The sequence below is a fragment of the Triticum aestivum genome, chromosome 6B, assembly GCF_018294505.1.
Source record: "Triticum aestivum cultivar Chinese Spring chromosome 6B, IWGSC CS RefSeq v2.1, whole genome shotgun sequence".
Classification (NCBI taxonomy): domain Eukaryota; kingdom Viridiplantae; phylum Streptophyta; class Magnoliopsida; order Poales; family Poaceae; genus Triticum; species Triticum aestivum.
Window position 1 is genome coordinate 93,480,244 of NC_057810.1, and position 144,179 is coordinate 93,624,422.

The 144,179-nt window shown below is 46.3% G+C and overlaps 1 protein-coding gene, 3 long non-coding RNA genes and 1 pseudogene across 11 annotated transcripts; all 5 read right to left on the reverse strand.

Moving 5' to 3' along the window:
- The window catches only part of LOC123138897 (DNA (cytosine-5)-methyltransferase DRM2-like), a 9,388-nt pseudogene extending 8,143 nt beyond the window's left edge, over positions 1-1,245 (reverse strand).
- A 59,590-nt stretch (positions 1,246-60,835) lies between these two features.
- On the reverse strand, positions 60,836-73,708 carry LOC123133624 (uncharacterized). Its single transcript, XR_006465322.1, has 2 exons — positions 73,678-73,708; positions 60,836-60,956 (listed from the first exon to the last, which is right to left on the reverse strand). It is a non-coding gene; the product is annotated as an uncharacterized lncRNA (long non-coding RNA).
- A 755-nt stretch (positions 73,709-74,463) lies between these two features.
- Positions 74,464-77,204, reverse strand: LOC123135970 (uncharacterized). Of its 6 annotated transcripts, none has more exons than XR_006466410.1 (4): positions 76,932-77,204; positions 76,476-76,627; positions 76,241-76,347; positions 74,464-76,117 (listed from the first exon to the last, which is right to left on the reverse strand). It is a non-coding gene; the product is annotated as an uncharacterized lncRNA (long non-coding RNA). The 6 variants fall into 6 exon arrangements; XR_006466408.1 differs by having other exon boundaries at positions 74,464-74,846; positions 75,002-76,347; XR_006466412.1 differs by lacking the exon at positions 76,476-76,627 and having other exon boundaries at positions 76,986-77,204.
- Positions 77,205-78,255: 1,051 nt separating this feature from the next.
- On the reverse strand, positions 78,256-83,456 carry LOC123133625 (uncharacterized). The gene is made up of 5 exons (XR_006465323.1): positions 80,462-83,456; positions 80,296-80,368; positions 80,136-80,197; positions 79,758-80,041; positions 78,256-78,875 (listed from the first exon to the last, which is right to left on the reverse strand). It is a non-coding gene; the product is annotated as an uncharacterized lncRNA (long non-coding RNA).
- A 9,723-nt stretch (positions 83,457-93,179) lies between these two features.
- On the reverse strand, positions 93,180-100,868 carry LOC123135972 (disease resistance protein RGA2). Of its 3 annotated transcripts, none has more exons than XM_044555244.1 (3): positions 100,690-100,868; positions 93,621-96,990; positions 93,180-93,495 (listed from the first exon to the last, which is right to left on the reverse strand). In XM_044555244.1, exon 2 carries the CDS (start codon positions 96,956-96,958, stop codon positions 93,650-93,652), a length of 3,309 nt encoding a protein of 1,102 aa, XP_044411179.1. In that variant the 5' UTR covers positions 96,959-96,990; positions 100,690-100,868; the 3' UTR covers positions 93,180-93,495; positions 93,621-93,649. The 3 variants fall into 3 exon arrangements, with proteins under 3 accessions (XP_044411179.1, XP_044411178.1, XP_044411181.1); XM_044555243.1 differs by lacking the exon at positions 100,690-100,868 and adding an exon at positions 97,409-97,884; XM_044555246.1 differs by lacking the exon at positions 100,690-100,868 and adding an exon at positions 97,344-97,884.
- Positions 100,869-144,179: the final 43,311 nt, after the last annotated feature.

Here is a 144,179-nt window from a genome sequence, read left to right on the forward strand (position 1 = left end):
TTTGAGAGGTGATAAACAAATTTCTTCGCCGGAGTTGGGACGACCGCCGGCCGCCGCACATATCTCTTTTGGTCAGTTCAACTTTTCGGTGATTGTGGATCCGGAGCTGAATATCCGGCTGGGGGATTTTGTTTGTTCTGGAAAGGATAGTTCGCAAGTCTTGCCTTCTTTCAAGGGATCTCGTTTCAAGGAATCCTATTGGAACTCCATTTCAGATGATAAGCTATATCATATTATGGATGGCTGGCAAGCGGGTTACTCTGATATTGATGCATCCTTGATGGTCCATATAAAAGATGTGCCAACTCAGGAGTATATTGATTCTCGTTTGCTGAAATGCTTAAGCTGCTCTCGTCATGGACATCTTGCATCATATTGCACAGGTACTTTTTGCCAATGTTGTATCCGTGTCATCGATCAATGTTTATGCCCTGAATATCAGTTTGATCGAATAGATACATGCATGTTGGGCCGTAAGCTACGTACCTTCCTAGTGTGTAATCGTAACGATCATTTTGGACCTAGTTGTCCTGGGCTTAAGAGGTGCCAATACTGTAGCTTATTGGGTCATACTATCTGCCGGGGGGGTTGGATTGGGCCAACTTATTGTTGGCGGCCCAAAAGCTTCAAACCGCCCATGCCTAGTTTCGAGGAACGGAAAGATATCAGCTGCACAGGTTGGCGGGATATACACGGTAAAAATCAGGGTCAGTTATGGAAAGTGAAACAGAAAATCCCGTGTACTAGTGACGTGGCCACCTCTCATTGCCTGTCGATGCGACTCCCTCCCCCGCAGCTGTCAACTCCACCGCTCCGGGGGGCCAATCAGATGTAGTCTTCCCAATTTCATCCACCTCCCCTCCCTCCTCTGCCTCGTCTTCCCCTGTTCCAAGCCTGGAGCCCTCGAAAAACCCTAGTGGTGTCGCCATGGCAAACTTTCTGGTCAGGCCTTTCGCCTTCACCCCCGTCGAAGCACACATTGAGCGCGAGCCTGATCATCGTCTGCAACGGAGCACTACGGTTGTGGATGAGCCGCCGCTGAACCACGACAGTTACGCTTTGATTGAGATCACCCCTCCTGTCCCCGATCATCAGAAGAGTTACTGGTTGGAGGAAGTTTGTCGGATCATTAGGGAGGATCTGGAGTATCAGATTGAGGACGAGTTTGTTTATCCGATTGCTATTGGCTGTGTGGATTTTCTTGATGCTCAGAGTAGGGATGGCGCCATTAGGGAAGGTCCGCATGCTTTAACTGAGGATTCCTACTTCACTTTAATCCCCCATGATGAAGGGATTAACATGAGAATGCCTTCTTTTCAATATGAAGTTTGGATCTTGATGCTTGCTTTTCCTATGGATTACTTGACTGAACATTATGTTCATAAGGCGGTTTCTCACTTTGGTAAGCTTCTAGCTTGGCCTAGACCGAACGAGAAAAAAGCTCGAGCCCTTGTTAAGTGTCACATCAAAGATATCGCGGAAGTTCCTCATAGCCTGATGGTCACCAAAGTTGGAGTGCTGCCGGGACTGGGCCGTTCCTGGTCTGTCCTAGTTTATGTGCTAAATGGCAGAGACATTGTACCTGGGTTGCAGGGGACTGAAGATACTCAACCTCTTCTGAATGCGCCACCGCATACGTACACTCTGCCATACTATACGATCATGCAGCAAGCTAGGATCGATGAGATGGAGGCGCAGCAAGCAGCTAATGAGGCAGCTTGGAATGGCAATGAGCAAGCCCAGGACCAGGTGCAAGCCAATGGTTGGAGCTCTTGGGCAGTGGCACCACCTCCGTACATAGGTTTCAGTTTCAGAACTTACTTTGAATATGATGGACCATCTCTGATGGATGGAGTGCCACAAGAGCACAACCTGGTGGACAACCTGTCTGATGTTTGGACTGAATTTTCTTATGTGGAGAAGTTGGCTGACAGTTTTATCAATGGGATTCCTTCTGCGGCGCACGCCTTTTTCGGAGCTGGAGGTTCTGAAGTTGCTATGTTCTTTGCCACTGACAGTGCTCTGCTTTCGTGGATGGGTGGTATGCTCAAGAGGATCTATACCCGCACTATTTTACCAGTTGAAACTCCCAGCACAACATGTTTTCCACTCAATCCATTTGCTGTTATTAAATTTTAACTTGATAGCATGTGCTTGGCTCTGCTTGCCTGTGTGAGACCTGAATCTGATGTTTTTGGTTGCATATTCAGTTCAGCATTTAGTGTGGGGTTGGTGTTTGTTGTGTCTGCCTCATTGGATGATTCCAAATTGGAGTTGCCAGCTTTTGACGTGCCACTGTCTGACGAACCACTGAGTCTGGAGGTGCCTGCCTGTGTGGATAATTTTGCTAGCCCGATCGGGCGCATGATGCTCAAGGATCCAGCTCATGTGGACACTGTTCTTCTTCGTCGTAGTGCATGCTCAAACAAGTATGACGGATTCAGGGTGCCTCCGCTTACTGACAAGCGATCTACAATGTCTAAGGTCAGGCCTAGGAAAGATCCCTCTCTTCTTGGCCTCTCCAATGGTGGCACCTCTAGCTCTAGGAGGCATGACAAGGTATCTGATACTATCCCACCTCCTACTTCTATCCATGTTATTCAGTCCATTGGGACTAATATGTGTGGTGTTCATCCAAGCCAGCTAAGCGCAAGGAAGCTGCTTGCTATCAAGGTGGGCACAGGAATGACGTCAGTGACCTCGATGCAGCGTAAAGCATGGAAGGTTCTCTGCTGGAATGTTCGAGGGATCAACTCGGACAAGAAGCAATTGGCACTGCGTAATGCTATTACTACTAGTGGTTGTTCAGTTATCTGCTTGCAAGAAACTAAGCGTGCTAACTTTGATCCTGCTTTTGTTAAACTATTCTGCCCCAAAAAATTTGATAAGTTTGAGTTTGTGCCCTCCCAAGGGGCCTCTGGTGGTTTAATTGTGTTATGGGCCAGCTCTGTTTTCTCTGGCAGTGTGTTTTCTCTGAATCTTTTGCTTTGGGCGTTTAGTTCACTTCAATGCATACAACAAGCTCCTGGAAACTAGTTAATGTTTATGGGCCATGCACTGGGTCAGGTAGATCTGCTTTCACATCATGGTTGTTTGATCTGGATATACCCGATGATGAGGATTGGCTAATCTATGGAGATTTCAATTACATTAGAGCTCCGGATAATCGCAACAAGCCGGGGGGGATGTTAATGACATGCTTACTTTTAATGATTTCATTCACTCTCAAAAACTTGTAGAGCTACTGATTAAGGGTAGACAATACACATGGAGCAACATGCAGATTGATCCTTTGCTCGAACAAATCGATTGGTTCTTCACCTCGTCCAACTGGACTTCAAATTATCCTAACACCACAGTGGGTCCTCTACCCAAGCCAGTGTCTGGTCATATCCTTGTATGATTTCGATTGAAACATCGGTCCCTAAGAGTAAGGTGTTTAGGTTTGAAAACTTCAGGATATCCCACCTAGGTTTCTTTGATCTGGTGCAGTCCACCTGGGGGAAGCGCGACTATGCTCCAAACTTGGCTCAACTTTTGTGCAAAAAACTTAAGAACTTAAGATATGCTCTTAAATGATGGAGTAAGCAGATCTCTCGTTTGAACCTGTGCATTGATAATTCCAACTGGGCCCTTCTGGAACTTGACAATATCGAAGACAAAAGATCTCTCACTATACCAGAAGCTAACTTCAAGGTGATCCTCAAAAACCACCTCGTTACCCTCCTTGGCTATAAGCGAGAATATTGGAGAAAGAGGTACACGATACGCTGGTTTACTTGTGGAGGTGATAACACCAAAAAAATCACTCTGGTGCGTCTGAGAGATATCGTAAAAATTCCATAGCTTCGCTTAAGCTTCAGGATGGCACAGTAGTTTCTGACCATATGGGTAAAGCAAAGGAATTATTTGATTGTTACAGGGAGAGATTGGGCAAGAAAGGAGAATACGAAATGAAGTTTGATCTGTCTAGAATCATTAAAAAGGTGGAGGGTCTTGAGGAGCTAACCACACCTTTCACGCATGATGAGATTGACAGTGTCGTTCGTGAAATGCCGTCAGACAGAGCTCCTGGCCCCGATGGTTTTAATGGATGCTTTCTGAAATCGTGCTGGCACATTATCAAAGATGATTTATATAGGTTGTGCAATGATTTCTATAAGGGTGTCACTGATCTTTAGAGTCTAAACTCGGCTTTTATAACTGTCATTCCTAAAACCCAGTCACCGGAGACTGCTAATGACTTCAGGCCCATCATGTTACTTAATTGTTGTCTGAAACTCATTACTAAGTTGCTGGCTAACCGTTTGCAGAAACTTATACTCAAGATCATTCATAGGAATCGGTATGGTTTTTTGAAAGGGAGATCGGTCCAGGACTGCTTGGCCTAGGCGTTCGAATACATTCACCAATGCCAAGCTTCGGGGAGAGCATGTTGTATTCTGAAACTGGACTTTGCGAAAGCTTTTGATACTATCCAGCATTAACCGATGATTGAGATAATGAAGCATATGGGATTCAATGAGAAGTGGTTGGGGTGGATCAAATGTATCTTTGCCTCTGGAAGCTCTTCGGTACTGCTCAATGGAACCCCTGGGAAACAATTTGACTGCCTTTGTGGGGTGCGGCAGGGAGACCCGTTGTCCCCGTTGATCTTTGTGCTAGCAGTGGACCTGTTACAGTCTGCGATCAATGATACCAGTCGGTCTGGTTTGCTGCAGTTACCCTTGCCCACTTCTGACAGTAACTATCATGTAATTCAGTATGCCGACAACACAATCGTTGTGTTCCCTGCTTGTATCTCGCAAGCGCAAGTGTTGAAATCTATACTGGTTGACTACGCCAAGTCGGTGGGACTAAAGATCAACTTTCACAAGTCGACCTTGGTTCCCATCAATTCTGATCCGGTGCTGGCAGGGGAAATTGCAGCCATTTTTGGCTGCTCTATTGGTTGCATGCCCTTTACTTACTTGGGCTTGCAAATGGGCACCACATGCCCAAGCGTGACAGACTTGATGCCACTGGTCACGTCAGTTCAGAGGAGGGTGCCTGCTGCAGCTTCTCTTCTGGATTATGCCTCCAAGCTAACATTGCTCAATTCTGTGGTCACCTCTTTGGCTATCTACGCCATGTGCTCCATCAAAATAAACCCAAAGATAATTGAGCACCTTGATAAGCTGCGCAGGTCATGTCTTTGGGTGAGGAAATCTGACGATGGGTTTAGAGGCACCTCGCTGGCAGCTTGGGATATGGTATGCAAGCCCAAAAGCAAGGGAGGGCTGGGGGTCATTGATCTCAAAACACAAAACCAGGGGTTGTTGTTGAAACAGCTTCACAAGTTTTATAACAGATATGATATTCCCTGGGTAAATTTGGTTTGGGATTCATACTATGTGGGAAAAATACCTCATGCTTCTAACCCATGTGGATCCTTCTGGTGGAAAGATCTCATGCAACTTTCCAATATATATAGAGGGATCACCAAATCGGAAGTTTCGACTGGGGATATGGTCCTATTTTGGAAAGATAATTGGAATACTCAGATTTTTCAAGACAAATACCCGAGAGCATTATCATTTGCTAAGGAGCCAGACATGTCAGTGAGGAAACTTCTGTCCTCTGAGAGATTGGGAGAGGTGTTCCACCTACCTCTATCCCTAGAGGCAAGGACTGAGGTTGCTGGATTGCAGTCAGATACCTTGGAGACCACACTGTCGGATGAGAAGGACGTCTGGTCTTGTGTTTGGGGAGGTGATGAATTTCGATCCTCAAAATACTATGCACACTACTTTAGCCAGATACATGTTGATGAGATTTTTGGTTGGATCTGGAAAACAAAATGTACAATGCAATGGAAGGTGTTCTTGTGGCTGCTATTGGCTGACAGGTTGAACACTAGAAATATGCTCCGGAGGAGGCATTTCAGAGTTCAAAATGATGACTATACCTGCCTACTCTGTCACCATCCGCCTGAGGAAGATGGTGTTCATCTCTTCTTCACCTGCCCTTTCAGTCAGAGATGTTGGAATGCTCTGGGAATACAGTGGTCAAATGGCACATACTGGATCAGAATGTTGCATGAGGGCAAGGACAGATGGGCTAGACCGATGTTTTTGGAGGTTTTTGCAGTTGCTGCTTGGGGGTCTGGAAGGAGAGGAATGATAAACATTTCAGAGGGATCCAACCTTCTTTTGATTCCTGGAGGAACAGATTTAAACAAGAGTTTGCCATGCTAGTTCATCGATCAAAGCAGGAGCAGGGGCCCTACATTCAATAGTTAACTTGCTTTGATTTAGCCCTATCTTTGTTTTGGCTACTTTTCTTAACCCCCCCATGTAATTTGTATAGTGCTGGACACTCTACCCCCCCCCCCCTAACTTTTCTTATTTATTATAAAAGGCAGTGAGAGAATCTCACTGTCATCAGTTCTCAAAAAACATGAACAACATGTGTGAAACAAGAGACCATGTGAAAGTCATCCGCGAAATTAGCAGAGCCTCGTTCAACACTTATATAGGGACCAGAATGCATCCAATAAAATCGATAAAACATTCGGTGCATATTAGACAGAATGGACCGTTAAGAAGAAAGAAAAGCTAGATGAGAGATCTCTACAAACAAATAAGGTGTTTATCTTGGTGTGACATCTCTGCTACAATTGTCTGTCATTTGGACAGACAAAATGCAGACAAGTTGAGGTAAACTGCTGACCCCATGCTGTGAGGAACAAACTGAGGAGCCAATAACCGGCCAATGCAGCAGCATCAAGCCCGATGACTGCCAAGTGCCAAGTTCTACTACTGCCTATAACAGTAACACATCGAGGAAGGGGGGAAGAAAACCCCCAAAAAACACAGCCATATGCAGAACCAAATCACGCACGCACGGAGAGATCTACATCTGACAGCAACAATAACAACAACAACAACAAACACGAGAGATTTTCCCCCTGCATCGGGACAAATGGTCTCTAGGATTGAGCGGCGGGAAAAAAGGGAACCTTTCACGAATTTTCGTACGGACGCCGCACAGAGGAATCACTGAAGATTCTGCGGCATACAATCCCTGCTCCGTCATGAGGCCCCCCCTCTGTCTCTAGGAACACTTTAACCGTCCATGATTTCACCGAAGTTGAAATCGAAAAGAAGGGGAGGAAAGGAGAGATATCCCACCGCCATTGTTGGTGCCAGAAGTAGAGGCCCCCTCCGTCTATCTCCCCACCGCAGGAAAGAGGAAGAGGGGGCAGCTTGAGGAGTAGTGGGGGCAGAGGCGGCGGCCAAGGAGGAGCAGATCGCGACGGCGGCGGCGGCGGCGGGCTCGTCCGGCCCTCGCTGGCCCGGACGAGGAGGAGGAGCGGAAGAGCAGACGCGGCTGCGGCGTGTATGCGAGCGCATGGTTTTTTAAAAGAAAAGGGGCACACGTGGGTGGGAATGTGTCTCCGATGTGCGGGCCCTGGTGGGTTGCTTACTCCAATTCTATGGGATGTGCGGTCGCACACAAAACTGACCACATAGTTTCATGCACAACGCACATCCCAATAATGATGGAGAGAAGTAGAGGTGTGAATGGGAGATGGTGTGTGTGAATATATTAATGGTGATAATAACGTTGCCAGGTTACGGTTGGTGCAAAGGTTGACCATAGTTGCTAAGCATCGAGCTTAAATAATGGTCTGTGTTGTGACTTTTTGGGGCATATTAATGCGATTGTGTAAAAAAATTATTTGATAAGCATTTATTGGCCTACCAAATAAGAAACATAATTTTATATGGTAAGTTAGGAAGAAATGGGTCAGGTTAGGCGGTTTTTGAAGAAAAAATTATTGCATCTGCCTATGATTGGACAACTGACTCTTGACGAAGGACGTGTTCCGATCAATGCGTAATTTGGATACATCATCCACTCTAAGTCATTACAAACACATCTTAACTGATGTGTTGCAGAGCACAAATTAAGATCACAATGATCATGATCACAAACATATGGTTGTAAGAATCAAGTCCTCATACACATGTGTGTGTTTTATTATAAGTGATTGCACAAAAGTTTGGTAGAAACCCTTGTCACAAGTGCACATCATCTAGCGAGTCTGATAATTTAGGGTCACATCTTGGGGGAAGAGGATGGGAACCTTTGTGGTATCCGTTATAGGATCACCAAAGGACTCATCAGGAGAATGATGACCCCAGAGAGCAACGGCGGTGGCACCATGATCCGGATCCAAAACCACTCGTCGGTGTGAAGAACCAATACTTGGGCATCATCGATGGTGGTGAGCAGAGACGGGGAGGAGCGGATCGGTGATGAATGGAGAGACACGATGTGAGTTGTGGTGTGTATGGCGCGAGAGTGGTGCCAGGCGAACGGACGGGCAGCCGTCTTCAATGTGGTGCATCGCCTGGAGTCGGGTTCTCGGCCATCGTTTGAGCATTCGTCCCCGGCATGAGTCACTTCCGCTCTGGAGCAGTTTGACATGTCTGAGTGTGCGGCAACTATTTCGCGCAGAGAGGGTTTCTACACCAAGATGTTTTTGGGTGAGAGCGAGGTGCCAGTACACACGCGGTGCCGGACAGGGTCATCGATCGCGTTCATCGAACAACCATTGCCGCGTGCCACTGGTGAAGGAAATATGCCCTAGAGGCAATAATAAAGTTATTATTTATTTCCTTATTTCACGATAAATGTTTATTATTCATGCTAGAATTGTATTAACCGGAAACATAATACATGTGTGAATACATAGACAAACATAGTGTCACTAGTATGCCTCTACTTGACTAGCTCGTTGAATCAAAGATGGTTAAGTTTCCTAGCCATAGACATGAGTTGTCATTTGATTAACAGGATCACATCATTAGAGAATGATGTGATTGACTTGACCCATTCCGTTAGCTTAGCACTTGATCGTTTAGTATGTTGCTATTGCTTTCTTCATGACTTATACATGTTCCTATGACTATGAGATTATGCAACTCCCGTTTACCGGAGGAACACTTTATGTGCTACCAAACGTCACAACATAACTGGTTGATTATAAAGGTGCTCTATAGGTGTCTCCGAAGGTACTTGTTGAGTTGGCGTATTTTGAGATTAGGATTTGTCACTCTAATTATCGGAGAGGTATCTCTGGGCCCTCTCGGTAATGCATATCACTATAAGCCTTGCAAGCAATGTGACTAATCAGTTAGTTGCAGGATGATGCAATACATAACAAGTAAAGAGACTTGCCAGTAACGAGATTGAACTAGGTATTGAGATACCGACGATCGAATCTCGGGCAAATAACATACCGATGACAAAGGGAACAACGTATGTTGTTATGCGGTTTGACCGATAAAGATCTTCGTAGAATATGTGGGAGCCAATATGAGCATCCAGATTCCGCTATTGGTTATTGACCGGATACGTGTCTCGGTCATGTCTACATAGTTCTCGAACCCGTAGGGTCCGCACGCTTAACATTCTGTGACGATTTATATTATGATTTATGTGTTTTGATGTACCGAAGGTAGTTCGGAGTCCCGGATGAGATCGGGGACATGACGAGGAGTCTCGAAATGGTCGAGACGTAAAGATCGATATATTGGACGACTATATTCGGACATCAGAAAGGTTCCGAGTGATTCGGGTATTTTTCGGAGTACCGGAGAGTTACGGGAATTCGCCGGGGAGTATATGGGCCTTATTGGGCTTTAGGGGAAAGAGAGAGGGGAGCCTGCGCCCCCCCCCCCAGGCCTTGTCCGAATTGAACTAGGGGGAGGGGCTGCACCCCCTCCTTCCTTCTCTTCTCTTTTCCCTTTCCTTGACTCCTACTCTTACTACTTGGAAGAGGGGAATCCTACTCCCAGTGGGAGTAGGACTCCTCCAGGGCGCGCCATAGTAGGGTCGGCCCTCCCCCCTCCTCCACTCCTTTATATATGGGGGTAGGGGGGCACCTCTAGACACACAAGTTGATCATTGATCTCTTAGACGTGTGCGGTGCCCCCCTTCACCATATTCCACCTCGGTAATATTGTAGCGGTGCTTAGGTGAAGCCATGTGTCGGTAGCATCATCAACACCGTCATCACGCCGTCGTGCTGACGGAACTGTCCCGTAAAGCTCTGCTGGATCGGAGTTCGTGGGACGTGACTACATCAACCACGTTGTCCTAACGCTTCCACTTTCGGTCTACGAGGGTATGTGGACAACACTCTCCTCCGTCGTTGCTATGCATCACCATGATCTTGCGTGTGCGTAGGAAATTTTTTGAAATTACTACGTTCCCCAACAGTGGCATCCGAGCCAGGTTTATGCGTAGATGTTATATGCACGAGTAGAACACAAGTGAGTTGTGGGCGATACAAGTCATACTGCTTACCAACATGTCATACTTTGGTTCATTGGTATTGTTGGATGAAGCGGCCCGGACCGACATTACGTGTACGCTTACGTGAGACTGGTTCTACCGACGTGCTTTGCACATAGGTGGCTGGCGGGTGTCAGTTTCTCCAACTTTAGTTGAACCGACTGTGGCTACGTCCGGTCCTTGTTTAAGGTTAAAACAGCACTAACTTGACGACATATCGTTGTGGTTTTGATGCGTAGGTAAGAACAGTTCTTGCTCAGCCCGTAGCAGGCACGTAAAACTTGCAACAACAAAGTAGAGGACGTCTAACTTGTTTTTGCAGGGCATGTTGTGATGTGATATGGTCAGGACGTGATGAGATATAAGTTGTTGTATGAGATGATCATGTTTTGTTGAAGTTATCGGCAACTGGCAGAAGCCTTATGGTTGTCTCTTTATTGCATAAGATGCAAGCACCAAATAATTGCTTTACTTTATCGCTATGCGATAGCAATAGTTGCAAGAGCAATAGTTGGCGAGACGACCATCTGACGACACATTGATATAGATCAAGATGATGGAGATCATGGTGTCATGCCGGTGACGATGGAGATCATGACGATGCTTTGGAGATGGAGATCAAAGGCACAAGATGATGATGGCCATATCATGTCACATATTTTGATTGCATGTGATGTTTATCTTTTATACATCTTATTTTGCTTAGTTCGGCGGTAGCTTTATAAGATGATCTCTCACTAAATTTCAAGGTATAAGTGTTCTCCTGAGTATGCACCATTGCGAAAGTTCTTCGTGCCGAGACACCACGTGATGATCGGGTGTGATAAGCTCTACGTTCAAATACAACGGGTGTAAGACAGTTTTACACACACAGAATACTCAGGTTAAACTTGACGAGCCTAGCATATGCAGATATGGCCTCGGAACACTGAGACCGAAAGGTCGAGCGTGAATCATATAGTAGATATGATCAACATAGTGATGTTCACCATTGAAAACTACTCCATCTCACGTGATGATCAAACATGGTTTAGTTGATTTGGATCACGTGATCACTTAGATGATTAGATGGATGTTTATCTAAGTGGGAGTTCTTAAGTAATATGATTAATTGAACTTTAATTTATCATGAACTTAGTCATGATAGTACTTTGCATATAATGTTGTAGATCAATAGCTCGCGTTGTTGCTTCCCTATGTTTTATATGTGTTCCTAGAGAAAACTAAGTTGAAAGATGATAATAGCAATAATGCGGACTGGGTCCGTGATCTGAGGTTTATCCTCATTGCTGCACAGAAGAATTATGTCCTTGATGCACCGCTAGGTGACAGACCTATTGCAAGAGCAGATGCAGACATTATGAACGTTTGGCTAGCTCAATATGATGACTACTTGATAGTTTAGTGCACCATTCTTAACGGCTTAGAATCGGGACTTCAAAGACGTTTTGAACGTCATGGACCATATGAGATGTTCTAGGAATTGAAGTTAATATTTAAAGCAAATACCCGAGTTGAGATATGTGAAGTCTCCAACAAGTTCTATAGCTAAAAGATGGAGGAGAATTGCTCAACTAGTGAGCATGTGCTCAAATTGTCTGGGTACTTCAATCACTTGAATCAAGTGGGAGTTAATCTTCCAGATAAGATAGCGATTGACAGAGTTGTCTAGTCACCATCATCAAGTTACTGGAACTTCGTGATGAACTATAGTATGCAAGCGATGACGAAACGTTTCCCAAGTTTTTCATGATGATGAAATCGATGAAGGTAGAAATCAAGAAAGAGCATCAAGTGTTGATGATTAACAAGACCACTAGTTTCAAGAAAAGGGCAAAGGGATAGAAAGGGAACTTCAAGTGGAATGGCAAGAAAGTTGTCACTCTCGTGAAGAAGCCCAAAGCTGGACCAAAGCCTGAAACTGAGTGCTTATACTGCAAAGGAAATGGTCACTCGAAGTAGAAATGCCCTGAATATTTGGTGGATAAGAAGGATGGCAAAGTGAACAAGGGTATATTTGATATACAGGTTACTGATGTGTACCTTACTATTGTTTATAGTAGCCCCTGGGTATTTGATACTTGTTCGGTTGCTAAATATTAGTAACTCGAAACAGGAGTTACAGAATAAACAAAGACTAGTTGAGGGTGAAGTGACGATGTCTGTTGGAAGTGGTTCCAAGATTGATATGATCATCATCGCACACTCCCTATACTTTCGGGATTAGTGTTAGACCTAAATAAATGTTATTTGGTGTTTGCATTGAGCATGAATATGATTTGATCATGTTTATTGCAATACGGTTATTCATTTAAAGTCAGAGAATAATTGTTGTTCTGTTTATATGAATAAAACCTTTGATGGTCATACACCCAATGAAAATAGTTTGTTGGATCTCGATCGTAGTGATACACATATTCATAATATTGATGCCAAAAGATGCAAAGTTGATAATGACAGTGCAAATTATTTGTGGCACTGCCATTTGGGTCATATCGGTGTAAAGCGCATGAAGAAACTCCATAAAGATGGACTTTTGGAATCACTTGGTTATGAATCATTTGATGCTTGCAAACTGTGCCTTTTGGGCAAGATGACTAAAACTCCGTTCTCCAGAACAATGGAACGAGCTACTGACTTGATGGAAATAATACATACCGATGTATGCGGTCCAATGAGTGTTGATGCTCGTGGCGAGTATCGTTATTTTCTGACCTTCACAGATGATTTGAGCAGATATGAGTATATCTACTTAATGAAGCACAAGTTTGAAACATTTGAAAAGTTCAAAGAATTTCAGAGTGAAGTGCAGAATCATCGCAACAAGAAAATAAAGTTTCTATGATCTGATCGTGGAGGAGAATATTTGAGTTACGAGTTTGGCCTTCATTTTAAAACAATGTGGAATAGTTTCACAGCTCACGCCACATGAAACACCACAGCGTAGTGGTGTGTCCGAACATCGTAACCACACTTTATTGAATATGGTGCGATCTATGATGTATCTTACCGATTTATCACTATCATTTTGGGGTTGTGCATTAGAGACAGCTGCGTTCACTTTAAATAGGGCACCATCAAAATCCGTTGAGATGACGCCTTATGAACTGTGGTTTGGCAAGAAACCAAAGTTGTCGTTTCTTAAAGTTTGGGGTTGTGATGCTTATGTGAAAAAATTTCAACCTGATAAGCTCGAACCCAAATCGGAGAAGTGTGTCTTCATAGAATACCCAAAGGAAACTATTGGGTACACCTTCTATCACAGATTCTAAGGCAAGCTATTCGTTGCTAAGATGGATCCTTTCTAGAGAAGGATTTTCTCTCGAAAGAAGTGAGTGGGAGGAAAGTAGAGCTTGATAAGGTAATTGTACCTTCTCCCGAATTGGAAAGTAGTTTATCAAAGAAATCAGTTCTAGTCATTCCTACACCAATTAGTGAGGAAGCTAATGATGATGATCATGAAACTTCAGATCAAGTTACTACCGAATCTCGTAGGTCAACCAGAGTATGGTCCGCACCAGAGTGGTACGGTAATCCTGTTCTGGAGGTCATATTACTTGACCATGATGAACCTACAAACTATGAGGAAGCAATGATGAGCCCAGATTCCGCGAAATGGCTTGAGGCCATGAAATCTGAGATGGGATCCATGTATGAGAACAAAGTGTGGACTTTGGTTGACTTTCCCGATGATTGGCAAGCCATCGAGAATAAATGGATCTTCAAGTAGAAGACTGACGCTGATGGTAATGTTACTATCTACAAAGCTCGACTTGTCGCAAAAAGTTTTTCGACAAGTTCAAGATGTTGAATACGATGAGATTTTCTCACTCGTACCGATGCTTGAGTCTATCTGAATCATGTTAGCAATTGCCACATTTTATGAAATCTGGCAAATGGATGTCAAAACTGCATTCCTTAATGGATTTATTAAAGAAGGGTTGTATTTGATGTAACCAGAAGGTTTTGTCAATCCTAAAGGTGCTAACAAAATGTACAAGCTCCAGTGATCCATCTATGGACTGGTGCAAGCATCTCGGAGTTGGAATATACACTTTGATGAGTTGATCAAAGCATATAATTTTATACAGACTTGCGGTGAAGCCTGTCTTTGCAGGAAAGTGAGTGGGAGCACTACAGTCTTTCTGATAAGTATATGTGAATGACATATTGTTGATCAGAAATAATGTAGAATTTTCTGGAAAGCATAAAGGAGTGTTTGAAAGGAGTTCTTCAAAAGAAAGACCGCAGTAAAGCTACTTACATATTGAGCATCAAGATCTATTGAGATAGATCAAGACGCTTGATAAGATTTTCAATGAGTACATACCTTGACAAGATTTTGACGTAGTTCAAAATGGAATAGTCAAAGAGAGAGTTCTTGCCTGTGTTGCAAAGGTGCGAAATTGAGTAAGACTCAAATCCCGACCATGACAGAAAATAGAAAGAGAATGAAATTCATTCCCTATGCCTCAGTCATAAGTTCTATAAAGTATGCTATGATGTGTATCGGATGATGAAGTCATGTACCTAGGGTAGGGTCATGAACCTGTCCAAGGTACCCTCCCCAAGGACATCTTTTAGAAGAAGTCGTCTTCCAGTCGACCAAGAGGAACTCCACTCGACGGACTAGAAGACACTCGACGAACCTGAGGACACTCGACCATGAAGACTCACTCGACCACCAGGAGTTCAAGATCTACTCTGTATCCAAACGGTCTGTAATTAAGTAGTCTTAATGGTCATGATGACACTTTATGTAAGGCGTTACCAGTAACGCCGGACCTTAATGTACTTTAACCCTCCGCTACGTGGGCTGGCTGGGGTCTTGGCATCCTCTATATAAGCCACCCCCCTCCACTGGTAGAAGGGTTCGCACCCCTGTAACTCTCACACACATAATCCAGTCGACCGCCTCCGAGCTCCGAGACGTAGGGTTGTTACTTCCTCCGAGAAGGGCCTGAACTCGTAAAACACTTGTGTGCACAACTGCTCCATAGCTAGGATCTTGCCTCTCCATACCTACCCCCCATTCTACTGTCAGACTTAGAACCACGACAGTTGGTGCCCACCATGGGACCGGTGTCTTAGCGACTTGTTGGAGAAGTTGCAATTTTTTCAATTCCCATCATCATGGTTTCAGGTGGAATTTTGGTTGAGGGCCGCGAGATCCGTCTCGGCCCGCTCACATTCGTCGCCGACGACTCTGCCTGGCTGCAGGAGGCTCCGCTCGACGTGGATGCACTCCCAGTCCGCAGAGCTACGCAGTTTCGAGCATGTGTCCGCGGCGTCCTTCTGCGGCAACCGTCGACTCAGTATCGACGGCGGAGGCGATCCGTCACACGACCATGAGGAGTACCGCCCCGAGCCCCTCGACTCACAGCAGAGGGAAGAGCTTCGCCGCCGGAACATGGATGCGCTTCATACTTCGATCGTTGGAGAAACCCCTGAGGCTCGCACCTTAGAGGACGCGCGCTTGGCCAACCTGGCTAAGCGCACTCGACTGGAGAACCTTCAGCGGGCACTCGACGAGCGCGTGCGGCAACGGATTCCAGACTCCAGTCGATGCCAACTCTTTAAACCTCCGACTCAGGTATACCGCACTCCGATCCAGAATTTGGCAGCTGCAACACGTATAGCAGAGTCGATTCAGCCTTCCCAGTCAGAGGCTGGCAGAGGCTTGATGCAGATCAAGGATTTGCTCCGGGCAGCAGGAGATCAGAATTCAGTTGTGTCGCAGTCGCGGAACAGGATTCATAGCAGGTCCGTGGCGGCGAATACTGTCCAGTCGGCTCATAGCCCCAGATTGCCCCCGAGGCATGAAGGGCATGGCGACCGACACGATCAGTACAGGAACTATGAGCAGTATGATCACCGAGTCGGTCGCAACGATCGACGTCGAGTGCCCACTCCTCCCCCGAGGGGTGGATCATATATGCCTCGACAGCAGGATGACAGACGCCAGCACAGTGGCGGGCGAAGAATTCCAGTCGACCCCAGGGAACCAGGCTTTGATGCGAGATCCATCATCTTTCAAGGTCTGGTTGACCGGAACAGAGCCCACAGAGAGGGTAATGACAGAGATGTACCCATCAGCAGCGGAGTGCATGTCTCCGGACCAGAGTGTTTCAGCAGAGCCATCAGGGCCGCGGTGATTCCTCCCAACTTCAGGTTGGTGACTGGAGTCAGCAAGTTCAACGGTGAGTCTAAGCCCGATACTTGGCTTGAGGACTACCGAGTGGCTATTCAGATCGACGATGGAAATGACGAGGTGGCCATGAAGCATCTGCCTCTCATGTTGGAAGGGTCAACCAGAGCATGGTTGAATCAGTTGACACCCAGCAACATCTACACATGGGAGGACCTCTCCTGAGTGTTTGTCAGGACGTTCGAAGGAACGTGCAAGCAACTGGCGGGACTGACAGAGCTGCAGTCTTGCGTACATAAGTCGAATGAGACTCTGAGGGATTACATCCAGAGATGGATCACGCTGCATCACACAGTAGAGAATGTATCGGATCACCTGGCAGTTTGCGCCTTCAAGGAGGGCGTAAAATATAGAGAGCTAAGCCTGAAATTCGGTCGAATCGGAGACATGTCTCTGAATCGAATGATGGAAATATCCACCAAATATGCCAATGGTGAGGAAGAGGATCGGCTTCAGAGTGGCAAACACAAGTCAGTCGCCCAGGACACCGGAGGCGGAAATTCCAGTCGGAAGCAAAAGCATAAAGCCGAGCCAGCCGCTCCTGGAGAAGCCTTGGCCCTGAATCAAGGAAAGTTCAAAGGGAAACCCAAGGGGCCCTGGAACCCCGAGAAAGTAAAAGATAAAGAAGGAAATGACGTGTTGGATTTACCATGTCACATCCACACCAAGAAAGACGAAGAGGGTAATTTCATTTACCCGAAGCATACCACTGGACAGTGTCGACTCCTGATACAGCAGTTCCAAGGGAAGTAGCCCAAGGACAAAGAAAAAGAGTCGGACAAGGTTGAGGACAAGGAGGATAGTGATGAGGAATATCCGCAGGTCAATTCCACCTTGATGATTTTTGTCGATGTTGAGAGCAAAAACCGACTGAAAGTTATAAACCGAGAGGTGAATATGGTTGCTCCGTCAACACCCAATTACCTGAAGTGGTCTCAGACTGCCATTACATTCGACCAATCTGACCACCCCACGCACATAGCCACCCCTGGGAGGCAAGCGCTGGTGGTCGACCCCGTCGTTGAAGGCACTCGACTGACCAAAGTGTTGATGGATGGCGGCATCAGTTTGAATATACTGTATGTTGAGACACTGAAAGGGATGGGCATTTCGATGTCCAGACTGAGCACAAGCAACATGAGTTTTTATGGAGTCATCCCTGGCAAGAAGGCCACATCACTCGGCCAGATTGCTCTTGATGTAGTTTTTGGTGATTCAAAGAATTTCCGCAAAGAGAAGCTGACATTTGAGGTTGTGGATTTCCAGAGTGCCTATCATGCAATTTTGGGCAGGCTAGCTTATGCACATTTTATGGCCCGACCATGTTACGTGTACCTCAAACTAAAGATGCCTGGCCCTAAAGGCGTGATCACTGTCACTGGTAACCGCAAGAAGGCAGAAGAGTGCTTCCAGAAAGGCTCAAAGATCACCGATGCTCAGATGGTGGCAGAAGAGTGGCAGGAACACCAAAGGAATGCAGACCCGAGTGATTTGTTGCGAGCCAAAAAGCCTGCTACGGAATCAGCGTTTCAGTCGTCCGATGAGACAAAACCCGTTCACATCCACCCGACCGACCCTAACACCGCTCCGACTCATATCTCCACAACACTCGACCCCAAATAGGAAGAAGCGCTCATCCAGTTCCTCCGTGAGAAATGGGACATCTTTGCATGGAAACCTTCTCACATGTCAGGTGTACCCAGGGGACTGGCTGAGCATCGTCTACGAGTCGATTCAAAGGCAAAACCTGTGAAGGAACATCTACGACGGTCCGCCGTCCAGAAAAGGAAGGCCATTGGCGAGGAAGTGGCTCGGCTCCTAGCAGCAGAGTTTATCCGAGAGATTTACCACTCCGAGTGGCTCGCCAATGTCGTCATGGTCCCCAAAAAGGACAATTCGCTTCGCATGTGCATCGATTTTAAGCATATCAATCGGGCCTGCCCGAAAGATCATTTTCCTCTTCCCCGCATCGACCAAATAGTCGACTCGACTGCGGGATGTGAGCGACTGTCTTTCTTGGACACTTATTCCGGGTACCATCATATCCGTCTGTTTGGGCCCGATGAGATCAAAACGGCTTTCATCACCCCATTCGGGTGCTTCTGTTATGTCACCATGCCATTCGGCCTCAAGAATGCCGGAGCCACATTCATGAGGATGATTCAGAAGTGTTTGCTCACTCAAATCAGTCGGAATGTGGAAGCGTACATGGATGACATTATGGTCAAGTCACGGAAAAGTTCCGACTTGCTGACTGACCTTGCTGAAACATTTGCCAACCTCAGGAGGTACGATATCAAGCTTAACCCATCCAAGTGTACATTCGGAGTTCCTGGTGGAAAATTACTCGGTTTCCTCGTTCCCGAATGAGGAATCGACGCAAACCTAGAGAAAGTAGGCACAATACTCCGAATGAAACAACCTGTGCATGTGCACGATGTTCAGAAGCTTACTGGTTGCTTGGCCGCTTTAAGTCGATTCATCTCTCGTCTCGGTGAGAAGGCATTGCCTCTTTACCGACTGATGAAGAAGTCAGACAAGTACAAGTGGACTCCTGAAGCTGACACAGCGTTTGCAGAGTTAAAAACCCTGCTTTCCACCCAGCCGGTGCTTGCTGCTCCAATCAGCAAAGAGCCTTTGCTGCTTTACATTGCAGCCACAGGACAAGTCGTCAGTACTGTACTTACGGTCGAGCGGGAAGAAGAAGGGAAAGCCTTCAAAGTTCAGCGCCCAGTATATTACATTTCCGAAGTCCTGACCCCATCCAAGCAACGATACCCTCATTATCAGAAGCTTGTATATGGGATTTATATGCCCACGAAGAAAGTTGCTCACTACTTCTCTGACCATATCAACACAGTCGTCACCAACGCCCCCTTATCAGAGATTCTGCACAACAGAGACGCAACCGGTCGAGTGGCAAAATGGGCGATTGAACTTCTTCCCCTAGATATAAGATTTGAGGCAAAGAAAGATATCAAGTCCCAAGCAATAGCAGATTTCCTCGCCGAGTGGACTGAACAGCAGTTACCGACCCAAGTTCACTCGGAGCACTGGACTATGTTCTTCGATGGCTCCAAAATGCTGAATGGTTCCGGTGCCGGAGTGGTCTTGGTTCCCCCCCGAGGAGATAAGCTCAGATATGTACTCCAGATTCACTTTGATTCCTCCAACAATGAAGCAGAATACGAAGCACTCTTGTACGGGTTGCGTATGGCCATTTCACTCGGCGTCCGTCGCCTCATGGTCTACGGCGACTCGGACTTAGTGGTCAACCAAGTGATGAAGGAGTGGGACGTCAGAAGCCCAGCCATGACTGGTTACTGCAATGCAGTCAGAAAGCTGGAGAAGAAATTTGAGGGATTAGAGCTCCATCACGTTCCCCGACTGAAAAATCAAGCAGCCGATGACTTGGCGAAGATAGGTTCAAAGAGAGAAGCCATTCCGAGTGGCGTGTTTTTGGAGCATGTTCACACGCCGTCGGTTCAAGAAGATCCTTTCACTGAGGAAGCCCCGCAGCCAAAAAGCGCCACAGATCCGACTGAAGTCGAGGTCCCAGCTGTGGTCGACTTAATCATGGAAGTTCTGGTCATCACTCCCGACTGGACAGTGCCCTATATCGCCTATATTCTGAGGAAAGAGCTCCCCGAGAATGAAGAAGAGGCTCGAGAGATCGTCCGCCGATCCAAAGCCTTCACCGTCATGAGGGGACAGTTGTACAGAGAAAGTGCGACTGGAGTCAGCCAGAAATGCATAACACCGGAAGAAGGTCGAATGATTCTCAACGACATCCACTCGGGGACCTGTGGCCATCATGCGTCCTCTCGGACCATCGTGGCTAAAGCATACCGAGCGGGTTTTTACTGGCCCAGAGCAAATGAGATGGCGAAAGAGATAGTCGACAAGTGTGAAGGATGTCAATTCTTCTCCAATATGTCGCACAAACCCGCCTCAGCTTTGAAGACAATTCCACTCGTCTGGCCTTTCGCTGTATGGGGGTTGGATATGGTTGGACCACTGAGAACAGGCAGAAACGGCTACACCCATGTATTGGTAGCAGTCGACAAGTTCACCAAGTGGATTGAGGCTAAACCCATCAAGAATCTGGATGCCGGCACCGCCGTCAGCTTCATCAGGGAGTTGGTATTCAGATATGGAGTTCCACACAACATCATAGACAATGGGTCAAACTTCGACTCCGAAGAATTCAGAGCCTTCTGCACATCTTAGGGTACACGAGTCGACTATGCTTCAGTCGCTCACCCCAGTCGAATGGACAAGCAGAACGAGCAAATGGCTTAATTCTCAAAGGGTTGAAACCCCGACTGATGCGCGACCTCAAGCACGCAGCTGGTGCATGGGTCGACGAACTTCCGTCGGTGCTTTGGGGATTAAGGACCACGCCAAACCGGTCGACTGGGAGGACTCCGTTCTTCTTGGTCTACGAAGCTGAAGCAGTCTTGCCGAGTGACCTGCTTCACAACGCACCCCGAGTCGAACTCTACACCGAAGCTGAAGCAGAGCAAGCCCGACAGGACGCGGTCGACCTTCTAGAAGAAGAAAGAGAGATGGCCTTGATCCGATCGACCATTTACCAGCAGGACTTGCATCGCTTCCATGCCAGAAATGTGAAGAGTCGAGCTTTCCAGGAGGGAGATTTAGTTCTCCGAGTGGATCAGCAGAAACCACACAAGCTTGCTCCTACTTGGGAAGGTCCCTTCATCGTCACCAAGGTTCTCCATAATGGGGCATACCGCCTTTACAATGTCGAGCACCAGATTGACGAGCCTCGAGCATGGAACGCGGACCTGCTCCGCCCTTTTTATACTTAAGTTTTTCACTCGGATGAGTTGTAATAAAAGTACTCCTGTAGTGTATTCATCAAAGACAAGAGTTTCATAATTTTCTCAGTAATTGTTATTGCTTTTGTTCTCATAAATCTGTCCCCCGATGGGTGGCTTAGCTGCGAACCCGTTTTCCCTAAGCTTGTAAAAAAATCCTACCGAGTGGTAAGCCAGCCTTCCACTCGGAGGCTTAGCTGCGAATCCGTTTCGCCTGAGTTAAACAAAATCCTACCGAGTGGTGAGCCAGCCTTCCACTCGGAGGCTTAGCTGCAGTGCAAGTACTTGCCTAAGTAAACAAAATCCTACCGAGTGGTAAGCCAGCCTTCCACTCAGAGGCTTAGCTGCAGTCCAAGTACTCGCCTAAGTAAACTAAATCCTACCGAGTGGTAAGCCAGCCTTCCACTCGGGGGCTTAGCTGCAGCCTAGTGCTCGCCTAAGTTTCTAAAATCCTACTGAGCGGAGAGCAAACCTCCCACTCGGAGGCTTAGCTGCAGCCCAGTGCTCGCCTAAGTTTCTAAAAAACCTACCGGGTGGAGAGCAAACCTCCCACTCGGGGGCTTAGCTGCAGCCCAGTGCTCGCCTAAGTTTCTAAAAAACCTACCAAGTGGAGAGCAAACCTCCCACTCGGGGGCTTAGCTGCAGCCCAGTGCTCGCCTAAGTTTCTAAAAACCTACCAAGTGGAGAGCAAACCTCCCACTCAGGGGCTTAGCTGCAACCCAGTGCTCGCCTAAGTTTCTAAAAAACCTACCGAGTGGAGAGCAAACCTCTCACTCGGGGGCTTAGCTGCAGCCCAGTGCTCGCCTAAGTTTCTAAAATCCTACTGAGTGGAGAGCAAACCTCCCACTCGGAGGCTTAGCTGCAGCCCAGTGCTCGCCTAAGTTTCTAAAAAACCTACCGGGTGCAGAGCAAACCTCCCACTCGGGGGCTTAGCTGCAGCCCAGTGCTCGCCTAAGTTTCTAAAAAACCTACCGAGTGGAGAGCAAACCTCCCACTCGGGGGCTTAGCTGCAGCCCAGTGCTCGCCTAAGTTTCTAAAAAACCTACCGAGTGGAGAGCAAACCTCCCACTCGGGGGCTTAGCTGTAGCCCAGTGTTCACCTAAGTTTCTAAAAAACCTATCGAGTGGAGAGCAAACCTCTCACTCGGGGGCTTAGCTGCAGCCCAGTGCTCGCCTAAGTTTCTAAAATCCTACTGAGCGGAGAGCAAACCTCCCACTCAGAGGCTTAGCTGCAGCCCAGTGCTCGCCTAAGTTTCTAAAAAACCTACCGGGTGGAGAGCAAACCTCCCACTCGGGGGCTTAGCTGCAGCCCAGTGCTCGCCTAAGTTTCTAAAAAACCTACCGAGTGGAGAGCAAACCTCCCACTCGGGGGCTTAGCTGCAGCCCAGTGCTCGCCTAAGTTTCTAAAAACCTACCAAGTGGAGAGCAAACCTCCCACTCGGGGGCTTACCTGCAACCCAGTGCTCGCCTAAGTTTCTAAAAAGCCTACAGTGGAGAGCAAACCTCTCACTCGGGGGCTTAGCTGCAGCCCAGTGCTCGCCTAAGTTTCTAAAATCCTACTGAGCGGAGAGCAAACCTCCCACTCGGAGGCTTAGCTGCAGCCCAGTGCTCGCCTAAGTTTCTAAAAAACCTACTGGGTGGAGAGCAAACCTCCCACTCGGGGGCTTAGCTGCAGCCCAGTGCTCGCCTAAGTTTCTAAAAAACCTACCGAGTGGAGAGCAAACCTCCCACTCGGGGGCTTAGCTGCAGCCCAGTGCTCGCCTAAGTTTCTAAAAAACCTACCGAGTGGAGAGCAAACCTCCCACTCGGGGGCTTAGCTGTAGCCCAGTGTTCGCCTAAGTTTCTAAAATCCTTTCGAGTGGACAACAAGTTTCTCACTCGGAGGCTTGGATGCAGCCCATCACTCGCCCAACCATGATGAGCACAAGTCGACTACAATTTGTGCTTCACTCCTACCTGCAAAAGAGCATTACAGATACTAGTATATATTCCAACCCAAAGAAGATGGTTGTCCGAAAGAAGCAAACGTATTTCGACAGCAAATCAAGTTCGGATAACGTCCTACGGACCCAGAAGTGCTCATGCATCAAGCCTGTTAAAGTTTGTCAGTTACAAAAATCACTCGGCATTCCGAGGCAAATTCAAATCATCGAGCATAGAAGTTTTTTACCCCTCCTGCGGTGGGATGGAAGGCGCAACAAACTCGTCCAGGTCGATCCCATCTGCGATCCGAGTGGCAGCCGCGATGAAGGTCTCCATGAAAGAATGGAAGTCATGCTTCCTAGTGTTGTCCACCTTGAGAGACACCAGCTTGTCTTCTCTCGCTTCCTTGCAGTGGACGCGGACCAAGGACAGAGCGATGTCAGCACCGCACCTGGCAGAAGACTTCTTCCATTCTTGCACTCGACTTGGAACTTCGTTCAGTCGAGTCATCAGCGACTCAAGGTCGTTCTAAAGCGTTTCTTCTGGCCAGAGCGATGTGTCGATGCGCGACGTTGTGACCTTCAGTCTTGCAAGGAAATCGACCACTGCAGCAACGCGAGACTCGAGGCGGAGCACGTTCATAGCAGTTTCATCCTTCACCGGAGAATTGATGGGATCCAAGCCAGTCTCCACTCGACTAGTCTCCTCTTCAAAGTTTTGGTAGAATTCTGCGGACACGATTCAAGGATAAGCTAATGCCCTTACAGCAAGTCAGTAATTACCAATCGGAGATAAGGGTTACCTTCAAGCATGAGGAATAGCTTCTTGGGAGTCCTCCCAGATAAACCTCCAAGTCATTCTTCTTTCCTGCCAGTTCGCCGGCTTTGTCGCTCAGGACCATATTGGCATCCTTCAGTCGAGTGACTTCTTGGTTGGCCACGTCGAGAGCAGCTTTCAGATTAGTGTTTTCCTCTTCAAGTTTGTTGACAGAAGCCAACTTCTCTTCTGCAAGTTTTGTCTTGTCCGAAGCCACTTTCTGTGCCTCGGCGAGGTCAAGGTCCTTCTTCTTCAGAGCATCCCTCAGTTTTTCTGCAAAAATCACAATAAGATCAGACTCGGGGACAGGCAAGAAGCAAGGACAGTCGTCAAGATTCTCACCAAACATACCTTTTTCCTCCTCCTTCGACTTCGTAAAGTTCTCTTGGACAAGCTTCTGGTCAAGTTCAAGCTGGATATGCTTGTTCTCCAATTCAGTATAACGAGAAACAAGGTCACAAGATTTCTGCGAAAGTTCAGTTGACAGACATCAACGACAGATCACTTCCGAGTGACTAAAAGAAAAATCGTAGTATTTCTAAGACTACAGCTGAATCTAAACATTCAACTGTAGTCTCGGGGACTACACCCAGTGGGTGCACTCAGCATGCCCCCACTAGTTCTATCAGCTAGACTCAGAGCCGATCAGTCGACCGGAAGCAGTTAACTGTCAGCAGTAAAAAAACAAATTCAGACCATAGCCGACTGCCAGCAATCGACCACAGTCTCGGGGACTACACCTAGTGGGTGCACTCAGCGTGCCCCCACCAGTTTTATTGTTCCATTCGACCAAGCTCGAGTGAAACAAGTAAAGTGAGAAATCTCAAGACACAAAGACTATAGTCGACTGCCAGCAGTCCACCATAGAATTGACACACCCAGTGGGTGCATGACAAACATCAAGATTTCCAGTCGATGTTTAACTAACCTGGACATTACTCTGGAGAGCTGAACTCGCGTCATAAGCTGCTTGGCTGGCGGTTCGGATCGCCTTCACCTACTCCATCATAATCCCGACCTGGCGTATGGCTTCCTTGGCAGCGCTTGCTTGGTCCTCCGGGACGTGGTAGGTGGAGAAGAGAGAAGGCGGGTCAGCACTCGACGACGAAGGGTGGGCAACCGTCAACGGCTCCGCAAAGGACACGATAGCCCGAGCAGCGTTGCTCCCCTCTGGAATCAGTGGTCCAGGTGCTGACACAACCTGAGCAGCCTTGCCAACAGTCGCCTTCCTGCTCCTCCTCTGCCTCAGTGGCGCTTCATCATCATCATCAAGAAGATTGATGACAACGCTAGGTAGAGCTGCGGAAAAAGTTCAAAGTCAAAAATAAAGATTCAATTGACCAAAAGCAAAACCGTGCAGATCATGCTAGGATGAGAAGTAGCAGCATCTTCCATTTCTTGATCCTCATGCCTGGCTGAAGTCTCAGAAGTAGCAGCACTGCGATTCCAAATATCAGTCGGTCAGCGATTGAGTCGACCAAGAATGAAAAACATGAGTTATGTCGTTACCCAGAAACAGTCGGAATCTCCATCCTCATCTTCGGTAGGGACTTCACCGGTTTTGTCGGGGCCGCTCGGGGTTGCTTCGACGCCTTTTCAGTCGGCGCCGGTGAAGTTGTCCGAGGGCGTTTCGTCGACTGCCCAGCAGGGACGACTCCCTTACCGCATTCGGCTGCAGGGTCGTGGGCGAGCTTGGACCTCCTTTCGGAATGAGGAGGCACAACTTCCTCCTCCTCTTCCTCCTCCTCTTCCTCCTCATCGGAGCCTGCATCTTCATCACCCTCATCGGCATCAGACTCCCACTCCTCTTGACTTTCGCCTCCACTTCCTTCCTCCTCTTCGGCCTGTGCTTGCGCCCCGTTGGGCATCGAGTACAACTCGGTGGTTTCCTGAAAGACAACAAGCAAGAAAAAAAGTCAATCGACTGGTCCGCGATGAAACAGAACGGACGGAACGAGAATACAATCGCAGAAAAGTGATCATACCTTGTCTGCCTCATAAGATTGGTCGAGTGGCGGGATCCTCCTGGTTCCACGAGGGTTGTCCTTGTTCCCTGTGATGGAAGTCATCCACCTCTCCAGTGTGGCATCATCGACCTCTTCGGGGTGGACCCGAGTGGTGTCTTCAGTACTAGAATACAACCACATCGGGTGGCCCCGGTACTGGAGTGGTTGGATGCGCCGCCGAAGGAAAACGTCCAGAAGGTCCATGCCAGTCACACCGTCACGAATCAACTGGACTACTCGCTGCATCAACATTTTAACCTGAGCCTTCTCCTCCGGAACTACTTTCAGAGAGGATGGCTTGTTCACTCGACTCATAGAGAAGGGAGGGAGCCCAGTCGACTGCCCTGGCGTCGGCTGGTCTTGGCAGTAGAACCAGGTCGACTGCCACCCTCTGACTGACTCGGGAAGGGTCATCGCTGGGAAAGCGCTCTTACTCCTCATCTGGACCCCAAGACCCCCACACATCTGGATTACCTGAGTTCTCTCGTCATTGGGGCTGGCCTTTTTCATCGTCTGAGAACGACAAGTGAATATGTGTTTGAAGAGGCCCCAGTGCAGCCGATAGCCCAAGAAGTTTTCACACAAAGATACGAAAGTGGCGAGGTAGGCAATGGAATTGGGGGTAAAGTGGTGAAGCTGAGCCCCAAAGAAATTCAAAAACCCTCAAAAGAAAAGATGCGGTGGCAGAGAGAACCCTCGATCTACATGAGTCACCAAGAGGACACACTCACCCTCCTGAGGCTGTGGCTGCCACTCCATCCCCGGGAGCCTCACCGCCCCGTGCGCAATCAGGCCTTCGTTGGCCAGGTCGTCGAGATCCTTTTGGGTGATGGTCGAGCGGATCCAATCACCATGGATCCAACCTTGCGGCAAACGGGACCGCGACGAGGATCCCCCTCGACTGGTCGCTCTCCCCTTCGCCTTCGCCGTCGCCGTCGCCTTCTTCGCCCGCTCCAAAGCCGTCGTCTTCTCTTTCACCATTGTCGCCGACGAGGCTGGAACGGAGCAGCGGCGTTGGGCAGTTGGTGGGCGCAGCGGATGAATCTGGAGGCGAGGAAGGAGAAAATGAGGAGGCATTGTTCAAAAAACCTCCGCCAGTTTCCATATATGGAGTCACTTCCGAGTGGCCGACAGGTAGGCCCCGGTGATCCTGTCAAATCCCGAAACAATCGTGCGGGCGATACGTGGCGAAAAAGGCGGCACGGGAATCAAGGCGTCCCTGCCTTATCCCATCCAAGTACCGCGGTTTTCTCCGCTTCGCGCGCTTCCCAAAATTTCGGATCCCACTAAATCCGCTAACCACAGGGCAACTTGTCAGATGGAAGATCTCCTGTGATCCGTCGCTCAGAAATCTCCAAGTTCATAAAGTTCACTCGACAAATATAAAGAATGGATCAAGGCGACTGAACAAAAGTTGACACCCTCACTTGAAAGTCATTGATCCAGAGCAAAACACCTTTATAGCACCAGAATGCAGGTCGGAAAGATTGCCAACTCCCTCCTCACTCAAACCTCGATCCATTCGGGTGCTACTGATGAAGTCATGTACCTAGGGTAGGGTCATGAACCTGTCCAAGGTACCCTCCCCAAGGACATCTTTTAGAAGAAGTTGTCTTCCAGTCGACCAAGAGGAACTCCACTCGACGGACTAGAAGACACTCGACGAACCTGAAGACACTCGACCATGAAGAATCACTCGACCACCAGGAGTTCAAGATCTACTATGTATCCAAATGGTCTGTAATTAAGTAGTCTTAATGATCATGATGACACTTTATGTAAGGTGTTACCAGTAATGCCAGACCTTAATGTACTTTAACCCTCCGCTACGTGGGCTGGCTGGGGTCTTGGCGTCCTCTATATAAGCCACCCCCCTCCACTGGTAGAAGGGTTCGCACCCCTGTAACTCTCACACACATAATCCAGTTGACCGCCTCCGGGCTCTGAGACGTAGGGTTGTTACTTCCTCCGAGAAGGGCCTGAACTCGTAAAACACTTGTGTGCACAACTGCTCCATAGCTAGGATCTTGCCTCTCCATACCTACCCCCCATTCTACTGTCAGACTTAGAACCACGACACCGGACCTATTGTATACCTTGCTCTGAGTTTGGCAAGGGAGTACAATTTTGATCTAGGAGTAGATCACTGGACAGCGGTCAAGAATATCCTTAGTGAGGACTAAGGAGATGTTTCTCGATTATGGAGGTGATAAAAGAGTTCATCATAAAGAGTTACATCAATGCAAGCTTTTACACTAATTTTGATGCCTCTAAGTCTCAATCTGGATACATATTGAAAGTGGGAGCAATTAGCTAGAGTAGCTCCATGCAGAGCATTGTAGACATAGAATATTTGCAAAATACATACGACTCTGAATGTGACAGGCCCGTTGACTAAACTTCTCTCACGAGCAAAACATGATCATACCTTAGTACTCTTTGGGTGTTAATCACATAGTGATAAGAACTAGATTACTGACTCTAGTAAACCCTTTGGGTGTTGATCACATGACGATGTGAACTATGGGCATTAATCACATACAGATGTGAATATTGGTGTTAAATCACATGGCGATGTGAACTAGATTATTGACTCTAGTGCAAGTGGGAGACTGAAGGAAATATGCCCTAGAGGCAATAATAAAGTTATTATTTATTTCCTTATTTAATGATAAATGTTTATTATTCATGCTAGAATTGTATTAATCGGAAACATAATACATGTGTGAATACATAGACAAACATAGTGTCACTAGTATGCATCTACTTGACTAGCTCGTTGAATCAAAGATGGTTAAGTTTCCTAGCCATAGACATGAGTTGTCATTTAATTAACGGGATCACATCATTAGAGAATGATGTGATTGACTTGACCCATTCTGTTAGCTTAGCACTTGATCGTTTAGTATGTTGCTATTGCTTTCTTGATGACTTATACATGTTCCTATGACTATGAGATTATGCAACTCCCATTTACCGGAGGAACACTTTGTGTGCTACCAAACGTCACAACGTAACTGGGTGATTATAAAGGTGCTCTACAAGTGTCTCCGAAGGTACTTGTTGAGTTGGCGTATTTCGAGATTAGGATTTGTCACTCTGATTGTCGGAGAGGTATCTCTGGGCCCTCTCGGTAATGCACACCACTATAAGCCTTGCAAGCAATGTGACTAATGAGTTAGTTGCGGGATGATGCATTACATAACGAGTAAAGAGACTTGTCGGTAAAGAGATTGAACTAGGTATTGAGATACCGACGATCGAATCTCGGGCAAGTAACATACCGATGACAAAGGGAACAACGTATGTTGTTATGAGGTTTGACCGATAAAGATCTTTGTAGAATATGTGGGAGCCAATATGAGCATCCAGGTTCCACTATTGGTTATTGACCGGAGATGTGTCTCGGTCATGTCTACTTAGTTCTCGAACTTGTAGGGTCCGCACGCTTAATGTTCGGTGATGATTTATATTATGAGTTATGTGTTCTGATGTACAGAAGGTAGTTCGGAGTCCCGGATGAGATCGGGGACATGACGAGCAGTCTCGAAATGGTCTATACATAAAGATCGATATATTGGACGACTATATTCGGACAGCAGAAAGGTTCTGAGTGATTCGGGTATTTTTCGGAGTACCGGAGAGTTACGGGAATTCGCCGGGGAGTATATGGGCCTTATTGGGCTTTAGGGAAAAGAGAGAGGGGAGGCTGCCCCCCCCCCCCAAGGCCTAGTTAGAATTGGACTAGGGGGAGGGGCTGCGCCCCCTCCTTCCTTCTCTTCTCTTTTCCCTTTCCTTGACTCCTACTCTTACTACTTGGAAGGGGGGAATCCTACTGCCGGTAGGAGTAGGACTCCTCCAGAATGCGCCATAGGAGGGACGGCTCTCCCCCCCCCCTCCTCCACTCCTTTATATACGGGGGCAGGGGGCACCTCTAGACACACAACTTGATCATTGATCTCTTAGCCATGTGTGGTGCCCCCCTCCTCCATATTCCATCTCGGTAATATCGTAGCGGTGCTTAGGTGAAGTCCTGCGTCGGTAGCATCATCAACATTGTCATCACGCCGTCATGCTGATGGAACCCTCCCGTAAAGCTCTGCTGGATCGGAGTTCATGGGACATCATCGAGCTGAACGTGCGTTGAACTAGGAGGTGACGTACATTCGGTACTTGATCGGTCGGATCGTGAAGACGTACGACTACATCAACCGCGTTGTGCTAACGCTTCCGCTTTCAGTATACGAGGGTACGTGGACAACACTCTCCTCTCTCGTTGCTATGCATCACCATGATCTTGCGTGTGCGTAGGAATTTTTTTGAAATTACTACGTTCCCGAACAACTGACCCCCAGAGCTCGTCATTGTTGTGTTGTGTGGATCATCGTAGTGGAGGGAGGCATGTAAGAGCATCTCCAGCCGTTGGCCCCCCAGGAGGCATAAAAATCACCGCCTGGGGGCGAGCCGTCGGCAAAATCGGCTCTAGGGCGGTTGGGCACCCAGTCGTCGCCCCCAGGCGCCGATTTCGGCCCATTATTCGGCCCACTTTCGTCGCAAAATGGCCCAATATTGGCGCGAATCGGCCCATATTCGGCGTGTTTCGGCGTGAATTCTCCATAAATATTTTTTTGCCTCCATAGTTCATCACGGAAAATCAATAGAAATCAAATAGTTCAACAACAAATTGTTAAATACAAATTATATAGTTCAACAAATAAAAACTCATATATCATCACACGTCGTTCCAGGCGTCGCCCTTGAGCCTCCATAGGTGCTCCACCAGATCGTGTTGCAGTTGTTGATGCAACTGTGGGTCTCGGATCTCCTGATGCATATTGAGGTAGGCAGTCCAGGTTGCCGGCAGCTGGTGATCAACTTGGGCAAGAGGACCCTGCATGTAATATGGTTCTGTGTCAAACACTGGCTCTTCCTGCTCGCTCTCAATAATCATGTTGTGCAAGATGACACAGCAAGTCATGATCTCCCAATTTGATCTTTCGACCAGGTCTGAGCAGGGTACCAGACAACAGCAAATCGAGATTGGAGCACACCAAATGCCCGCTCGACATCCTTCCTGCAAGCCTCTCGAACCTTCGCAAAGAAGGCGTTCTTGCCTCCCTGCACAGGGTTTGAGATAGTTTCACAAATGTCGACCATCTCGGATAGATGCTATCAGCTAAGTAGTACTCCTTGTTGTAGTGCCGCCCATTGACCTCGAAGTTCACCGGAGGAGAATGACCTTCAACAAGCTTGGCAAAGACAGGGGAGCACTACAGGACGTTGATGTTATTGTGAGTTCCTGGCATCCCAAAGAAAGAGTGCCAAATCCAAAGGTCATGTGTGGCCACTGCCTCAAGTACCACAATGCAACCGCCTTCGGCGCCTTTCTACATCCCCTGCCAAGAAAATGGATAGTTCTTCCATTTTCAATGCATGCAGTCGATGCTTCCAAGCATCCCAGAAAATCCTCTTGCTGCATTATGTGTTAGGATTCGAGCAGTGTCTTCCGCATTGGGTGTTCACAAGTATTGCGGTCCAAACACTGTCACCATTGCCCTGTAGAACCTGTACAAACACTCAAATGATGGTGGACTCGACCATGCGCCCATAGTGAATCACCGGGAGCTCCGTATGCAAGCATCCTCATAGATGTCGTGCACTTCTGGATTGAGGTGAATCCAAGTGTGCTGGTGCAATCCTTCTTGCACTTGAAGTAGTTGTCGAACTCCCGAATGGAATTCACAATCCTGAGGAAAAGCTTTCGGCTCATCTGATAACGGCGCCGAATTGTTTTCTTGCAATGGAGCGTCGGCGAAGTAGTCGGAGTAGAGCATGCAGTAGCCTTCCAGACGATGCCGGTTCTTTGCTTTCACCCGTCCCGGCGCCGAGCCACCTCACCGCGGCTTTTCATTGCTCGCGAGCAGGCCGGTGAGAGCGGCAAGCACCATGAGATGCTCCTGCTCATGGACGTCGGCTTCGGCTTCCTCCTCCAGCAACGCTGCGAGCGCCTCCTCGTCGTCCAAGTCCATCACCTGGGCCGGGCAAATAAATCACCAAACACCTTGCGGGCGAGGTGGGCGCACACCCTCCGGTGTACAACCCCTACGCGGCTGGAACGCCGAAAAAATCGACCGGACGGCGGTGGAGAGGCTCCCTCGGCGAAACATCTTCTCTTTTCCGGCGGGGAATGGCCTGTCTAGCTATGGTGGGTAGTGGACGGCGCTGGGATCCGCATGGTGGCGGCCGAGCGCGGGGGGGTCGGAGGCGAATCTGGACGGTCGACTTGACTTTTCGCCCGGCAGTGTGGCCCCAGGTGCGCTTTTCCCTTACGCCGGAGTCATCGAGCGCCCCCCAGTGTGCCGGGTTCGGCTTGCGATCGCCAGCGGAATTTGGCGTCTTAAGGGCACAACTGGGGCGTTTATTCGATGCCGGCGCGGAAAAATCGTCTGAAGAGGGCTTGTTGAGGGCGCGGCTGGAGATGCTCTAAGGACGACGGTGCCGCATGCTACGAGCCGGCGCGGGGTGATCCGCATGCATGCATGTGACGACGACGGTGTATCCTTCCTTCTCTTTTTCTGCGGGCCAAGGTATCTATCTGACTGTGGGCCTCACTTGCCAGTGAGACCGACACCGGACACGAGAACCAGCCGTGCCTGCACTGCACTGCACACAGGGAATCCGATCCGTGCATGCTATCGCTGCATGCCGTTCCTCACAAGTCACAGGCTCATATCATACAGTGAGTCTGCTGCTTTGCCAATTGCCATGAAGCGTACGTGTAATCTCTTGTCGTTTCACAACATTCGTTCAGTTTTCTCAACAAGAAGGAAAGAACATTTATTTAGTGTTATGGTGAGTTGAAGCTTCCGTGTGTCGTATTCAAACACAACATTTTGTGGCAAATAAGTATTTCAGAATGGGTATAGACGGGTTCAGGGGAGTAGTGATTTCACTCGCAGTCACAGAGATTTGAATTTCAGATTGGTGGAGAGCGCATCAAAGTCAAAGTCTGCCCACAAAATTACCATTAGTTGTAACCGCAAACGCATTAACTTGCATACTTTTTTTCGATTTTAGTTGTCTGGAAAAAATTGTGTTAGTTGATTCCGTTGTGGCCACCTTCCTCTTTCACGCTCTGTCAACCCCTCTTTTGGCCCAGGTTGACACTCGTGTCAGGCATTGTTCTAGTACCTCCTCCTCCCCCGCCCTTCTCTCTCTCTCTCTCTCTCTCTCTCTCTCTCTCTCTCTCTCTCTCTCTCTCTCTCTCTCTCTCTCTCTCTCTCTCTCTCTCTCTCTCTCTCTTTGGCGATCATCCAGCATCCGCACCATCAAACTCTCAAACCCACATCCTCCCACGACGTCGCGGCCTTGAGTTTGTTCCTAGCTTGGGCGACCCGACACCATGACCATCTCTGCCTGGTGCGTTGTGCATTTGCAAAATCGACTACCGTTGTTCCATTTTCAGGAAAATAATGTTCATTCAAAGACCAGATGTGTTCCAAATGCAATGAAATGAGAAGCTTTTGCCGTTTCATCAATAAAAAAACTTTTTTAAAGACGTCGGGAAAAAATCAAACCAAGCTCAAAGCCTGCATGTTTTGGGCTTGGCCGATCATGGGCCGTGCACCCGTGCATGGTTGGAAGGCCGCGCCGACAATTCAAATTCCGAGGGAGAGATAAAAGCATGGATGAAAATGTGGAAGATTGACGTTCCACCAAAAATGATTTTTCAATGGAACCTAGCCCAACAATCATTGCCAACTTCAGACGTGCTCAAACATTGGAAGATGGTTGTACAACCAGAGTGTGGATTATGCAGCACTCAAGATTCCTGGCGACATTCTTTGATGGAGTTCAACATGGCACGTTGCGTTTGGGCATTAGAGGAGGATGATATGGTGTAAGTTATGATGCAGAGTAGAGAACCAGATGCAAAGTTCTTCATTCTCTCACCGATGGAGGCGTTACCGCATGAGGATTTCATCAAGATACTTGTCACACAAGGGCGATTTGGCATGCTCACAGAAAGGCCCTTTAGGGTCGCATGTTGTGCTCTCGGTCGTTCGATCACGATCGCGTGGCCGAAAACCGCTCCTCATTTGGACTCTCCTAACTCCCTCTACCTATAAAACTAGCCCCTCCCCCGAAATTCGCGGATGAAAATTCCCCCGAAACCCTAGATTTCTCCCTCTCCGCCGCCAGACGCGTCTAGCCGCAGCCTGACACGTCCGCCCTCGCCCCCGCAGCCAGTCAGACCCCGCCTCGTGGCATCTCCGCCGCCAACCGCCGCCGCGGCCCGGCGAGCCCGGATCGAGCCCGCCCGGCCCGTCCGCCGCCGCGCGCCTCCGGTGCAGAGGGCCCGCGCGCCCGCGCCGCCGCCCGATCCCGCCGCCGCCGCGCCGGACCGCCCGCGTCCTTGCCGGCCGGCCACCGCAGACCTCGCCGCCGGCCTCAGCCTCGCCGTCGTGCCCTTCCTCCCGCGCATCGCCCCGGTTCTCCACCAGCCCGTGCTCCTCCGCCGCCCTGTGCCTCGCCCCGCCGGCGAGCTCCCTGCCGGAGCCACCGCGCGCCTCGCCGCCGCGCCCTCCGCCGGCTCCTGCGCCTCCCCGCGCGCCTCCCGTGCCCGCCGCCGGCCGGATCCGGCCGGATCCGGTCCGGGAGCACCTCCTCGCGTCGTCCTCGACCTCGCCGGAGACCTCCTCGGCCACAACTCCGGCGATCCGCCTCCTGCCTCAAATTCCGTGCCACATGAGGTTGACTTTCCCCTCCCCGAGATTTCACTAAGTCCCAGATTTTGCACATTATCATGTCATGTTCGTCATGCTGTATCTCTGCATCCATAGCTCCGTTTCGTGCGTGTAATATGTCAAATTGTTCGTCTCGACGAGTACATCATTTCATTCCATTGCATCATATTCATTTGAGGTCATCTTGATGCCTGAATCATCGTTGTAACAGTGCTTCATGATGTTTTCTGCTGTCTGTTAACAGAACGAGCTCATTTGTCATTTTTGCCATGATTGATGTGTGCATCCTATGAGGTTGATGTCTACATGTGTTTTGATTTATGCTATGTCTTCTTTACAGATGTGCTTACCCTGTATTTTTGTGATCAATGTGGTGACTAGCACAAGCATGCAAACTAGGCATCGTGATGTTGCTGATTTTAGTCATTGTTCTGCTGTTATTTTGATGCCATGTAAACATGATGTTACAGAGAGATCCATGCATATTTAGAGATACTTCAGTAATGGTGTTTTGAATATATGGTTATTTTCTATGCATTCATGCCCTTGGTTGCAATTATGGAGTAGTCTAGCATGTCATTTTATTGCTCTACTTTTGCTTCAAAATGTTTCCTAGCAGATTGTTTACTTGTTATTCAATTTAGCCTAGGATGCTATAGTTGATCCTTGCATGCTATGGACTTGTTCTTGCCTTGGTTGGTTACACAAACATGTCTTCTTGCTGATGCTATGCTTATCTTGTCATGCAATGACTTGTGGTGAGTGAATCGAGCTTGTTAAGTAGGGTACATGATGTTGCTGTTTTGATAGGCTGAATCTGTTATTTCTTGATGCTATATAAACATGCTTCTACAAATCATTTTATGCATAATCTGTAGATGTGCTCTAAATATGTTTTGATATACATGTCATCCTCTAATCATACATGCCCCTGGTTGCATTTATAGCTTGCTGTAGATTGTTCATATTTTGCTCCAAAGTTGCTTCATAATGTTGCTGTCAGCCTGTTTACATTAAGTTCAGTTGTTTCCATGATTGTTGCTAGTGTTCCATGCACACTATGACCTTGCTTTTGCCATTCTTAGCTTCACGAACATGCCTTCTTACTGTTGGGTGCCTTTCCATGCCATTTATTGCTCTGTAGTGAGTTGCACAAGCTTATTTATATGCCTTCATAATTCTGTTTCTGCCATGTTTGAATCTGTAATATAACTTGCCATGTTTACATGGGTGCCATCATATTTTCTGATCATTTTTGGCTTATGGTCAGTAAGGGACTTTTGATCTATGCTTTGAGTAGAATCATGCCATGTCTTGTTTTGCTATGATGAGTTCCTGTAACATGTTGTTTGATAGCTCTAAACATTGCATCGTGATGTTATTTTCTGCAAAGTCTGAAATTGTTACAACTTGCAATCTTACCATGTGTGTTTGAGTATGTTCTAGTGATTTATGGAGATAGCTCAGTGTTCATGTTTTGTAATGCTTTATCTATACATCATGTCCATACCTTTTGTTATCATGTTGATGTCCTGTAGCATGTTGTTTTGGTGCCTGCAATATGCCTAGTTGCTGTTTTGGACAGCTTGTCCTTTAAACTTGTATAGTGAGTGTGTGTTGAACCGTTGCTCCGTTTTGAGTGTGCTCTATATGAAACTTGCTTGATTTTGCATGTAGCTTCATATTATCATGTTGCATCCTTGTTTCGAGGTGTTTGCTTGATGTTTGGGTGCATTTTGCATCAATGCCATGTTTAACTTGTTTTGCTCATATCTTCTAGGCCGTAGCTCCGAACTAAATGAACTTTATATGTAACTTGACTAGAATCTCGTGTAGATCATCCTTGTGCATCTTAACTTGCTTTTTAACAACTTGAACATAAGGTTTATTCAGATCTGGACCAATTTCGAATATGCATATGAGGACTTACCGGAATTGTTATATGTTGTTCCCGACCTCATTTTAACTTGCCTTGATGTGTTGCTCTTGTTTGCATCATCCCTTGCCATGAGTAGCTTCATGTAGCCGTGTCATGCATCATGCTTGTTGTGCATCATGATTTGTTCATGTGTGGTGTGTTTACCTTGTTGTGTGCTTCTTTTCGATAGTTCCTGTTTCGATCGTGAGGATTCGTTCGTCTACGCTTGGTTCGGCTTCATCCGTTCGTCTTCTTCATGGACTCGTTCTTCTTTCTTGCGGGATTTCAGGAAAGATGACCGCTACCCTGGATCTGACTACTATCATTGCTATGCTAGTTGCTTCGTTCTATCGCTATGCTACGTTACCTATCTTTTGCTCATTAAGCCATCCCAAATTGCCATGAACCTCTAACATTTGACACCCTTCCTATGCAAACCGTTGTTTGGCTATGTTACCGCTTTTGCTCAGCCCCTCTTATAGCGTTGCTAGTTGCAGGTGAAGTTGAAGATTTCTCCATGGTGGACAGGATTTTGGTTGGGATATCACAATATCTCTTATATTATTAATGCATCTATATACTTGGTAAAGGGTGGAAGACTTGGCCTTTTGCCTGGTGTTTTGTTCCACTCTTGCCGCCCTAGTTTCCGTCGTACCGGTGTTATGTTTCCGGATTTTGCGTTCCTTACGCGGTCGGGTGATTTATGGGACCCCCTTGACAGTTCGCTTTGAATAAAACTCCTCCAGCAAGGCCCAACCTTGGTTTTACCATTTGCCTCATCTTGCCCTTTTTTCCCTTGAGAGTCGCGCTCTCGAGGGTCATCTTTATTTTATCCCCCCCCCCCGGGCCAGTGCTCGTCGTGAGTGTTAGTCCAACCTGTCAACTGCCGGTGGCCACCAGGGGCAACTCTGGGCTTGCCTACCGGAAGTTTGGACAATCCGGTGTGCCCTGAGAACGAGATATGTGCAGCCCCTATCAGGATTTGTCGGCACATCCGGGCGGCTTTGCTGGTCTTGTTTTACCATTGTCGAAATGTCTTGTAAACTGGGATTTCGAGTCTGATCGGGTCTTCTTGGGAGAAGGTCTATTCCTTCGTTGATCGCGAGAGCTTGTCATGGGCTAAGTTGGGACACCCCTGCAGGGTATAATCTTTCGAAAGCCGTGCCTGCGGTTATAGGCAGATGGAAATTTGTTAATGTCCGGTTGTAGATAACTTGACACCAGATCCGAATTAAAACGCATCAACCGCGTGTGTAGCCGTGATGGTCTCTTTTCGGCGGAGTCCGGGAAGTGAGCACGGTTTCTGGGTTATGTTTGACGTAAGTAGGAGTTCAGGATCACTTCTTGATCATTGCTAGCTTCACGACCGTTCCATTTGCTCTCTTCTCGCTCTTACTTGCGTATGTTAGCCACCATATATGCTTACTCGCTGCTGCAGTCTCACCACTTTACCCCTTCCTTTCCCTTTAAGCTTTGCTAGTCTTGATACCCATGGTAATGGGATTGCTGAGTCCTCGTGGCTCATAGATTACTACAACAACAGTTGCAGGTACAGGTTGTGCGATGATCATGACGCGAGAGCGATGCTTGCTTGCGTTGAGTTCTTCTTCTGCTTCTTCTTCGATTAGGGGATAGGTTCCAGTTCGGCAGCCTGGGCTAGCAGGGTGGATGTCGTTTGAGTTTCAATTTGTGTTCCATCCGTAGTCGGATGATGCTCTAATGTATTGTGATGTTGTATCCGTGTGGCATTGTATGCCTCTTGTATGTATCCCCATATATTATGTAATGTTGATGTAATGATATCCACCTTGCAAAAGTGTTTCGATATGCGGGTCTATCCTTGGTGGGACCTTCGAGTTCCTTTTGGATAGGGTCGCATATTGGGCGTGACAAGTTGGTATAAGAGCTATCTTAGAGAGCTTTGGATATGCAAACCGATGATACGACATGCGGCTGCTCACACACCCCCGAGACAAAATTGATCTGCCGGTCGAAGGAGTAGCAAAAATTCAAGGTTTTTTTTGAGAAGGATCAAAATTCAAGTGGACGGTGTCGTATCTGGTGACAGAAAGCTCAGACAGATTTTTTTTTTTTGAGGATCTAAAGCCCAGACAGATACGTGAGTGGGCTCGTTTGATGGGTTCAAAGCAGGGCATGTTTCTATTACATGGGCTTTAGCCCGTTCCCGCGCTTACCACAGAACCGACCCACGAAGAACCCCCAATCGTTGCTAAAAAACGAAGAACCCCCAATCCTGCGAAAACTCGGGCGATGGCCACTGAAATGCTGGCGGCGGAGCCGCCGCCGGTGAAACGGCCGTCGATCCTCGCCTCCTCCTCCACCACCACCGTCTCCTCCCTCGGCAAAGACGACCTTCTCGAGATCTTCCTCCACCTCCGCGACCTCCCGTCCCTCGTTGGCGCCGCGCTCACCTGCCGCTCCTGCCTTCGCGTCGCCCGCTCCTCCCCGTCCTTCCGCCGTCTCTCCACCCGGCGCCACTCCTCGGGCTGTTTCTCGACCCGGACGGCACCGGGATGCCGACGTTCATCCCCGCGTGCCGCTCCAACCCCGCCGTCGCCGCCGCCATCTGTCGCGGCGACTTCTTCCTTACCCCCCCCTCCCGCACAAGGACGGCTCTTCCCCGGGGTGGCAGGTCGCCGACTGCCGCGAAGGGCGCGTCCTCCTCTGGAGCCTGCTCGACTGGATGCAGGTTGCCGTCCTGAACCCTCTGACCTCCGCCGTGGACTTCCTCCCGATGCCGCTTGACGACATGTTTGCGGGGAGCGGTGACGAGTACAGCTTCCTCGGTTTCCACCTGCTGTGCTCAGGGGAGAACCCCTCCTCCTCCTCCTTCGGTGTCGTCTGTGATGTACACTGAACCTCGATGGCGAGATCCGATCTGTTGTTGCGGCCCGACCTTTCACGACACACCACCACCAGCAGCAGTAACCTCTCGCCCGCGCACGCGATGTACACGAAATAGAGGGTTTGAACCTTGCGGCTCAGCACGAGAAAACCAATCTTGCTGACGGTACTCATGCGTAAAACAATTTCCTCACAGAGAAATCGCAACACAGAGGTTTTCTATAGCTTCCTTCAAAACTTAGGGATTTTTAGACAGCTTCCCCCAAAACTCGATATGGATATTACCCTAAAAACACATCATGTTTATTATCAAAATATAACCTCCCTTTTACAAAAGACTTGATTGACTTTATATAATAGTCACACGTCCTAACTAGTTTGGAAAGCAAGCACATGGTACGTAATTAAAAAGAAGATAACACCTAGGACTTAGCTAAACCGACTTGATCTAGTATTTAGGAAAACAAAAACAACTAGTAGTATTTTCTTTTGTGCACGCATAGCTGGCTTCAGTTTTGGTGCTGGTGGACCCCATCCAATTTCCTTCAAGCATAGTAGACTCCAAATATCCCACGCCCTTGTACTTGCATGATATTCCTTGCGTGGCCTTAATAAAAATAGAAACTTAAACTGCACCTTCTGCTCTTTAAACCAAAACAGACTCCGCATATCAAGTTGCCTCTGGTAATAAACAGTCGTGGCAAGGAAATGCAGAAGACCAGCCTCCTTGACGCCTCCTCCTAAACATGGTTTACCATAAGGATTAAAATATCCTTTTGTTTAGTTTCCTGTTGATGCATGCACGTCCAAACCAGAAGAAGCTAATATCTCAAACTGAACATGTCTCTCTTCTTTGCCTATGCACATCATGTGCAACACATCAGCATGCATGCACTTAGTATTTTCTAGTGGCTTCTCATCATTGTAACTTAGCTGCTCCGACGTATATACAATGTATTTTTGCACATCATTGGCTTTAGGCGAAACAACAATGGACTCGGCATTTAAATTATAGCCGGTCGTATCAGTCTGCGTCTGCGGCGATGTGTCCAGGGTTCGTGCCGCTGCCTTCTCGTCGGAGGCCTGAGAATGGGTCGTCCACCCATGGGTCGACATCAGTGCAGACAGGAGGCTAAGGTTCGGGAGTGGCATGCTGGTGGGTTGTTCCGTTTACTGGCCTTACAACTGGCTAGTAAAGGCATGTACAATGGTTGATAAGATAGTCTTATCTTAAGTCTTGCATCTGATTTAGAAATGACAAAAAAAATTGTCTACAATGGGTCATCTCTTAGCCTTATCTTCAATAACTAGCAATTCCTAAAAATGTGGTGAGACATATTGTGCTAAAAGATCACCTCTTGTCTTCTCTTAAATAAGAGAAAACAAGCATTTTTTTATGAGTTCTCTCTCCTCCACCTCATCATCAATCCTACGTGGCACTCCTAAGATAGCACCATTGTACATGCCCTAAGCAACAACGCCGGCCAAGGCGAAGGATTCGTGGTTAAGCTCGACACGGTGACCATGGATTTCTCCTTTGTGGATCTACCTTTGAAGGTGCAGGGGTACAATTTCAAGATTGGGGACACCGAGGACGGCGAGCTTTGCCTTGTGTATGCGCTGGACTCTCTCTTCCATGTTTGGGTCCGTCGAGCGGGCGACAACGAGAGATGGGTGCCGCACAAGACACTCTCTCCGGTTGAAGATATTGGTTGGATTACTGAGACATGGCGGGGCATGTATACCAGCCTGCAAGTTTTGGAGGTCAGGGCAGGGCGTGTGTACATGGCCACAAAATACGGTTTCCCCCGTGACCGATCCTGCAGCTGGTTCTTCTCCATTTCCCACGAGGCTCGTGACTCATAATTACTAGCAGCTACTACCTCTGTCCAGGTTTATTAGGCCCTCTTCATATTTTAGATGAAATTCAGAAGAGGTTTCCAGTGATATAATCTTGATGACATATAGTAATATTTTATTAGTTACATCCACGATCAAACATTAGCTCAAAACAAGGAGCATAATAAAACCGGACAGAGGGAGTATTAGTCTGCTAATAGCAGCGACTAATTTGATGGTCACCGTTCTAGTACTAGGCGTGCATATGGTTGTGTACTACGGGGCTGTTTGGTTACCACCCTGAACTCAATTGCCTGGCCGGAGCCCTTGCCTGTAGCATGCCTGAGATCTGTTTGGTTGGTGCGCTGAGAAAGTAGCCTCAAGATTCTTGCGTGTGCAAAGTTGCCTGACTCAGGTCTACGAAATTGGACGCTGAGCATGGCTGCGTCTCCTCTCTCGTTGCTGCTTGGTACCATACTAGTATAAAATACTTCCTCTGTTCCAAAATAAAATAAGTGTCTTAATTTTGTACTAGCTTTAGTACAAATTTATATTAAGTTGAAGACACTTGTACAAAGTTAACATTTACTAGTAGAACGCCCGTGCGTTGCCACGGGCGCTTCAATTTTTCCTTTTCAATTGCACATATATGAATACAATGCACATCTCTGTGTCTACCACCCTCCATCTCTCTCTCTCCCATTCTCTCTCCTACCTTCTCTGAGTCTCACCCTGTCTCTCTTTTCTCTCACAAACTAAACCCTTTCCCTCGACTCAAAACTTAATTTTTGGCTCCACTCAATTTTGCTCAGTGTTAACGTTCGGCAGCTACAGTAAACATCCTAGAAGGTTAAACATTAAATTGAAATTTTAACCTTTATACAGGCTAAGATAACTTTTAGAACTTCTGGATCACACGAATTAATGATTATAATCTGTACAACAAACAAAAATGACTTGACATTGTAAACTTTTTAATCCATGGCTAGACTTACATGAGCGCCATGCACTAGCAGAAAAGAGGGCTTTGGTCCATCCCGGGTTAGCCCATTAATCCCGGTTCAGTCTAGAACCGGGACTAATGGAGGCATTAGTCCCGGTTCGTACGCTCAGGGGCCACGTGGGCCATTTGTCCCGGTTCGTCTGGACCTTTTAGTCCCGGTTGGTGCCACGAACCGGGACTAAAGGGTGCGATGCCCAACCCTTTAGTCCCGGTTCGTGCCACCAACCGGTACTAATGGGGTTTGAGGCATTAGTACCGGTTCATGGCAAGAACCGGTACTAATGGTCCCATTTTCAAACTCTATCCCCCAGGATCGCCTTTTCAGTTTTAAAAAAAATAAAAGAAAATGATGAAAATGTCAAAAAAATAAAAGAAAATAAGTTTCCATGTGATATGTGGTCTAGTTGTTGGGAAAATTTGCAAATATGAATTTCGACTTTATTTGCAAAATCTCTCAAGAATTTGTAAAAATGGGCATAACTTTTGCATACTAACTCAGATGAAAAAGTTTTTTATATAAAAAATCATCTACTCAAAAAGTAACATCCAAATTTAACTGGGGGAACCCCGTTAAACATTTTCAAAATCCTCAAAAACCTAACAGGAAAAAAGTTACGGGCCTTTTTAGATCTAGAGTGGAAAAAATCGAAAAAAATTCAAACTGTGGTCAAACAATGGTCAAACTAATTATTCTACAATATTAGTGTTACTAAATAATTATTTCAGTTATTTTGAATTTTGGTCAAATCTGGTCAAACTGTGGTGAAACAATGGTCAAACTGTGGTCACAATGGTCAAACTAATTATTCAAGAAATATTAGTATTACTAAATAATTATTATTTTTTAAAACAATAGTTTCAAACTCAAACAGTGAAATGTGTCACTTCATGCTCAAGCAAAATTCCTGAAGGTTAATAGGATTGACATCTTACTATTGTCAGGAAAACAACAAGTGCAAACTTGGAGACGAGGGAGAATAGAACCCGGAAGTTAAGCGTGCTCAGGCTGGGGGAGTGGGAGGATGGGTGACCATTTGGGAAGTTAGATGATTTGGAATGATGAGGGGTGATTAGAGATTAGAGGATAAATTGAGCAGTGATGAGGGGTGGTGATTAGAGATTAGAGGTTAAAATAATTTAGAAATTGGAAAATCAAAAAATCAAAAAAATCGAAAAAAAATAAAAAAAATCATAAAATTTCCTTTAGTTCCGGTTGGTGTTACCAACCGGGACTAAAGGTGGAGCTCCACGTGGCCACGGCGTTTAGTCCCGGTTCGTTTAAGAACCGGGACTAAAGGGGAGAGGCATTAGTAATGACCCTTTAGTCCCCGTTCAAAAACCGAGACTAAAGGGCCTTACCAACCGGGACAAAAGCCCCTTTATCTACTAGTGATGGCGTTAGTTCTGATACTCATTCTTGCCTATATTATACTTTTGTTATTTCTAGAGAAGATATCCGCAACTAATAAGTAAAGATTTTAAGAAAAATTATCAAAATCACCGCATCATGGAAATGACATACACAGATGGACCGTGGGAAAAATAGTACTAAAAGACATGTACGCAAGAATTTCTTAGAGGTTGATCATTGCATCGTGACAAGAGCTAACCTTACCTAGACCGGCAAGATTCAAAGCAACAAGCCATAGATATTTGGTTCATGCCAGACACTTCCCATGTTGGTGCCGCCACCTAGCGTCCAAGCTTGCTTTCTTCACCTTTACTTTGTTCATGCCACCCCTCATCCGGCCATCCGGCCACTTCTCTGTTTCCTGTCAAGCAACCATGGACGGTGTGTTGAAAAGACATCATAGAACATGTAAGCATCGCATCACTGGCATAGACCCTACAATTCAAGAGTCCAAAAATAAAATAGATGTTGTAAGACTACTTTCAAGATAAAAACTCTTAAATTCATCATAAAAAGGATTGATTGACTGGTTTTAATACTGCATGTGCAACCATGTGTGCATATGCTTAAAGCACATGAGAGAAAATATCTCTTTGGACAAAAAACTTATATAGAACATTCCATGGTAGATGCCTGATAAAAAGGAACAAACAAATCAATGAACTCCGATCTGATGAGAAGAAATAAACAAAAAACCATTTCTAAAATGTAAAAGAAACTAACACTCTCGGTAAAAGAAACTAAAAGTTGCTGACAAGCATTACATGTATATAGAACAAAGATTTATTCATTCTAAATTTTACATAAATTTGGCTCTTGTAGGAGGATGCTTTTTAGAACTTATTACTGGCCAACTAAATAACAATGCATTAAATAGCACACCGCATATATCCGGATAGATAAATACACATGTGTTGGCGCGAAATAACAAAAAAATAGCTTAGCAATTTTGCACTGATCAAACAAATTTGGCATAATTCGAATATGTGTTGAATATGATGTCATGCATATTTTAATATTTAACATTTTGATGCTAAGACAAACAAATCTTTCATTTCTTATACACTATCTGATTACAGATAACAACTACTCCTCTGCAAAGATGGAATGTGAAAAATAATGTGTGCCCTCTAACATGTAAGAAATAGCGACACTAAAATCACAATTTGAAGTTGCAAAGACACTTCAGAACAATGACTTGCGTGAAAACCACACACACACATTTACTCTTGACGATCAGGATATGGTAGCACATATCTTTCTCGTCTCCATACACTTCAGAAACTCTGGTCTCGAGGAAAAGTAATTATGCCAATAGCATTCTATGTTTTTTGTACAAATTAGGCAATGGACATAAAGTGAATTTCCACCAAAGAAGGGAAGCACAATGCAATTAATGCCAATAATAAGCAATATATGCTCCCTCTACAACTTAGACAGACTGGAACATATTTTCTACCAAAGACGGGAGGCCTAATCTCATACTCACTATGCAACGCTAAAGGTCATTAGTGTTCACCACAAGAGTTAATAACATTCCATCATGCTAAAGATCATTTAGTTTATAACTGGCAACAGCGATGACAACACCAGTAGCCTTCCCTGTGAACGCCTCAAAGACGTAACATTTTGTGAAGTGACTCAAGTATCTCGTTAATCAGGCAAACAACAATATTCCTTGCAAGAATTAAATATCAAGTTGCAAAATTTGTATTACCACGTTTGAATACTCAAGGCATATTATGTTACTGACATGGCTAGATAATTACCTAGTTTTCTCAACCTTAGCACAAAAATCAATGTAAGTTGTTTTTGAAACAATATGTACTAAATCATTAAACCAAGAATATATATTTCATTTTGCAAAAAAATAGATTTCAACTACATTTATCAATAAGTGACCCATGGCTTAACCAAGCTTTGTGGAAGTGTTGGAACCTGCATCGCAAACATGTGCAAGGCAACAAAATAGAACAGATGCAAAGGTGCAGCGACGATAACTATCAGGCATCAAGTTCATGTCTTGCCCCGTGTTCGGCCAAAGTCAATGCATTCCTAAGATTTTTCAGCCAACTTGCATATGACGCCTTATAATTTTCTAGTCTATATCCCATATATAATCAACTTTACTCTATCTCATATGTACCTTCTAACATGTAAGAAATTGTATAGAAAATCACAACCTGAATAAGGAAGTCATCCGGTACCAATAAATTGATAGAAACATGTGCATTTTAGTATTTTTAATTTCAAGAAAAGTTATCTAAAAATAATGTACATCTCATGTATAGCAGGCACTACTTCACTGCAAGTCTGCAATATGCTAGAAATACACATACTGCGCAATTGGTATTCAATATGAAGAAAACAGGAAATCTTAAAATTGCTTTGTACACATACTGATTATGATCAACATCAGCTATATAGCTCATTGTAGAATGCAGTCTTGTTAAATTTGGAAGTAAGTCATGTGTTTGCATTTAAGAGCATAATCTTAAGGGCTTGAATTAAAAAAATGGGGGGCAAAGACAGATTAATTGCCTCTGATCCATAACATATACATAGCAGCTGCCAGCCAACTCTTGTTGATCCTATCTAATACATGGACCTATTCGGCATTGAATAAGCCTACTGAATTAGCCGACCTCTCAAGACAAGCTGGCATTACAAGCATGGTCACACTGTAATAGTAAAACCACCTTAAAGCATTTCAGCAAAAGATGCAATGGTTTCAGAATAAACTGTGTTTGGCCTAAAATGGGAGCACCTCTAGTCCTCTAGGCCAAGATTGTGTAACACAATCTTGTACCACTAAAATGCAGAACATGAAAATAGCTACAAACTAAACTTGAGCATGCTGCACTTACCAAAAGCTAGTTGTCCACAGAGTCAAAATTGAATGGATGAAGCCTTATCATCGGGGTTGGGGAGTCGCCTTATCATCACGATGGGGGGATCGCCGCACAAGCAGCAAGCACGACCCCCATGCCACAGCCTCGACGATCATGGTTGGTGATGCAGCGGTCGCGACCAGCGCCACAAGCCCACAACTGACTATTGGCATGGCTCTCTTTCTCTTGCAGTGGGAGCAGTTTCTCGTGCTCCCCGTCACCTCTCCCAGCTTCATATGCCTCCTCCTCTTCCGCTGATATATTATATTGTATGTCACTGTTTTATATTTCTGAAAAAAACTGGAATTGAACTTTAGTTTTCGCTTCCCAATTGCATAAGTAAATGTACTGGCAAAACCAACAGAATAATAAGGGAGTAAACCATTTGTAGAATAAACTCCATATTTAACAATATGGGAGATAGCCTTCATGTATGCATGTCATTATTCTCTTGCTCGTCTAAATGGTGAGAGAAGCGCCAAATATGATGTCTAGGAAATGCGAGCTAGCTACAGGATACAAAATCCAAAATCAAAACAAATCTACTACACAAGTACTCCCTCCGTAAACTAATATAATAGCGTTTAGAATACTAAAATAGTAATCTAAATGCTCTTATATTAGTTTACAGAGGGAGTATCTATCAGCTGATTATGTTGAACTTGGAAGTCAAAGATGCAATGCAAAAGTGACAAGAAGCTATTCAGATTGTATTAAAGAGGCATTGCATTTCAAAAAAGGTTCCTAGTAATCAAAACCAAGATAGAAAGGGAAAACTCATTTGTAGAATCGTGCTGACCAAGTGCAAGTGCAGTCCAAAATGGAATATACAGGTGACAACAATCAATCTTAAATAGCGGTGTAAATCTAAAATCAAGCAAAGAATTGTAATGTCTCAACTGGTCTGTTGTCCCAATCATTAGATGCAATCTAACCTTTATTTTCATTAGGTTTGCTTTGCTCATATGTCCCCCTTCGCTCATTGAGATGCCAACCATTGTGATTTTGGGTACAAGAGGGTTTTCTTGCAAATCATTGTTCATGATTGAATCAAATCTGTGTATCGAACCAAGAGGACTAAAACATAGGTGGATAAACACTCCAAATAAATCCTAACCAAACAATAGCAAGATACATTATGATTATAAAACAATTTTTTCTCTAAAAAAATTAACCATGTTTGGTCCAGTATCAAGTAGAACGCCCGTGCGTTGCCACGGACCAACAAATGGTTTATCACGAGCCCCTCAACTTCAGCTCTTTGATCATTGTGTTACTTCACAATGTTGTCACCCCACTCTAAATTTGTTTGGTGTTCCCTTCAATTCTATAAAATTGTTGAGTCCCATCACCCGTAACAATTGGATCAACAAGTTGCTTGTTGGCTTCAGCTCCACTCATATGAACCCTCCTACGCCACGATTAAAATCACCCATACAAAGGAAAATAGCTAGAGTCGTACGTATCATATGCCCATAATGATTAAGTTGTAGCACTTGTGTGGTTGAATTAGCTATTATAAAAATAATCTGTCTCCACTTTTGTCCACTACAAATCGCATGGAACAAGTTATTCTCACACTAATTGATGACTCAACCTATATGTATTCAGTTATGCAAATGATTGCATGCATCGTCGTCCCTCTAGATGGCTAGAGTGTAACATGTTGGGGAACGTTGCAGAAAACAAAAATTTTCCTACGGTTTCACCAAGATCAATCTATGAGTTCATCTAGCAACGAGAGAGAGGAGTGCATCTACATACCCTTGTAGATCGAGCGGAAGCGTTCAAGAGAACAGGGTTGAGGGAGTCGTACTCGTCGTGATCCAAATCACCGGAGATCCTAGCGCTGAACTGACGGCACCTTCGCGTTTAACACACGTACGGTCAGCGTGACGTCTCCTCCTTCTTGATCCAGCAAGGGGGAAGGAGAGGTTGATGAAGATCCAGCAGCACGATGGCGTGGTGGTGGATGCAGCAGGGATCCCGGCAGGGCTTCGCCAAGCGTCTGCGGGAGGGAGAGGTGTAGCAAGGGGGAAGGGAGGCGCCAAGTGCAAGGGGTGCGGCTGCCCTCCTTCCCCCCCTCTTTATATAGGGACCCTTGGGGGGGCGCCGGCCCTAGGAGATTGAATCTCCAAGGGGGCGGCGGCCAAGGGGGTGCCTTGCCCCCCAAGGCAAGTGGAGGCGCCCCCTCCCCTAGGGTTCCCAACCCTAGGCGTAGGGGGGCCAAGGGGGGGCGCACCAGCCCACCAGGGGCTGGTTCCCCACCCACTTCATCCCATGGGGCCCTCCGGGATGGGTGGCCCCACCCGGTGGACCCCCGGTACCCTTCCGGTGGTCCCGATACAATACCAGTGACCCCCGAAACTTTCCTGATGGCCGAAACTCGACTTCCCATATATAATTCTTTACCTCTGGATCATTTCGGAACTCCTCGTGATGTCCGGGATCTCATCCGGGACTCCAAAAAACTTTCGGTTTGCTGCATACTCATATCTCTACAACCCTAGCGTCACCGAACCTTAAGTGTGTAGACCCTACGGGTTCGAGAGACACGTAGACATGACCGAAACGGCTCTCCGGTCAATAACCAACAGCGGGATCTGGATACCCATGTTGGATCCCACATGCTCGTCGATGATCTCATACGATGAACCACGATGTCGAGGATTCAAGCAACCCCGTATACAATTCCCTTTGTCAATTGGTATGTTACTTGCCCGAGATTCGATCGTCGGTATCCTAGTACCTCATTCAATCTCGTTACCGGCAAGTCACTTTACTCGTACCGTAATGCATGATCCCGTGACCAGACACTTGGTCACTTTGAGCTCATTATGATGATGCATTAATGAGTGGGCCCAGAGATACCTCTCCGTCATACGGAGTGACAAATCCCAGTCTCGATCCGTGTCAACCCAACAGACACTTTCGGAGATACCCGTAGTATACCTTTATAGTCACCCAGTTATGTTGTGACGTTTGGTACACCCAAAGCACTCCTACGGTGTCCGGGAGTTACGCGATCTCATGGTCTAAGGAAAAGATACTTGACATTGGAAAAGCTCTACCAAACGAACTACACGATCTTGTGCTATGCTTAGGATTGGGTCTTGTCCATCACATCAGTCTCCTAATGATGTGATCCCGTTATCAATGACATCCAATGTCCATAGTCAGGAAACCATGACTATCTGTTGATTAACGGGCTAGTCAACTAGAGGCTCACTAGGGACATATTATGGTCTATGTATTCACATGTGTATTATGATTTCCGGATAATACAATTATAGCATGAATAAAAGACAATTATCATGAACAAGGAAATATAATAATAATCCTTTTATCATTGCCTCTAGGGAATATTTCCAACAGTCTCCCACTTGCACTAGAGTCAATAATCTAGTTACATTGTGATGAATCGAACACCCATAGAGTTCTGGTGTTGATCATGTTTTGCTCGCGGAAGAGGTTTAGTCAACGGATCTGCGACATTCAGATCCGTATGTACTTTGCAAATATCTATGTCTCCATCTTGAACATTTTCACGGATGGAGTTGAAACGACGCTTGATGTGCCTGGTCTTCTTGTGAAACCTGGGCTCCTTGGCAAGGGCAATAGCTCCAGTGTTGTCACAGAAGAGAGTGATCGGCCCCGACGCATTGGGTATGACTCCTAGGTCGGTGATGAACTCCTTCATCCATATTGCTTCATGCGCTGCCTCCGAGGCTGCCATGTACTCCGCTTCACATGTAGATCCCGCCACGACGCTCTGCTTGCAACTGCACCAGCTTACTGCTCCACCATTCAACATATACACGTATCCGGTTTGTGACTTAGAGTCATCCAGATCTGTGTCGAAGCTAGCGTCGACGTAACCCTTTACGACGAGCTCTTCGTCACCTCCATAGACGAGAAACATGTCCTTTGTCCTTTTCAGGTACTTCAGGATATTCTTGACCGTTGTCCAGTGTTCCTTGCCGGGATTACTTTGATACCTTCCTGCCAAACTTACGGCAAGGTTTACATCAGGTCTGGTACACAACATGGCATACATAATAGATCCTATGGCTGAGGCATAGGGGATGACACTCATCTCTTCTTTATCTTCTGTCGTGGTCGGGCATTGAGCCGAGCTCAATCTCACACCTTGCAATACAGGCAAGAACCCTTTCTTGGACTGATCCATATTGAACTTCTTCAATATCTTATCAAGGTATGTGCTTTGTGAAAGACCTATGAGGTGTCTCGATCTATCCCTATAGATCTTGATGCCTAATATGTAAGCAGCTTCTCCAAGATCCTTCATTGAAAAACACTTATTCAAGTAGGCCTTTATGTTGTCCAAAAGTTATATATCATTTCCCATCAGAAGTATGTAATCTACATATAATATGAGAAATGCTACAGAGCTCCCACTCACTTTCTTGTAAACGCAGGCTTCTCCATAAGTCTGCATAAACCCAAACGCTTTGATCATCTCATCAAAGAGAATGTTCCAACTCTGAGATGCTTGCACCAGCCATAATGGATCGCTGGAGCTTGCATACCTTGTTAGCATTCTTAGGGTCGACAAAACCTTCCGGCTGCATCATATACAATTCTTCCTTAAGATAGCCGTTAAGGAATGCCGTTTTGACGTCCATCTGCCATATCTCATAATCATAGTATGCGGCAATTGCTAACATGATTTGGACGGACTTCAGCTTCGCTACGGGAGAGAAAGTCTCATCGTAGTCAACTCCTTGAACTTGCCGATAACCCTTAGCGACAAGTCGAGCTTTATAGATGGTAACATTACCATCCGCGTCCATCTTCTTCTTAAAGATCCATTTGTTTTCTATCGCTCGCCGATCATCGGGCAAGTCTGTCAAAGTCCATACTTTGTTTTCATACATGGATTCTATCTCGGGTTGCATGGCTTCAAGCCATTTGTTGGAATCTGGGCCCGCCATTGCATCTTCATAGTTCGAAGGTTCACCATTTTCTAACAACATGATTTCCAGGACAGGGTTGCCATACCACTCTGGTGTGGAACGTGTCCTTGTGGACCTACGAAGTTCCGTAGCAACTTGATCCGAAGTACCTTTATCATCATCATTAATTTCCTCTCCAGTCGGTGTAGGCACCACAGGGACATTTTCCTGAGCTACACTACTTTCCGGTTCAAGAGGTAGTACTTCATCGAGTTCTACTTTCCTCCCACTTACTCCTTTCGAGAGAAACTCTTTTTCCAGAAAGGATCCGTTCTTGGCAACAAAGATCTTGCCTTCGGATCTAAGGTAAAAGGTATACCCAATGGTTTCCTTAGGGTATCCTATGAAGACACATTTTTCCGACTTGGGTTCGAGCTTTTCAGGTTGAAGTTTCTTGACATAAGCATCGCATCCCCAAACTTTTAGAAACGACAGCTTAGGTTTCTTCCCAAACCATAATTCATATGGTGTCGTCTCAACGGATTTAGACGGAGCCCTATTTAAAGTGAATGTAGTTGTCTCTAGAGCGTATCCCCAAAATGATAGCGGTAAATCGGTAAGAGACATCATAGATCGCACCATATCCAATAGAGTGCGATTACGATGTTCGGACACACCGTTACGCTGAGGTGTTCCAGGCGACGTGAGTTGTGAAAAGATTCCACATTTCCTTAAGTGTGTACCAAATTCGTGACTTAAATATTCTCCTCCATGATCTGATCGTAAGAACTTTATTTTTCGGTCACGTTGATTCTCTACTTCATTCTGAAATTCCTTGAACTTTTCAAAGGTCTCAGACTTGTGTTTCATCAAGTAGACATACCCATATCTACTCAAGTCATCAGTGAGAGTGAGAACATAACGATATCCTCCGCAAGCCTCAACGCTCATTGGACCACACACATCAGTATGTATAATTTCCAATAAGTTGGTTGCTTGCTCCATTGTTCCGGAGAACGGAGTCTTGGTCATTTTGCCCATGAGGCATGGTTCGCATGTGTCAAATGATTCATAATCGAGAGAGTCTAAAAGTCCATCTTCATGGAGCTTCTTCATGCGCTTGACACCAATGTGACCAAGGCGGCAGTGCCACAAGTATGTGGGACTATCGTTATCAACTTTACATCTTTTGGTATTCACACTATGAATATGTGTAACATTACGTTCGAGATTCATTAAGAATAAACCATTGACCATCGGGGCATGACCATAAAACATATCTCTCATATAAATAGAACAACCATTATTCTCGGATTTAAATGAGTAGCCATCTTGTATTAAACGAGATCCAGATACAATGTTCATGCTCAAACTTGGCACTAAATAACAATTATTGAGGTTTAAAACTAATCCCGTGGGTAAATGTAGAGGTAGCGTGCCGACGGCGATCACATCGACCTTGGAACCATTCCCGACGCGCATCGTCACCTCGTCCTTCGCCAGTCTCCGCTTATTCCGCAGCTCCTGCTTTGAGTTACAAATATGAGCAACGGCACCGGTATCAAATACCCAGGAGCTACTACGAGCACTGGTAAGGTACACATCAATTACATGTATATCACATATACCTTTAGTGTTGCCGGCCTTCTTGTCCGCTAAGTATTTGGGGCAGTTCTGCTTCCAGTGACCCTTCCCTTTGCAATAAAAGCACTCAGTCTCAGGCTTGGGTCCATTCTTTGACTTCTTCCCGGCAACTGGCTTACCGGGCGCGGCAACATCCTTGCCATCCTTCTTGAAGTTCTTATTACCCTTGCCTTTCTTGAACTTAGTGGTTTTATTGACCATCAACACTTGATGTTCCTTTTTGATTTCTACCTCTGCTGACTTCAGCATTGAAAATACTTCAGGAATAGTTTTCACCATCCCCTGCATATTATAGTTCATCACAAAGCTCTTGTAGCTCGGTGGGAGAGACTGAAGGATTCTGTCAATGACCGCCTCGTCCGGGAGGTTAATGTCCAGCTGGGACAGGCGGTTGTGCAACCCAGACATTTTGAGCATGTGCTCACTGACAGAACTATTTTCCTCCATCTTACAACTATAGAACTTGTCGGAGACTTCATATCTCTCGACCCGGGCGTGAGCTTGGAAAACCATTTTCAGCTCCTCGAACATCTCATATACTCCGTGTTGCTCAAAACACTTTTGGAGCCCCGGTTCTAAGCTGTAAAGCATGCCGCACTGAACGAGGGAGTAATCATCAGCACGTGACTGCCAAGCGTTCATAACGTCTTGGTTCTCTGGGATGGGTGCTTGACCTAGCGGTCCTTCTAGGACATATGCTTTCTTGGCAGCTATGAGGATGATCCTCAGGTTCCGGACCCAGTCCGTATAGTTGCTGCCATCATCTTTCAGCTTGGTTTTCTCTAGGAACGCGTTAAAGTTCATGTTGACATGAGCGTTGGTCATTTGATCTACAAGACATTTTTGCAAAGATTTTAGACTAAGTTCATGATAATTAAGTTCATCTAATCAAATTATTTAATGAACTCCCACTCAGATTAGACATCCCTTTAGTCATCTAAGTGTTACATGATCCGAGTCGACTAGGCCGTGTCCGATCATCACGTGAGACGGACTAGTCATCATCGGTGAACATCTCCATGTTGATCGTATCTTCCATACGACTCATGTTCGACCTTTCGGTCTCTTGTGTTCCGAGGCCATGTCTGTACATGCTAGGCTCGTCAAGTTAACCTAAGTGTTTTGCATGTGTAAATCTGTCTTACACCCGTTGTATGTGAACGTTAGAATCTATCACACCCGATCATCACGTGGTGCTTCGAAACAACGAACTGTCGCAATGGCGCATAGTTAGGGGGAACACTTTCTTGAAATTATTATGAAGGATCATCTTATTTACTACCGTCGTTCTAAGTAAACAAGATGCAAAAACATGATAAACATCACATGCAATCAAATAGTAGTGACATGATATGGCCAATATCATATAGCTCCTTTGATCTCCATCTTCGGGGCTCCATGATCATCTTCGTCACCGGCATGACACCATGATCTCCATCATTGTGTCTCCATGGGGTTGCTCGCCAACTATAACTTCTACTACTATGGCTAACGGTTTAGCAATAAAGTAAAGTAATTACATGGCGTTAAATCATTGACACGCAGGTCATACAATAATTAAGACAACTCCTATGGCTCCTGCCGGTTGTCATACTCATCGACATGCAAGTCGTGATTCCTATTACAAGAACATGATCTCATACATCACAATATATCATTCATCATTCATCACAACTTTTGGCCATATCACATCACAAAGCAATTGCTGCAAAAACAAGTTAGACGTCCTCTAATTGTTGTTGCATATTTTACGTGGCTGCAATTGGGTTCTAGCAAGAATGTTTTCTTACCTACAAAAAAGCCACAACGTGATTTGTCAACTTCTATTTACCCTTCACAAGGACCCTTTTCATCGAATCCGCTCCAACTAAAGTGGGAGAGACAGACACCCGCTAGCCACCTTATGCAACTAGTGCATGTCAGTCGGTGGAACCTGTCTCGCGTAAGCGTACGTGTAAGGTCGGTCCGGGCTGCTTCATCCCACAATACGCTGAAGCAAAATAAGACTAGTAGTGGCAAGAAAGTTCACAACATCTACGCCGACAACAGATTTGTGTTCTACTCGTGCAAAGAGAACTACGCATAGACCTAGCTCATGATGCCACTGTTGGGGAACGTTGCAGAAAACAAAACTTTTCCTACGGTTTCACCAAGATCAATCTATGAGTTCATCAAGAAATGAGAGAGAGGAGTGCATCTACATACCCTTGTAGATCGAGCAGAAGCGTTCAAGAGAACGGGGTTGAGGGAGTCGTACTCGTCGTGATCCAAATCACCAGAGATCCTAGCGCCGAACGGATGGCACCTCCGCGTTCAACACATGTACGGTCAGCGTGACGTCTCCTCCTTCTTGATCTAGCAAGGGGGAAGGAGAGGTTGATGAAGATCCAGCAGCACGACGATGTGGTGGTGGATGCAACAGGTATCCCGGCAGGGCTTCGCCAAGCGTCTGCGGGAGGGAGAGGTGTAGCAAGGGGGAAGGGAGGCGCCAAGTGCAAGGGGTGCGGCTGCCGTCCCTCCCCCCCTCTTTATATAGGGACCCTTGGGGGGCGCCGGCCCTAGGAGATTGATTCTCCAAGGGGGGGCGGCGGCCAAGGGGGGTGCCTTGCCTCCCAAGGCAAGTGGAGGCGCCCCTCCCCTAGGGTTCCCAACCCTAGGCACAGGGGGGGACCAAGGGAGGGGGGGTGCACCAGCCCACCAGGGGCTGGTTCCCCTCCCACTTCAGCCCATGGGGCCCTCCGGGATGGGTGGCCCCACCCCGTGGACCCCCGGGACCCTTTCGGTGGTCCCGGTACAATACCGGTGACCCCTGAAACTTTCTCGATGGCCGAAACTCGACTTCCCATATATAATTCTTTACCTCCGGACCATTCCGGAACTCCTCGTGACGTTCGGGATCTCATCCGGGACTCCGAACAACTTTCGGTTTACTGCATACTCATATCTCTACAACCCTAGCGTCACCGAACCTTAAGTGTGTAGACCCTACGGGTTCGGGAGACACGTAGACATGACCGAGACGGCTCTCCGGTCAATAACCAACAGAGATATCTGGATACCCATGTTGGCTCCCACATGCTCCTCGATGATCTCATCGGATGAACCACGATGTCGAGGATTCAAGCAACCCCGTATACAATTCCCTTTGTCAATCGGTATGTTACTTGCCTGAGATTTGATCATCGGTATCCCAATACCTCGTTCAATCTCGTTACCGGCAAGTCACTTTACTCGTACCGTAATGCATGATCCCTTGACCAGACACTTGGTTACTTTGAGCTCATTATGATGATGCATTACTGAGTGGGCCCAGAGATACCTCTCCGTCATACGGAGTGACAAATCCCAATCTCGATCCGTGTCAACCCAACAGACACTTTCGGAGATACCCGTAGTATACCTTTATAGTCACCCAGTTACGTTGTGACGTTTGGTACACCCAAAGCACTCCTATGGTGTCCGGGAGTTACACGATCTCATGGTCTATGGAAAAGATACTTGACATTGGAAAAGCTCTAGCAAATGAACTACATGATCTTGTGCTATGCTTAGGATTGGGTCTTGTCCATCACATCATTCTCCTAATGATGTGATCCCGTTATCAATGACATCCAATGTCCATAGTCAGGAAACCATGACTATCTGTTGATCAACGGGCTAGTCAACTAGAGGCTCACTACGGACATATTATGGTCTACGTATTCACACGTGTATTACGATTTCCGGATAATACAATTATAGCATTAATAAAAGACAATTATCATGAACAAGGAAATATAATAATAATCCTTTTATTATTGCCTCTAGGGCATATTTCCAACATAACACTCCATGACGGAGTATCTACCCTTTTCATCGACCATTGTGATTCCCAAGCAAGCTTAAGTTTTGGGATTGAATGGGAAATTCAAATTGAAGCACTTTCGAAGCGAAGCGAATGATATGATACAAGAGTTGGCTATATGTTTTTTATTATAAAAATCATCATAATCGTGTCAATGAACCCCCTCACTTTTTTCCATGTAATATCGTAAATGGTGTAATTACTATTGATATGAATAGAGACATAATGGCCTTCCCTAGAAAAAGCAAAACATTACGCACATCCCACTTCAATGCATACCACAACATAGGATGAAAATTGGTCGTAATTAACCTAGCAAAAAGGCAAAGGACAACTATATCATATCCAACCTAAAAATAGACATATATTTTGACGGCATAGTGAACTTCATCTCACCACTCAAGGAAGCACATGACATGATAAAGAAAGGCAAAAAAAAGGCATTGAAGTAAATGTATATGAACTGGGAGAAATGAGATGGTGAGAATAATCTCAGTTTACACACTATGAAAATGTAAATATCTCAAGAAAATTGGCATATCCAGTTGCTACTCAGCAAGCAGTATGAATAATATTCTTCCAATGTGCATCAATCAAGAAAACATGGGCTCTATTTTGAGTAACCCGCAAAACTTAATAAAACCACTTCACCTTGTTTGATCTTCAACCACATTTACAGTTTGATTTCGTCTGGTCTGACTCACAAAAACATGGACTAATAATTACGCATCACATTTAGAGCTTGATCCATACCTACATCTAGCTGGGTATTGTCTAACAGTTCATGATCTACCATTAGAGAGCATATGTGAAACTCTGAACCAACCACGACTTACCTCAAAGCTACCCACACTTTTCCCTTCTCCATACACATAATTGAGCAAGCGACACTACTTCTCATCAGTTTCACCTTAGCCTCCCGTTGTCGCTCACCTCCTCACCATTGCCGCCTGCGGCCCTAGGAAGTGGATGTGGTGACCTGTAGCAACCAATAACATAACTTTAGGCCTGCAAGATATTAAGGAGTCAGCCCTTGACCTACAAGGCTACAACACGTTCTATCCGAATGAAGCACCCACAACACTCCGCCCTTGGCCTCCCTGCCTCGCCCAGCTCCTCCTCCTCCTCGTCGTTGGTCGTCGTGGTAAGGAGGTTGCAACAAGAGAGGCCCTGTTCTTTGGAGGGACAAAGGCGGTGACCTGTGGCGGTGGCTGGGAGAGCTGGAGCATGAGGCGACGACGACCATTGAGGTGACACGCTTTGGAGGGTTGGAGGCGTCGTGTGGTGGAAGACGACCATGGCGTGTCGCGTGCATTATAGATAGCAAGAATCAATGCCATGCCGGTGTTCTTGATAGTATAATGCTACCAGTGCCCTAAAAAATGTGGACAAAAGGTAATAGTAAATATTTCTTTTTGTGAAAAATGGAAATAAACTAATGAAACAAACAATGCAGAAACACATTTGCAGTGATGTATAGTAGTTTTTACTTGCAGGAAATATCAAAAAAGAAGTAAACTTCAGTAAAATGGAAACCCACAAATGGAAATCTGGCAGTACTTCTACTAATTGACAAGCATCTTGTTTAGTTAACAGGGGCAGGTGTGATTTTGCTCACAGATAGAGCAAAGGTTTAAAAATCTTAAATAACTGCATGCTTTTTTAATCTAGAAAAATCAAGCAAAGCTCATGTGTGAGTATAAGCTATAAGGTTCAAAACTGTTAGCACACGTTTGTAAGATTTGTCAATTTGTTACAATGCTACCTATTTTTTTAACAGCCATATGCAGATATACACTACAATAAAAAAACAAAAGCATTCATTTCTTGAACCTGGCGTTAAACTAATGATGTATCTCACAGTACTCCACTTTTGCCTAGAAAAAGCAAAACATTACGCACATCCCACTTCAATGCATACCACTTCTAGTCTATATCCCATATATAATCAACTTTACTCTATCTCATATGTAACCTAAATAAGGAAGTCATCGAGTACCAATAAATTGATAGAAACATGTGCATTTTAGTATTTTTAATTTCAAGAAAAGTTATCAAAAAATAATGTACATCTCATGTATAGCAGGCACTACTTCACTGCAAGTCTGCAATATGCTACAAATACACATACTGCGCAATTGGTATTCAATATGAAGAAAAAAGGAAATCTTAAAACTGCTTTGTACACGTACTGATTATGATCAACATCAGCTATATAGCTCATTGTAGAATGCAGTCTTGTTAAATTTGGAAGTAAGTCATGTGTTTGCATTTAAGAGCATAATCTTAAGGGCTTGAATTAAAAAAGTGGGGGGGCAAAGACATATTAATTGCCTCTGATCCATAACATATACATAGCAGCTGCCAGCCAACTCTTGTTGATCCTATCTAATACATGGACCTATTCGGCATTGAATAAGCCTACTGAATTAGCCGACCTCTCAAGACAAGCTGGCATTACAAGCATGGTCATACTGTAATAGTAAAACCACCTTGAAGCATTTCAGCAAAAGATGCAATGGTTTCAGAATAAACTGTGTTTGGCCTAAAATGGGAGCACATCTAGTCCTCTAGGCCAAGATTGTGTAACACAATCTTGTACCACTAAAATGCAGAACATGAAAATAGCTACAAAATAAACTTGAGCATGCTGCACTTACCAAAAGCTAGTTCTCCACAGAGTCAAAATTGAATGGATGAAGCCTTATCATCGGGGTTGGGGAGTCGCCTTATCATCACGATGGGGGGATCACCGCACAAGCAGCAAGCACGACCCCCATGCCACAGCCTGGACGATCATGGTTGGTGATGCAGCGGTCGCGACCAGCGCCACAAGCCCACAACTGACTATTGGCATGGCTCTCTCTCTTGCAGTGGGAGCAGTTTCTCGTGCTCCCTGTCACCTCTCCCAGCTTCATATGCCTCCTCCTCTTCTGCTGATATATTATATTGTATGTCACTATTTTATATTTCTGAAAAAAACTGGAATTGAACTTTAGTTTTCGCTTCCCAATTGCATAAGCAAATGTACTGGCAAAACCAACAGAATAATAAGGGAGTAAACCATTTGTAGAATAAACTCCAAATTTAACAATATGGGAGATAGCCTTCATGTATGCATGTCATTATTCTCTTGCTCGTCTAAATGGTGAGAGAAGTGCCAAATATGATGTCTAGGAAATGCGAGCTAGCTACAGGATACAAAATCCAAAATCAAAACAAATCTACTACACAAGTACTCCCTCCATAAACTAATATAATAGCGTTTAGAATACTAAAATAGTAATCTAAATGCTCTTATATTAGTTTATAGAGGGAGTATCTATCAGCTGATTATGTTGAACTTGGAAGTCAAAGATGCAATGCAAAAGTGACAAGAAGCTATTCAGATTGTATTAAAGAGGCATTGCATTTCAAAAAAGGTTCCTAGTAGTCAAAACCAAGATAGAAAGGGAAAACTCATTTGTAGAATCATGCTGACCAAGTGCAAGTGCAATCTAAAATGGAATATCCAGGTGACAACAATCAATCTTAAATAGCGGTGTAAATCTAAAATCAAGCAAAGAATTGTAATGTCTCAACTGGTCTGGTGTCCCAATCATTAGATGCAATATTACCTTTATTTTCATTAGGTTCGCTTTGCTCATATGTCCCCCTTCGCTCATTGAGATGCCAACCATTGTGATTTTGGGTACAAGAGGGTTTGCTTGCAAATCATTGTTCATGATTGAATCGAATCTGTGTATCGAACCAAGAGGACTCAAAAATAGGTGGATAAACACTCCAAATAAATCCTAACCTAACAATAGCAAGATACATTATGATTATAAAACAATTTTTTCTCTAAAAAAATTAACCATGTTTGGTCCAGTATCAAGTAGAACGCCCGTGCGTTGCCACGGGCCAACAAATGGTTTATCACGAGCCCCTCAACTTCAGGTCTTTGATCATTGTGTTACTTCACAATGTTGTCACCCCACTCTAAATTCGTTTGGTGTTCCCTTCAATTCTATAAAATTGTTGAGTCCCATCACCCGTAACAATTGGATCAACAAGTTGCTTGTTGGCTTCAGCTCCACTCATATGAACCCTCCTACGCCACGATTAAAATCACCCATACAAAGGAAAATAGCCAGAGTCGTACGTATCATATGCCCATAATGATTAAGATGTAGCACTTCTGTTGTTGAATTAGCTATTATAAAAATAATATGTCTCCACTTTTGTCCACTACAAATTGCATGGAACAAGTTATTCTCACTTGAATTGATGACTCAACCTATCTGTATTATGTTATGCAAATGATTGCATGCATCGTCGTCCCTCTAGATGGCTAGAGTGTAACACTTCATGACGGAGTATCTAGCCTTTTCATCGACCATTGTGATTCCCAAGCAAGCTTAAGTTTTGAGATTGAATGGGAAATTCAAATTGAAGCACTTCCGAAGAGAAGCGAATGATATGATACAAGAGTTGGCTATATGTTTTTTATTATAAAAATCATCATAATCATGTCAATGAACCCCCTCACTTTTTTCCATGTAATATCGTAAATAGTGTAATTACTATTGATATGAATAGAGACATAATGGCCTTCCCTAGAAAAAGCAAAACATTACGTTGTTGGGGAACGTTGCAGAAAACAAAATTTTCCTACGGTTTCACCAAGATCCATCTATGAGTTCATCTAGCAACGAGTGATATTAATGCATCTACATACCTTTGTAGATCGCGAGCGGAAGCGTTCAAGTGAACGGGGTTGAGGTAGTCGTTCTCGTCGTGATCCTATCACTGGAGATCCTAGCGCCGAACGGACGGCACCTCCGCGTTCAACACACGTACGGTCAGCATGACGTCTCCTCCGTCTTGATCCAGCAAGGGGGAAGGAGTGGTTGATGAAGATCCAGCAGCACGACGGCGTGGTGGTGGATGCAGCAGGACTCCGGCAGGGCTTCGCCAAGCAAATGTGGGAGGAGGAAGAGGTGTAGCAGGGGGAGGGAGGCGCCAAGACACAGGGTGCGGCTGCCCTCCCTCCCCCCCCCCCTCCTTTATATAGGCCCATAGGGAGGGCGCCGGCCCTGGAGATCAGATCTCCAAAGGGGGGCGGCGGCCAGGGGGGGTGGAGTGCCCCCCAAGGCAAGTGGGATGCGCCCCCCACCCTATGGTTTTCAACCCTAGGCGCAGGGGGGGCAAGGGGGGGCACACCAGCCCACTAGGGGCTGGTTCCCCTCCCACTTCAGCCCACGGGGCCCTCCGGGATATGTGGCCCCACCCGGTGGACCCCCGGGATCCTTCCAGTGGTCCCGGTACAATACCGGGTGACCCCGAAACTTTCCCGATGGCCGAAACAGCACTTCCTATATATAATTCTTTCCTCTGGACCATTCCGGAACTCCTCGTGACGTCCGGGATCTCATCCAGGACTCCGAACAACTTTCGGTATACTGCATACTCATATTCATACAACCCTAGCGTCACCGAACCTTAAGTGTGTAGACCCTACGGGTTCGGGAGACATGCAGACATGACCGAGACGGCTCTCCGGTCAATAACCAACAGCGGGATCTTGATACCCATGTTGGCTCCCACATACTCCTCGATGATCTCATCGGATGAACCACGATGTCGAGGATTCAAGCAACCCCGTATACTATTCCCTTTGTCAGACGGTATGTTACTTGCCCGAGATTCGATCGTCGGTATCCCAATACCTCGTTCAATCTCGTTGCCGGCAAGTCACTTTACTCGAACAGTAATGCATGATCCCGTGACCAGACACTTGGTCACTTTGAGCTCATTATGATGATGCACTACCGAGTGGGCCCAGTGATACCTCTCTGTAATACGGAGTGACAAATCCCTGTCTCGATACGTGTCAACCCAACAGACACTTTTGGAGATACCTGTAGTGCACCTTTATAGTCACCCAGTTACGTTGTAACGTTTGGTACACCCAAAGCACTCCTACGGTATCCGGGAGTTACACGATCTCATGGTCTAAGGAAAAGATACTTGACATTGGAAAAGCTCTAGCAAAACGAACTACACGATCTTGTGTTATGCTTAGGATTGGGTCTTGTCCATCACATCATTCTCCTAATGATGTGATCTCGTTATCAACGACATCCAATGTCCATAGTCAGGAAACCATGACTATCTGTGGATTAACGAGCTAGTTGGCTAGAGGCTCACTAGGGACATGTTTCGGTCTTAGTATTCACACGTGTATTACGATTTCGGGATAATACAATTATAGCATGAATAAAAGACAATTATCATGAACAAGGAAATATAATAATCATATTATTATTGCCTCTAGGGCATATTTCCAACAGTCTCCCACTTGCACTAGAGTCAATAATCTAGTTACATTGTGGTGAATCGAACACCCATAGAGTTCTGGTGTTGATCATGTTTTGCTCGTGAAAGAGGTTTAGTCAACGGATCTGCGACATTCAGATCCGTATGTACTTTGCAAATTTCTATGTCTCCATCTTGAACATTTTCATGGATGGAGTTGAAGCGATGCTTGATGTGCCTGGTCTTCTTGTGAAACCTGGGCTCCGTGGCAACTGCAATAGCTCCAGTGTTGTCATAGGAGAGTTTGATCGGCCCCGACGCATTGGGTATGACTCCTAGGTCGGTGATGAACTCCTTCACCCAAATTGCTTCATGCGCTGCCTCCGAGGCTGTCATCTATTCCGCTTCACATGTAGATCCCGCCGCGACGCTCTGCTTGCAGCTGCACCAGCTTACTGCCCCACCATTCAACATATATACGTATCCGGTTTGTGACTTAGAGTCATCCAGATCTGTGTCGAAACTAGCGTCGATGTAACCCTTTACGACGAGCTCCTCGTCACCTCCATAAACGAGAAACATGTCCTTTTTCCTTTTCAGGTACTTCAGGATATTCTTGACCGCTGTCCAGTGTTCCTTGCCGGGATTAGTTTGGTACCTTCCTACCAAACTTACGGCAAGGTTTACATCAGGTCTGGTACACAGCATGGCATACATAATAGATCCTATGGCTGAGGCATAGGGGATGACACTCATCTCTTCTTTATCTTTTGCCGTGGTTGGGCATTGAGCCGAGCTCAATCTCACACCTTGCAATACAGGCAAGAACCCTTTCTTGGACTGATCCATTTTGAACTTCTTCAAAATCTTATCAAGGTAAGTGCTTTGTGAAAGACCTATGAGGTGTCTCGATCTATCCCTATAGATCTTGATGCCTAATATGTAAGCAGCTTCTCCAAGATCCTTCATTGAAAAACACTTATTCAAGTAGGCCTTAATGCTGTCCAAAAGTTCTATATCATTTCCCATCAGAAGTATGTCATCTACATATAATATGAGAAATGCTACAGAGCTCCCACTCACTTTCTTGTAAACACAGGCTTCTCCATAAGTCTGCATAAACCCAAACGCTTTGATCATCTCATCAAAGTGAATGTTCCAACTCCGAGATGCTTGCACCAGCCCATAAATGGATCTCTGGAGCTTGCATAGTTTGTTAGCATTCTTAGGATCGATAAAACCTTCTGGCTGCATCATATACAGCTCTTCCTTAAGATAACCGTTAAGGAATGCCGTTTTGAAGTCCATCTGCCATATCTCATAATCATAGTATGCGGCAATTACTAACATGATTCGGATGGACTTAAGCTTCGCTATGGGAGAGAAAGTCTCATCGTAGTCAATCCCTTGAACTTGCTGATAACCCTTAGCAACAAGTCGAGCTTTATAGATGGTGACATTACCATCCGTGTCCGTCTTCTTCTTAAAGATCCATTTGTTTTCTATCGCTCGCCGATCATCGGGCAAGTCTGTCAAAGTCCATACTTTGTTTTCATACATGGATTCTATCTCGGATTGCATGGCTTGAAGCCATTTGTTGGAATCTGGGCCCGCCATTGCTTCTTCATAGTTGGAAGGTTCACCATTTTCTAACAACATGATTTCCAGGACAGGGTTGCCATACCACTCTGGTGTGGAACGTGTCCTTGTGGACCTACGAAGTTCCGTAGCAACTTGATCCGAAGTACCTTGATCATCATCATTAATTTCCTCTCCAGTCGGTGTAGGCACCACAGGAACATTTTCCTGAGCTGCACTACTTTCTGGTTCAAGAGGTAGTACTTCATCGAGTTCTACTTTCCTCCCACTTACTCCTTTCGAGAGAAACTCTTTTTCCAGAAAGGATCCGTTCTTGGCAACAAAGATCTTGCCCTTGGATCTTAATTAGAAGGTATACCCAATGGTTTCCTTAGGGTATCCTATGAAGACGCATTTTTCCGACTTGGGTTCGAGCTTTTCAGGTTGAAGTTTCTTGACATAAGCATCGCATCCCCAAACTTTTAGAAACGACAGCTTAGGTTTCTTCCCAAACCATAATTCATACGGTGTCGTCTCAACGGATTTAGACGGTGCCCTATTTAAAGTGAATGTAGTTGTCTCTAGAGCGTATCCCCAAAATGATAGCGGTAAATTGGTAAGAGACATCATAGATCGCACCATATCCAATAGAGTGTGATTACGATGTTCGGACACACCATTACACTGAGGTGTTCCAGGCGGCGTGAGTTGTGAAACGATTCCACATTTTCTTAAGTATGTACCAAATTCGTGACTTAAATATTCTCCTCCACGATCTGATCGTAAGAATTTTATCTTTCGTTCATGTTGATTCTCTACCTCATTCTGAAATTCCTTGAACTTTTCAAAGGTCTCAAACTTGTGTTTCATCAAGTAGACCCATATCTACTCAAGTCATCAGTGAGAGTGAGAACATAACGGTATCCTCCGCGAGCCTCAACGCTCATTGGACCACACACATCAGTATGTATGATTTCCAATAAGTTGGTTGCTCGCTCCATTGTTCCGGAGAACGGAGTCTTGGTCATTTTGCCCATGAGGCATGGTTCGCATGTGTCAAATGATTCATAATCGAGAGACTCTAAAAGTCCATTTGCATGGAGCTTCTTCATGCGCTTGACACCAATGTGACCAAGGCGGCAGTGCCACAAGTATGTGGGACTATCGTTATCAACTTTACATCTTTTGGTATTCACACTATGAATATGTGTAATATTACGCTCGAGATTCATTAAGAATAAACCATTGACCATCGGGGCATGACCACAAAACATATCTCTCATATAAATAGAACAACCATTATTCTCGGATTTAAATGAGTAGTCATCTCGTATTAAACGAGATCCAGATACAATGTTCATGCTCAAACTTGGCACTAAATAACAATTATTGAGGTTCATAACTAATCCCGTGGGTAAATGTAGAGGTAGCGTGCCGACGGCGATCACATCGACCTTGGAACCATTCCCGATGCGCATCGTCACCTCGTCCTTCGCTAGTCTCCGCTTATTCCGCAGCTCCTGCTGTGAGTTACAAATGTGAGCAACGGCACCGGTATCAAATACCCAGGAGTTACTACGAGTACTGGTAAGGTACACATCAATTACATGTATATCACATATACCTTTAGTGTTGCCGGCCTTCTTGTCCGCTAAGTATTTGTGGCAGTTCCGCTTCCAGTGACCCTTCCCTTTGCAATAAAAGCACTCAGTCTCAGGCTTGGGTCCATTCTTTGACTTCTTCCCGGCAACTGGCTTACCGGGCACGGCAACATCTTTGCCGTCCTTCTTGAAGTTCTTCTTACCCTTGCCCTTCTTGAACGTAGTGGTCTTATTGACCATCAACACTTGATGTTCCTTTTTGATCTCAACCTCTGCTGACTTCAGTATTGAAAATACTTCAGGAATGGTCTTTACCATCCCCTGCATATTGTAGTTCAGCACAAAGCTCTTGTAGCTCGGTGGGAGCGACTGAAGGATTCTGTCAATGACCGCCTCATCCGGGAGGTTGATCTCCAGCCGAGACAGGCGGTTGTGCAACCCAGACATTTTAAGTATGTGCTCACCGACAGAACTGTTTTCCTCCATCTTACAACTATAGAACTTGTCGGAGACTTCATATCTCTCGACCCGGGCATGAGCTTGAAAAACCATTTTCAGCTCCTCGAACATCTCATATGCTCCGTGTCGCTCAAAACGCTTTTGGAGCCTCGGTTCTAAGCTGTAAAGCATGCCGCACTGAATGAGGAAGTAATCATCAGCACGTGACTGCCAAGCGTTCATAATGTCTTGGTTCTCTGGGATGGGTGCTTCACCTAGCGGTCCTGCTAGGACATATTCTTTCTTGGCTGCTATGAGGATGATCCTCAGGTTCCGGACCCAGTCCGAATAGTTGCTGCCATTATCTTTCAGCTTGGTTTTCTCTAGGAACGCGTTGAAGTTCATGTTGACATGAGCGTTGGCCATTTGATCTACAAGACATATTTTGCAAAGCTTTTAGACTAAGTTCATGATAATTAAGTTCATCTAATAAAATTATTTAATGAACTCCCACTCAGATTGACATCCCTCTAGTCATCTAAGTGTTACACGATCCGAGTCGACTAGGCCGTGTCCGATCATCACGTGAGGCGGACTAGTCATCATCGGTGAACATCTCCATGTTGATCGTATCTTGCATACGACTCATGTTCGACCTTTCGGTCTCTTGTGTTCCAAGGCCATGTCTGTACATGCTAGGCTCGTCAAGTTAACCCTAAGTGTTTTTCATGTGTAAAACTGTCTTACACCCGTTGTATGTGAACGTAAGGATCTATCACACCCGATCATCACGTGGTGCTTCGAAACGACGAACTTTAGCAACGGTGCACAGTTAGGGGGAACACTTTCTTGAAATTATTATAAGGGATCATCTTATTTACTACCGCCGTTCTAAGTAAACAAGATGCACAAAACATAATAAACATCACATGCAATTATATAAAGTAGTGACATGATATGGCCAATATCTTATAGCTCCTTCAATCTCCATCTTCGGGGCTCCATGATCATCTTCGTCACCGGCATGACACCATGATCTCCATCATCGTGCCTCCATGAAGTTGCTCGCCAACTATTACTTCTACTACTATAGCTAACGGTTTAGCAATAAAGTAAAGTAATTACATGGCGTTAAATTATTGACACGCATGTCATACAATAATTAAGACAACTCCCATGGCTCATGCCGGTTGTCATACTCATCGACATGCAAGTCGTGATTCCTATTACAAAAACATGATCTCATACATCACAATATATCATTCATCATTCATCACAACTTCTGGCCATATCACATCACATGACAATCGCTGCAAAAACAAGTTAGACGTCCTCTAATTGTTGTTGCATCTTTTACGTGGCTGCAATTGGGTTCTAGCAAGAACATTTTCTTACCTACGAATAACCACAATGTGATTTTGTCAACTTCTATTTACCCTTCATAAGGACCCTTTTCATCGAATCCGCTCCAACTAAGGTAGGAGAGACAGACACCCGCTAGCCACCTTATCAACTAGTGCATGTCAGTCAGTGGAACCTGTCTCACGTAAGCGTACGTGTAAGGTCGGTCCGGGCCACTTCATCCCACAATACCACTGAAGCAAGAAAAGACTAGTAGTGGCAAGCAAGTTGACAAGATCTACGCCCACAACAGATTTGTGTTCTACTTGTGCAATAGAGAACTACGCATAAACCTGGCTCATGATGCCACTGTTGGGGAACGTTGCAGAAAATAAAATTTTCCTATGGTTTCACCAAGATCCATCTATGAGTTCATCTAGCAACGAGTGATATTAATGTATCTACATACCTTTGTAGATCGCAAGCGGAAGCGTTCAAGTGAACGGGGTTGAGGTAGTCATTCTCGTCGTGATCCTATCACCGGAGATCCTAGCGCCGAACGGACGGCACCTCCGCGTTCAACACACGTACGGTTAGCGTGACGTATCCTCCGTCTTGATCCAGCAAGGAGGAAGGAGAGGTTGATGAAGATCCAGCAGCACGACGGCGTGGTGGTGGATGCAGCAGGACTTCGGCAGGGCTTCGCCAAGCAACTATGGGAGGAGGAAGAGGTGTAGCAGGGGGAGGGAGGCGCCAAGACACAGGGTGCAGCTGCCCTCCCTCCCCCCCCTCCTGCACGTGACTGCCAAGCGTTCATAACGTCTTGGTTCTCTGGGATGGGTGCTTGACCTAGCGGTCCTTCTAGGACATATGCTTTCTTGGCAGCTATGAGGATGATCCTCAGGTTCCGGACCCAGTCCGTATAGTTGCTGTCATCATCTTTCAGCTTGGTTTTCTCTAGGAACGCGTTAAAGTTCATGTTGACATGAGCGTTGGTCATTTGATCTACAAGACATTTTTGCAAAGATTTTAGACTAAGTTCATGATAATTAAGTTCATCTAATCAAATTATTTAATGAACTCCCACTCAGATTAGACATCCCTTTAGTCATCTAAGTGTTACATGATCCGAGTCGACTAGGCCGTGTCCGATCATCACGTGAGACGGACTAGTCATCATCGGTGAACATCTCCATGTTGATCGTATCTTCCATACGACTCATGTTTGACCTTTCAGTCTCTTGTGTTCCGAGGCCATGTCTGTACATGCTAGGCTCGTCAAGTTAACCTAAGTGTTTTGCATGTGTAAATCTGTCTTACACCCGTTGTATGTGAACGTTAGAATCTATCACACCCGATCATCACGTGGTGCTTCGAAACAACGAACTGTCGCAATGGCGCATAGTTAGGGGGAACACTTTCTTGAAATTATTATGAAGGATCATCTTATTTACTACCGTCGTTCTAAGTAAACAAGATGCAAAAACATGGTAAACATCACATGCAATCAAATAGTAGTGACATGATATGGCCAATATCATATAGCTCCTTTGATCTCCATCTTCGGGGCTCCATGATCATCTTCGTCACCGGCATGACACCATGATCTCCATCATTGTGTCTCCATGGGGTTGCTCGCCAACTATAACTTCTACTACTATGGCTAACGGTTTAGCAATAAAGTAAAGTAATTACATGGCGTTAAATCATTGACACGCAGGTCATACAATAATTAAGACAACTCCTATGGCTCCTGCCGGTTGTCATACTCATCGACATGCAAGTCGTGATTCCTATTACAAGAGCATGATCTCATACATCACAATATATCATTCATCATTCATCACAACTTTTGGCCATATCACATCACAAAGCAATTGCTGCAAAAACAAGTTAGACGTCCTCTAATTGTTGTTGCATATTTTACGTGGCTGCAATTGGGTTCTAGCAAGAACATTTTCTTGCCTACAAAAAAGCCACAACGTGATTTGTCAACTTCTATTTACCCTTCACAAGGACCCTTTTCATCGAATCCGCTCCAACTAAAGTGGGAGAGACAGACACCCGCTAGCCACCTTATGCAACTAGTGCATGTCAGTCGGTGGAACCTGTCTCGCGTAAGCGTACGTGTAAGGTCGGTCCGGGCTGCTTCATCCCACAATACGCTGAAGCAAAATAAGACTAGTAGTGGCAAGAAAGTTCACAACATCTATGCCGACAACAGATTTGTGTTCTACTCGTGCAAAGAGAACTACGCATAGACCTAGCTCATGATGCCACTGTTGGGGAACGTTGCAGAAAACAAAACTTTTCCTACGGTTTCACCAAGATCAATCTATGAGTTCATCAAGAAACGAGAGAGAGGAGTGCATCTACATACCCTTGTAGATCGAGCAGAAGCGTTCAAGAGAATGGGGTTGAGGGAGTCGTACTCGTCGTGATCCAAATCACCAGAGATCCTAGCGCCGAACGGATGGCACCTCCGCGTTCAACACATGTACGGTCAGCGTGACGTCTCCTCCTTCTTGATCTAGCAAGGGGGAAGGAGAAGTTGATGAAGATCCAGCAGCACGACGATGTGGTGGTGGATGCAACAGGGATCCCGGCAGGGCTTCGCCAAGCGTCTGCAGGAGGGAGAGGTGTAGCAAGGGGGAAGGGAGGCGCCAAGTGCAAGGGGTGCGGCTGCCGTCCCTCCCCCCCCCCCCTCTTTATATAGGGACCCTTGGGACGCATTGGTTTTCTCTAGGAATGCGTTGAAGTTCATGTTGACATGAGCGTTGGCCATTTGATCTACAAGACATATTTTGCAAAGCTTTTAGACTAAGTTCATGATAATTAAGTTCATCTAATAAAATTATTTAATGAACTCCCACTCAGATTGACATCCCTCTAGTCATCTAAGTGTTACACGATCCGAGTCGACTAGACCGTGTCCGATCATCACGTGAGGAGGACTAGTCATCATCGGTGAACATCTCCATGTTGATCGTATCTTGCATACGACTCATGTTCGACCTTTCGGTCTCTTGTGTTCCAAGGCCATGTCTGTACATGCTAGGCTCGTCAAGTTAACCCTAAGTGTTTTTCATGTGTAAAACTGTCTTACACCCGTTGTATGTGAACGTAAGGATCTATCACACCCGATCATCACGTGGTGCTTCGAAACGACGAACTTTAGCAACGGTGCACAGTTAGGGGGAACACTTTCTTGAAATTATTATAAGGGATCATCTTATTTACTACCGCCGTTCTAAGTAAACAAGATGCACAAAACATAATAAACATCACATGCAATTATATAAAGTAGTGACATGATATGGCCAATATCTTATAGCTCCTTCAATCTCCATCTTCGGGGCTCCATGATCATCTTCGTCACCGGCATGACACCATGATCTCCATCATCGTGCCTCCATGAAGTTGCTCGCCAACTATTACTTCTACTACTATAGCTAACGGTTTAGCAATAAAGTAAAGTAATTACATGGCGTTAAATTATTGACACGCATGTCATACAATAATTAAGACAATTCCTATGGCTCATGCCGGTTGTCATACTCATCGACATGCAAGTCGTGATTCCTATTACAAAAACATGATCTCATACATCACAATATATCATTCATCATTCATCACAACTTCTGGCCATATCACATCACATGACAATCGCTGCAAAAACAAGTTAGACGTCCTCTAATTGTTGTTGCATCTTTTACGTGGCTGCAATTGGGTTCTAGCAAGAACGTTTTCTTACCTACGAATAACCACAACGTGATTTTGTCAACTTCTATTTACCCTTCATAAGGACCCTTTTCATCGAATCCGCTCCAACTAAGGTAGGAGAGACAGACACCCGCTAGCCACCTTATCAACTAGTGCATGTCAGTCAGTGGAACCTGTCTCACGTAAGCGTACGTGTAAGGTCGGTCCGGGCCACTTCATCCCACAATACCACTGAAGCAAGAAAAGACTAGTAGTGGCAAGCAAGTTGACAAGATCGACGCCCACAACAGATTTGTGTTCTACTTGTGCAATAGAGAACTACGCATAAACCTGGCTCATGATGCCACTGTTGGGGAACGTTGCAGAAAATAAAATTTTCCTATGGTTTCACCAAGATCCATCTATGAGTTCATCTAGCAACGAGTGATATTAATGTATCTACATACCTTTGTAGATCGCAAGCGGAAGCGTTCAAGTGAACGGGGTTGAGGTAGTCGTTCTCGCCGTGATCCTATCACCGGAGATCCTAGCGCCGAACGGACGGCACCTCCGCGTTCAACACACGTACGGTCAGCGTGACGTATCCTCCGTCTTGATCCAGCAAGGAGGAAGGAGAGGTTGATGAAGATCCAGCAGCACGACGGCGTGGTGGTGGATGCAGCAGGACTTCGGCAGGGCTTCGCCAAGCAACTGTGGGAGGAGAAAGAGGTGTAGCAGGGGGAGGGAGGCGCCAAGACACAGGGTGCAGCTGCCCTCCCTCCCCCCCCCCCCTCCTTTATATAGGCCCCCGGGGGGCGGCGCTGGCCCTCACTGTTTTCCATGTAATATTATAAATAGTGTAATTACTATTGATATGAATAGAGACATAATGGCCTTCCCTAGAAAAAGCAAAACATTACGCACATCCCACTTCAATGCATACCACAACATAGGATGAAAATTGGTCGTAATTAACCTAGCAAAAAGGCATAGGACAACTATATCATATCCAACCTAAAAGTAGACATATATTTTGACGGCATAGTGAACTTCATCTCACCACTCAAGGAAGCACATGACATGATAAAGAAAGGAAAAAAAAGGCATTGAAGTAAATGTATATGAACTGGGAGAAATGAGATGGTGAGAAAAATCTCAGTTTACACACTATGAAAATGTAAATATCTCAAGAAAAATGGCATATCCAGTTGCTACTCAGCAAGCAGTATGAATAATATTCTTCCAATGTGCATCAATCAAGAAAACATGGGCTCTATTTTGAGTAACCCGCAAAACTTAATAAAACCACTTCGCCTTGTTTGATCTTCAACCACATTTACAGTTTGATTTCGTCTGGTCTGACTCACAAAAACATGGACTAATAATTACGCATCACATTCAGAGCTCGAACCATACCTACATCTAGCTGGGTATTGTCTAACAGTTCATGATCTACCATTAGAGAGCATATGTGAAACTCTGAACCAACCACGACTTACCTCAAAGCTACCCACACTTTTCCCTTCTCCATACACACTAGTAAAATGCCCGTGCGTTGCCACGGGCTATTAGAAACATTAATGGTTGCATCGGTAAACATAATACATGCCAAATTTTATATGTATAGAAAATGATATAGCTAGTAATAGACTAAAAATAGTTGAAATCCACTTCAAACCAACGAATGTATGAATCACACATATAACATTCATCAGTTCTTCTCCGGCTGGAAGTGGACCTTGATACGCTATTGCCGCCGCATTATATTGCTCCACGGAACCCATCAGCCTCCTTCTCGCTAGCGCCGAGGAACCCCATTTTTGCCTCATTCTCGTTGGCATCGAGGGACCGCATTTGGCCATTTCTGCCGCTACTTCCACCAACATCTTCTATAACATGTCCCCCACCGCCCCTGACATCTTCTCCGTGAGCGCCGTCATGAAGCCATGTCCACCATGTTTCACTTCACCTTACATTACGCCTCACGTATCACAAGTACTAATAACCAACTATGCATATTAGTAAAATACAGGAATGGATCTGTAGTACATCAATATCTACACAACAAATTTGTTTTGCCGAGTGACTTGTATGCTTGCCTTCCCAAAACCAATCTGACACATCCTGATCGAACCCTTTGGTCCATAGACAAATTATAGTAATTATGCTCTCGAAAGGAGAATTGACAGAGATAAAGAAAAAAAGTGAAATCCAATAGCAAAATTTTAAAACACACGTATCCTCATACAACTTAGGCATCAAATAAGCCAGCCAAACAACATAAATAATAACTCAAAGTTACCATTTTGAACCTAGCTTGTTTGAATTCCAAGTGTTTGGCCTTTATATAGTCCCTTGAGCCTTGTAAATCATTGCTGTTGGGAGACTGTACAACAACTCCACCATGAACAATTCAACATATTTACAAGCACCTATTCTTGTACGAAATTCTTATCAGAAGCTTATTGCAACGCTTTAGGTGTTGCCCAAAGGCCCACTATTTTAGTAGCATTCCGTTTACTCCTTTCCCAACGTGACCACTTTCTACCAGTTCACAGAGTTAGTGACGAGAATCTAGTGATTGCAGCCGATTTAAGCAATACTATGTGTAGGTCGTTGGCAGCCCACCACACCTGTTAGAGCTCACGGAGCCATTGTTGAGCTAGGACTGCAAAATACATGAAAGTTTACCAACTTAATTGGTTACCCTTGCGATATACATAGCTAAGTTTTGAACTATATAGATAGAGTGCTTAATCATAATTACTGCAAATCTGAAGCTGCACAATTCCAATTAAATTTGATGCATGGGAGATGACTTACCTTCTTCATGACCCTGGTAGTTGTCACTGAGCATTGCGATAATTGCAACACTCCAAATAAATTCAATGCCGAAGAGATGAGTTGCCTTCTTGGCAATGAACCCTCAATAGTGAATTTCTAAGGTCCCTGAATGAACATATGTGGAAGATATTCTACAGTTCTAGATATATGGCACAACCTCAGTTACAGAATGGTTAGTATACTTACAATCTAACTGAGAGGCCCCACATATGCAAATTCAGACCTCCGATAGGAAACACTGAATCTCAGCAGGAAAGATCAAATACATGCATCCCTGTTCGAGGTATTAATATGGGTAATTCTTAATTGATGCGCTAGATGGTATCTTCTCATCCAATTATAAAAGAACTCGTGATTATAAGAAAATCTTACTATATTCCATCAAAATATACAATCCTGTGAGGCTAAGATAACAGCAAGAGCATAAAATTCTACAAAAAAAACAACTTGTCACGACATTTTAGAAATAGTTAATATTTTCTCACTGGAAATGTCTATTTGTGAGTTGTATACTTAACATGGAATATACTGATCTATTTGTTGAGTTCTTAGTTTCAGATGTTCGTATGCGACTTTATATTTGCTCTGGGTAAAGAATGAGCAAAATATCTTTTCTTGAATATAGCTTCTTATACCCATTTTGCTGGTTCATGATAACCTAATGGTGATCTCTTGTTGTAGCCCTTATTTCACTTGATTGAATAAACAAAAGCATCACATACAAAATCTTATGCAGGTTCTAACAAGAATGAAGTGAGATAGACTACTGATTCTACAATGTACAATATCTGGTTAAATGATATTTGGCCAAGTATTTTTTTTCTGCTTCTATCATCTGTGAGCTCATTATTAAGTGTTAGAAAATAAGTTACTTTAAGTTGAATTGAAGTACTCAAATTAGAGCTAGTGCAGTATGCCACAAAGAAAATATTGTTTGTCGAGCCAAACCACATTAAAAAAAGAAAGGAAGCATTAGAAGATCGGAGTTAATAGTTTGTACCTTCTTCAACTTGCATAATTGAATTGAAGTAATAAGCTTTTGTTTCGTTGCCATGGCATGCCCGGTGCATCTCCAATCCTCCCTATTATTTCCTCCTTTGACAACAACCATAAGTAACAAACCATGGCATTAAGGATACATACATTTAGGACAATAAAATCTAAGTAATTGCATATTAAAGAACTAAGAGATGTGCTTTTGCCGTCCAAGATACTAACCAGGCCTTGTGAACAATTTGTGAATACATACAAATACCAGAACCACGGCCTCCATAAATTATCCAAAGAAATAGACCAGAATGAATGAACACTTGGATTGGTAGCACCTGAAAATAGTAAGATCGACAAAAGCTTCGTCAGTTAGAAGAATCAGGACGAACACTCGTGCGCTGGACCGAGGCTTGTAGCCAAGGTCTGCCTCGCTTTAGATAGAGTCAAGGGACAGTGTGGACACCAGCGGCTGGGACATGATAAGAAGCAGCATATCCGTAAGGAGGTGGAGCAGGCAACACACGAGGCGATAGTATTGGAGCTTGGTGTGGTTCCGCGTCGCCTGATTTCTCCATCCCGATCAATCTTCCTCACAAGGATGCATGTACGTACTTCCTACAAAAGGAGACCGCATCAGTGTAGCCGTGAGGGGGAAGGAGAAGATAGGGGCTTGGGGATTGTGAGACGTGTGGTGGGTTTGCCCGTTGTCGGCTGCCAAGCCCGTCGAGCTTGGGGATGTGGGGCTTCATGCGGCGGCGGCGGCTGCGAGATCCATGGCAGCCAGGGAAGGGAGAGGAGCAACTCTAGCAGCACAAGATCCACGGCGGATCGGGGAAGGAGGGGAGGGGCTCCAACAGCGCGAGATTCATGGCGATTTGGGGAGGGAGAGGAGAAGCATGCGGGGAGGAGGGGTGCGCACCGTGCAGCTCGTGGAGGAGACAGGGAGAGATGCAGGGAGCGGGAGGGGCTGTACCCGAGGAGTGACGCCCGGCGCGTCCATCGATCGGCAGCTTGACCAGCGCCAGCTGCTCCCTCCATCAACGCCGCCGTTGGGAGAGGGACGCGGCCGCATCCGAGGCGTTCATCGGCCATGGCGAGGCAGATGAGCCCACGGGCGGGATTCGATTCGGCGGCCGGCTGCGTCCGAGGGAGACGAGAGCGGGTTAGGGATAGGGCATATGGCGTCACTCGAGTTTTTTCTGGAGGAGCGTGCGTGGGGGTGGGGAGGGACGAAATAAAACCAGAGGAAAAAAACCGGACCAAAATGGTGGGACGAAAATAAGCCGTCAACGCAATCCTACCAACTCAGACATTAGGAGTAGAGATTTTCTTTAGGAAACAAATAATAGATTCTTTCCTACCTTAGCCAAATCAACGAATCTCTTTCATTAAGGCAATTTGCTTTAGCAAACAAATAATAGATTCTTTCCTACCTTAGTCAATCAACGGATCTCTCCCAGTAATGCAATTTGCTTTAGAAAACAAATAATAGATTCTTTCCTACCTTAGCCAAATCAACGGATCTCTCTCATTAATGCAATTTTTCTTTAGGAAACAAATAATAGATTCTTTCCTACCTTAGCCAAATCAACGGATCTTTTTCATTAATGCAATTTGCTTTAGCAAACAAATACCTTAGCCAAATCAACGGATCTCTCCCATTAATGCAATTTGCTTTAGGAAACAAATAATAGATTCTTTTCTACCTTAGCCAAATCAACGGATCTCTCTCATTAATGCAATTTTTCTTTAGGAAACAAATAATAGATTCTTTCCTACCTTAGCCACATCAACGGATCTCTCCCATTAATGCAATTTGCTTTAGGAAACAAATAATAGATTTTTTCCTACCTTAGCCAAATCAACGGATCTCTCTCATTAATGCAATTTTCTTTAGGAAACAAATAATAGATTCTTTCCTACCTTAGCCAAATCAACGGATCCCTTTCATTAATGCAATTTGCTTTAGCAAACAAATAATAGATTCTTTCCTACCTTAGCCAAATCAACGGATCTCTCCCATTAATGTAATTTGCTTTAGGAAACAAATAATAGATTCTTTCCTACCTTAGCCAAATCAATGGATCTCTCTCATTAATGCAATTTTTCTTTAGGAAACAAATAATAGATTCTTTCCTACCTTAGCCAAATCAACGGATCTCTTTCATTAATGCAATTTGCTTTAGCAAACAAATAATAGATTCTTTCCTACCTTAGCCAAATCAACGGATCTCTCCCCGGTTCGCTGGACGCGTTTCGGTGGGTGGGCGTGGGGGTGGGGGTAATTTGATGGAAAAAAACCGGTTGAAAATAAACCAGTTGAAAGTGGGGGGGGCTATTCAACCAATTCGTCCATTAGGAGTAGAGATAATTGAGGAAGCGACACTACTTCTCATCAGTTTCACCTAGATTCCCGTTGTCGCTCACCTCCTCACCATTGCCGCCTGCGGCCCTAGGAAGTGAATGTGGTGACCTGTAGCAACCAATAACATAACTTTAGGCCTGCAAGATATTAAGGAGTCAGCCCTTGACCTACAAGGCTACAACACGTTCTATCCGAATGAAGCACCCACAACACTTCGCCCTTGGCCTCCCTGCCTCGCCCAGCTCCTCCTCGTCGTTGGTCGCCGTGGTAAGGAGGTTGCAACAAGAGAGGCCCTGTTCTTTGGAGGGACAAAGGCGGTGACCTGTGGCGGTGGCTGGGAGAGCTGGAGCATGAGGCGACGACGACCATTGAGGTGACACGCTTTGGAGGGTTGGAGGCGTCGTGTGGTGGAAGATGACCATGGCGTGTCGCGTGCATTATAGATAGCAAGAATCAATGCCATGCCGGTGTTCTTGATAGTATAATGCTACCAGTGCCCTACAAAATGTGGACAAAAGGTAATAGTAAATATTTCTTTTTGTGAAAAATGGAAATAAACTAATGAAACAAACAATGCAGAAACACATTTGCAGTGATGTATAGTAGTTTTTACTTGCAGGAAATATCAAAAAAGAAGTAAACTTCATAAAATGGAAACCCACAAATGGAAATCTAGCAGTACTTCTACTAATTGACAAGCATCTTGTTTAGTTAACAGGGGCAGGTGTGATTTTGCTCACAGATAGAGCAAAGGTTTAAAAATCTTAAATAACTGCATGCTTTTTTAATCTAGAAAATCAAGCAAAGCTCATGTGTGAGTATAAGCTATAAGGTTCAAAACTGTTAGCACACGTTTGTAAGATTTGTCAATTTGTTACAATGCTAGCTATTTTTTTAACAGCCATATGCAGATATATACTACAATAAAAAAACAAAAGCATTCATTTCTTGAACCTGGCGTTGAACTAATGATGTATCTCACAGTACTCCACTTTTGCCTTTGTAAATCCGGGTACATAATCTCGTAGATCATAAATTAACTTAATATACTGCATGCACAGGATACCATCAATTTCAGAATTAAATAAAGCATGTGTCATTATAATTTCCGTTCTGAACGGCAAACCGGTAATATATTTGGAAAGGTCATGAGGAATTGCACCATTGTTCATATTATAGCCATACTTTGCCTAGTGAAAATTATTTCTCATATCATGTGTAAAAACTAAAAACACGTAGAGTATCTAGAGCAGAATGAACAAAATGGAAGATAAATTCCATCATCTAGCAAACTACTTTGACAGAAAGTAAATTAACCAGCCAGTGAAGACGGATCACTAAGAATCGTACGTGTACCACTCACATCCTTGCTCAGCTTACCACTCACATCCTTGCTCAGCCCCATGGCCTCCAGCAGCACCATTAGTGTGTGTGTCTGTGTGCGCGCGCGCGTCGCTGGTGCTCCTTCGACGTCTATGCGACGGCTGCAACACAACGGCCATGCCACTGTACACTGCCGCCGCCTCGCTCATTGTTTTCTTCCAGATGCTGCCACCGGCCTCCACCATGCCTCCCCATCTACCCATCCCAATTGCCACAGCGGGATCGCATCAGCTCGCGCCAAACTTGCCTGCTGCTACGTTTCACAATGCCCATGATGCCTCCTAATAAGTTGTCCACAAATTTGAAACCATAAATCATTTACTGTAGTATGCATCGCTAGATGAGGTAACCTTGAACCAGCAAATGAAAGCATACCTTCATGAGAACTCTATTCTCACACTTCTCACACATTTTATGAGACTCGATAAAGCTTTGATCTGAGAATAATATTTAGTTAATACTTAGAAACTGTAACTGATGATGAAAGAATCACGGTGATGTTAGATAAATCGAGACAAAAGGGTGATTAGCTAACCTGTGATATTGTTTCCAACAATTAGGATTGAGTCAACCATGTATACATCTCCAGACTCCAGCTACAAGATTCCCTAATCAACGAAGAACCCAATTCAATATACAAGCATCAATTTGCCTGTCTTGTAACATCATAGAAGCTGTCCTGCAGTAAAACGGGAACTTACCCATCTCTAGGACGCGGGGCGGCAACCCATGCCGAGCGGCCGCGGCGAGGTGTCGTCATGGTGGTGCTTCGGGGGGCTGCCACTGGCCGTCCTCCTCACCGCCACCCACGAGGACGCGCCAACACCGGTCGTTGCATGTCGTCCTGGGCGGGGCGGTGGTATTGAGATGGATTGGGGGGGGCCACAACCTCCTTTGAGTACTACACTGACCTGGGGTTGCGATGGCGCCGGCTGCGGCGGTCTCGGAGGTTGGGCTGCGCCGGCTGGGAACCCCAGCGATGGCGGCGGCGGCGTCCCAAGACCACGCCTTAGGATTTCCTAGATCGAGGAAGCAACTGGATCGAGAGGAAAAAATACGGGCTCAAAACCGGTTTTTTTAGTGTGTGCGTAGGGGTGGGGTGGGGGAGGCGACGAAAAAAATCTACGACAGTTAACCTATGAAAAAAAATCGGACGAAAGTGGTGGGATGAAAATTGACCGGCGGAGACTACCAATTGCTCCATTAAGAGTAGAGATTTTGAGACGGAGGGAGTACTACTTTGAATGCACCGAAACCAATGATGGGCCAAACATTGCCTGTAGGTTGTACTTGTTCACGCGTGATTTCAGGCTATCAACCAAATGTTGCGATGAATAGAAGACGTGCCTAATCCCCATCTCCACTACTATTAAACAATCGAACATGAACTTTCTTACATGCACCCCGCAATTAGTCCCACAACACCCCCACCATCCAGTCAGCACCACACGATTTGTCCAGAAATCTCAATCTAACCGCCCTCATTGATCTAGCAATTCTATGGTGTGGACTTGCATCGGTTAACCTCTCTTCCTTCATTAGCGCTCACCTCCCAATCTAATCAATTCCCGTACAAAACCTCCATCCAAAAGCGAGAAATTCCCAAGAGCATGCAAGCCGCCCGGCAATGCAAGCGAGCCGCCGCCACCGGGAAGCGCGAGGAGCCTGTCATTGAGGAACCCAAAGCAACGCATGAGGGAGGGAGAACAGGGCCCGCAGAGGAGAAGACGCGCCCAAGGTGGCTCCCGGCAACACGCACGCAGGCCGACCCTGTCCGGCGCCGGCGGCGCATGTCCCCAAGGATCGAGGGGCGAACGCTCCCATGAATTTAGGTTGACTGAGAGTGAATTGCAGAAAACTAGTACCACATTTGGGGCTTCATTTGCGGAAAACCACCGGGTCATTAATTTTTTGCAAAGATCACCGCGGATTCGGTAAACTTGTTGCAAATAGCACTAATCGGGTGATTTGCTGCGTTTGATCACTTTCTGACAAGTGGGGCTGGGCTGTAAGGTGCTGACTTGGCAAAACAATTGCATACACACCCCTGAATCTAAAAACAAACTCAATCAGATCCCTGTGCACAAACTGCAAGGACCGAATCGACCAAACCCGCCGGGATGCCGCGCCCTGGTCGGAGCTGTCACGCGTGGGAGGAGGGAGGCTGGTTCGCCAGGTGCTCGGCTAAGGGAGGTCGTCCCTTGCTGGGGCTCGTGGGCGGGATGGAGGATGGAAGGGGGGACGGCTCAGGGTGGGATACCTGCCACCGGCGAACCTGTCGGGATCTCAAGCTCCCTCTCACCTTTGTCTCTGTGGATAGAAGGAGCCTGCTGGTTCCGTTTCTCCGTCCACCTCGCGCCTCCTCGTAGTGGGCGCTCGCGGCCGCGGCTCCCCCATGGCGATGTTCAACTAGCAGGAAGCGCAGGACCCCGTGAGCTTCCTCAACTTCGTCGGCCCGGACATCTCCGCCTGCATCTTCCGCCGCCGCGGCGACCCCGCCGACCGCGCCCGCGCTTCCAACCTCGCCCGCCCCTAGCGCAGGTTCACTACCCCCTCCCCTCATCTCCCTCCTTCCCACACGCGCTCCCTAGTGTCTGTCGCGCCCATCTTGCCGCCTACGCGTGCCGAGCTCGCTGTGTGTGCCTCGCCGGGAGGGGAATTGAGTCTGACGCGGGAGAGACGAAAGGAAAAAAAAAAGACAGTCGTCTCCTGTATAGCCGGATTTGGTGTCCGGCTTCGCCGCCGCTGCCTGGGAGGAGGCAGACGACGGGGGTGAAAGGGGGGCTGATTACTTTTTTTAATTTTTTTAATAAGGGTGTATTTGTGAAATTCAGGGGTGTGTATGCAATTGTTTTGCCAAGTCAGCACCTTACAACCCGGCCCCACTTGTCAGAAAGTGATCAAACGCAGCAAATCACCCAATTAATGCTATTTGCAACAAGTTTATCAAATCCATGATGATCTTTACAAAAAATTAATGACCCGATGATTTTCCGCAAATGAAGCCTTAAATGTGGTGGTTTTCTGCAATTCAGTGGTTGACTGACCGTGCTTTACCGCAGAGGAAAATAACAAACTCTACGCCAATGTCCTCAACCCCTACAATCACGCTGCGGTGATGGATTTCTCCATCGGGGCCGACGGGCGCGGGGCTGGAGCGTTGGAGATGTACCTCAGCGCGCACCGGCTGTTGCTCTTGGCCCACAACGGCGTGGCCCGTGCCGAGCGGCGGGCGGCGATGATGGCAGGCAACAGCGGCGAGCTCCGGGCGGCAGGATGTGGGGGCCGGGGCCTAGGCGTCCCTCGCGCGACGCGGCTGGCAACGGCCGGGACGAGGCCGTGGCTCTGTGCATCACCCGCGCAGGCGCATGGCAGCTGTGCCCGACCAGAGACCGGCGCCGGCGTACGCGGTGGGTGGGGTTCGCACAGCAGGGCCCACGCGAGCTAGCGCATCGCGGCGACAGGCTCGGCCAGCATGGCTGGTGTACGGAGCACGAGTCGCACTGGTGAGCGGGGGCCTAGCTCGACCAAGCTGGTGACTTCGCTAATGACGCCGACGATCACGCGAGGATATCTCTCGGCTTGGCTTCTCCCCCGAGTGGTGTCACTGGCTCTCGCTGACCCACCATGTTTGTGCCACTCTCAGCTGCTCCTCTCCATGTGGTACCGGCAGCGGTGCTTCCATGGAGCGGCGGCTCCGTGCACATGCTCTGAATGATGCCTCTGTGCCGCGTGTGTGTCTTGTGTGGTGCTGTTGCTCCGCGTGTACGCACGCATGTTGCGTGTGCTCTGTTTGTGTGATGGGTGAGGGGCGGCCTGTGCTTGCTTCTGCCTGGCGAGTGCCGACTGCACCTGCTGCTATTGAGTGCGGTGCAGCAGTTCACTACAAAGTACAGTATTACGAATTTTATGGCCACTGCTAACGATACTATGATTCCTTTCAGTACCAGTTTTTACCTGATACAACTAAAGTCTAATTGTTGCAGGAATTTATATTTGTAGATGCTCCCAAAAATTTGAACATCTGGGTGTTCAGGGGCATGACCTATGTGACAAGCTATACCCCATCATCCACTCCGACCTAAAGCCAAAGCAAGAAGAGGAGATGGAGCGACTTGGTCTTCTCCGTTCTCTTGTTGCATTCTCTAGGAATCATAAATACTTGCATATCTGCCTATTTTACTATTTTAATCTTGGTAAGCTGCCATAAATATATTTTTGGTGATAATGAAATCCTAATGAAGGTCGGGTGATTCTGCCTCATGAGGTTGTCCAAGATCGCCTCCGAAAAGGTGAAACGGTGAACCACAAGGCCCTTGTCGACAGTTTCGGTAAGCCCACTTTTACTAACATTAAAATAAGAAATATACAGATAATAATCCTTGGCTGACAAACTTAAATATATTGTTCTGTAATTTAGGTTACTACACTGCACCTGAGCTGTATAGAAACGAAGCGTTCGACACGAGTATGCATGCACATTCGGCTTCATCCTTTACAAGGTCAGTCTAACTTTCTTTCCACACGCAGTTATTGTGCAATTTGCACAAATCAACACGGACCTATTGCAGTTAACATTCTTTTTATTTATAACCAAGTATAATCAACATTACAGGTTGGCCTCATGTTGACATGTAAGTTAACCACAAACAATCTTTTCATATCCCGTTACGACCATGGAGCAAGAATACTTCACAGTGACCTTTTTCCTTTTACAAAAAGGTGATATCATGCAAAAAACAAAAGGTAGTATCATGCAACTATTTTTCTTTTGTCTGCATTATTAATCAGCTTCCATGGTTAAGAAAATTTTTCCCCTGATTGCAGGATGTTGTCATGAATTTTATCCCACCCATTGCTTTGGAGATCATCTCTGGCTGCAGCAAAAGTGTGTCAATCTAGCTCACGTGAGTTGAGTTGCACCATGTCCCATTATTACTCTGTTACTAAAATAGCTGGTATGCCAAAAATAGCAACAACAGAGAAGATATTTAGTGAGTCATTGCACGTATTTTATTCTTATCTTCTAGAACAATATTTATGCAACCCACATTATAGTTCTTTTATACCAGTTAAGTTTATTATTCAACAAAATTCCTTTTCACTGAAATAAGAACCACGTAATGCTTACAATTTAATCTGGTCATCTAGAAAACTAAATGAGTTAATGTTCGGATAGAAAAAACGGTTCGCTCCCGTGCCGCTCCCTGGCGGCATCGGGGCATCAAACCCTAGCCGCCAGAGGAGGGCGTGTTTCGTGCCTGCCCAGCCGTCGGCGTTGGCCGCGGTGGCGGCGGGCTCCTGCCTCAAAGGGGGAGGGGCACCCGTGCGTCGTCCTGGCGGCGGCGGTGGGACTCGAGGCGGCGGCCTCGGACACGGTCATGAAGGCGCTCTCGCCAGCGCGACTGTGAGCGGCGGCGCTCCACTTCGGCTGTGGGGGCAGCGAAGGGGACGCCGGCTCATGGGTGTCCTGCTGGCTTGCGGTGGATTCAGGTGCATCTTGGCGTTGAGCTTTGACGAGATCCGGCAGCCTCGAATCCGGCATGGACAACCTGACGGAGGGCACAGCAGCAGGCTTTCTGTCCATGCGTGATGGCGGGAGCGCCCTGAACTAGGCACCTTGCGGCTGCTAGTCTAATGGCCTCCTTCCGGTGGGCTTGGCCCCGGAGTGTGGTTGCGGTGAGCACATGCATTGGCGTTCGGCCGTGTGACCTGCGTCGGCTGTGATGAGGTGGTTGTGCAATCCTGATCTGGCGGTGATTGGGCTCCGTGAGTTCGCCTCGGCGAAGGTGATCTGTCTTTTGTGCTCTAGCTCGGGAAATGTCGGCTTGGGTCTGTGCAAGCCTGAGGCATGACGAGCCAGAGTAGAGCTCTCTCCGGCGAGCTAGTAGTCGGTGGCGGTGTGCTCCGTCATCGGTGTTGGTTCTTATTGACCAACCCGCCCGTGGGCGGTCTTGCTGCGGATTGCAGTGGTCATCGAAAGGTTTTGATGAGGGTTTCTCTTTCCAAGATCCGGTGGTTGACTTCGCCGATGAGATGCAATCTATGAATGGTGGCTTGATGCAGAGGAATGGTTGTGCAGCGGCAGCGGTGCATGTAGTTGCTGGGATCGCGGAAAAGTGGTGGGGATAACACACGTCTTACTTTGATGGTGTTGCTATTTGAGCAACCGGTCTCGAGCTCCGGGGTGAAAGCCTAGGTCTCCCCAAGTTGGCTATACCTGGCAATGGCGATGTTTCTACGTCGTTACCTTGTTGAAGGCATTGCTCGGATATGCTCGGACTGTTCTTCAGGGTGAAAACCTAGATTCTAACCGTGGATGGTGGATCCGGTGACGACGGCGCTTAAGCGTCACTCCCTTCCTGAAGGCGTTGCTGTTGAAGAACATCGTTGTCTGTGTGATGTCAAAAACAGTTCGTGCGGATATGGTCATTGTTGTAGCTTGCCAATTGCAGATCAAATCGCTTTGGGTTTTTCTTTTTTCCTTGCTTGCGCATAGCTTTGGTCTTAAATGACTTTGCTATTGCCGGCGTGTTTTTGTGTGCGTGTGTTGGTGCTGGCTGTGTGCATCCTAACTATGCAGAGGCCGGATGTGTGCTCATTGTCTTTGTATCTCCTCGATGCTTCATTTTGAGACAATAAAATTCACCCTTTGTAAAAAAAAGTATGTTTTGATTTTGATGAATGATGCACTCGACTCATAAAATGTTTCCAGTATTATTTGTCAATTTCCCGTGTGTGTAATTACTAAAAAATTGGTTCGTAGCATTACCTATTTGATGGGAAAAAACTTGAAGACCAGGGATCTCCAATATGTTCACTAGAGTTTTAGTCCGAGTAAACTTTGTGTGTAACAACGTTGTTAAACATCTTTATTGCCTCTCTTATGTTGGTGCTCTTTTATATTTTGTTCATATTATTGATATATTTTTTTCCTAGGATGAATGTTGATTGTGTTCACATGATAATACGTGTGTTGCACGTGCATCCTTACTAGTCCATCAAAATTAATGATACAACTTCAGGACACGCTCAAGCAAGAGAAAAGCTCAGGCACATTCCTCAGGGTTGCAACCAAACAACCCCTATCGCTCTGACAAGTAACATTACTACCAAACATGTATTGGGAAGTACTGGACAAGATTTGTGAAACTGCAATTTTGCACTAAGGCGCGTGATTTCCTATTCAGCCCCTATAGCGCCTATTACCGATATCCTCCTACGGCGCTCCCCTAACCCCCCTCCACCAGACGCTAAACTAACTAAGCTGGCCCATATACGCTTGGACGCTCATTCCTGGTTTGTGCAGCTTCTAGCCGGCTTGCCTAAAAAAATATGACTGGTTTTGTGAAGCTTCTAGAAGCATCTGACCAGTTTTCTTTCCTTTTTAGTTTTTTCTCATTTTTTCCCTTTTTCTTCTATTTCAGTGGTAAATTTGCATGGAAGTTTTTAAAATTTGTGAACAATTTGCAATATTGCAAACCTTTTTCAAATCCGCATTTTTTCCTTCAAATTTGTAGTCATTTTCAAATCGACAAACTTTTTTAATCCATCAATATTTCCAAAATTCGTTTTTTTATAGTCAGGAACTTTTCAAATTCCTGAATTTTTTTAATTAACGATTGTTTTCATGTCACAAACATTTTCGAATTGTCTCATTTTAAAAAAATCATTTTTTTCAAATTCATGAAAAAATTTAAATCCACAAACATCTTTTGAATTCATGAACATTTTCCAAAATTAAAAACAAATTTCATAAAAAGGCGCTGAGGTGGGGGGGGGGGGTCATTTTTTCTCCTAAAACAGGTAGTACTGGTTTTCCTTGAACTAGTTGCCCGAGCGGCCGAGCGAGGGACTGAACAGCTCGAGCGAGCATGTGGCAAAGAATATAGGCTGGCCCAACTGAGACGGTGTGAGCAATGGCGCTCTAATTCAGCGTGTGAAGCACCAATTAGGAGCACTCCTAAGGTTACAGTTTGTGCTGACATCATGTACTAACATTCCAAACCCTGGCCCATCACTCGTGCAAGGGCTATGTGCCACCCCTACTGAATTCTATTAGGAATCGCCTATAGCAGGCGACTACACAGCCGGTCCAACATTGTAGCACGCGCGAGTTTTTTCTGTTGCTTTTTTAGGGTTTCCATTGTTTATACTGCGGTTTTCCTCGGGTTCTCTTTGGTTTTTCACTGAGGTTTTCTGGTTTTTGTTTTTCTTCTTATTCTTTTGTTTCTTTCTTTGGTTTTCATTAGTTTTTTTTGTTACTTTTTTTGGTTTTCATTAGTTTCTTCAGTTTGTTTTCCTTTTCTTTTTACTTTTTTCACACATGTCTACATCTTCATAAGCGTTGACATTTTCCACATATTGCAGGAACATTTTGTTCTACTCATTTGATGTTTATCAAATACATGATTAACATTTGGAAAATATAGGTTTTCATGTCTACTTTTGTCATACACATTAAAATTTGTCTTATAAATCTAAAAAATTATATATGTTTAACATGTATTAAAACATGGTCTCACATTTTCTTAAATATTTGTATGGAACATTTTCTTGAACGGGTGTTAAACAGTTTTTGAAATACACCTTGACACATCTTTTGTATGATACAAAACATTTTTCTAACTATAAGAACACTTTTTTTATATTGGGTAAACAATTTTTTTTCAAAATGTCACAACCATTTTGTTTGAAACGCGTGTATTTTTTTTTCTAAATCTAACGTACATTTTTGAATGGTACAAAGCACTTTTTGAATTACACGAACATTTTTTTAACATTTTATAATATATCTAAAATAGTCATGTACACATTTGTTCGGACATTTTTTTGAATGGTAGAAATATTTTCTAAGTGTGGGGCTAATATTTTTTGTGCACTGCATTTATTAAATCAACATCATAATATATATATATATATATATATATATATATATAGATATATATTTCAAAATATAAACAAAAGAAAAACACGTGTGGTGTCAGCATGACATTATCATGACGAGACTATGTCATTTTTTGGCCGGCCCACTACCGACTAGCTATAGGCGAGGCTGGTATACGGCCCGCTGCAGGCGACACATAGCATTGTGTCCATCACTTCTAAGTTCTGGACTCAAGTCAGGGAGCAACTAATTAACGAGCGCTCCTTCGGGAGCCTCGCAACGATCAGCGCCACTTGGCGCGTTCACAGCCATTCGCCACGTGTCGCGCTCTGGGCGCTTCCTCCGGCTTTTATTTTTTTTATTTTTACGCACGCGTTTTCGGCTTTTTAAACGTTTTTTTCAGGTTTTTTTGATGTTTTGGTTTTCTACTGGTCTTTCCTAGCTTTTCGACCAAATTTTTTTTAAAAAAAAATAATTTTTTGGCGCAAAAAATGCATTTTTTTCGCGAGAGTCACGATTTTGTTTTCGCGAGAGGCACGGTTGTGCTTTCGCGAGAGGCACGGCTGTGCCTCTTGGAAACGGGAAAAAACATGTTTTCTGTTTTAGGCACGGTTTTGCTTCTGCGGGAGGCACGGTTGTGCTTTCGCAAGAGGCACGGGCGTGCCTCTTTCGGAAAGGAAAAAAAACTGGTTTTTTGTTTTTTTTTTCTTTCGTGAAAGGCACGGTTTTGCTTCCGCGAGAGGCACGGTTATGCTTCCGCGAGAGGCACGGGCGTGCCTCTTTCGGAAAGGGAAAAAACATGTTTTCTGTTTTTTTTTCTTTCGCGAGAGGCACGGTTTTGCTTCCGCCAGAGGCACGGTTGTGCTTTCGCGGGAGGCACGGGCGTGCCTTTTTCGGAAAAGGAAAAAAACACGTTTTCTTTTTTTTTCGCGAGAAGCACGGTTTTGCTTCCGCGAGAGGCACGGTTGTGATTTCGTCAGAGGCACGGGCGTGCCTCTTTCGGGAAGGAAAAAAAACCGTGTTCCCGGTTCGGTTTTTTCATCGGGTTTTTTTGTCCGGTTTTTTCATGAAAAAAAAAGTCGTCAAAACCTATCAACATGGGATCTAGTTTTGAAGATCTCGACGCGAGGAATCCAATGCGAAAGCGGTTCGAGATTTGGACGCACGGTTTAAGAGATAAAACATTTTAAATAAACGGATCTACGAAAAAAGGGAAAACTCCCAGGTTGCGACAAGTGGCGCACATGCAGCGCGCCACTTGTCGCAACCTGTGAAGTTGCAGTGATCTCCGCAAGGAGTACTCCTTAATTAGTGATTTCATTCAAATCATGTTATTCTTATGCTTTTATATGGATCGGTCCTGGGCCACATTCCATGAAACGTAGCCGACAGAGATGGGCTTTAAAATTTGAAACCTCTTACGAAAGGGAAACAACAGTCAGTTACAAAGCGCTCTGCATGCGACAAGTGGCATGCACGGAACGCTCCCTCGCGAGCAGCCCCACTGAATTGGTTTCTTCCAGCTTTCTGGTTTCGTGAGTTTTGCAATTTGCCCCTCCAAGTTCTTGGTTTTCCTGTTTCCATTTCCACGTGCGACAGACTGAAAACATAAGTGGCTTTTCGCACTTAAACTCCAAAAATAGATTTGTTCCTAGTAAAGTTCACCCTTTTCACTTTCTTTTTCTCGTCTTATTTTTGGGAGAGGGAGTTTAATGGGGGTAAAAAAGGGAGGGAGCACTATAGCTTTAAACTCAAACAAGTGACAACTTTTAACTCAGAACTTCAAGTTCTCAGTAATATTACCGGGCTTCCTGCTTGCCTCTGGTTCATCAAGTTACCATATACATCTAGAAGGGGGTCATAGGTCAAGGCATGTGTTGATCGTACAACATGCTTTTGGCTTCATCGGTACACGACACCTACAGCGTGATTCCTGCTTGCCTCCGGCTCGTGAAACACACTCTTTGCCAGTAGCGCATAGACAGGTAGTGCTTTTACATTAGTGTTGGAAGCACAGACAGTGCTTTTCCCCTCGTTTTGGAGGCACAGATCAATGGTTCGTGGGAGCACATGCAGTACTTTTTTCCTGGTTTTTGAAAGCACATATCACCTATATGTATGGTCCGTGGGGAAATAGGCAGTGCTTTTTTCCATTAGTTTTGGAAGCATAGATCTATGGTTTGTGAGAGCACATGCAATACTATTCCCCTCGTTTTGGAGGCACAAATCAATGGTTCGTGGGACCACAGGCAGTGCTTTTGGAAGCACGGATCATTTATATGGATGGTTATTTGTGGGAGCACAAGCAGTGCCTTTTCCATTAGCCTATGGAAGCACATATCTAGGGTCTTGTAAGTATTGTTTCGTATGTATTGCATTTTGGGAAGCTGCAAACAAAGAGCGACTACAAAATAAAGGTTCAACGAAAACTTACAATAAAATGTTCTTTCAGTTTTTTGAACTCTCTGCCGTTATAGAACATCTTAGTGTGGTAAATGGTGATTCACAATGGTACACATTTGGCACTTCTTCTTAAAAATCAAAAAATTCAACTCTTGAAGAATTTGCTATTACAGTGTCTTTCTCCTCCAAATAAGTGTAGCAAGGATGCTTCCATCCTGGCCATCTGAGGATTGTGTTGTGTTTTAAATAAAAACACTTAGAAGGTATGGTTCAAGAGAAACGAAAATCGCTACTTATAAGACTTACCATTCTGTTTTTATGTTCATGGTATTATTCCTTTTTAATTCTCTTTTGCGTCAACTTCTTTGATATTTGTTTAGCCATTTCTCTTGATCTTTTTAACCTTTAGCAGGAGTGGTCTCTTTTCGGTATCAGGATTTTAACCTTTCCCTTATATATGTCCATCACATATAGTGTGTAATGGTCTTCCTTCTTGCTGGGCATGCATATCTGAAGAGGAATGTTTTCATATGATTTCAGGGTTTTTTAACTATTTATTAAAAAAACAAAATTTGTAGAATTTTGAGCTTGTTATAAACAAAATGATTACAAATTTTGCTGTTAGTAGCCTCTCCTTTTGATCATGTGTTACATGATTCATAATCTTGTCGCCCTTCAAGCTTTTTTGTTGAAATTATGGATATTTTCTTTGCTGTCAATTTTCAGCACCTCCTACAAAAAAGGTTAAACCAAATTACATAAATTACCGACCGGAATGTTAGAAAGAAACATAATAATACCTAATAAAGGATGCTAGGAAAAAAACAAAATTAAAATTTGTTTGTTTGGTATACTACATGTACGAAGTAAGGGCTTAAGATTAGTCTTTGGCTTTGTTTTGATTGTTGCCTTTCCCAGATATCTGCTACTGTTGCCATCACCTGTTTTTCTATACGGTGTTTGTTGTTCTTTCTTCAGGTTCTTTGCACTGTATTCTTTGACCTTCTTCCCATATTTATCCATTTGCCGAAACAGAGTTTTCCCGCAGTTAGATAAGAATTTTGTGCTCACATCAAAACAATAAACAAGTAATTGTGACTCTTTTGGTCACGGTAATTTCTCTAATGAGGTGCAGAAGAAGCCACTCACCTTGCGTTATTTGCATGCCACTGGTCGCTCATGCTTATTTTCTTCAGTTGAAAGGCCTCTTTGTTACGATACAACTAATGTTGTTGATAAAAGTAATATTTGCCTACCAAGCTTTGTTGTTCTTTCATTTCATGTTTTTTTTTCGTTCTTAACCTTCTGCACTTTCCGATTTCTCCTTTTTATCTTCTTATTTAATCATTTATTTTTACTTTTTGATATCTCGTTTTCCATTATTATTTTCACTTGCAAAATAATTTATCTTTTGTTTGCCGCAACTGACATTCTTGAAAGATATTAGCAAAGCTTTTGATTTATTTTATTTTTTTACATTTTCTTGCTCTGCCAACATATTGGATTTCGATCTATTGGTGATTGATGATGTACTGTTCGAGGCGAAAGAAATTATATTAACCATTGCTGCATTTTTATCGCCAAAAAAGTGAAGCAAATATCTCCTAGAAAATTCTTGTTTCAGAAGCATGAGTACCAGTTTCCAAACTATGACAAACATTTTTGTGGAGATAAGTGAACAGTTTGCATGAATGGGTATTTAAAAAAAATCATGCTAAAAAATTTAGAGAAGAAAATTAGAATATTTCTTGGGATCCACGTGAGCTTTTTTTTGCTAAGGTGAATGAACATTTTTCTGTGATGATGTGATGAACAAACAAAGGTTTACATTGCATATGTTATGAAATAGAACATGAAAGAAAAATCGCTCTTCCATAAAGGAATTTTCATGCTTCCATACAAAATTGTATGTGTTCCTTCCGAAACCTCTGTTGCTGGAGCACTTTTTTCCTTGCAATCTTTTCTTCAAATTTACATTCTTGGGCTTGGGCCGGTGTGTAATAATTTTGCCCAATATCTAGTGAGTAATAATCTAGCCCAATCAGGGGATTGGTCCATTTAAAAAAAAACAGGGGATTGGTCCACTCCAAGCTTCGCCTAGAATTATACACAGGAATGTAAGACCAGAGTATCAAAGTTACTCATCAGATTACCACGTGACACATATGGTAAGCAATCCAAACAATTAAATTCAAAAAAGTTACTTGTCAGATTAATTAATTAACTCTTGCAAAAAACATAACTAATTAGAGTACACAATGAACGAGCTATGTCGTCCTTCTCCATGCGGCTCTACTCCTGTTAACAAATGTTGCTTGTGCTTCTGCATGTAGAGCGGATGGCGATTTGAAGTGAATTAGAAATAGGCATGAGCCAGAGAGCCAGAGTTGTTTGGCGAGCGATCCACACAGACACAGCAATCTCAGTGCAACAACAACAAAAATCCTGCAAGACACAGATACGTTTAAACTTTTATTGAAGATCAGAACGAGTGGCAGAAAACATATTGATAAAATCTGCAGGTTAACTAGTAAGAAAATAGCTGGCTGTAAATTAAACAACACACGTACCATAGACTTGAAAAGCGATGGGATCTTAGCTAGTCTCCGCCTCTCTTTACAGGCTGCTCCATCTCTATCATCTTTGGGCAGCCAGAGACGTGGAGCGTGCCTAGCTGCGCAACGGCCTCCAATCCCCCAATTGAGACAAGGTCTGGACAATCGGTGATATATAACTCCTCTAGAAATGCAAGGTTCGTCCTCCAAATGTCACCTGGAATGGATGTTATGCGCGGGCACTCAGACATCTCCAGCGAAACGAGTGACGCGAGGTTTTGCAGGCAGCTGAGAACCCATGCAGATATATCCCCACATTGGCCCAGTACGAGCCTCTGGAGCGTCGACGGCAGCACCAGTCCCCTCTGCCAGTCCAGACGTTGGCAATCATAAATATCCAGCTCCTTGAGACAAAGGAAACTTCCAAACCTTTCTCCGGGCAGCGAGAGCAACTCGTCGCAGTGTGCAATATAAATCCTCTCAACGACAGGCAGGCATTCTTGTGTTAGGAGGTCATCAAGGGTTGACAGTTTAGTGCAGCCGCTAATGGTTAGCACCGTAAGGGACAACAACGATGTAATACTGTTGGCGCTGCACCCGCAATGGGAGAAGTTAGTGAAGACCGCTGGCCTCACAGATGTAAGAGACTCGCACCTTGCAATGCTCAAACTCATTAGGGCTGGAAGATGTTGTAGTTGTATGGACGTGTGACTGGAATAATATAAGAAGAAGCTAGTGAGGGAGCAGCACTCAATATTGTCTGCTAGATTCCCAGAATAACCCAGCACAAGCCTCTTGAGTGAAGGAGCCACCAAACTTTGGGAGGAGATATTTCGGCAATAAACCACCTCCAATTCTTCAAGGCAATGGAACTCCACGAATCTTTCAGTTGGTACTGATATTAACCTCTCGCAATTTTTAACTACTATTTTCTTGATGGCTGGTATAGAAGCTGGATGTAGAAAATGCTCAAGGCTTGATAACTTGTGGCAATCAGAAATTGCTAGATCCATCAGGGAAGTGAAAATACCAATATTTGCAAGTAATATGAAGCTTGATAACTTTTGTGGCTGAAACCATCTTGGTAGAGACACATCTGGATAATCTCGGAGTTGCAAATATTTTAGACCATTGGGAGGTTGTAAAAGTTGAAGTGCTTCTGTCCCATTGTTCTGTCGAGTCATCATCGAAGACCGGTGCACTTTTAGACCGTGAAGATATCTCGTTTTTTGTTCAGCTCCTAGTGCATCGCAGTTTAGTTGATACTCTAGATAATATCGAAATCCACATAATTCAATTCTCCTCAAGCTGATCAACTTATCGAAGTCACTGGGTAAGCTTTCCATCTTGCATTCCCCAATATAAAGAGTCTGCAAATTATAGAGGCAACAGAACGTTGAAGGAAGGCTCTTCAAAGGAGAAGCTCTGGAGATTTCAAGGTACCGAAGATGCTTCAAGTTGCAAACACTACCCGGTAACCCAGTTGTAGAGGCACAAATAATCACGCGCATACGCCCAAGTTCAGTACACCAATGATCCATTACAGGGGCTACAACTTTATCCTCCAAGGGCATGTTGCAAATCAGGGTACGCAGCTTCTCATGCTTGCATAGGCTGAACAGCTTTGAATAGTCAAACTTTGGGTTAGAGAGTACTGATAGGTGACGAACATTCTTAGGAATTTTTTGGAAATCGTTCACATTTTTTAATATGAAGCAATCATTCTTTGAAACCATTTGGACCATGTCATGAAGCAAGTCATGGATTACATATGCTCCGTGTACTTTCTGAAAGAAAGATCGACTTACAAGATCTTCAAAGTACTGACTAGCAATATCCTGAATTGGAATGTCCCCCTGAGGTTCCACAAAGCCTTCCGCCACCCAAATTTCAGCTAAATAATCCTTCTCAAATTCATGATCTTTAGGGTACACACCACATAATGAGAAACATCTCTTTAGGTGGAATGGCAAGTACATGTAGCTCAACCGAAGGGCTGGCAAAATGTCATCCCCCTGTTGCCTTAACTCCCACAATTCACTCTCTAGAACATTATTCCAATATGTTGTGTGACGGTTCATTCTTAGCAGGCGTCCAAGAGTTTTTGCAGCTAAAGGAGAACCCTTTAGCTTAGGAAGTATGCTTCTACCAATTTGCTCTAACTCATGATCATTGCTAAACCTCTCGGATCCAAACATGCATAGTTTGAAGAAATTCCAAAAGACATCATCCTTCAAGCCATTTAATTTCAATGTCTTCATTGTGCGCACTCCATCAGCAACCTTTTGAGACCTAGTGGTGACCAACATCATGCTTCCCTTCCTCACATATTTTAAAGGTGCACAGAATCTCTTCCAAGATTGCCCATTCTCCTTCAAGGCATCGTCCCACAAATCATCAAGGACAATAAGTAACTTTTTATGGCACACAATTTTATGAAGAGCATGTTGAAGCGAGTCCAACTGGCCAGTTCTTTCCTCTCCAGAAATGGATTGCAAGGCTTCTTTAGTTAACCTCTTGACATCAAAGTCATCTGAGACAGAAAGCCAAATTGTTGTATTTTTGAAATGAGGATGAGGCTTCACTTGTTGGTAGATATGTTGAGCCATAGTGGTTTTTCCAACACCCCCAATTCCAACTATTGGCAAAACAGCAAGACCATTTTCTTGTTCATTACAGTCATGGTTGATTGTTGCTGATGTTCTTTTTGATGATTTGATTGTGCGGCATTCTCTCTTCCGTTTGGAATGAGTTTTCGTGGTACTATCATTGTCTGTACCAACTAGCAATTTTATCACCTGACTCAACTCTTGATCACGGCCAAATATTGTGGTCTCAATGGGAAAAGAACTAGTCTCTGGCCTGACTGATTTGTCAAAACGTGGTGTCGCTTCACCCAAGCCCATCTTCTCGAGCAGATTAGAAAGATTCTCCAGCCTTTTCTGGATATCCTTCACTTTGTTGAAACTGCCCTGAATGACACAGTTAAAGAAATCGATAAAAGGAGATTGGTTTGCAATGCCCTCCACTGTCACTTTCTGCTCATACCACCTGAACTCATCAAGAATGTCCTCCGCATCATACACCGCATCACTGAATTTTGGAAGGAGCTCGGCCACACAGTGCTTGTGGCTGCTCCACTCCGCCCGATCAATGATGTTGTACATTGCCGGAAGAGTATCACTAAGACATTGTAGGCCACTCTGCAAGTGCAGTACCTCATCCTGAAGATTTTGCTCTTGTTTACCACTCCATCGGGAGCGCAGAGATGAAATAGAAGACCTTGCCCATTGAAACAAATTGACACATTCGTTGATGCCACTGATGACCCCAATAGTACCTGATATACTCATGGTGACTCGAATCTGAAGATTTCTTCTCTGTCCTGTTGACCAACAATAGACATGGTGAGCATTACAGCATACTTTGTGGTCAGATACCAAGAGTAAAAAGAGTAATGTCCACCATGAAATTAACACTAATACTTTGTATGAGAGAATGTATGAACCTAATTGGATTACGGTAAATCACAAGAATGACAAATCACAATTGAATGTAATGTGATATTTTTGAGGACAGATTTCTTTCAGAGAACCCGAGAACCACCTCATAACAGCACTAATACTTTGTATGTATGAGAGAATGTATGAACCTAACTGTATTACGACAAATCACAACTGAATGTAATGTAGTAATATTTTTTTAGAACAGATTTCTTTCGGAGAATCCGAGAAGCACCTCATAACATGGCACTGGATTCGTGAGGGCTTGTTTGGACTGCGTGGAGGAGGAGCTTGCCTGACCTGGAGCCCTCCGGCCGGCTGGCCTAATCAGCTGCAGGGATGGCCAGGACATCCTTCGTGCACAGAGAAGGTGCAGCTGATGCAGCTGGCTTCTTCCTCCAGCGCGGCTGTACCAACTAGGAGGGATCAACCGCTGCCTGGCCGCCGCTCCACTAGGGAGCGAGAGCCAATGCCTAATCTCAGTGTCTTCACTCTAAGCTCGCCGCGCCTGACCATCACGCCGGTCAAGCAACAGAGCTTGCTGCATCCAGTATCTACCCCTCGTATCACCAACACCTGGGCGGAGGCTGCCCCTCCGGCCTGGGGTCGCGCTCCCGCCGCGTGCCTTCGCACCATGGTCGCTGGCTTGTGAGTCAAATTAGATCGGGGGAGCGGAGAGGGACGAGGAAAAACAATTGGATCTGAGGATGACGAACTGAGGATTTTTTTTTTTTGAGCCGGAGGAACTGAGGATTTTTTTTTTTTTGAAATGAGGAACTGAGGATTTGGTAACATGTGAGATGTTTCAAAAAAAAGGAGTAAGCCCTGAGATTTTCCTCTATTGCTTCGTGGGCCCATAAAGTATTTCTTTAGGACAACGCTATCGCCCATATATGTGGTGGAAGCCAAAACCCGCCCACACGGCCTCTAACATACGGACTGCGCCGCGTCACGTCACCGCATGCATGTATGTAGAATTTTTTTTGGATTTTCAGTTTTTAAAATGTTTTATCTCTTAAATGAAAAATCTGATTGAAGATCCGTTTTCACCATTGAATCCCTCGCGACAAGATCTTCGAAACTAGATCTCATATCAATACATTTCGACGAATTTTTTTGGAGGGTTAAAAGTTATTATGTCTATTGCATATGAATTGTCATGATGTTTACACTGAAATTGCTACGGTTAAAAGTAAATTTTGACATATTATAAAACGGGAAATTAACAAACTAGACTTGCCATGAACCATCAACTAAAATTGCCATGATACATGCACTTAAAATTGCCATGGTTCATATAAAAAATAATTTTTGTGGTCAAAGTACTGGAATTGTCATGCTCTATAAACTAAAATTGCCGCATGGCAACTTTAGTTTAAACATAATGGCAAGTACAATGTAAACATCATGGCAATTTTTGAGCAAACAAAAATTTCGTTGAAACATGTCAACATGGGTCTAGTTTTGAAGACCTCGTCGAGACGGATTTAATGGTAAAAACGGATTTTTAATTCGATTTTTTTATTAGAAGATAAAACATTTTTAAGTCTAAAACCCAAAAAATCCAGCTGATGTCATCTGTTCATACGTGGCAAAATAAGTGGTGATAGAGGCGTGTGGGCGATGTGCAAGATGCCACACGTGTAAGTGTTAGTTTTTTCATTTCTTTAACAAGAAGTACAGTACAAAGGCAAATGCTCACTTGCATACAGTCAACCATATAAACGCACACATCTACACTCTACTTTTCTGAGCACCTCTGAAATACTGAGTCTGCACAACATTTTAAGATTAACGAAGTCGCCAGAGACGTTTCTGTCAACAGGACATCCCTTCCCACTAAACACACATCGACAAAAAGACCTGAGATAAATTTTAAAAAATGCGATCACCAATGTCAAATCTAAGACTTAAATCCTGATGAATTGGTTTCACTACAAGAAACCTAACATCTTGAGGTAAGCTCAGGTCACGATAAATGATGTGCACTGAAGCAAATCTCGATGCATACATTTGCTATTGGCAATTTGCCTGAAAACAAGTTGCCTTTTTTTTGACATTAAAACAAGTTGCCTTGAAACGATGTAGGTGTGGACAGGGCCATTCATTACTTTCGTGTTTTCTATTGGTAAGAAGAAAAAGGCGCCACGAGCCAAAACCAAGGCCGAGATGGGGGCGACACGGCTGACCGTGGCATGATACGCGAGACTGAGGCAGGACATAGTAATCCCAATGAGGACAATGTGGCTTGTTGCGAGCGCGTCGGCAAAGGAGAGGTAAGAGGTGGCAGGTCGGGTGCTCGTCGATGGAGTTTGAGGATGGGGCTTAGAGGGAAGGTCCTGGCAGCGGCAACATAGTGAAGCCGACGATGAGATTTACATGGTAGATTCACCGGTCGCAGGTGGCAGTTCGGCCAGCGGAACATGGGGTGGGGGCTTCGGTAAGGAGATGAAGGGGGGAGGAGGAAGAAGATGACCATCCTTTCGATTTCAATCCAATGTCTAGAAAATTCGACCGACCACAAAAAAGCAGGGACCTGACATATAGATGGGCCCATTATTTCACAATCCTATGCTATTTGTAAGGCAATTAAAAATAATTTTGGTGAATGTCGATTCGGGGAGAAGAGACAAGCCAGTGAGGCACGCGAGGCTAGGGTGGGCTCACACGGCCACGTGGATGGCCATGGCGTCCCCTACAATGTCAAATCGGGAGTGACCCAGAGCCAGGGTGGGGAGAAGGAGGCCAACAATGGCGATACGGGTAATGGTGATTCTACATGTAGTCTGTGGGGTCCATTGACCCCACAACTTTTAAAGAAAATGGTCTAAAACTACTGTACATAAATAATTATCCTAAAAATTATCAATGACCCCATAGATTATTTTGGCCGGCCTCCCCACTAGATACGAGGTTCGTCGACATTAGAGAAGGGGATGGTCTTAGAGGAATAGTAAGGGGGCAGTAGACCGACGGAGGTAGCAGCTTGGGAAGGGTGGAAGGCGAGGTACTACCATGCCTCCGGCCGCCCCGGCGGTCTATCCATCGCCGAGGGCGGCGTGAGGAAGAAGTGATGGTGGCGAACTGAGCACAACTCGGATGGTTAGGTCCTGTGGTGAAACCAGCACACTAGGGGTAAAGTCCTAAATTTGGCACCTGTGCTTGCGTTTTTGCTGGATTTATTTTAGATTTTTCGGTGACGTTCGTTCAGTGGAAGGAACGTTTCCATTGACTGCTAAGGCACATGTGGTGCTTTTTTTATCTCAAAATCTATTGCCGGCTCATCATTTCTTGTGTGCTCAAAGAAAAGACTATACATGCGTGTGTGCGTTTAGGGATAAATGTATGTGTATATATATGAGCATCTACGTAACTACGTTGTACCGTGTTGAAAAGAACTACGGTGAGAAAAATGTACCGACCTTTGAAATTTTTCGAGGCAATTGGCACATAATCGGTTCCTATTTCGCCGCTAGTAAGTTTAATTTGGTTCTGGTGACGTACCGGCAGGCAGGGAGAGAGAGAGAGAGAGACAGAAAACCAAAACAGAGTGAGCCCGAGGATCGATCAGAGGTGCTTACGGGTGCGGCGGATGACCGGCGAGGCACGCAGCCAGCGACGATGATCCAGACCTCGAGCACGCTCTCCCTTGCTGCTTCCAGTCGTCCTCCACAGAAAATGGGGCGGGGGTGGGTGGGGATGAAGAGCGGGGCCGGCCGGGGAGATGGCGACGAAGTAAGAAGAGCAGCACGGGGGAAGAAAGAGCGCGGCAGTTTCCGAGAAATTGCATGCGGGCCCATGGATGACGTCGCCTTTTGATGAGCAGCAAAGTCGCCACAAAACGGCGAAGCATCTGCGCACCAGCTGGAAAGCTAGAAAAGAAAATTTTGATTCGGACGTCTTAACTGTGTAAGCTACATGCACTACTGATCTGGTGGAGCTTTTCTTCATCACGAACTGGTGCTTTTTAGAAGATCACTAATACGTACGCAAGCACGCGAGTTGATAAATGAGTGCTTTCGGCAGTGGGTCACTCTTCGTGCGTCGTGACAGATGCACGAAACAATTGTGCACATTTTTTTTAGGAAAACGTTTGGAGCCGGGGCACCGGCGGAACATTGGGCCGGTCTCCCTTTTTTCCGCGTCTCCTTCATCGCAGCTCCCCCACATCTCGCGCAGCTCGCCGGGGCACGCGCCGCCCTCTTCTTCTGCCCCCTCCTCCCCACCCCTTCCCCATCCCTTCCCCCTCCCCCCCGCCCCCCGATCGCAGCACCACGCCTTCCCTCCCCGCTCGAAGCTGCCATGGATTTGCACGGTGATCATTCCATCTCGCCGGTGACCGAGGGGCGGTGACCACGGGAGATGCTGCAACCGGGGCGACGGGGTTCTACCACGGCGACGCCTACCTCGCATGCATCGGAGCTCTGCCTACCTCGCCGGAGCCATGTCAGACTACACCCCACGGCGATTTTTTGATGAAACCGGTTGTAGCAAATTCAATCGCCGGTGGTAGCAAAAATCTACTACGGTTGCAGCAAAACAGCGTCATCGTCATCGCGGGGTCGCAGCTGAGATAAGGAGTTTGAAGCTTTTTTCAATGCGGTTGTAACTTTTATAACTGTCGGTTGCAACTTTTGGTTTTTCGTCCATGGCTTCGTTTCCACGGTTGAAACTTTTTTTATAGTCAGATGAAGCTTTTTTCATCGCTAGATGAAACTTTTTCTGTCACCGGTTGTAACTTTTCGACCATGGCTTTTGTTTCCACGGTTGAAACTTTTTTTATAGTCTGATGAAGCTTTTTTTCATCGGTAGATGAAGCTTTCTCTGTCACCGGTTGTAACTTTTCTTGGTCATCCATAGCTCTAGTCGTATACTGGTTGAAGCTTTTTTCGTAGCCGGTTGAAGCTTTTCCTATCGCTGGTTGTAGCTTTTTTCGTCGTAGGTTGCAGCACTGAGCATCTCCCTGGGCGCTCGATCTTTTTTGTTCGCAAGCGGGGGATGAGCGCCGGTGAGCACGCCGGTGAGCTCCGGTCGTCGCCACCGGAGCTGCAACAGTGGCCATGGAAGCTACAATCGCAGGGATGGGCTATTGCATGGGGGCGAAGCCGGTGAAGAGGACGGCCGCCGAGGACTACCGGTGACCAGGGCGGCCGGGAAAGACGGCCGGCGAGGACGGCGATCAGGGACGAGGAGGGCAGGCGAGGGAGGGGCGGCGACGAGGGGGAACGCGGGCAGCCGGTGAGATGGGGTTCGCGAGAGGAAGACGACGCTCGTTACGCGCTCGCGAGAGGAAGACGACGACCTGGTTGGATAAGGATCCAACGGCTCGGGACGGGCCGATCCGATCTGACGGCTAGGGTGCAACCGGCCGAAACTTTCGGCCGGCGCACCGGCGCCTAGCATCGTCCTTTTTTTATTGTTGAAACGGAGGCAAAAGATTTTATGTTAATTAAGAGAAAAGAAGATTTTGCGTTACCAAATACACTCCTCAATACAACAAATGAATTACTCTCCCGGCATTGTTTGTCCCTAGTTTCTTTGGCCCCGCACCACCCAAATCAAAGCCTCCTTCTTAATGTTGTCGAGTAGGATCGACGGCGGCGCACCTTGGTTACAGGAAACACGCGTGTTTCCCTCATTCGAGATGGTGGCTTTCCTATTTAGGGTGGGTACATCGGATATAATCCAATCCATCAATCTTTGAGGGAGCGTCTCAAATGCCATGTGAAAGTATTCATGTGAGCAAGTTGGAGTCAAGCCTTGATCATTTCGCAAAGCTTTAGAGTGTACCGACACTTGAAAACTAGGTGGTCAACTGATTCTTGTTCCCTTTTGCAAAGGGGGCAATTAGTACAACTGGGCCACCCACGTTTGGCCAATATATCGGCGGTCCAAACTCTATTTTGAATGGCCAACCAAACAAATAATTTCACCTCAGGTGGTACCCAAGTTTTCCACACCGCATGCTCCATAGGGGAGCGGATCATGCCAATAAATTGAGCCTCGTAGGTGGACTCCGCCATGTCAACTACTCACCGTGTGCTTCCAAGTAATGTCATCTTCCGTCTCCACAAGACTAAAAACCCCAATAGAGGCCCAAAGCTCAACAAATTGACCGAAGTGGACGATGGAAAAAGTGGGAGAGATTTTGATCTTGGCGACCCATTCATCGTCCTTGAGGGCTTCTCTCACTTTCCATTTTTCTAGATGATGCATCATATATTAGGGGGGGGGGGTATCCTTAGGCTTTTGGTCATGCACCCAAGGGGAGTCCCTAAAAGGTGTGCTTGCACCATTGCCGACGATGATGGTCGTGAAAGCATATAATAAGTATAGTCCATGGTGTCACAAGGGTTTCCCATGCCAACCCACATTTTTGTTGTCTCCTTCCACTCAAACCAAAGCCAACAGGGCCTAAGGGCCCTAGAATTGTCCATATGTAACATCCCTGGGCCACTAGAGGCAAGATGATGGCAAACGGTGTTCCAATTTACTTTACATTTAGCATCGGTGGTTTTTTCCATACTCGCCCAAATGAAAGCTCACTCAAGGCTTGTTGACAGTGTCAAGGGTGTTAGGGAGGAGGACGAGGGGAGTGATGAAGTAGACCGTTTGGGAGGATAACACCTATTTGACCTAAGGATGGCAATTTTACCCACGGGTACGGGTACCCGCGGGTACCGTACCCGCATGGGCAGGGTAGAGGCACACTTTTATACCCAGGGGTAGTACCCATACCCTACCCGTTAAGTCATGGGTAGGGTACGGGTACAGCCTTGTACCCACGGGTATACCCATACCCTGCCGGCTTGTGAACTAATGTTAAGTTGTCGTGAATTAATCATTAACTTGTCATGTGACTTGTCTACTCGTATTGACTTACGACTATGTTGTACTCATCTACCCGCTATTCATTCAGATGAGATAATTGAACTTTTTTGTCAAATGTGCTATCAATGAGTGTAAACATGTGAACAACTCTTGTACTATTTGTTCTACCCGATGGGTACGGTACCTGTCGGGTATGGTGCGGGTAAAATTTCATACCCATGGGTACGAGTATGGGTAGAATTTTGTACCCACTCACTACATGGGTATGGGTATGGTATTGCTCTACTCTGCCCATACCCTATCCATTGCCATCCTTAACCAGGGCGGTGTGTCCCATGAATGTTATGTTTTTCCTACCTCAAGGGACCAACTTTGTAGCCGCTCTGTCTTTGAGAATTTGGAAGTCTACTTTTTGGAGTTGCCATAACGATAGTGGGAACCCAAGGTATTTCATGGGAAATGAAGCGTGTGTAGTCAGAAGGCTTTGGAGAATACATGGCAAGCTAATGTGCCACATCATATAGGAACCACCGAGCTCTTGTGGAAGTTGGTTGAGAGGCGCTTGGCATCAGGAAAGAGGTGAAGCATGTTGGGGAGGTTATCAATGTCCTTCTTCATGGGTTCCATGAAGACCGCCACGTTGTCCGCATAGAGAGAGGTTCTCAAGATAGCACCACGGCTGTGAATCTTGTGGAACAACCCTTTACAAGTTGCCAACTCGAGAATTCTTTGGAGTGGATCAATACTGATGACAAAGAGCAAAGGGGAAAGCGGGCATCTCCAACCTCGGCCCCCAAACTAGACAAGCTATTTGTTTATGGACTGGTCTGGACTCGCCGGCGGATATTTATACATGAGCCAACCATCCAACCCTGTCCCCCCTTTTTTTCTTAAGTCCGCAACACTCAAAATAATAGCATATCAAATCTTTGAGGAGTGAAAATATTAAAATGCGATGGTAATTCAAAGGTAAGTATTACAATCCAACTAAGTTTTGAAATGAAATGGTTCAATTTGAATTCAACTCGCATATATGGTCTAGTTGTCTTTTGTAACTGCCCATAGATGCTCAAGCAGATCTTCCTTAAGCTGCTCATGAGTTGCTCGATGCAGAATTTATTGATGCATTTGAACAAACTCGTGAAACATGTCTGGGTTCTGTTGTGGAAGTTGGATAGGATCACCCATGTTCTCAAACTCCAGACCTCTCGCAACATCTTTATCGTCATCCTCCACGGTCATGTTGTGCATGGTCACACAACCTATCATCGCCACCCAAAAGGTCTTCTGATCCCATTGTTTAGCATGTTTACGAACAACTACAAAACGGGCTTGGGGCACTCCAAATGCCCTCTCATATCTTTTCTAGCTCCTTCTTGTCTCCGTCCAAAGTGAGCTCTTTTCTGACCAACTGTCTCACAGATGGTCTTGACGAAGGTCACCCAGGATGATATATATCATCAACCGGATGGTAACCCATGTTGGAACCATGCCCATTGAAAGTATAGTTGCACCGAGGAGCTTGTCCTTCAGTCAACTAGCAAACATGGAAACCGTTGTAGCACACTGATGTCATTGTGAGGCCTGGGCATGCCAAAGAAATTGTGCCCAATCCAAAGATCTTGTGACGCAACTTCTCTAAGAATGATTGTTGCCTTCTTAACATGGGCAACTATTCCATATCCAGTGCATGCAATCAAGAAATCTGAGCATACCTGGGCACCCTCTTGCTTCGGAAATTGCCATGAGCCTTTTGTTGTCTGCGCTAGTTGGTTCTCTCAAGTACTAAGGTCCAAACACCTCGACCACTGCAATAGCAAATCTGACCATGGCGTCTCAGCATGTGCTCTCAGACATCTGGAGGTACTCGTCCCATGAATCCATGGTCGTGCCATATGCAAGCATCCGCAATGTAGCCGTGCACTTTTGGTAACCAGATAATTCCATTCTTCCTACGACATCCTTCTTCAAGATGAAGCACCAACGTAGCTCCGAACGCCATTTTTGAGGCAGTCAAACATATTTTTTCGCACCCGAAAGCGCCATCGAAAGTTCTCCGCGAATAGGGCATAGGGGCCAAAGTATTCGCCCATCAACATGAAATGTCCACATGCCCTATTTTGGTTCAGCACTCGATGATTCTTGATCGATCCCTTGAAATTGAGAACACGTTCTTCCACACGCTCCACGTCGGCAAGGACCGCCTGCATCACACTAGTGGGAAAAGGGTCTAATGTGAAACTCATTAGTCCCGGTTTGCAATTGAACCGGCACTAATGTGACCATTAGTGCCGGTTCCAACGGCCAGGCGGGTGGCGCTCATTAGTACCGGTTCGTGGCGAACCTTTCGTACCGGTTCGTGCCACGAACCGGTACTAAACAGGTGGTGGCCTTTAGTATGGGTTGGTGGCTCCAACCGGTACTAAAGGGGGGGTCTTTAGTACCGGTTGGTCCCCTTTAGTACCGGTTGGAGCCACCAACCGGTACTAAAGGTGGTGCGCTGCCACCCGCAGTGCACAATGTTTAGTCCCACCTCGCTAGTTGAGAGGAGCTCGCACCGGTTTATAAGCCCCGTCGCGGCTATCGTGTCGAGCTCCTCTCTAAGCAGGCCTTTGTGGGCCTATTGCAAGTCTTCTGCCCTGTGGGGCCTACTGGGACGTACGGGCCTGCATCCTGGCCCAACTAGAGATTGGGTTTCTAGTCGTATGCAGGCCGTGCCGGCCTAGTAGGTGGGCTGTTTTTTCTTTATTTCAAAAATAAAAATAAAAACAATCCTTACCAACCGGGACTAAAGGTCCCCCAGACCACGGCGAGCCTCGTGCCACGTGGTGGGCATGAAGGAAATATGCCCTAGAGGCAATAATAAAGTTATTATTTATTTCCTCATATCATGATAAATGTTTATTATTCATGCTAGAATTGTATTAACCGGAAACATGATACATGTGTGAATACATAGACAAACATATAGTCATTAGTATGCCTCTACTTGACTAGATCATTAATCAAAGATGGTTATGCTTCCTAACCATAGACATGTGTTGTCATTTGACTAACGGGATCACATCATTAGGAGAATGATGTGATTGACATGACCCATTCCGTTAGCCTAGCACTTGATCGTTTAGTATATTGCTATTGCTTTCTTCATGACTTCTACATGTTCCTGTAACTATGAGATTATGCAACTCCCGTTTACCGGAGGAACACTTTGGGTACTACCAAATGTCACAACGTAACTGGGTGATTATAAAGGAGTACTACAGGTGTCTCCGAAGGTACATGTTGGGTTGGCGTATTTCGAGATTAGGTTTTGTCACTCCGATTGTCGGAGAGGTATCTCTGGGCCCTCTCGGTAATGCACATCACTATAAGCCTTGCAAGCAATGTAGCTAATGAGTTAGTTACAAGATGATGTATTACGTAACAAGTAAAGAGACTTGCCGGTAACGAGATTGAACTAGGTATTGGATACCGACGATCGAATCTCGGGCAACTAACATACCGATGACAAAGGGAGCAACATATGTTGTTATGCGGTTTGACCGATAAAGATCTTCGTAGAATATGTAGGAACCAATATGGGCATCCAGGTTCCACTATTGGTTATTGACCGAGAATAGTTCTAGGTCATGTCTACATAGTTCTCGAACCCGTAGGGTCCGCACGCTTAAAGTTACGATGACAGTTTTATTATGAGTTTATAAGTTTTGATGTACCAAAGTTTGTTCAGAGTCCTGGATGTGATCACGGACATGACGAGGAGTCTCGAAATGGTCGAGACATAAAGATTGATATATTGGAAGCCTATGTTTGGACATCGGAATCGTTCCGGGTGAAATCGGCATTTTACCAGAGCACCGGGAGGTTACCGGAACCCCCCGGGGGGTTATTGGGCCTACATGGGCCTCGGGAGAGAAGAGGGAAGGAGGCAGGAGGGGGCCGCGCGCCCCTCCCCTTCCTAGTCCGAATAGGACAAGGGAAGGGGGGCGGCGCCCCCCCTTTCCTTCCCCTCTTCCTCCTCTTTCCCCCCTTCTCCTATTCCAACTAGGAAAGAAGGGAATCCTACTCCCGGTGGGAGTAGGACTCCCCCCTTGGCGCGCCCTCCTTGGCCGGCCGCCTCCTTCCCCCTGGCTCCTTTATATACGGGGGCGGGGGGCACCCCATAGACACATAAGTTGATCTACGGATCGTTCCTTAGCCGTGTGCGGTGCCCCCCTCCACCATATTCCACCTCGGTCATATCGTCGCGGAGTTTAGGCGAAGCCCTGCGCCGGTAGAACATCATCATCGTTCGGTGCTGACGGAACTCATCCCCGAAGCTTTGCTGGATTGGAGCCCGGGGATCGTCATCAAGCTGAACGTGTGCTGAACTCGGAGGTGCCGTACGTTCGGTGCTTGGATCGGTCGGATCGTGAAGACGTACGACTACATCAACCGCGTTGTGCTAACGCTTCCGCTTACGGTCTATGAGGGTACATGGACTACACTCTCCCCTCTCGTTGCTATGTCATCACCATGATCTTGCGTGTGCGTAGGAATTTTTTTGAAATTACTACGTTCCCCAATAGTGATATCAGAGCCTAGGTTTTATGCGTAGATGTCATATGCACGAGTAGAACACAAGTGAGTTGTGGGCGATATAAGTCATACTACTTACCAGCATGTCATACTTTGGTTCAGCGGCATTGTGAGATGAAGCGGCCCGGACCGACATTACGCGCACGCTTACGCGAGACTGGTTTCACCGTTACAAGCACTCGTGCTTAAAGGTGGCTGGTGGGTGTCTGTCTCTCTCACTTTAGCTGAACCGAGTGTGGCTACGCCCGGTCCTTGCGAAGGTTAAAAAAGCACTAACTTGACGAACTATCGTTGTGGTTTTGATGCGTAGGTAAGAACGGTTCTTGCTCAGCCCGTAGCAGCCACGTAAAATTTGCAACAACAAAGTAGAGGACGTCTAACTTGTTTTTGCAGGGCATGTTGTGATGTGATATGGTCAAGACGCGATGCTATATTTTATTGTATGAGATGATCATGTTTTGTAACCGAAGTTATCGGCAACTGGCAGGAGCCATATGGTTGTCGCTTTATTGTATGAAATGCAAATGCCCAGTAATTGCTTTACTTTATCACTAAGCGGTAGCGATAGTCGTAGAAGCAATAGATGGCGTAACGACAACGATGCTACGATGGAGATCAAGGTGTCGCGCCGATGACAATGGTGATCACGACGGTGCTTCGAAGATGGAGATCACAAGCACAAGATGATGATGGCCATATCAATCACTTATATTGATTGCATGTGATGTTTATCCTTTATGCATCTTATCTTGCTTTGATTGACGGTAGCATTTTAAGATAATCTCTCACTTAAATTATCAAGAAGTGTTCCCCCTGAGTATGCACCGTTGCCAAAGTTCGTCATGCCCAGACACCACGTGATGATCGGGTGTGATAAGCTCTACGTCCATCTACAATGGGTGCAAGCCAGTTTTTGCACAAGCAGAATACTCAGGTTAAACTTGACGAGCCTAGCATATGCAGATATGGCCTCGGAACACGGAGACCGAAAGGTCGAGCGTGAATCATATAGTAGATATGATCAACATAATGATGTTCACCATTGAAAACTACTCCATCTCACGTGATGATCGGTTATGGTTTAGTTGATTTGGATCACGTGATCACTTAGATGACTAGAGAGATGTCTGTCTAAGTGGGAGTTCTTAAGTAATATGATTAATTGAACTCAAATTTATCATGAACTTAGTACCTGATAGTTTTTGCTCATCTATGTTTGTTGTAGATAGATGGCTCGTGCTGTTGTTCCGTTGAATTTTAATGCGTTCCTTGAGAAAGCAAAGTTGAAAGATGATGGTAGCAATTACACGGTCTGGGTCCGTAACTTGAGGATTATCCTCATTGCTGCACAGAAGAATTACGTCCTGGAAGCACCGCTGAGTGCCAGGCCTGCTGCTGATGCAACTGACGACGTTAAGAACGTCTAGCAGAGCAAAGCTGATGACTACTCAATAGTTCAGTGTGCCATGCTTTACGGCTTAGAACCGGGTCTTCAACGACGTTTTGAACGTCATGGAGCATATGAGATGTTCCAGGAGTTGAAGTTAATATTTCAAGCAAATGCCTGGATTGAGAGATATGAAGTCTCCAATAAGTTCTATAGCTGCAAGATGGAGGAGAATAGTTCTGTCAGTGAACACATACTCAAAATGTCTGGGTATAATAATCACTTGATTCAACTGGGAGTTACTCTTCCTGATGATAGTGTCATTGACAGAATTCTCCAATCACTGCCACCAAGCTACAAGAGCTTCGTGATGAACTATAATATGCAAGGGATGAACAAGACAATTCCCGAGCTCTTCGCAATGCTAAAAGCTGCGGAAGTAGAAATCAAGAAGGAGCATCAAGTGTTGATGGTTAACAAGACCACTAGTTCCAAGAAAAAGGGCAAAGGGAAGAAGAAGGGGAACTTCAAGAAGAACAGCAAGCAAGTTGCTGCTCAAGAGAAGAAACCCAAGTCTGGACCTAAGCCTGAAACTGAGTGCTTCTACTGCAAGCAGACTGGACACTGGAAGCGGAACTGCCCCAAGTATTTGGCGGATAAGAAGGATGGCAAGGTGAACAAAGGTATATGTGATATACATGTTATTGATGTGTACCTTACTAGAGCTCGCAGTAGCACCTGGGTATTTGATACTAGTTCTGTTGCTAACATTTGCAACTCGAAACAGGGACTGCGAAATAAGCGAGCACTGGCCAAGGATGAGGTGACGATGCGCGTGGGAAATGGTTCCAAAGTCGATGTGATCGCGGTCGGCACGCTACCTCTACATCTACCTTCGGGATTAGTTTTAGACCTGAATAATTGTTATTTGGTGCCAGCGTTGAGCATGAACATTATATCTGGATCTTGTTTGATGCGAGACGGTTATTCATTTAAATCAGAGAATAATGGTTGTTCTATTTATATGAGTAATATCTTTTATGGTCATGCACCATTGAAGAGTGGTCTATTTTTGTTGAATCTCGATAGTAGTAATACACATATTCATAATGTCGAAGCCAAAAGATGCAGAGTTAATAATGATAGTGCAACTTATTTGTGGCACTACCGTTTAGGTCATATCGGTGTAAAACGCATGAAGAAACTCCATCCTGATGGACTTTTGGAATCACTTGATTATGAATCACTTGGTACTTGCGAACCGTGCCTCATGGGCAAGATGACTAAAACACCATTCTCCGGTACTATGGAGAGAGCAACAGATTTATTGCAAATCATACATACAGATGTATGTGGTCCGATGAATGTTGAAGCCCGTGGCGGATATCGTTATTTTCTCACCTTCACAGATGATTTAAGCAGATATGGGTATATCTACTTAATGAAACACAAGTCTGAAACATTTGAAAAGTTCAAAGAATTTCAGAGTGAAGTGGAAAATCATCGTAACAAGAAAATAAAATTCCTATGATCTGATCGTGGAGGAGAATATTTGAGTTACGAGTTTGGTTTACATTTGAAACAATGCGGAATAGTTTCGCAACTCACGCCACCCGGAACACCACAACGAAATGGTGTGTCCGAACGTCGTAATCGTACTTTACTAGATATGGTGCGATCTATGATGTCTCTTACTGATTTACCGCTATCGTTCTGGGGTTATGCTTTAGAGACGGCCGCATTCACGTTAAATAGGGCACCATCAAAATCCATTGAGACGACGCCTTATGAACTGTGGTTTGGCAAGAAACCAAAGTTGTCGTTTCTTAAAGTTTGGGGCTGCGATGCTTATGTGAAGAAACTTCAATTAGATAAGCTCGAACCTAAATCGGAGAAATGTGTCTTCATAGGATACCCGAAAGAGACGGTTGGGTATACCTTCTATCACAAATCCGAAGGCAAGACATTCGTTGCTAAGAATGGATCCTTTCTAGAGAAGGAGTTTCTCTCGAAAGAAGTGAGTGGGAGGAAAGTAGAACTTGATGAGGTAACTATACCTGCTCCCTTATTGGAAAGTAGTTCATCACAGAAACCGGTTCCTGTGACACCTACATCAATTAGTGAGGAAGCTAATGATATTGATCATGAAACTTCAGATCAAGTTTCTACTAAACTTCGAAGGTCTACCAGAGTAAGATCCGCACCAGAGTGGTACGGTAATCCTATTCTGGAAGTCATGTTACTTGACCATGATGAACCTACGAACTATGAGAAAGCGATGATGAGCCCAGATTCCGCAAAATGGCTAGAAGCCATGAAATCTGAGATGGGATCCATGTATGAAAACAAAGTATGGACTTTGGTTGACTTGCCCGATGATCGGCAAGCCATTGAGAATAAATGGATCTTTAAGAAGAAGACTGACGCTGATGGTAATGTAACTGTCTATAAAGCTCAACTTGTTGCAAAAGGTTTTTCACAAGTTCAAGGGGTTGACTACGATAAGACTTTCTCACCTGTAGCGATGCTTAAGTCTGTCCGAATCATGTTATCTATTGCTGCATTTCATGATTATGAAATTTGGCAAATGGATGTTAAAACTGCATTCTTGAATGGATTTCTGGAAGAAGAGTTGTATATGATGCAGCCAGAAGGTTTTGTTGATCCAAAAATTGCTAACAAAGTGTGCAAACTCCAGCGATCCATTTATGGACTAGTGCAAGCATCTCGGAGTTGGAATAAACACTTTGATAGTGTGATCAAATCATATGGTTTTATACAGACTTTTGGAGAAGCCTGTATTTACAAGAAACTGAGTGGGAGCTCTGTAGCATTTCTAATATTATATGTAGATGACATATTATTAATTGGAAATGATATAGAATTTCTGGATAGCATAAAAGGATACTTGAATAAAAGTTTTTTAATGAAATACCTCGGTGAAGCTGCTTACATATTGGGCATCAAGATTTATAGAGATAGATCAAGACGCTTAATAGGACTTTCACAAAGCACATACCTTGATAAAATTTTGAAATAGTTCAAAATGGATCAGGCAAAGAAAGGGTTCTTGCCCGTGTTACAAGGTGTGAAGTTGAGTCAGACTCAATGCCCGACCACTGCAGAAGATAGAGAGAAAATGAAAGATGTTCCCTATGCTTCAGCCATAGGCCCTATCATGTATGCAATGCTATGTACCAGACCTGATGTATGCTTAGCAATAAGCTTGGCAGGAAGGTACCAAAGTAATCCAGGAGTGGATCACTGGACAGCGGTCAAGAACATCCTGAAATACCTGAAAAGGATTAAGGATATGTTTCTCGTATATGGAGGTGACAAAGAGCTAGTCGTAAATGGTTACGTTGATGCAAGCTTTGACACTGATCCGGACGATTCTAGATCGCAAACCACATACGTGTTTTTATTAAACGGTGGAGCTGTAAGTTGGTGGAGTTCTAAACAAAGCGTCGTGGCGGGATCTACATGTGAAGCGGAGTACATAGCTGCTTCGGAAGCAGCAAATGAAGAAGTCTGGATGAAGGAGTTCATTACCGATCTAGGTGTCATACCTAGTGCATCGGGACCAATGAAGATCTTCTGTGACAATACTGGTGCAATTGCCTTTGCAAAGGAATCCAGATTTCACAAGAGGACCAAGCACATCAAGAGACGCTTCAATTCCATCCGGGACCAAGTCCAAGTGGGAGACATAGAGATTTGCAAGATACATACGGATCTGAATGTTGCAGACCCGTTGACTAAGCCTCTCTCACGAGCAAAACATGATCAACACAAAGACTCCATGGGTGTTAGAATCATTACTATGTAATCTAGATTATTGACTCTAGTGCAAGTGGGAGACTGAAGGAAATATGCCCTAGAGGCAATAATAAAGTTATTATTTATTTCCTCATATCATGATAAATGTTTATTATTCATGCTAGAATTGTATTAACCGGAAACATGATACATGTGTGAATACATAGACAAACATATAGTCACTAGTATGCCTCTACTTGACTAGCTCATTAATCAAAGATGATTATGTTTCTTAACCATAGACATGTGTTGTCATTTGATTAACGAGATCACATCATTAGGAGAATGATGTGATTGACATGACCCATTCCGTTAGCCTAGCACTTGATCGTTTAGTATATTGCTATTGCTTTCTTCATGACTTATACATGTTCCTGTAACTATGAGATTATGCAACTCCCGTTTACCGTAGGAACACATTGGGTACTACCAAACATCACAACGTAACTGGGTGATTATAAAGGAGTACTACAGGTGTCTCCGAAGGTGCATGTTGGGTTGGCGTATTTCGAGATTAGGTTTTGTCACTCCGATTGTCGGAGAGGTATCTCTGGGCCCTCTCGGTAATGCACATCACTATAAGCCTTGCAAGCAATGTAGCTAATGAGTTAGTTACGAGATGATGTATTACGTAACAAGTAAAGAGACTTGTCGGTAACGAGATTGAACTAGGTATTGGATACCGACGATCGAATCTCGGGCAAGTAACATACTGATGACAAAGGGAGCAACGTATGTTGTTATGCGGTTTGACCGATAAAGATCTTCGTAGAATATGTAGGAACCAGTATGGGCATCCAGGTTCCGCTATTGGTTATTGACCGAGAATAGTTCTAGGTCATGTCTACATAGTTCTCGAACCCGTAGGGTCCGCATGCTTAAAGTTACGATGACAGTTTTATTATGAGTTTATAAGTTTTGATGTACCGAAGTTTGTTCGGAGTCCCGGATGTGATCACGGACATGACGAGGAGTCTCGAAATGGTCGAGACATAAAGATTGATATATTGGAAGCCTATGTTTGGACATCGGAATCGTTCCGGGTGAAATCGGCATTTTACCGGAGCACCGGGAGGTTACCGGAACCCCCCGGGGGGTTATTGGGCCTACATGGGCCTCGGGAGAGAAGAGGGAAGGAGGCAGGAGGGGGCCGCGCGCCCCTCCCCTTCCTAGTCCGAATAGGACAAGGGAAGGGGGGCGGCGCCCCCCCCCCTTTCCTTCCCCTCTTCCTCCTCTTTCCCCCCTTCTCCTATGCCAACTAGGAAAGAAGGGAGTCCTACTCCCGATGGGAGTAGGACTCCCCCCTTGGCGCGCCCTCCCTGGCCGGCCGCCTCCTCCCCCTGGCTCCTTTATATACGGGGGCGGGGGGCACCCCATAGACACACAAGTTGATCTACGGATCGTTCCTTAACCGTGTGCGGTGCCCCCCTCCACCATATTCCACCTCGGTCATATCGTCACGGAGTTTAGGCGAAGCCCTGCGCCGGTAGAACATCATCATCGTCACCACGCCGTCGTGCTGACGGAACTCATCCCCGAAGCTTTGCTGGATCAGAGCCCGGGGATCGTCATCGAGCTGAACGTGTGCTGAACTCGGAGGTGCCGTACGTTCGGTGCTTGGATCGGTCGGATCTTGAAGACGTACGACTACATCAACCGGTTGTGCTAATGCTTCCGCTTACGGTCTACGAGTGTACATGGACTACACTCTCCCCTCTTGTTGCTATGTCATCACCATGATCTTGCGTGTGCGTAGGAATTTTTTTGAAATTACTACGTTCCCCAACAGGGCCTTTGGTCCCGGTTCGTTTTGAACCGGGACCAAAGAGGGGGATCTTTAGTCCCCACTCTTTAGTGCCGGTTCCAGAACCGGTACTAAAGGTCCTGACGAACCGGTACTAAAAAGTCATTACTAGTGTCAATGTCGTTTCATCTGCAAAATCCTCCTCGTCGGAGGAGGGCTCAACATGGTGCTCATAGATGTACTCCATGTCTGAATCCATTGCTTTATAAACGGAAGAAAAGTTGTCATAATTTTAGCACGTGCTTTCCATCAAACACTTGTCGGGCGTGGTCACCACCCCGCAGACGGCATCCGCAGGGGAGGATGATACCTGAGCGGTGGACTATCGAGAGGTGTGGAACAACGGCGTAGGCAAAGCGGCATGTCGATTGATTGGAGCAGCAGAGGTTTGGCAAGGGCTTGGCGGGCGGCGGGGTGGTACAACATTGATGTCGGCGAGGGAGGAATCAGATGCAAGGGAAGGGATAAAGACACGGGCTATGGGGGGTGTCGGAGTCCTACGTAGCGGAGGCCTGGATTCCCGCAAAGGTATCCCGGTTTGCTTCCGGTTTGAGGGAAAATGGACAGCCGGACTGGTTCACAGACAGATGTGGGACGACATTGAATGGCAAAGTGCGCCCGGACGCTTGCGGGTGATTAGAGGGTCCACTTTGGAGATGCCCTGAGTGGCATAAGCTGTAAGAGCATCTCGAGCATATCGCAGAAAACATCCCGGCCCGTATAATAACCACCATTTTTAGGTTCCCGGGCAGAAAAACAGCCCGCGCAGCTCCACAAAAATGGCCCGACCTGGATTTTTTTTCGGGGAGCGGTATATTGGACCCGAATTCCCCATCTACTATTCCTAAATAGTTAATCCCACTAACTCAAATCTCTTACTTGGTACCTTCCACCTCATTAAGTGTGCCATGTCACCATCCACTAACACTGTTTTGCAGCCCCATGCAAATCACATGCATAATCTTTGTTCACACATAGTGCAAGTATGAAACATTTGTAGTAAAAAAATAGTAGCTTTTGATATAGATCATTTTTTCGTATATAATTCATTTAACTCTTTTCCTAATAATAAAGCATGGATTGACTCCTTGGGTTCATCGTCACAATATGCTTCTTCCCATGAATTTACGCTTTTAGTTTTTATTATTGTTTTTTACGAGGTGGTACTAATTTTTGGCGCACCACACCTGATTATATTCAGCGTGGGCTTTGCCATGTACAATACTGGGGGTCGAACTCATGACCTTTAGTTCAGTCTAGGAGACACCAACCACTGAGCTAACACATGCCATGCTCCTTATAGGGCCGATCATGATCTAAATAGTTATTCTAATCCCAGGACTAGAATAGTGATGTCATATATCTTTCCCTAATCTTTCTCTAATAATAAATCACGGATTGGCTCCTTGGGTTCACCGTCAAAACACTCTTCTTCCCGTGAATTTACACTTTCAGTTTTTTTTCTGGTTCATCCCGCTTAGATGATCTATATTATTATTGTTTTTTACGAGGTGGTACTAATTTTTGGCGCACACACCTGATTATATTCAGCGTGGGCTTTTCCATGTACAATACTGGGGTCGAACTCATGACCTTTAGTTCACTCTAGGATAGGGATGGCAATGGGTAGGGTATTGTCGACGTTCTGGGAACGGGGGTCCCCAGACTTGCCTATCTGCGGCCTGCGGCGTGGCTCAAGGGGCGGCCCAGCATGGCCCATCTTCATCAGCACGAGCTCAAGACCCTTGCAAGGGGCCAAGCCTCGCGGGGTGGACGACAGGAAGCTTCCTCAGGCACGGCCTCGTCAGGCTGGCTCGCGAGGAGGCGGAGAGATCAAGGCGGGGTACCTCACGAGGTTCCCATGACGCAAGCCATGACGACCAAGGGCGCCAGTTGGGCGCCAGCCCGTGCAGTGTCCTCCTTTCCTTTTTGGTGCAAAGGGAGCAAGCGCAAGCAAGAGCATCAAGCAAAGGCATCCATTTCGGTGCAACAAGACCAAGACCGTCGCAACGGCAGGAAGAAAGTCATTGTGGAGCCCAAGCCGGCGTCACCACCAGAACCTTTGACAGGCGAGGACCAACTTTAGTCAGGATAAGTGTACTAGATGTTCCCCTTCAAAATGGCCAATTGTTGGCGCCCTTCCCGCTCAATATTTGGGAAGAGGCCCAGGGCCTTTGCCTATAAATAGGACTAGCCACCCACAAGGTAGGGGGATCGAGATCATCATCTAGAAACCAGCAGAGAAAGAGCGACTGAACTCCCCCTAGCAGTTCATCGCACCAGCCAAGAGCAGACCCTCGCGAGGCTGTTCTTCCTTGTATTGTTCATCATCAGCCCAAGAGGCAATCCACCACACCACAAACTAGAGTAGGGTATTACACCACAATGGTGGCCCGAACTAGTATAAACCCTGTGTCTCTTGTGTTGTTCCTTTCGTAGTTTAGATCCTAGCGAGGCGGCGAGGTGCAGGTAGGTAGAGGGCGAGATCTCCACGCGCACCCCAGTGTTCGAACCTAGAGGGTCTGCCGGAACTCGAGATCCGACATTTGGCGCGCCAGGTAGGGGTGCGCCGGAATTCGTCTTCCGCCGCCATGTTCTTCACCGACCATCGCATCCATGTCAGACGCTCGTCGGGCCCGCGTTGAGCGCCGAGCCGCCCTCGCTTCCCGCGTCGCCCAGACGGCCCCTGTCGGCGGCCGCCCCCGCCATTCCCCGTCGCCTGCCGTCAACGCCGCCACCGGCCTGGCGGGGAACGAGCAGCAAGCATCGTCCCAGCATCCGTCTGTGAGGCGAGACGGTCGCTCTGCTACTCCCTCACTCACCCCAGCTGGTTCTTCGTCCCACGCACTCCGTGCGCCCATGGAGGCTCGAGCTGCACTCATCGCGGCAAACGAGCTCCTGCGCTACCACCCAGTCGACGACGTCTACGAAGAGTGGCTCGACCGCGTTGCCGAGCTCGTCTGTGCCGCAGGGGGTTCCCCTGCGCTGTCCGTCTCGCTGCACCGTGCCCCGCCCTGCGCGGGTGATGAAGCTCCGAGGGCGCCTTAGCTGCCTCCCCCTCAAGAAGGCGCCCTGGCCCCAAGGCGCATGGCCCCTGGGCGGAACCCACTCCGTCCGGTGCCAGCGCAGCAAGAGCGGAGTTGCCAAGAGATCCCTCGTCCCCAAGAAGCTGCCCGAGTGCTCCCTGGTCTAGCCCGTCGTGACCACGCTCCTGTTCCAGCACGCCAAGACCCCACGCTGCTCCCAGCTGCAGCACATGGGGACCCGCAAGACCAAGCTCTTCGTCACCAAAGGCCTTCCGTGGCCACAGCAGGCTGCCGTGCCTTCACCGCCGAGCTGCGCAGTGTCGCGTGGCCCGACAAGTTCAAGCCAGACCTGCCTCCTCACTACGATGGCACGGCCGACCCTGCAGAGTTCCTCCAGCTCTACGAGCTAGGCATTGAAGCCGCCAACGGGGACGAGAAGGTCATGGCGAACTGGTTTCCCATGGCACTCAAGGACGGGGCCTGCACCTGGCTCCTGAACCTGGCTCCTGGCACGATCTCCTCCTGGGACGAGATGCGCACCCGCTTCATCGCCAACTTCCAAGGTACTCGCGACTGGCCACCTGCCGTGAGCGACATGCGCCGCATCAAGCAGCAACCAGGGGAGACCCTGCAGAAGTACATCCAGGGCTTCAACAACGCACGCCTCAAGATTCCCAAGGTGACCGAGGAGGCCATCATCTCAGCCTTATCCGACGGTGTGCGTGACATCAAGATGAAGGAGGAGCTGGCGATGCATGAAGATCTGTGCACTTCCTTGGAGTTGTTCAACTTGGCGACCAAGTGCGCCAGGGCTGAGGAAGGGCGCCTTCCCCTCCTCGAGCTGCCAGCCGCAGACCCAGAAGAGAAGAAATCCAAGGCCAAGGACGTGAAGCGCAAGGGGGCTGCCGTGCTCGCGGCAGAACCAGATACCAAGCGGGGCAGAGATCAGCCCGAGTCTTTCAAGGGTAGCCGGTACTGTGTGTACCACGACCTCCACACCCACAACACCAACGAATGTCAAGAGCTCCGAGCCGTGCGAGAAGGGAGGATCGGTCGACGCCCCGACCGCAACGATCGAGGCTATGGCCGAGGAGGAGGAAGGAACGCAGGACGCTGGGAAGACCGTGGCCCTCGCCAAGGGTGGCGCGACCGACCTCGCGAGGATCACTTGCAGGATCAGCCTCGCGAGGGAGACTAGAGGGATCAGCCTCGCGAGGATCGTCCGCAAGGAAATGCAGGCCTCCCTCCACTGCCAGCGCAGCCAAGGAGAAACGAGGACCATCATCAGGACGAAGGGGCTGGGGGCTTCCAGGAGCCGCGCGCGATCGCCTGCGTCCTGGGCGGAGCTCAAGCCCCAGCCTCTCAACGCATCTTCAAGTAGTTCACCCGCAAAGTGAATGCAGTCCTCCCCAAGCTCGAAGCCACGCGCCCCCTCAGGTGGTCGGCGTGCGCCATCACGTTCAGCTCAGTGGATCAGCTCAAGTGCGCGGCAATAGCCGGAGTCCTCCCGATGCTTTGCTCCCCAGTCATCAGCAACATGCAAGTCACCAGGACCCTCATCGATGGCGGGGCAGGGCTTAACGTCCTGTCCGTAGAGACATTCAACAATCTCCAAGTGCCTTACGATCAGCTTCAGCCAATCAAGCCTTTCTCCGGAGTCACCGATGGCTCCACGGTTCCGATTGGGCAGGTCCGCCTCCCTGTCACTTTCGGGGCGCACAACAACTACCGCACCGAGCTCATCGACTTCGACGTCGCCCACATTCGCTTGCCATACAACGCCATCCTCGGGTACCCAGCTCTCGTCAAGTTCATGGTCGTGACTCATCACGGCTACAACATCCTCAAGATGCCAGGAAGCGGCGGAGTCATCACGGTGCCTTGTGAAGAAAGAGACGCAGTGTGCTCCCTGGAGCGAGCTTTTCAGGCCGCATCACTTGAAGACCCAGATCGCGGGAGTGGGAGGCTCCCTGAGACCGCTCCCAAGAAGAAGAAGACATCGCCAGGCCCGACCCCTCAGGAGGCAGGCCCCTCAGGGTCTGCACCTGCTCAGGGGGCACCTCCTTCTGTCGCATAGGAAGGCGCGCCCGGCGCCCTCCTCAAGCAAGGCTCGGGGGCTCCCTCCTGGAGGGCCACCGACCTTGCTAAGGTCACGAGGGAGGCGCTCGGGCACCACTTGGAGGCGTGTTTCGAAGCACGTTTCCCTCAGGAAGGAGCAAGGCAAGGAGGGCCAAACCCTCAGGAGTTCGTCAGTCAGATCACGCAGGAGTTGCAGGAGTCAAGAGTCATGAGTGGTAGCCGCCGCTTACCTGCCGCAGCTCCCCATCCAGGCGAGGATGGTGGGCTGTGCGTCTGCATCGACATCCCATGGCTCAACCGAGCCGCCTCTCAGGAGCGCTTCTGGCCCTCACGCGCGGGGCGCTACGAAGGCCCGCCCCATAGCTACGTTCGCATGCCCTACGGCTTGCCGAACGCGGCCGCCACGTACCAGCGCCTCAGGAGGAGCATCCTGGAGGCTCAGGAGGCCAGGCGTTCTGCAGCCCTGGCGGAGATGGAGATGGCCCACGAGGAGCCACCAGCGCCCCCGGAACCTCCTGAGGCTCCTAGGCCTGGGGGCTCGTGAAGACCGGCTTCCGCAGCCCATGACGTCTGCTACTTCAACATCCCTTCATCTTCAACACCATCAGGTGACATCCTTCAAGTTTCGTTTCCAGCTGGGAGCGCCCCCAGGGCTGCATTATTCCCAGGCCGCATGGGTCCGTCCCTGCGGCATGTATCCCCTTTTTACTTTATGTTCCTAGCTTACTTTGTTGGGGACGCCCCTCGGGCTGCGTCATCCCCAAGTCGCTCGGGCCAGACCCAGCGGCATGTACCCCTCTTGCGTTTATTTTTGGGCCATGCGTTCAACCCATCATACTTGTTATTTGATGCCTGTCCACGGCACCTTTTCTTCCTTCATGTCGGCCGCTTGCATGTTAAGGGGGGGGGGTACCTGAGCATCGCGACTCATGGGATCCTACTGGCTCTCCAGCCCTCGCCCTCTGGTTTTGTCCACGGCATCGTGACCTGGCATACCAGCGACGGCTGAGACCCGCTCGAGGGCCGGGACCCGAGGACATAGAGCGTTGGCATCTAACCAAACTTGCAAGAACACATCACAAGTTAAGGCCCAGTGCCAGGCGCAACCCGCCTTGAGGTAGGGCCCCGTGAGTCCCGCGCTAGCTCACGGGTGCCCAGATACACCTCGTCAGGCCCTACCGTGCCAGCCACATGTCAGGGCGAGGCTGTACACGCCCCGGGGGCTCCTCCCGGAGGGGAGCCCCCTCCCACGCACTAGTGGAAGCACCATGCTCCGCGCTGGCTGACGACACTGCCGAGGAGCGGCTATGCCCGTACACATACGGAAGCGCTATGCTCCGTGCTGGTGATAAGCAACTGAGGGTGGCCCCCGGCCGCATCAACCTTAGGGAGCCCAGAGCTAAGTGTCTGGCCTCATCGCAACGCCTCCCCTCGGGAGTGCCGCGCGAGGGGGCTGGGCACGGGGGCTGCGCCAGGGTCACGCCCAGGCGCACGCCACCCAGCCAGGCCCCTCGGGCCTGGTTCGTCGCACGTCCCTCCCCGAGCAGAGCCAAGGTACAAAGGCCATTTGAGCGTCAAGGGGGACTCCTGAGCATCGCGACTCAGGAGCCTAACTGGTCACGTAGCCCCTCACTCCTTAGTTCCGAAAGGCTAACGACGGCTGAGGTATGTGCGGGGCCGGGCTCTGCCGGCGAAGAACATAAGCAAGTAGGAAGGAAAAGCGCAAATCTCAAGGAATTCAAAAGCAAATATTACAGTCCATAACTGTTATCACAACACCGAACATAAGTTTAAACGCCTCCCCGAGGCATGATGCATGTTGCAAGAGCTGAAAGCAGGCCAGGAGCCACAACAGAGTCATTTGTTGGCGGCGGAGCTGCACGGAGCGTGTTCTCCTCGTGAAGCCGCAGGACTGGCAGCGCCTCACTTCGGCTTGGTGCTGAAGGCCCGGAACTTCGCCAGCAGAGTCTCCGCAATAACCTTCACGGCCTCAGCAGCGGCAGCGGCAAGCTCGCCGCTCGCTGGCTCCAGCAGGCTGTCGAGGTCAACGTTGGGATCGTGAAGGTAGACGTGGGTAAGGACCCGCGTCAGCGCTGCAGAAGAGAGGACACGTGCCTCGGTCTTAGCCGTAGGGCCAAGGCCAAGGGTGACATCTTCAAGAGCACGGATCAGGAAAGGGAGCAGCTTGGCGGGGCCATCCTCGGCGCCGGCCAGCGGGCTTTCCAGGCCGCTGTCGTAAAGCGACCTCAGCAAGGTGTGAGCCTTCACCTCCATCTCCGTGAAGGCCTCGCGGTCCTCGGTGAATACCCGCGCCTTGCCGTCCAGCTCGACCTTCCTTGCCTCCAACTCCTGCTTCAGTGTGCCCAGGCGGTCACGGCGCTTGTTAAGCTTGGCGTCTCGGTCCTTGACGGCCGCCTCGCGAGCCTTCATGTCTTCCTCCTTCTCGTGGCGAATGCGGACCTCCTTGGCAAGCTGATCCCGCAGGCCCTACAGCTCGCTCTCCAGCGCCTTGCAGCGACCTCGGGCATCGGCCACCTCCCCAAAGGCGGCATCGCGAGCAGCCTTCGCCCAAAGGACGGCCTGCCTCTCCTCGTCGCAAGCCGTCGAGGCCTGAACCAGCGCCGCTCGAATCGAAGCGTCAGAGCGAATCCAGCCAGAAGCCAGCTCCAAGCGCCCGGCCACCAAGCGAGGGTCGGCGCCCAGAAGATCTTGCCGCAGCCGGTCCAGTACAGCAGTAGCACGATCCAGGACAGTGGGAGGAGTCAGAGAGACAACAGTTGGTGGAGTAGGAGGAGAGGACGGCAGCGTAACCACAGTATCCTGAGGCGGGACCTGCTGCGCCCCAACAGCTGTGGTGGTGGCATCAGGCGAGGATACCTCAGGAGTCGCTTGGGCCATGGGGTCTGAGCTCGCCCCAGCCAGCTCCACCAGGCCTCGCGAGGACGATCGGGCAGGAGAGACCCGTGCCTTGCAGTCACCTTCTTTCGCAGGCAGAGGCGCTTCCCCAGACGGAACCTCAGGAACCCCCTTCAGCTTCTTCGCCGCAGGCGCCGGTCTAGCCAAGAGATACAGACATCAAGCCTCAACGACAAAACATGGAATAAAACAAGAATCAAGCACTTACTGGTCATTGCTCGCGAGCTCGAGCAACCTCCGGCCATACTTGAAGCCCGAGAGCCGGCTGCAGGGATCAGCCTCGAGAGGCTCGGGGGCAGGAGGCGTGTCTGCGGATTGCCTCGGAGCCGGGGCAGACCCGCGGGGGACCAGCCCAGTCCTGTCCTTCTTCGAGATCGGGGGCAAGCTCTCACTGCCCCGCTCGTCGCCATCCTCATCGTCGCTTGGCAAGAGGCGGAGAGGACGGGACCTGCGCCGAGGGAGGGGCGCCCTCGACTCCCCATCGGTAGCCTCGGAGTCAGGCCCTTCTTCCCGCTCCTCTTCTTCCTCCTCTTCGCTGGAGTCACTGGAGGACAGGTTCACCGTCGCTAGGGCCGCCGGGTCCTCGGGAACCTCCGTGGGCACGGGCCCGTCCCCATTAAAGACGAGCATGGAGTCCACCGCCTGCTCCCAATCATCTCGAAGGAACAGGGGTACAGGGGCGCCCTCCAGCCTCGCCACGTCTCCCCCGGCCAAAGATTGGAGGACCGCGGCCAGATCCTCGTCGGCCAAGACTGCGGGGCTCGGGCGAGGCCTCCACGGCGGAAGCGAGTACTAACGAAGCAGGGTCACCTAGTGCTCCAGGAACTCCCTCAGGAGCGACGCACCGGTCAGCTTCGCCGCCGCCATGTTGCCTGGCCTCAGATCCGCGTCCATCTTCTCCAGCACCGGCTTCGCGCGCGGGTCCACGAGTTCCGCGCGAGACCAATCATCGGAGCTCGTGGGGTGCTCCGTGGGCAGAATCAGCCGAGGGTGGTTGCGCCCAGCATCTACCATGACCCACTTGCTCCTGAAGCCCTCAATCCTCTTCCCGGGCTTCGAGATGGCGTTGGAGCCGCCATACGCGACAAAGCTCGCGCATGCGTAGATGGGACCACGAGAGGTCCGGAGGGAGAAGTAGTGGCGCAGCAAGGCCACTGAGGGCTGCACCCCGACATGAGCCTCACAATAGTAGGCGAAGATCTCCAGAAGAAGAACAGAGTTGGGGTGGAGGTGCAGAGCTTGCAGGTTGTAATGGCGGAGGACAGAGAAGAAAAACTCAGAAAAGGGAGGCACCAGACCAGCAGCAATGGAGCTTACGAAGAGTGGATAGAAGGTGCTCCCTTGGCCCTCAGGAAGGGCGGAGCCGGCCTTGAACACCTTTGCCCTGTCGATGCCTTGCGCCGCCACCATCCGGCGCACCCGGGCAAGGCTCGTCTCCGACACGTTCGGCGAGTCCAAGGCGGGTGAGTACCAAGCTCCGGCCGGGGTCTGGCGAGGCGCCATGTCTTGCTAGGGCACGCGGTCGAAGTAGATCTGAAGATTTCAGAGACGGGAAGGAAGGGCGCAAGAAAGGAGATCTGGGCAATGACCGGAGGAAGCAAGGGAAGCAAAGCCTAGGCATATGCCGCTCTTTTGACGACTCACGCAGTTGCTAAGGCACCCACGACCAACCAACCGCCACGCGGCGCCCGAGGCCGCAGGCTGTTAGGGCCCGCGGCGCTTCGCACTTCCCCCTTTCGCTTCTCTGCTCAGCCAAGTTCGGGCGCGCCGTGGGCCCGGGGGCTACTGTCGGCATTCTGGGAACGGGGGTCCCCAGACTTGCCTGCCTGCGGCCTGCGGCGTGGCTCAAGGGGTGGCCCAGCACGGCCCATCTTCATCAGCACGAGCTCAAGACCCTCGCGAGGGGCCAAGCCTCGCGGGGTGGACGACAGGAAGCTTCCTCAGGCACGGCCTCGTCAGGCTGGCTCGCAAGGAGGCGGAGAGATCAAGGCGGGGTACCTCACGAGGTGCCCATGACGCAAGCCATGACGACCAAGGGCGCCAGGCGGGCGCCAACCCGTGCAGTGTCCTCCTTTCCTCTTTGGTGCAAAGGGAGCAATCGCAGGCAAGAGCATCAAGCAAAGGCATCCATTTCGGTGCAACAAGACCAAGACCATCGCAACGGCAGGAAGGAAGTCATTGTGGAGTCCAAGCCGACGTCACCACCAGAGCCTTTGACAGGCGAGGACCAACTTTAGTCAGGATAAGTGTACTAGATGTTCCCCTTCAAAATGGCCAATTGTTGGCGCCCTTCCCGCTCAATATTTGGGAAGAGGCCCAGGGCCTTTGCCTATAAATAGGATTAGCCACCCACAAGGTAGGGGGATCGAGATCATCATCTAGAAACCAGCAGAGAAAGAGCGACTGAACTCCCCCTAGCAGTTCATCGCACCAGCCAAGACCAGACCCTCGCGAGGCTGTTCTTCCTTGTATTGTTCATCATCAACCCAAGAGGCAATCCACCACACCACAAACTAGAGTAGGGTATTACACCACAATGGTGGCCCGAACTAGTATAAACCCTGTGTCTCTTGTGTTGTTCCTTTCGTAGCTTAGATCCTAGCGAGGCGGCGAGGTGCAGGTAGGTAGAGGGCGAGATCTCTGCACGCACCCCAGTGTTCGAACCTAGAGGGTCTGCCGGAACCCGAAATCCGACAGGTATGGGCGGGTACAACCTCCTTCTATCCAAACCCATACCCATAGAAACTTTCTATGCCCATCCACTTCAATACCCATGGGTATAAACTGACACCCATGCCCATACCCATCGGGTATCCTATACCGAATGGGTATCCATTGGGTACAATATATAGCACTCAAATTCTTAAGAGGTAGAGGCATGAGTTCAAAATTCAAGTGATCATGGTAGAGTAGTATAGAACGGATGCGGCCTCCTCCGGTGGGTGGCCTCTTGGAGGCATCAGGGGAGTATGAGCAGCGATTGGTGGAAGACCGACGCAGTGGAAGGCGGTGGTGGGAATTGGGGATCGCTGGATCGAGAGTTCAACAAGAGTGTGGTAGCGAAGAGTCAATATTTCATATTTTCGAGGAGTCACATAGGACGTAGAAGGAGTGGCAAGAAGGTGATTATGCGCCTATGAACTATGACTTGTTTAAGGAATACAAGATTTATGTTTGGACCATATGAGTTGGATGTTATCCCCACATGTTATAGGAGTTATTTTCATTCATTATTATTTTTTGGGTATCCATTGGGTTACTCATGGACACAATTCCTTACCCATGCCCTACCCATATATTTTGTGGGTATGGGTACCCATTACCCGTGGGTATAAAATGTCTCCAAGTCTTGCCCATACCCATTGTTTTCGGGTAGGGTACCCACAGGTACCCATACCCATGGGCAAAACTGCCAATCCCTAGTCTAGGAGACCCCAACCACTGAGCTAACACATGCCATGTTCATTACTTCCACCTCGCTGTCAGAAAAGGATTTGCACCTGTTCATATACGTTATGATCAACCAGCAAATGTGGGGAAGGAGGAAAGGAACATTGTTGTGACTAAAGAATATGAGCTAAATAAACAAGCTGAGGGGACGTGTTGTGCACGCTCCATGACAAAAACAGAGGATTGTGTGGGATGCCCCATAATTTAAAAGGAAGAGGATTTGTAGGCTACCTCAGTAATTAAAGGCAGAGGATTTTGGGTTGCATAAAGAGTATTTAAACAAGACGAGGTCCGAAGGTCGCCGCTGCATGCTCTGTCTGTCCGCCACCACCACGCAACGCTGCATTCCTACTCTGACTGCTAGGCCACGCGTTGCTGCTGTTGTGAGACGCGAGACTTCTGCCGTCAACCCACCCCGCACAGCAAGAGATGTCCCAGTGTATGCTACCACCGCACAACATGAGCCGTCCCAATTTATGCTACCACACGAAGCCAGACTGCAGCTCAACTTGGTTCAACTCTGTCTTTTATGAGAAGTTTTGTTGCTGTTGTCTATATGGGTTTGTGCTGACATGGGATAAATAGAAAATGCAGAGGCCCGTGGTTCGATGTGAAGGGATAAACTCATTGATTTTTATATTGTGCTATTAGTCTGTAATTTTTTAATAGAAACAAATAGTGCATCTATTACGTTATTCATCATTTCATCATGCAAATAATCTGATTTTTAAGAGAAACAAAAAATAACTACATTTATCTAGATTTTGGCGTGCACCTCCATGTTGTTGCCGGATGCCACCTTTCGAATGTTGTTTTGATGGATAGACTAATTTCTCCCGTTACAATGCACGGACATATGTGCTAGTTAATTCTTAAATTCCCACCGCAACGCACGGGGAAATCCCGTAGGATGTTCAGTTTTCGGAGCTTTTTTTCCGTCCCCCTCATCCCACCGTGATAGTTGGCACGATGGAAGTTTCAGCCTTTCTTTTTCCCGCAAAAAAGAAGGAAGTTTCAGCCCAACCGTCACCGAAGCAGCGTCGAACTTGCTGGAATCCAGCGAAATTCCGCCTCCCACGCGGGTCATGATTTCGATCGTCCCCGCTACCATCGCCCAACCAACCAACTCCCCGCCCTTCCTCACCTCATCTCCGAGGCTCTCGGAGCTCGAGCCCGCTCGAATCGAGCTCTCGAGGGGTTGCGACTGTTGCGCCAGGGATGCGGGCTAGAGGTTGTAGCGACCGAGCTCGACATCCTTGCACCCCTTAGGGCATGTACAATGGTGCTATCTTAGGAGTGCCACGTAGGATAAATAATGAGGTGGAGGAGAGAGAACTCATAAGAAAAGGCTTGTCTTATCTTATTTAAGAGAAGACACGAGATGATCTCTTAGCACAATATGTCTCACCATATTTTTAGAAATAGCTAGTTATTAAAGATAAGTCTAAGAGATGACTCATTGTAGACGTTTTTCTTTATTATCTCTAAATTACATGCAAATTTTAAGATAAGACTATCTTATCAACCATTGTACATGCCCTGCATCCTCACGGTCGCGCGCCTCTGGCTAGCGAGCAGACAGCGAGGCTTGGGTGGGGGAGGCCGGGATGACGGCGGCCAGGGACGGAGCCTAGCCAGTGCAAGGCAGCCGGGACGGAGACGCGGATGGGCCAGAGGCGATGGGCGGCCGGTGCTGTTTCTAACAAGGAACGACGACGAAGATGCAATGAAAAAAGAAAAAAGTGTGTGGCCAATGACACGTGAGTCCCACATGTGCCTTTTATGGTATCTGTTCTGAAGAAACCTGCTCTTTACTGTTAAAATCGTTTTAGGGTAATACCTTGTATTCTTTTTGCTCAACGTGTTTCTTCGGATCTGCTAGAGATGCCCTAATAGCTTGCTAGCTAGCCTGACTGAATATGTCAAGCTCTTCTCATCTTGCCTTCAGTACAAATGTATCTAAATTTTATGTGTATGAAAACATTTTTACGGCAAACTTGAACATCGATTCCGTACTGATGAAAATTGTGTGCAACTTTATGTTTCAAAATTAAGATGCGCAACCATGCAACTATGTTTCTTTACGCTTAAATTTGTACATAAAGTTTGTGGCAACTCTAGGCTTCATATCTACAGCTTGCATTGATTGACCAACTCAAACTACTGAAATAGCAAATCATAAGTTAGCTAGTCCAGCAGTTTTGCTAGCATATCGATATATCCAAAAGTACATGGGTGGCCGGCACGCCGGCCGGCCGGCAATTTGATATATTTATCGATCCATGCTTAAGCTCAACACTGCAACCCGATCGACCTGCCTATAAATTCAGTCCAGAACGAGAGAGACACTATGTACTAAAACAGGCTTTCAGTTAATCGGAAACCGTACGAACTTCGAAGAGCTTGCTATACTAGTGGATTTACAGGTTAGATTCATTTCCTTGTTTAGTTTTGTAAAACTAATTCTCTACTTACACGTCGATTGGTAGGTGCATCCGTGCATGGTGATCTTTTTTTCCTCTCTTTTTTTGATTGAAGTAGAAATTAACTCAGCTGCAGGTGATGAGCACCACACGGAAGTCGTCGTGGCCGGAGCTGCTTGGCTGGCCAGTAAGGCCGGCGATGCTCACGGTAAAGAACGAGAGGCCGGAGGTCTCCATAGACCAGCTGCCGGAGGGCACCACCCCCAACCCGCCAGGGTTCCGGTCGGACCGCGTGGTCGTCTTCTACCATACGCAGGATGAGCTCGGCCGCCGCGTCGCAACCGTCCCTGTCATCGGATAGCCAGCTAACTTGATGTGCAGACATAATGAAGCTTCACTGTCCCACGTATGGAACAAGTGAGCGTGTTGTGTGTTTTCTCTTGTAATAACTATATCGCAAGTTCGCAACACCTAGTTGGCTAGTTGCTTGATCATGTTTTATTATTGTACAAGTACAACCCTTAATCATGTTGAGGGACGTATCGTTATATTTTTATTATTGTACAAGTACAACCCTTAATCATGTAGTAATCGTATATGAAGATAAAAACATGTCTTTCCTACTCTTCGATATGATAAAAATCATGTGTAGTGGCTTGTCTACACAGGTTTGAACTTAAGTGGCTTTGTGATCAACAACTTGACTGGAATCATGTGTAGTCGCTTGAGTAAAAAAGGATTAACGTGGCTTCGTGAACTACAACTTGACTGACCCCGGATTTTATCTTCATAATCCTCTGTAGTCGCTTGACTACACATGTTTAATGTGAATCAAGACATACAAACCTTGCCTAGAGTATAGTATAAAGGAAGATGCAACATTTTGCCATTGTTGCTACCTAATTCAAAATGAATGTCTAGGCCATGATGGTGGAGATGTATTTTCAACGAAGGGGTGGGAAAAGTGCAATAACCTAAAGCAATTAGATATTCATGTTGGTGGTCCTTCAAGTATCCATAATCAAAACATCAAGAGATGCGATGATCTAATGAACCAGAAGCAATCCATTGCAATTGTTGTAAACAAGCAAACAGATCCAATATAGAGTATCAATCTGTTTTGGGCTAGCCATTTCGAGGTCATGAGGAGAGCTAGTCTTCTTTGAGGAAGGGGAATTTTCTGACCTTATATGAATAGTAGGTTGCATATTGTCCTAATGTGGCTATTGTTGCTTTGAAGAATGCTCCTAGGAATATGAAGTTGGTTTCTTTTACTATCTAGAAAGATACTGTGGAAGCTTGTGCTATAGAAACAGTGAAAGCAATCATAGAAGATGTTGGCGAGATGAATACTTTGCTCTATTGGTTGATAAATATCTTGCTATAAGATATGTGATGAGGGGGGTGGGGGGTAGCGGAGCGGGTTATTAGACTTTCTCATGTTACTCAAACAACTTCTCTTGCTGTTCAACAAGCTATTTATGCAGTGCTTGCCAAAATAAATAATGGAACTTCAGTTGACACTATTTGCAGATGCAAAAAGATGTGGTAGGACTTTTTGAGTGCATGAGTGTTGCTATGTCCACAGTTGGAAATTCTTTTAAGAATACAAATATGCTTAGAGAAAAACAAGCAAAAAAATGATTCAAAAGCCATTACATAATTTTGACCTTTAAATCAGGAGAGGTTTGACTCAAGAACTTGGACATAAAAGAGCCAGAGATACTCATTGGGGTTCTCATTTCAGTTCTCTCTTCAATATGATTGTAATGCCCACCTCGCTAACTGATGTTGTTGATGATGATGCACAAAATGGTGGCAAAACTCTTGACATGATTAAAGCAGAAGGAGTTCATGCTATCCAAACATTTGAATTTGTTTTCATGATGCACTCACTAGTGCGGAAACGGGCTATAGTTCTGGTTCGTAAGGCCCCTTTAATGCCAGTTCTGGAACCGGCACTAAAGGGTGGGGACTAAAGCCCCGCCCCCTTTAATCCCGGTTCAGCATGAACTGATACTATTGGCCGCCATGTGGCACGAGCCCGCGCTGGGGGCTGGTAGACCTTTAGTCCCGGTTGGTAACACCAACCGGGACTAAAAGGTTTAGAGGTTTTTGATTTTATGATTTATTTTTTCTTTTAATTTTGTGTTTTCCATTTAATTCTTTTTTATTTAAAACATATTTTACGTAACTACATATTATACACCTTATGCATATATATAAATAGAATTTCTCGTAGAACCAATCATGTATATGTCATCGACTTTCTCGCACGACCATTCACGCATACACTATATATATATATATATATATATATATATATATATATATATATATATATATATATATATATATATATATATATGGAAAATTCATCCTACCACTTGGTGGTAGTTACCCTATATGTCTCATATACTACCATGTGGTATTATATATACTATTTTATTATTTTAAATATATTCACACTAGTGCAGAATCGGGCAATAGCACCGGTTCGTAAGGCCCTTTAGTGTCGGTTCCATAACCGGCACTAAAGTATGGGCACTAAAGGCCCCCTCCCCCTTTAGTACCGGTTCAGCACGAACCAGTGGTAAAGGGCAACCACGTGGCACGAACCAGCTCCGGGGGGCTGGAGCCCTTTAGTACCGGTTGGTAATACCAACTGGTACTATAAGGTTTGGGTTTTTTTAATTTTGTGATTTCTTTTTCATTTAATTTTGTGTTTCCATTTTAATTCTTTTTCGTTTGCTGGTATTTTACGATACTACATATTATACACGTTATGCATATATATATATATATATATATATATATATATATATATATATATATATATAATTTCTAGTAGAACCAATCATGCATATATATATCATCAATGTCTCACAAACCACCATATTAATTAATTCACACATACACAAATGTATAGCTAGCTATATACAATTTCTCCTACATATGCATGTTGTCTTCGGAGTCAGTGGCATTAGCCTAATTGGTGCCTTCGGAGCACGATGACAATTGGAAGTGGTTTTCATGGGGGCGGTAGCGGGTAATAGTATTCTTCCTTCGGATTTATGACCTGGTCGAGCAAAAATCCCGCTATTTCCTCTTGAAGTGCTTCTACGCGCTCCGTTTCTAGGAGCTTCGCCCGCACCTCTCTGAACTGTTAAGAAGGAGATCAATATGCATGTGTATTAGTTGTGTGACTAGATATCGATAATGGTGTAAAAATTGTGAATAGTGTTTTGACAAGCGTACCCATTCCTGTCTTTGAGATCTGCTCCTTTCGGACGCCATCATGCGAATGTTCTCGCAAACGCAGAATGCACATAGATCAGTCCCCTGCGCCTGCTTCAGGGCCTTTACGAGAATGGAATTTGATCAGATAATAATTAATCAAGCATGATAATTAAAGAGATGGCAGCTAGCTAGCTAGCTAGTACTACTTAATTACTTACCTTGGGTCTTCCCCATTGAAGCTTTTGTTTTTCATTCGCCATCCGTGATGCTGATGAACCTTGCCCAAGCCCTGCCCGCCGACAAAGAAAATGAATAAAGGGGTTATTAAGTAGTTCATATCATGAAATGACGAACTAAATAGGCCGAGATATATAGTTAATAATGATTAAAATTACCTGTTGACTATCCCAAACAAGATGTTATAGTCAGTTTTTTCTTTGAGTAGTGAGTCCAGTATTTCAACTGTTCCGGCGTCAACTTTAATGATACACAAGACCCAGTGAAATCTGCATGCACACACATTTGCATGTCTTAATTAAGCGGGCATATGTAAGCAAAAACATGTAGCTAGCTAGCTAGTAGGAAAAAACAGAGAATTTGTAGTACAAGACAGTGTGACTCACTAGAAGTTGTAAGGAAGTAGTATATCTTCATTGTATTTGAGGCGCTTCAAGAACTCTAGCATGCTGTCCTCTACGGCCTTTTCATGACGTGGATCTATTTTCCATGTGTATTCATTAACGGTGTTTGGGTCAATGAACCCAATGCCAAAGCGTCCACCTTTTCTCATTTCATACATCTTCATCCTGCATATAATACCACAGAAAAGAATATAGTAAGGATAATTACAGGTAATGATTGATCAAAAGGATCACTACAGCTAGCTTGAGACTTAAATTACAGAAAGAAATCACTTACAGACAATAGCAACTGACGATAGATTTGTCGAGTGCGTCTTGATTGTATAACTGAAACAGTTCAGAATACTCAACGGACACAACTTTCTCATGGTAGTAATGCTCCTCCTTGACATTCACCATGAGGGACAATTGATCGGAAATCTTGGTAATGTTCATGTACCATTGATGCAATTCATACATTCTTGTTGGGAGGTTCTTGACCTTGTCTGGTTCGACCAAAGGTTGGCCCTGGATATATTTCCATTTTATTTCATCCTCTCTAAGCATAGGCATGGGCTCGATCTCGAGGAGTTGTCCAACAGTGATTTTGAGAACTTCAGCCTACATTATATGGTTCTCCGTTATTACCACATTGCCCACCTCAGGAACGTAAACGGTTTGCCCACAATAATATTGGGCGCGCGTACTGTCACGTGTTGTTGGCACAACAAGCGAGGGGATTGATTGCGCCGCCTGTTCTCCCAGCTGGGGAATGGTTTTCCCGTATTTTTTGACAGCTGCTTCTTGTTTGCTCAATCCCGAGCTCGCCTCCTTACGTAGACGTGCTCGATTTAACTTCCTGATGTGGCGCTCATAGTCTGTGTCAACAGGCTTGGGAGCTGGTGGTTGAGCCATACGAATGAAGTGGTCAATCGTTTCCTCAGGCACTTTCTCCCTTGGCGGTGGTGGCGGTTTCGGTGCAAAATGGGCTTCCACCTCGGACTTCGATATGGCTGCGATTTCCTCCTCGGACCTGTCATAAGCCCTCTGCGGAAGAGGCGTGAGGCTTGGACCATATTTATATCGCTTGCCTCCGCCTGTACTTCCTGTACTACCTCGACTCGTACCGCTACGCACCATAGCTGCGGGGTGTCTCTTCTGCGATTGCTGAGGCGGTAGAGACGGCTGACGGGGCTGAGTTGGACGAGGAGGAGTGGCCGCCTGAAGCTGTGCCGGACTTGGAGGAGGAGTGGCCTGAGGTTGTGCCGGACTTGGAGGAGGAGTGGACGTCTGACGCTGTGGCGGACTTGGAGGAGGAGGAGTGGTCTGACACTTTGCTGGACTTGGTGGACTTGCAGGAGCGGGAGACTGCTGACTCGGTGGCGGACTTCGACGAGGAGTCGGCTGACGCGGTGTCGGTGGCCTTCGAAAGATGATGCAATCCTTTTTCCATAGGATGATACGATAGTTGGCGTCTCCGAAAAAGCGCTCGTCGTCACCTCCAGGAATGTCAAGCTCTAGCTCCGAATATGGGTCCACCACCTCATCAACCAAGACACGAGCATAGCCCGCTGGAATCGGGCTGCAATGGAAGGTTGCCTCGGGGGGATTTGTAAAAGCAACAGCGTCCGCCACCTTCATGGATATGTTCTTCATTCTGACATGTAGCTCGCAGCTAGTGTTCTCCGTGATGTCATCCACGGGGTATCTACCCAGCATTGCGTCGTCCGGGGCGGAACCCACGCTGATTCTCGGCATGGATGGGGCGGTGCTATCCAATGCTGGATCATTCGCTAGCTGCTGCAGCTGCTGAGACCCCCTTTGCTGGGTAAGTGAGTCGATCTGCTCCTGCTGCCGCTGGAATTTGACTACCAATTCCGCTTGACTTGCTTCTAGGCCTTGAAGGCGTTCATAGTCCCGCTTCCTCTGCTCCTCCTCCATCTTCCTCTTCTTCTCCTCCGCAATCTTCTTTCTCGCACGGGTTCAGTAGTCGGTGTTTCAGTCTGAAAACCCATCATACCACGGAATAGCACCCTTGCCTCGTGTTCTTCCCGGGTGTTCAGGATTTCCCAGGGCACGCGTAAGCTCGTCGTTCTCTCTGTTGGGCTGGAACACCCCCGATCGTGCCTCTTCTATTGCAACAAGTATCGCATCGTCGGCTCCCTTCAGACTTGCCCTCGTCGAAACATCAATTCGGTCATCGCGATCGAATATCATATCACCCTCTCCGGTGTTGTTTAGAAATTTGGAGCCGTCATAATCTTCTTCATTCTGATCATCATCTGGCCCGCGTATCATATCGAACATGGTCTGTTCTCCCTCTCTGTCGGTATTGTCTGCCATAGCTTTTATTTAACAAATTCAAAAGAAATATAAAACAATTTAGTATTCAAATTACATCGTCTCGAATAATAGATATAATCTCGAATACTTCGTCTAGAATAATAGATATAATATCGAATACATCGTCTCGAATAATATATAATATTGAATAGTACATCACCGGCTAGCTAATTAAAGATCGAATACTACAGAAGAATCTAGGACACTCGCGGTTCCTGCGGCGCGGGCGGTGGACACCCAAAGAGAAGGAACCCTCACAGGATCATAGCTAAAGTGAGATCCCCGAAGATACTGCCAGGTATTGGAGAACCTGCCGCCCTCTAACGCAACCATGTAGCGATGGACGTGCTCGTCCTCCTCCCTGACACGGCGACGTACCACCTCCGGCGGGGCCGGGTCCCTCCGCACCGAATCTGGCCCACGCGAACGCCACCAAACGAGATCAGGGTCGACGACGGGACCCGGGGCCGGGTTCCTCATCAAGCGGCGCGCCCCTCCAGGCAGCACCTCCCAGTGCCAGCCCGGCGGAGCCCAGTCCCGGACATGGGTCGGCTGGACGTCGTCGCGGACGGGTCAACGGCGAGGATGCGGGCCGGGCATCGTCGAGAACAAATACTAGCTATATGCCCGCAAAAAGTAATATTTTTTTAATGATTGGATCTTGATAACTAAAATTTCTAACATTTCTACTATTTCAAAACTCTATATACTATTTCATACTAATTAAGCATCTAACACTAAAAACAGAAAACACAACTTCTATACATCCATTAAAAAACTGAAAAACAACATTATATAAAAATTTCCATACTAATTAAACACTAATTATATACTAATAATAATAATCTAAATTATATACTAATTAAACATAAAAAATTTCCATACTAATTAAACACTAATTTCCATATAAAAATTTTTGATAACTAAAACAATAATAATCTAAATAATCTAAACTAATTAAAGATACAAAATACGTATATACTAATATATATACATGCATTAATTCATACATATGTGTGTGTGTGTGTGTGTGTATTCCATATAAATTTTTTTGATAAGTAAAACAATAATAATCTAAATAATCCAAATTATATATTAATTCATGCTTGTGTGTGTGTGTGTGTTTTGATAACTAAAACAATAATAATCTAAATAATCTAAATTATATATTAATTCATGCTTGTGTGTGTGTGTGTGTGCTCGGGGCCGGGCCGGAGGGGCGGCGCCCATGGTGGCCGCCGGGGGCGAGGGAGAGAGGTTAGAGGGGGAGAGCTCACAGCGGGGCGACGGCGACGGCGAGGCGACGGCGGCGACGGGGACGGGGGCGGCGACGGAGACGAGGGCGGCGATGGGGACGGGGGCGGCGACGGGGACGGGGGCGGGCCCGGGGTGGCGACGGAGACGAGGACGGCGACGGGGACGGGGGCGGCGACGGAGACGAGAACGGCGACGGGGACGGGGGCGGCGACGGCGACGGAGACGACGGAAACAGAGGGAGAATGAAATTTTTCGAAGTGTTGTATATATAGAAGGCACCTTTAGTACCGGTTGGAGCCACCAACCGGTACTAAAGGCCAGTTTTGGCCAGCCCAAGCGGCGGGAAGCGACCCCCTTTAGTACCGGGTGGTGGCACAAACCGGTACTAAAGGCCCCCCCTTTAGTACCGGTTTGTGACACGACCCGGTACTAAAGGGGGTGTGTTGGCGCAGGTGCGGTGCAGCAAGTTTAGTCCCACCTCGCTAGCCGAGCAGGCTTACTGGGCCTACGTGTTCTTTGCTGCCCTGTGGGCCCACTTGGCCCTTGCGGGCCTGCATCCTGGCCCAACGACAGGTTGGGTTTCTAGTCATATGCAGGCCGCTCTGGCCTAGTAGGCGGGCTTTTTTTAATTTTTTTGCTCTATTTATTTTTGTGTTTTTTTGTGTATTTAGAGTTTCTTTGTGAATATTTTTGCTTTAGGTACAAAAATTACAAACTTTCTGTTAGTGCCCGTAGTTTTCAAATTTGAATAGTTTAAATTTTGAATTATTTGAAATTAGTGGAAATCACTAGTTTGTGAATAACTTAACTTTAAAAATCAGTAAAGGCATGAAAGAATTTGTTTGCACATAAAATTTCTTCGCGTTTCAAATGCCAAAACACATAACTATCCTAACTATTACAGAGATTTCCCTCTGGGTGTGAAACACAGAAGAAAGTGATGATAGTGAAGCCGATCACATCCCAGATCTTTGGGTGTGAAACTTTTTCTTCGCGTGTGTCCCTTTACGCCATAACCATGGAAAATCTTCATCATTTAACGGGATGCTCGGGTCAATATTCACTGCGAATGGAGCAATTTCATCAAACTTTTCATAATCTTCTGACTTGTCTGTCTTGTCATCCACTCCCACGATGTTTCTCTTCCCAAAAAGAACTATGTGCCGCTTTGGCTCATCGTACGATGCATTCGCTTCCTTATCTTTTCTTTTTCTTGGCTTGGTAGACATGTCCTTCACATAGAAAATCCGTGCCACATCATTGGCTAGGACAAATGGTTCGTCTGCATACGCAAGATAGTTGAGATCCACTGTTGTCATTCCGTACTGCAGGTCTTCCGTTACCCTGCCTCGTGTCATATTGACCCATTTGCACCGAAACAAAGGGACCTTTAAACCACGTCGATAGTCAAGTTCCCATATGTCATGTATATAACCATAATATGTTTCCTTTCCCGTCATGGTTTCTGCATCAAAGCGGACACCATTGTTTTGGTTGGTGCTCTTCTTATCTTGGGCGATCGTGTAAAATGTATTATCATTTATCTCGTACCCTTTGAAAGTCATTATATTCGAAGATGGTAACTGGGACAACAAGTACATGTCATCTTCAATAGAGGTGTCGTGCATGATACGTGTCTGCAACCAGCTGGCGAAACTCCTGGTTTGTTCACGTGTAATCCAGTCATCAGACCGCTCCGGGTGTTTGGAGCGTAGCAAATTCTTGTGTTCATCCATATACGGAGCCACCAAGGCGGAATTCTGTAGAACTGTGTAGTGTGCTTCAGTGAAAGAATGTCCGTCCATACATATTATTTGTTCCCCTCCTAGCATGCCTTTTCCATCCAGTCTGCCCTTATGCCGCGATTCAGGAACACCAATCGGCTTAAGGTCAGGAATAAAGTCAATACAAAACTCAATGACCTCCTAATTTTGATGGCCCTTGGAGATGCTTCCTTCTGGCCTAGCACGGTTATGAACATATTTCTTTAAGACTCCCATGAACCTCTCAAAGGGGAACATATTGTGTAGAAATACAGGACCCAAAACGTTAATCTCTTCGCATAGGTGAACTAGGACGTGCGTCATGATGTTGAAGAAGGATGGTGGGAACACCAACTTGAAACTGATAAGACATTGCACCAAATCATTCTGTAACCTTGGTATGATTTCTGGATTGATTACCTTCTGAGAGATTGCATTTAGAAATGCACATAGCTTCACAATGGCTAATCGAACGTTTTCCGGTAGAAGCCCCCTCAATGCAACCGGAAGCAGTTGCGTCATAATCACGTGGCAGTCATGAGACTTTAGGTTCTGGAACTTTTTATCTACCATGTTTATTATTCCCTTTATATTCGACGAGAAGCCAGACGCTACCTTAATACTGAGCAGGCATTCAAAGAAGATTTCCTTCTCTTCTTTGGTAAGAGCGTAGCTTGCATGACCCTGATGTATGCCGTCTTCTCCGTGCATACGTTGCTGGTCCTCCCGTGCCTCAGGTGTATCTTTTGTCTTCCCATACACGCCCAAGAAGCCAAGCAGGGTCACGCAAAGATTCTTCGTCACGTGCATCACGTCGATTGCGGAGCGGACCTCTAGGTCTTTCCAATATGGCAGGTCCCAAAATATAGATTTCTTCTTCCACATGGTTGCGCGTCTGTTAGCGTCCTTTGGAACAGGTTGTCCGCCAGGACCCTTTCCAAATATCACCTTCAAATCCTTGACCATATCATGTACATCAGCACCAGTACGGTGGCGACGCTTCATCCGGTGATCCGCCTCACCTTTGAAATGCTTGCCTTTCTTTCTTACGGGATGCCTGCTCGGAAGAAATCGACAATGTCCCAGGCACACATTCTTCTTACAACTATTCAAATATATACTGTCGGTATCATCCAAACAGTGCGTGCATCCGTGGTATTCCTTGTTTGTCTATCCTGAAAGGTTACTGAGAGCAGGCCAATCATTGATGGTCACGAACAGCAACGCCTTTAGGTCAAATTCTTCCCCCATGTGCTCATCCCACGCACGTACACTTGTTCCATTCCACAGTTGTAAGAGTTCTTCAACTAATGGCCTTAGGTACACATCAATGTCGTTGCCGGGTTGCTTAGGGCCTTGGATGAGCACTGGCATCATAATGAACTTCCGATTCATGCACAACCAAGGAGGAAGGTTATACAAACATAGAGTCACAGGCCAGGTGCTATGGTTGCTGCTCTGCTCCCCAAAAGGATTAATGCCATCTGCGCTTAGACCAAACCATACGCTCCTTGCGTCATCTGCAAACTCCTTCCCGTACTTTCTTTCGATTTTTCTCCACTGCGACCCGTCAGCGGGTACTCTCAACTTTCCGTCTTTCTTACGGTCTTCTTTGTGCCATCGCATCGCCTTGGCATGCTCTTTGTTTTGGAACAAACGTTTCAACCGTGGTATTATAGGAGAATACCACATCACCTTGGCAGGAATCTTCTTCCTGGGGCGCTCGCCCTCGACATCACCATGCTCATCGCGGCTGATCTTATAGCGCAATGCACCACATACCGGGCAAGCGTTCAAATCCTCGTACTCAACGCGGTAGAGGATGCAATCATTAGGGCATGCATGTATCTTCTGCACCTCTAACCCTAGAGGGCAGACAGCCTTCTTTGCTTCGTACGTACTCTCGGGAAATTCGTTGTCCTTTGGAAGCATATCCTTTATCATTACCAGCAACTTTCCAAATCCCTTGTCAGATACACCATTCTCTGCCTTCCATTGCAGCAATTCCAATGTGATGCCCAGTTTTTTCTTGTCACCTACGCAATTTGGGTACAGCAAATTTTTGTGATCCTCTAACATGCGCTGCAACTTCTTCTTCTCCAAATCACTTGCGCAGTTTCTCTTTGCATCGGCAATGGCCCGACCTAGATCATCAACGGGCTCATCTGATGCCTCTTCTTCAGCTTCTTCCCGCATTGCCGGCTCAGCTTCTTCTCGCATTACCGGCTCAGCTTCTTTCCTCATTGTTGTATCATCGTATTCAGGGAACCCATGGCCAGGATAGCTGTCGTCGTCCTCTTCTTCTTCATTGTCTTCCATTATAACCCCTCTTTCTCCGTGCTTGGTCCAAACATTATAGTGGGGCATGAAACCGGACTCAAACAGGTGGACGTGAATGGTTCTTGACGTAGAGTAATTGCGATCATTCTTACAGCCAGCACATGACAAGGCATAAAACCATCCGCCCGCTTGTTTGCCTCAGCCGCAAGCAGAAAAGTATGCACGCCCTCAACGAACTGGGGAGAGCATCGGTCATCGTACATCCATTGCCGGCTAATCATCATTACACAACACCGAATAGACCAAATTAATACAAGTTCATACATAAAGTTCATACAACACATAAATGCAACCAACAAATAACTCTCTAGCTAAAGCATTTAAATGCAACAACAAATGCGATCAAGATCGCAACTAAGGTAGCAATTGATCCAACAGCATAATGATACCAAGCCTCACTATCGATGGCATATTTTCTAATCTTTCTAATCTTCAAGCGCATTTTCTCCATCCTGATCTTGTGATCATCGACGACATCGGCAACATGCAACTCCAATTCCATCTTCTCCCCCTCAATTCTTTTCAATTTTTCTTTCAAGTACTCGTTTTCTCTTTCAACTAAATTTAACCTCTCGACAATAGGGTTGGTCGGAATTTCCGGTTCACATACCTCCTAGATAAAAATATCTATATCAACTTGATGGGCATAATTTGTCATAAACACGAAATGCAACAAATAGTTTTAAAAGAGAATATACCACATCCGAATCATAACAAGGACGAGGGCCGACGGGGACGGATATCAAAACCATGGCACTATGTATAACAAACAACGTACGGGTAAGATAATTATTATACGAGTAACTATATATCCAAATCACACAAACATCATTTTTTTATATAAAATTTCATGAACAAGAGGCTAACCACAAGGTGGTGCCGGCGACGGGACACTGCGGGCGATCGACGGTGGTTACGATGGAGATTTAGAAGGCACTAAGTAAACCACACCTACATATGCAAACTAAGTGTTATTTTGACCTCAAATTGCATATAAATCAAATACTACCATATATAATTCCTCTCAAATTACTAAAACCCACAATTAATCACTATATAAACCAATGCAAGAGCTAATCTAGCAATGAGATATGAAAGGAAAAAGTTGCTAACCTTGGTGATCATTTGAATGGATGAGGGCCTGCAAATCTTGACAAATTTGGGGCAAATTTTATGATGAACTTGAGAGGAAGAAGGGAAGAACAAAAGAGAGGGAGAGGGGAAAGGGGGAAGAACAGAGTGCGGGTGGACGAAGGATTTATATAGGACGACCTTTAGTACCGGTTCGTGGCACGAACCGGTACTAAAGGTGCTGGAAGGGCCCCACTCTGACAATATCCTGCCACCACTCTCATTAGTACCGGTTCGTGGCACGAACCGGTGCTAAAGGTTTGCCACGAACCGGTACTAAAGAGCTCCTCCCGGCTAGCCGTTGGAACCGGCACTAATGGACACATTAGTGCCGGTTCTGTTACAATCCGGGACTAATGTGTCACACATTTGACCCTTTTTCTACTAGTGTCATATACTATATCTAAGATATTTTAAAGCAAGTTACATGAAAAAATTGCATATAAGCCCATAGTTTTTGTTATTCTTGTGAAATACGTACACATCTGTATGTAAAAAAAAGCATATTCAAAACATGGTATATACTACCTAAAAATTAGTATATATACTACCTAATCATTGTTATATACTACATACTACACATACATACTCTCTATTTCGACGAATACTATATACAACATACAAAACGCAAGTGGTGGTAACTACCACTGCTTGTAGGAAATATTTGTCATATATATATACCACCGGTGGTAGTTACCACCTAGTTGTTTGTCCTCCACGTGTCCTCCACCATTGCACTCAACCGGGTAGGGAGATTGGCTTAACGGGTGTGGTGAAATCCAAACAGTAGCAACTAATTTAGTTTATAATAAAATAATCCGGCAGCTGATGCATTTGTTCAACCACCTCCTCTATTCCAGCCTACGTACGTGAACAGGCAATACATCGGATAACCACGTTGACCGCTAATCATTCTCTTGTTGGGTGGAAGAAAATTTTCGGTGAATATGTAGCTACCTTTTACCATAAATAGCCAAATCAGTAGTATACGCTGATTACCCTTGTAGACTGAAAGAAATTTCCTAGTGAATACGTGCCTACTTTTTCTTAGAAATAGCCAAATAGGTAGTATGGACTATGGAGTATGTAGTATGACCTTATAAATTTCCTTCAAAATTTGATAGCAATATAGTACATACCTACTTTTTAGCCGCATGGAGTATACTACTGTATACTTGGAGTATGAGTTTAGCATATAATTAGCGGAGTATGAAGTATGTTGTATATGTATATTTTCCATTAAGAGTGGGGAGCATGTATTTTTGTGTGCATGACACATATTTTAATACAGTATGTGTGTCTTAGACGTGCCCTTTAATATAGGAAGTACATTCATAAATTCACACGAAAAAGGGAGTATAATCATAAGACAAGGTAGTATGTAGTATTGTAGTATGAAAATAAAGTAGTATGGTTCTGTAAAAAAAAGTAGTATGGAGTACATGGTATTTCATAACGAATAGAGTATCTGGCGAGAGAATGTTATAAAGAAAGTATGGAGTATCTCCAAAAAAAAACAATGAGAAAGAGTATATGCTCCAAATATAAGGAGTATATCTAAATAAAGGAATACTTGTACATATTAGTAGAGATATTGAAAGAAGTATATTCATTTTGTCCCCTATACATGTACAAGTACAATATGTGATGAGATTGCTTGGCGGCGAAAGTGCATACTTCTACCGCCTCGTCAACACGGTGCTTACGTGCCTTGTAACTTGATCATTATTCTATATAAATGAGACACGTATTACCATGAAAAAAGAAAGTGCATACTTCTGTGGTGCAAAACGAAGTACCTATGCACGTACTAAACTCTGAAGCAAAATGAAATATCTATGCATGTACACTCTGAAGCAAAAAGTGAGCACTAGCACGTCTCTTTGCCTGATTGTGGTGCATGCTTATGTACGTGCGTGTATAGATCTATAACTTGTGGAGTATGGAATATGTAAGGGATAAGTCACTGTCACGCCAACGCCGGAGCAGCCACCGGTCGGCGATGTGTAGCCTCGCCGTTGTTGCCGCCGCCGGTGATGAATGAGCAGTCGCCTGCCAGCC

Coding starts and splice junctions, on each gene's coding strand:
- LOC123135972 (XM_044555243.1), bottom strand. CDS start 97,460: ATGTCCTGGCCATCCCTGCAGCTGATTAGGCCAGCCGGCCGGAGGGCT. Junction 96,991..97,408: donor AGCCGGCCGGAGGGCTCCAG/GTCAGGCAAGCT, acceptor GTTGGTCAACAG/GACAGAGAAGAAATCTTCAG.